Raw genomic sequence first — 113,015 nt, 5'->3', positions numbered from 1 at the left:
TAGGAAACACATACCTCAACACATCCTAAATTCAAAGGAATAAATACTTATTAAATATAAGAATAAAATGGATTAATTTCAGAAAAAGAAACATTTATTGATACTGCTGGCTAGATTAGTAGGATATAATAGCTAGTAAAATAATCCTATGGGCTACAAATCCCCCCTTTGATGGAGGTGATTACTAAAGAACCCCATTACACTGACCAAGGAACAGGTAGTTCAGTGTGGGAACAGGTTCCATTTCTTGATATATCTCCAACATGGGCATTATAGAGGCATAATTAGTTGGTTGTATTGGTGGTGTTTGTCTTTGTAATTTATTGATTTTTACACTGCATACATCCTGAAGTGATGAAAACAATCCAAGCTGTAATACTTTGGATTATAATCCATCCTTTCAATCCAATTTCCTCCCAGGGAGAATTTATTTCTTGGCCTTCCCCATCTAATAACTGGACAATTGCTTGTTCAGTCTTATCCACGTCATTTGTTATTTGGATAAGGTGGGTTTCCTTTTGGGATACCAGTTGTTTTAATTGTAATGCCAGAGGGGGAATATGTACTAAAAATGTTGGGGTATATAGGAGAGTTAAATCCTGATAGGAGGGATCAGATTCAACAACAGTTGTGTTTTCAAAGGCAGGAATAGGGGAAATCAAGTGATTTCCCATTGAAGTAAACTGTTCAGGAGTAAAACAGAAGTTTGAATCTGTGACCTGATACTCCAAGGAGCCATATAGGAAATTTTCCTGGTTGGTTACTATGCAAAATTGGCCATTTCCAGCATAGGTCACCCTCTCCTGTAGGAGTTTTCCATTTGGTTAGTTGGACCATACACTCTAACGATGATTGATTCTGGAGCTCTCCCGGCAGTCCACACAAGATAGTATTTACCCCAAACACTTTACATCTGCAGATATACTGAGGCCCTTTTTTAGAGCAACAGGCCATCTGCAAAACTTTCCATGTTTGGGTTGCAGTGTGATAGACCACCAAGGGAGGACATTGACACATTCCTTGTAGATGCCGTCTTCGAGGTGACCTATGGACTGTACTACAGCCAACCACGTATACACATCCTTGTCTGAGTCAAACACGGGTACAGAGACTGTGAATGAAACAAGGCTCGTGCTACAACACAATTTTGAGAAGACAAACAACTGTCTCAGTTGGGATGTGGTGTCACAGACCCCATTTGTCTCAGTTCCAATGGATACATGCAGACATGCATTTAAACATACAGATCTTTCCCCTTCAGGCCTTTCAAAACATTTAGGGCAATACCAATTTAATAAATTGCCCATCTTTGATTAGATTGGGGATCCTTCCCAATTCTAGAGATTGTAATGCTTCAGTGATCGTGTTAATAACTTAGTCCCCATATGCAGAGCAAATAATTTCCTTTCCTAAATGATTGGTTCTTTTGCTGATTATTATGAGCAATTAGGTGGTTAATTTTGGATTGCGTGTCATTGAATAGTCGTGCTATGTCATGCATGTTATAAATGATAAAACGTTCCTCTTATGATAGCCCTTTTATGCCTTGCAACATTGGATTCACCACTTGATTAGCTTCCTCTTGTAACACATAATTTATGTGCTTACGGATTTTCCAAACATCTATATGGTTCCACATAGATATCCCTGAACCAAATAGTCCTGATATAGATTCCAGAACTCCCAGCGGGTTTAAGCTATATTTTTGCATGGAGGTATATGATTTTGTTTTGTTATCTACCCCCAACATTGATACGTCTCGTACTTGTTGCTAATAAGTTACAATCTTATCCACAAGGAGTACTGAGAAAAAGGAAGCTACTTTGGTATGTTTGCAGTATTCAAACTCCCCTAGATGCCAGTTCGACAAGTTTAAACACCACAGGAATAGGCATAAATTGAACTTGATTAATTAATACACCAAACACGGGTGTTGTAGTGAGACCACTGGCTGGTCTTGAGTTTGTTGATGGACAAATCAATACATCACCAATGGTGTTGTCATAGTCAGAGTCAATTATTGGGCTGCGAACCTTAAGTTGAAAAGTCGTATTCAATATATATTTCTTATCTCCCAATTTAGTCTGAAAGGTGGCTATGAGACAGACTTCATATAGCCCTTCGTCTTCATATTCTACTTTGTGCAAGGTTAGACTTCCTCCAGTTACAGAGTTTTCACAATTAGCCTTGTGTTTCCAATTCCCATAGGGAATTCTATGGCTGAAGGATGTGGAATTGGTTAATGTGAAGATTTAGGTGTTACATCCTCCCTCCTTTGAATCCTCATTTAATGGCTGAATTTTTTTCCAACCACTTGATGGCAGTGATGTCACCCCTGTTAATTGATACTTAAAAGGTGACTTCTTCCCCTCTAATTCCTGTAACATGTTGGACTGGATGGTTGATGAATTCAGGATGGGGATCCAAATTTACAGTTTCTGGAAACTCATTTACGTGAGATGGTTGAACAATTAATTTAGTATGGGTCCACCAAACCAAACAATTATTAGGCAATAGTTGAAGAATTGTACAAATTCCTGCTCTATATCTGCCGGACATATATGTGGGTACATTGTGTATTTTCAATATTGTATCATTAGTCCAGGCAGATCGTTAAGTCCGCCGTTTTATCACTGTGACCAATTTTTCCTGATTTTGTTTATATTGCCAACTTGTGATTACGTCATATCCTTTTGACTTTGAATCATGAGAAGGTGAAGATCTAGTCTCCTCTTTCCAACTCCAAACAATATTCACTATCGCATCAACACTTAAGATGTTTACAAGATGTGGGAATGAGTCCATAGAGCCATTTGCCAGCAAACTGGCATATAGCTTTAACGTAAGTTCATTGCCTTGATTGGTGATAACAGTTTGTTCAGTCTCTGTTGGCGGTGCGATATGTTTCAAATGTTCAAACACCTAAGTGTGGAGGCGTCATCGGGTATTATGGTCCTGGGCAGCTTGGTGTATTTTATGCAGAAGTTTAGCCCCAAAGTCTTGATTTTGGCTTAGTCCTACCCTCAGGGCAAAGATGAAGGAGTAGCAGATCAGAAATCTCAATGTCCATTTCATGACTGCAATCCTCTGAACTCCGATTACAGCGGGTTTTTAAGAGATGATTCAGCTAGTTCCTGGGAAGCAAGCTGCTCCTGGGACCTGGATGATTGATACAGCTTTAACTGATTAGCATAGTAGATTTTATCTTTAGTACATTTGCCTCCTGTTACTCTAATCTTGTACACTGCTGAACTGAGTTTATCGATGATTCAGAAAGGTCCGATCCACCGATTACACAGCCTTGCTCTGGTGCTTTGTAGGATAACAGCATTACTAGATCACCAACCTCCCAAGTATTCTCTCTTTGGGTTTTATCAAAGTAGGCCCTAGCCTTGCATTTTGATTTCCCCAATTTTGCGGCTACCTGCAGATGGATCTGATTTAAATGTTCCTGCAGATTTTGCAGGTAGGTATCCATTTTGATTCCCTCCAATTGAGTGCCACTGGTGTGCCAAATTAGGTGTGCTGGCAACCTCATACTTCGGCCTGTCATTACTTCAAAGGGTGTCTTATCGGTAGACACAGCAGGAGTTGCCCTTAGTGCCATGAGAATTAGGCGCATAAAGGAATCCCAGTTGCGTCCATTGGCATCCACCAGTTTCCTCAACATTACTTTTATGGTCCGATTTGTACGTTCCACCATCCCAGATGACTGTGGTCTGTATGGGATGTGTAGTCTCTGTGGGACTCCCATTAGTTTAAGACAGTTTCTGAAGAACTTCCCTGTGAAATGTGATCCCTGGTCTGTTTCCCCTTTCGCAGGGATCCCCCAACAAGAGAAGACTTGTTCTACCAGGACCTTGGTTGGGGCCTTTGCAGTGTTGGTCTTCAAAGGAAAAGCCTCTACCCATTTTGAGAAAGGATCGACAACCACCAAGAGGCATTGGTTGCCTCTTTGGGTATGTGGTAGAGGGCCTATTAAATCAATCTGCAAAGCCATCCATGGACCTTCATACACTTGAGATTGTAATGGTGCATTATGCTTGGAATGAGTTGGGTTGACTTGAGCACAAGTCAAACAGTTGTTACAGTACTGTTGTACATCTAATTTAAGAAGAGGTCACCATCCATGGTTAAGAGATGTTGAACCGTTTTGTCTATTCCCTGATGTCCCCCTGTTGGAGTATCATGGACCATGTATATCATATCCCTTCTTAGGGAGGTCGGAACCACCCACACTGGAAAAAGGCCTCTTGTGCATATGAGGATTTTATCCACCACCTGTAGATGTTGTCTATACCTCCCATAAACAGGGTTCAACATAGATGACCATTCTCCTTCTGTCTTGGAGAGTTCTCGAATTATCTCCACTATATCTTTGTCTGATGCTTGCATTTCCTTTAAGTCTGGAATATTAGTTTCTATCACCTTGGTGGCAGCAATTGAACATTTCGAACCAAAGGAGGCCTGTACACAGTACTCCAACACACAAGCCACCGCTGATAGCTCAGCATATTGGGCCGAATGAGGGGTACATGAGTATGCTTTTTTCCCAAGGCTCTCCTTTGGAAGGAATGACAAATCCCAAAGCTGGTGCACGAATTCCCTTGAGGATCATGATAGCTTGATCCGTCCACAAAGAAGTGGTGCCCTTTAAAGGAACCCTTTTCTTGCATTAGAGGCAGGAAGAAGACTCTTTCTACCTTTCCCTCTGGACTCTGTTCATTTGTGGCTGGACAGTCATGGGGCTCTCTTTGATAACAGTAAGACTGTGGGCAGCAAAGATGGCATCCTAATAGGTTTTACTGCAATATCTTCCCCTGTAACAACAAAGCCCAATGGGCTATACGGGCATCGGAAACTTGCCCATCTTTAACCCAATTAGATAGCAGAAACTGAAGGGGTGTGTGCAATGAGTGTAATATGATCGGGCTGAGGCCAATTAGGAAAGCAAAATGCTGTATGGCCCAACTAGTGGCCAGTAAGTACTTCTCAAAGTTGTCGTATTTAAGTTCCACTGGAGACATTAAATGTGAGGCATAGGCCACGGGTCTGAATTTTCCATGCCTCTCTTGGGAAGCAACCAGCCGCTAATGCATTAACACTCACTGCAACCTCCATGTGATAAGGTATCTCAGGATTTGGACTGATCAACACTGGAGCCTTGACAAGGGCTTGTTTCAGCTGGCACACTGCTTCAGTGTATAGTTCAGTCCATTCTCATTGAACATCCTTCTTTAGCAGTTGGTACAAAGGACCTTGAATGGAAGCAAAATTAGGAATGAAATCCCAGTTAAACCTAAAAAGGATCTTAATGCTGCTAGGTCCTCTGGTATCGGCAACTTTTGGACTGCCTCCACTTTTTTGCTATGAGGGAGTTCAACCCCATTTTGTCACAGTAAGACCTAAGAAAGAGACAAGGGTTTTCATTAGTCGCGCCTTGGCAGGGCTGCACTTTAATCCCCTTTCCTTAAGAATTTGTAGGCACTTGTCCAGCTTTGCCAAATGCTCCTCCTTGGTGCGAGTTGCTAAGCATAGATTGTCTACATACTGGAATAAAACAGATGGTTTAGAAAATCATGTTAGGACTTGCTGCATTTGAGCGTGGAACAATGCCGGGCTATTTTTATATCCTTGAGGTAATCGGGTCCAGGAACATTGGACCCCCTGGAAGCTAAATGCAAACCTGTTTTGCGACTCTCGGGCCACTGGTAAAGTCCAAAAGCTGTTACCTATATCTAGCACAGAAAACCACTTAGCCTCCGGGTCAAAGGACTTTATGAGGTCTGGCAATTTTGCCACAGTAGGGGCACAAGTAGGGGTGACCTGATTTAACTGTCGGTAATCGATGGTGAAACGCCAAGAACCATCTGGTTTCTTAATGGGCCAAAGTGGGGAATTGACTGTAGAAGTGCATCTACGCAGGACTCCCTGTGCCAGTAATGATTTGATCCCCTTGGATATGTAAGGTGTGGCCTGGTCTGGATAGGAATGTTGTTTTGGGGCAGGCACATCTCCCCCGTCCACATCAATAGTGACTGACATGCATCCGCAATCATATTTGTGTTTAGCAAAGGCATCAACATGTTTGTGAAGTATTGCCTATAACTCTGGATAGAGTGCATATTTGGCTATTAATGTGTCCAGGTGGTATTCGTCTGGTTCTGATCCGTCCGCTGGGCAGACCATACCACACTCTGGCATGGCCACTAGCGGGCAACCCAACTCTTGTCCTACAGTAAGACAAAACTGACTAGCGAAATCAATAACGCATTCCTGCCTACCTAGGAAATCAGACCCCAACAGATTACTTTTCGGGTCTGACAACGTGAGCAACGCGAAGACATAGGTCTTGCGCAGCTGACCAATTTGTACTTCGTTAGGTTTAGATAGCATGGCCATAACTTGGTAGTTTACAAATGTTGATAGCATCTTTGTTTTTCCCCGATGCCAAAACAGAGGATCTAGGATCCTTCACATGAACGATACTGATTGCTGCTCCAGTATCTACAACAAAATTTAGGTGGCGGTTCACTACAACTAAAGACACTGTGGGTCTTCCACTTGCATCTCTTCCCAAAGGGGTTGTGATGCTCCTTGGGGCCGACTGGCATCATGCAGAGTAATCTATAGGATAGATAGGCGGGTAGCCTTCAGGCTCTTCCATCTCCAACTCCTCAGGGTAGCCGACCTTGCTTGAGAATAGGTCACCCAATCAGGAGGAAGGGTTGAGTCCACAGAGGCCACTGGTTGGTTGAAGGGATTTGGACGTTGATCTCCCAACACCAACTCGTTCAGACGTGTCTGGAGTTCTCAGATATCCTGGTGTTGGGTCTCCAGCGTTTGCTGCACTGCCTTGAACATCGACACCACTGAGAGGTCCTCCTCCTGACGAGGCGGTGGTGATCTAGAACCCTGAGGATAAGACGAGTTCTGTGCAGCACCTGAAAGAAAAGGAACAGGATCTCGAGGCCTCCTTCGGGGTCCAAATGTATACCCTTGTCGATTGTTTTGTGAATTGAAATTATTGGCCCAGCGCTGAGATAGAGGGGACCTGGGATTTGTCCAGTTCTGCCCTTGAGGTGCCCGGTAGGACCCTCAATCCTTACTATAGGAGCATCCTGTGGCTCTTGTAAGGTTGCAACGGGGGCTCCACATTGACCTGGTTTAGGGTTTCCCTGGATATGGCCTTTGGCCAGCACATCCAGAGCCTCCTCCAGAGAGGTCCCATCATGGATAAGCAAGTTAACCTTTTCCCTGAAGTAGGGAAGAGAATTAACCAACAAGCTAACATACTGTGTATTCTCTGTGTCTTCTTTCATGTGACTGCGTCAGGCTGCACTTAACAGTCGATGAAATTGGTGGGGAGACTCATTTGGCTTTTGCTTCAAGTTAGACAGGATAGCCACTCCAGCTTGTCCAGGATGCTGATTATGCTCAAGCGTGGCCACTGTTTCTGAAAAAGACTTTTTACCCTTCCTAAACTCTGGTGACAAAGTGCTCCATTAGGCTCGATTTACTGTAAGCTGTAAGATTTTAACCTAATTGTCACTTGGCAAACCAAATATTTGTGCTGTTTCCTGAATCCACTGTGCCTGTACTGCAACCGAAGAATCCGCCATCATTCCTACTTGGTTAGCTACCAAATCCAGAGTTTTAAAATCTGTAACCACTACTATGGGACAGTCAGGAGTTACTGAAGAGTTTGGTCAACTCCCACTGTAATCAGTATCTGAAGTGTCTCCCCCAAAACCTGGATGCTGTCTCCTACCCAAGTCAGTATTTCCTTCATCAGAACTATCAGATATTTCCCGTGAGTGGAACCTGGGAAATATATGGTTAGTGTAGTGTTCTGGAAACTCCTATGGAAGGTACTTATATACCGTACTGACACTTCCCCTGGTACACGTGGTGACGTTAACACATACCATGGAGTCGGAGTTCCCAGGTATTCCATGAGCCTTGGTGGTGCTGGTGACTGGCCTGGTTGCCAGGGCAAAAGACCGCCCCCTTCAGGTAAATCCTGAAAAACCTCCTGAACTGGATGGTGCCACCACATTAGGTGGGGGAATGACATCCCTAGGCTGTGCTCTCTCTCTCCTGAATCCTGGTGATGATTGTATCAAACACATTAGATACCTGAACCACTTCTGTTACAGCACACTCCATTTCCCGAGCAATTTGAACCTCCAAAAGGTGCTTCTTCTGCTCCACTAAGAGCTGAGACAGTCTTTTCAGAATCATCTTCTCTCTCTCCCTCTGCAACATCTACTTGCTTTTCTAAGATGACAGTGTCTGGTTCACTTAACTCCTCCTCTTCGGGCACTATGGCTGGAGGACTTCCCTTTTCTGCTGGCAAACTGGCTCCCGTACCTTCACTGTCAACTTCCTCTAACTCACCAGGTTGTTCCACTGTGTTCTCGGCTTCAGAAGCCATCTCTGCACTAGCTAGTTCTCTCGCTCTCCTTCTTGTCACTGGCCGCATGGGCCAATCAGTTTCTGTTGGTTCCCCTAACCCTATAGGGATAGGAACCACTGCTGACTCAACTCCTGTCTCTCCTAGCTCCTTGGCCATAATCCGTGGGGACTCTTCCTTATCTACAATCTGTCTGGACCCAGGTGCTTATGGTTACAGGAGCTCCTGTGGTCTCTCCCATACGCCTTGCCTTATCCTTTCTTAGTGAATCACAAATGCCTTCTAACTTTCTGATCCAATCCAATAACTGGCCACGCTCTAGTTTATAACTTTCCAGTGACTTTAAACTGGCAGCTGCTCGTTTCTGACATCCGTACCCTTCCTCACGCAACTCATGGTCGTGATGCTGACTCCGTTCTAACTTTCTTTCCAACTCTTCCTTTACAGAAAAGAGAAAACCGCTCTTCAGAAGCAGTGTATAACTGCTCCTTTAACTCCTGAATTTTCTTATCCTTCTTCTCTACAACTTTCTGTGCCTTATTGAGCAGCTCCATTTTTGCATCTAATTTCTGTCCTAGAAGACCACACGCTGTCAACAAACACTCCATTGCAATCCCTCTCATTTCACTATTTTTTTTTTTCCTCTCAGTTTCAATTTCAAATACCCGACTCATGAGACTCCACGGGTTACTATGCTTGGAGAGAACTTCTCTATCTTTCAATTGCTCCAGTCCTCCTCCATATTCCCTAATGTAACTTTTGACAAAAAGTTTTTAAGGCTATATCGCAGGCAGTCCCTACAGGCTCTGCTGCCTCTCTCTCACTCATTTTTGCTTTTACACTGAATATACTTAACCTTTAAAATAACAAGGAAGGAAACTTAACACTATAACTTAACCTTAAATCTAAATTAAGAAATCTAAAGGCACCTTACAAAACTAACAGTAATAAAAAATATACCCCAGACCGGTCCAACAATACTTTAAACAAGTCCCTAAAGAAAGGACGGAGGTAGGATCCTTCTCTTCCCTCGATGGCCAATGTGTATTAGCAAATCGAGAGGTAAAACCCCTGGCGGGACCTACTGAACAGAGGGGCAAATACTGCTCAGGAACAGCTCAAGGGGGGCAATACAGGGGAGCTGAGGGGACTTCCAAGGGGGTAACTGGAACCATACAAATTCTGAGCGAACCACATTAATCAACTCCACAGCCACCAAGAGTGTGGGTCATTGTGCCCAATGCAATTGCCTAATCAATACTCAATACTAAAACAAACAAACAAAAAAACCACCCCTTATCTCGCGTGCACTACTATTACTCCTAATATTTGGCCACATAAAAACAGACATAAAACAGTTAAACCATTTAACCCAAAAGCTGCAAGGAGAGAGAGAGAGAAAAAAGGAAGTATTATAAAGTTCTCTGGGATCGATGCCCAGAATTTGTCTGTTACAAAGGAAACTTACCACACTATGACCAGTGACTAGGTCACAGAGTTTTGCTTTTTAAGCTCTTAAGTGCTTGCCACGCACACCTCGAAACTCCTGCCGGCTCGCCAATCTGTTGACCTGAATTTGATGGGTTAGTTGTTATGGCTCGCCACTGATCGCATCTGACCAGAAGATTTATAGGTTCTTATCCAATTCAGACTACGGAGTTCTATATTGGGAGAGAATTCTCGGGGTGGTTGGCAATAACATGTACACTGAAGACAATATCAAATTGATAAAACCTTTATTGAAATTAACAAAAATAAGAAATGCAATGATGCTTAGAACAGCAAAACAGTAAAAGAATTCCAAAACTCCTGGTGGTACCATTTCTATTATTAAACTTAACCTAACATACTCACACCCTTCCTTGAGGACCCGGTAATGGGAGGTGAAGGACCAGCCTCACTCCTGGCATGCCCAATTACGTGATGGTGCTGGCTTCCCCAATGGTTAGGAATGTTAAGTAGTTATACTATACGGAACAAGCTGAGCTGATAGCGTGATAGAAGATAGAATAGATAGATGAAAAGATCTAAGAAGTAGAACTTTAAGAGCTTAAGACCATAAGAAGTTTAAGAAGTTAAGTAGAAGAAACCTAGCAGAGCTTAAGAGTTCTCTCTTACAAGGTATTTTATAGGATCCTGACCTATGTAATTCAGGCCCAACCTACTATACCCAAAATCTTATTTCCATACCCTAAGAAATTTATGGGTACCCTTCTCCTATAGAAAAGGAGTACTTGTGGCACCTTAGAGACTAACCAATTTATTTGAGCATAAGCTTTCGTGAGCTACAGCTCACTTCATCGGATGCATAAAGTGGAAAATGCAGTGAGGATGTTTTATAAAGAAAAACCATGAAAAAATGGGTATTTATCACTTCAAAAGGTTTTCTCTCCCCCCCCACCCCACTCTCCTGCTGGTAATAGCTTATCTAAAGTGATCACTTTCCTTACAATGTGTATGATAATCAAGGTGGGCCATTTCCAGCACAAATCCAGGGTTTAACAAGACGTCTGAGGAACAGTGGGGGGGGGGGGGTAGGAAAAAACAAGGGGAAATAGGCTTGAATGGAGACTGGGAGTGGCTAAGTCATTATGCGAGGTAACCTAAGTTAATTGTATCCAATTTGCAAATGAATTCCAATTCAGCAGTCTCTCGCTGGAGTCTGGTTTTGAAGTTTTTCTGTTGTAATATCGCAACTTTCATGTGTGTAATCGCGTGACCAGAGAGATTGAAGTGTTCTCCGACTGGTTTATGAATGTTATAATTCTTGACATCTGATTTGTGTCCATTTATTCTTTTACGTAGAGACTGTCCAGTTTGACCAATGTACATGGCAGAGGGGCATTGCTGGCACATGATGGCATTATCACCTTGGTAGATGTGCAGGTGAACGAGCCTCTGATAGTGTGGCTGATGTGATTAGGCCCTGTGATGGTGTCCCCTGAATAGAGAGATGTGGGCACAGTTGGCAACGGGCTTTGTTGCAAGGATAGGTTCCTGGGTTAGTGGGTCTGTTGTGTGGTATGTAGTTGCTGGTGAGTATTTGCTTCAGGTTGGGGGGCTGTCTGTAGGCAAGGACTGGCCTGTCTCCCAAGATTTGTGAGAGTGATGGGTCGTCCTTCAGGATAGGTTGTAGATCCTTGATAATGCGTTGGAGAGGTTTTAGTTGGGGGCTGAAGGTGATGGCTAGTGGCGTTCCGTTATTTTCTTTGTTAGGCCTGTCCTGTAGTAGGTGACTTCTGGGTACTCTTCTGGCTCTGTCAATCTGTTTCTTCACTTCCGCAGGTGGGTATTGTAGTTGTAAGAATGCTCGATAGAGATCTTGTAGGTGTTTGTCTCTGTCTGAGGGGTTGGAGCAAATGCGGTTGTATCGTAGAGCTTGGCTGTAGACAATGGACCGTGTGGTGTGGTCTGGGTGAAAGCTGGAGGCATGTAGGTAGGAATAGTGGTCAGTAGGTTTCCGGTATACGGTGGTGGTTATGTGACCATCGCTTATTAGCACGGTAGTGTCCCGGAAGTGGATCTCTTGTGTGGACTGGTCCAGGCTGAGGTTGATGGTGGGATGGAAATTGTTGAAATCATGGTGGAATTCCTCAAGGGCTTCTTTTCCATGGGTCCAGATGATGAAGATGTCATCAATATAGCGCAAGTAGAGTAGGGGCATTAGGGGACGAGAGCTGAGGAAGCGTTGTTCTAAGTCAGCCATAAAAATGTTGGCATACTGTGGGGCCATGCGGGTACCCATAGCAGTGCCGCTGATTTGAAGGTATACATTGTCCCCAAATGTGAAATAGTTATGGGTGAGGACAAAGTCACAAAGTTCAGCCACCGGGTTTGCCGTGACATTATCGGGGATAGTGTTCCTGACGGCTTGTAGTCCATCTTTGTGTGGAATGTTGGTGTAGAGGGCTTCTACATCCATAGTGGCCAGGATGGTGTTTTCAGGAAGATCACCGATGGATTGTAGTTTTCTTAGGAAGTCAGTGGTGTCTCGAAGATAGCTGGGAGTGCTGGTAGCGTAGGGCCTGAGGAGGGAGTCTACATAACCAGACAATCCTGCTGTCAGGGTGCCAATGCCCAGGATTTCCAGGTTTATGGATCTTGGGTAGTAGATAGAATATCCCAGGTCAGGGTTCCAGGGGTGCGTCTGTGCGGATTTGATCTTGTGCTTTTTCAGGGAGTTTCTTGAGCAAATTCTGTAGTTTCTTTTGGTAACCCTCAGTGGGATGAGAGGGTAATGGCTTGTAGAAAATGGTGTTGGAGAGCTGCCGAGCAGCCTCTTGTTCATATTCCAACCTATTCATGACGACAACAGCACCTCCTGGGCGCCCCATCATCTCAGGCATTGGCACCCTGACAGCAGGATTTCACCCAGACCGTGTGGCTGACTTAGAACAACGCTTCCTCAGCTCTCGTCCCCTAATGCCCCTACTCTACTTGCGCTATATTGATGACATCTTCATCATCTGGACCCATGGAAAAGAAGCCCTTGAGGAATTCCACCATGATTTCAACAATTTCCATCCCACCATCAACCTCAGCCTGGACCAGTCCACACAAGAGATCCACTTCCGGGACACTACCGTGCTAATAAGCGATGGTCACATAACCACCACCGTATACCGGAAACCTACTGACCACTATTCCTACCTACATGCCTCCAGCTTTCACCCAGACCACACCACACGGTCCATTGTCTACAGCCAAGCTCTACGATACAACCGCATTTGCTCCAACCCCTCAGACAGAGACAAACACCTACAAGATCTCTATCGAGCATTCTTACAACTACAATACCCACCTGCGGAAGTGAAGAAACAGATTGACAGAGCCAGAAGAGTACCCAGAAGTCACCTACTACAGGACAGGCCTAACAAAGAAAATAACGGAACGCCACTAGCCATCACCTTCAGCCCCCAACTAAAACCTCTCCAACGCATTATCAAGGATCTACAACCTATCCTGAAGGACGACCCATCACTCTCACAAATCTTGGGAGACAGGCCAGTCCTTGCCTACAGACAGCCCCCCAACCTGAAGCAAATACTCACCAGCAACTACATACCACACAACAGACCCACTAACCCAGGAACCTATCCTTGCAACAAAGCCCGTTGCCAACTGTGCCCACATCTCTCTATTCAGGGGACACCATCACAGGGCCTAATCACATCAGCCACACTATCAGAGGCTCGTTCACCTGCACATCTACCAAGGTGATAATGCCATCATGTGCCAGCAATGCCCCTCTGCCATGTACATTGGTCAAACTGGACAGTCTCTACGTAAAAGAATAAATGGACACAAATCAGATGTCAAGAATTATAACATTCATAAACCAGTCGGAGAACACTTCAATCTCTCTGGTCACGCGATTACACACATGAAAGTTGCGATATTACAACAGAAAAACTTCAAAACCAGACTCCAGCGAGAGACTGCTGAATTGGAATTCATTTGCAAATTGGATACAATTAACTTAGGCTTGAATAGAGACTGGGAGTGTCTAAGTCACTATGCAAGGTAACCTATTTCCCCTTGTTTTTTCCTACCCCCCCCCCCCCCCCCCGTTCCTCAGACGTTCTTGTTAAACCCTGGATTTGTGCTGGAAATGGCCCACCTTGATTATCATACACATTGTAAGGAGAGTGATCACTTTAGATAAGCTATTACCAGCAGGAGAGTGGGGTGGGGGGAGAGAAAACCTTTTGAAGTGATAAACACCCATTTTTTCATGGTCTGTGTGTATAAAACATCCTCACTGCATTTTCCACTGAATGCATCCGATGAAGTGAGCTGTAGCTCACGAAAGCTTATGCTCAAATAAATTGGTTAGTCTCTAAGGTGCCACAAGTACTCCTTTTCTTTCTGAGAGAGTAGTTGTTGTAACAAAGTATTGCTTTGAGAACAGACTGTCTTAGGATGTACTAACACAATTAGCAGCCAAAAACTAAGAGAGCTCCCTCTTAATTAGTAATACCCTGGAATTTAAACTATGGGGAATCAAACTCATGTGATTTTAATACAGAACTTCTTTAATATGATCCAACATAATCCCCCTTTTGACACTAAGATTTATAATGGTCAGTTTCACTTTCTATGTAGCCTATTCAAGAGAAGGTACTGTGAGGCAATTTGAGTTTGTGATTCCAGTTCATCCCACATACATAATCCTAGTGGTTCTGGGGAAACAGGCAAGGTGAGGCACACCCACTTTTGAGGAGTCCATTCGATACAACCTCTAGTGTCCAATAGCTTCCCTCCCTCCCCAGCCCACTGGCTCGAGGTCCGGGGTAGCCAGAAGGATTCCATGTGTAATATGGGGAGTGGGCTAACCTTCCATACCTTTGCCTCCAGAGACTGTTGGTGTGCAATTTTGACAATTTCCCCAATTAACAGGTCTGGTTTTACAATGCTAGGAACATATTGCATCCATTTGTACTGATAAGTATCAAACAGTAGTTTTTTTTTCTTCTTCGTTTTTGTATTAGGCTGTCCTGTAGCTGAGCTTAATTCGGGAGATGGTTGCGGCAATGGAATTTGAAGGGCTCTCATGCCCTCAACCAGCACTTCAAAATGTCTGTCTAGAAGTAGAGGGTTGGGACGTGGTGGATTGCCCTGGTGTCTGTCGTCGTCTTGGCTGACCTTCCCAAGGTTTACAGCGTGGCACAGGAGTCCTTGAGAGTATGCAAAGCTGCATCCGTGGTGTTCACAAAAAGTTTCTGTCCTCAAAAGGTAAGTCCTCGGTCATGGCCTGGATTTCCTTGGGGAAGCCAGAAAGGTGGAGCCAAGAGGCCCTCCGCATGACTACTGATGTGGTGATGGAGTGAGCCGCCGTGTCTGCAGAATCCAATGATGCCTGCAAGGCAGTCCTGTCAATCAGGCAACCTTCTGAGATGCTTGTTTTGTATTGTTCTTTTTTTGTCTGTTGGGAGATGCTCAATAAACATAGGCATCTGTGCAAAAATGTTGTCAGTGTATTTGGCTAATAGCGTGGAGTAGTTAGCAATGCATAACTGAAGAGTCACTGACGAATAGGCTTTTCTACCAAAACAGGTCAAGGCGTTTCCAGTCTTTGTCATAAGCGGTGGTATGAGCCAGGTGTTTTTCCCTTTGATAAACTGCTTCCACAACCAGTGAGTTTGGGCTAGGGTGAGTGAAGAGGAACTCAGCCCCTTTTGCTGGCACATAATACTTCTTGTCTGAACGTTTACAAGAAGGTGGGGCCATGGTCAGTGTCTGCCAGACCGTTTTTGCCGGGTCCATAATGGCAGAATTAATAGGCAATGCAATCTTGGCCATAGAAGGGGAATGAAGAATGTCAGTGAGCTTATGCTGTGTCTCTGGCAGCTCTTCTATGCAGATGCCTAGGGAATCAGCCATATGCTTGAATAGGTCTTGGAAAGATTTAAAGTTGTCCCCTGGTGTGGGGGGAGGCATGATTGTGTCCTCCGGGGATGATGAAGAAATATGGGTAGGAGGTAGGATGCCACCCTCTATTAAGTCCTCATTGCCCTCATGCTCCACCCCAGCAACTTCAGGGGAGGCTGGGGCAACCAGTGAGGTAGATTTAGCTGATCTTGGTGTTCTGGACCTGGATTGCATGGAAGGGCTGAATATTATGAGCCCTGTACAGTGCCCATGGGTCCCAGTAAGGCCAGTTTGGAGGGAGGGCCATTGGGGGGGCATCCATTGAGGGGGTTGCCACACTGTGGGTTGTAGCCCTGAGGTTCCAGGTTTGGGCGATGAATGACATGGGGTCCCCATCCCTACAGCCACTTCATCACCCTCATCACTTGAGGGAGGAGGGGCTGAGCCAGCAGGTGTAACTGAGACTCATGGCTGGTCTACCTGGGGTGCCATCTGTGCTGAAGAGAGGCATGCCCGGGGTGGAGGCAACGAAAAGGTCTGCCTGGCTAACTAAATGCTGCAGCACCGGAAAGTTAGGTGCAGGCATAGGAGGCACACAGATGTTAGTCAGCATCTGTGCTGCCAGTGCTGCGGGCTTGCTGTAATATACAAGAACAGCAGGTGGCACCATAGCACTGCTCCGTGCCAAGGACTTCAGCTCTCTAGGCTCTGAGGGAACAGGCAGCCACAGCAAAACTAAGCCTGTCTTAGAGCTAGACTGCCCCAGGTCGTTTGCTCCTCGGGTTGCCTCTGCACTGGACGGACCCAGCGTCACGTGGTCCAAGACTCTGCATGCCGATGGTACCACGGCAGATTTAGCGGTCAGAGATTGCTTTCTGCATGGCGATTCTCCCTGTGGGGAGGAGTGAGACCGCTTCTTTGTTTTCATGGGGGCTGGATCCTTTGTGCTCATCTTAGAGGAGGATCCCATGTCCGACATGGCAGTTGGTGAGTAGCGAGCTGGTGGGGAGGGGTCCCCTGCTCAGGGTCAGAGGCAGGACGCAGGATTCTCCATAAGCATCAGTTTGAGCTGGAGTTCCCTAGCCTTTCTGCTCCTTGCCGTTAACTTTTTGCAGCGGTGGCACTTCTGCGTAACGTGAATCTCCTCCAGGCAGTGAACACACTGGGAGTGACCATCAGAGACTGGTATTGATAGTCTACAGGTGAGGCAACATTTAAAGCCTGGGGAGCCAGGCATAACCATTTGAAGAGAGTCTGATTGTTTTTTTTTTTGTTTTAACCAGGAAAGGGAAGAGACAGTAACCCCGCAGGGAACAGGAAGAGGTAATTTCAGACAAAAAAGGAAAGGAAAAAGTATTCTGAGGAAGATTATTCCGAGGCGCTGCTGTTGTTCCGACCGAAGCCAACAGCGGCAAAGAAGGAACTGGGGGATGGCTGGCTGCGCGCGATACCCACTCAGAGCAGCGCGTGCATAGCCAACCAGGGCACCGATACCTTAAATCTCCAACTAGAAGCACAGGGGTGCTCGAACACCTAAAAGTGGAGCACCCACAGGGACATTCCTCGAAGAAGACTACCATCAATTGTCCCTCTAGGCAGCTGTCCATGCCTTCAGATTTTCCTGTACAATCCCCAATCATTTCTACGATATCGTTTTGCTTTGTCAATATAAAAATCTGCAGCAAAATTGAAAGACGGAGGTCAGCGTAAGACAAATTGAATTGATATGGAAGCCACCACAGGGGACTCAATTTTACATTCACTAGAAGCCTCTAATAGTAAATATACTTGAAACTCCCACATCCAACCTGGAAGTCCTATCAGATGTAGGGATCCTTGCCAGAGTACACGGAGCCTTGTTTATATTCATCTAGATGGAAGCACATCTCTGCAGCACACATTTCACAAGGTCAGACAGTTACATCAGTAGAAGCAGGGTTCTATAATGATAAATGCTTTATTTTTCACATCACATAAAAAGAGAGGAACAAAATATCACACAAAAATAGATACAATTAAATGGAGATGTGTATATTTTACATTATCTTGTTTTTAAAGAGAAGACTCAAAGAAAATTCATATCCCTGCAAGTTTTAGAAAGGAAAGTTGTTCTGTGGATTTAATTAGCGACACACTGGATCTGGTAACAGAAAAGATGCCGTTTACACAGGTTTCATGCAAGGAACAGTGTCCAGGGACAGGTTCCCCATGCAGGGAAACTGTCTTGCAACTTGTATAACATTCTTGATAGTTTGTCTTTGGCAAATACAAACATGAAATGTAAATCATGTTCATCCCCAAGTCAGAAAATGAAATGTCCTTACAGGAACACATATGGGCTGAGAATCAGTCTGCACACTTGGCACTCAAACCCTTGGATCACCCCCCACCCCACCAACTCTTTATGGGGAATTCTGGTTCAGACTCACATCTAGGATGTGAAGAATTGTGCCACAGACAAGGGTGACTGGGACCATTCTGTGACCCTCTGGTGAATCAAACCTCAGGAAATCCAACAGTTTTTATTACATTTGGTACAAAGCAGCCAACATTTTCTCTTTCTTGCTTTTCAATTCAAATGCTGTTCAGCCACCTGAGCCTTAGGCAAGGTTAACATGAATTGCAACTAGCATCAAACAGCACAAAAGTCTCCCCACCCCATTGCCAACTTTCTCCAGACAAAAGACAGTTCTACGATGTTTGGACTGGGCTGCGCCTAAAGAAGAGGCAAGGTTCATACTATATGCATATGAAAATGCAGAAGAGAAGTGTTCTCACTCCAGTCCCAAAACTATCTTCTCCATGGCAAAGACTAATGGCATAGAGCTGGCTTTACTTGATTGATGGAAAAGCCCCACCAAGCTTGTTTTGCCCAGAAGCCTCAAAAAGCACATAGGAACAGCTGAGTAAGTCCTTTACAGGACATGTCCACAACATTCCTGGGAAAATGCCCATCTAAGTACAAGGTAGCAGCCAAACTGCTACTTAAAGGCTCTTTCATCACGGAGCAAGGTGAAGAGGACTGCAAAGTACAAGGGGAGTCTCAGAAATTCCTTTCCTTTGGGTCATTCTCTGAAGTGGTTTGCAAGTCCCAGCACTGTGTTAATGCTGGGTGGGGGTGGGGAAGAGAGAGTTATAACACTGTGAAGCTGGAGACAGGCCAAGAGTGAGCACTGCACTGAGGCAGGCTGCCAGTTTGCCTGAGAATAGAAAAAACTGACCTTGGGATCAACTGAAGGAATAAGGACAGATACAAATTAGGGTGGGGGAGAAAAGACAAAGACACCAGTGCTCCAGTTCCTGAATGCACCAACACGAGAGATGCCGTGGCAGTTCCTGCCCCATAAACAGTTCAGGCAGGAAAGCAGAGCCTGGGGTTGTGCTGTTGTGGTGGGACAGCGGAGAATTTGTTGGAATTGGTAGTTTGTTAGCAGCACATTTTGGAAGCTCCTCTCTGCGGAAGGCTTACAGAGCCTTTTTCAATCCCACTTGTAGAGCTTCACCACCTTCTCGGTGAGAGTGGCCAGGAAGTTATTGCGGTTCACCGTGAAAGGGCAGATGTCCAGCACAGGTAGGTCAGTTTGTAGCTTCTGCAGTAAGGAGCCACTTCCAGCATCCCACACCTGTGAAGTACAAAGGGTCAGGCACCATGGTGCTCTCCTCCCACTCAGTCTTGGTTCTAATGCTGTTGGTGGGAAGGAGCCCCTCCTCAGAGAAACATCCCAGCTAGCTCAGCCATTTTCCAACACCTTCCCCAGCCAGGAAAGACTCACTTCTGAGCCACTAAGCTTGCCATTAGCCTCCTCTCGGGAAGGTCAGATAATCAGGGACATAGAATCATAGAATATCAGGGTTGGAAGGGACCTCAGGAGGTCATCTAGTCCAACCCCCTGCTCAAAGCAGGACCAATCCCCAACTAAATCATCCCAGCCAGGGCTTTGTCAAGCCTGACCTTAAAAACTTCTAAGGAAGGAGATTCCACCACCTCCCTAGGTAACGCATTCCAGTGTTTCACCACTCTCCTAGTGAAAAAGATTTTCCTAATATCCAACCTAAACCTCCCCCACTGCAACTTGAGACCATTACTCCTTGTTCTGTCCTCTTCTACCACTGAGAACAGTCTAGATCCATCCTCTTTGGAACCCCTTTCAGGTAGTTAAAAGCAGCTATCAAATCCCCCCTCATTCTTCTCTTCCGCAGACTAAACAACTAACTCAGGGAAAATGGAAAGTGGGCAAGGCTGGTCATTTGTGATGAGGCCGTTTGAATTCCGCTTTTAAAAGTTTTTCTTAAAACATGTCCCATGGCTCAGTAACCCTGTACAACAAAGTTCCTTTAGCTTGCATATATAAATGCAACACTTACTACTGCAAAAGTCATCTTCCAGACATGAACCAAATATGGCCAGTACTGCCTAAGTCCTACCAAAAACCCTGTGCTTCCCTAGAGTATTCCTGTTCTTTGATATAGGATTATGTGTACAGGTAACAGAAGATCTATAAATCCATGTAATTTAGGAATATTACATGCTTCATTAAGAAAAGATCTCTATTTATCAATAGCGTGTGTGTGTTCTGGTTACTCTTATTGGAAAGAATTTTAGTAATACTATTTAATGCATTAAAAAAAGCTTGTGCACAGATTTTGCAAGGGGAGGGGATGTAAGTTAAAACTGATTTTTCCTAACCCCCACGACTGCTTTAATAATAGGATATGGAGCCTCTCACTTCTGTGACTAGTTTAATTTCAGCCTGGGTTCACTGTGACTATGAGCTACCAACTAGCAGCTCTTCCTTCCAAAGAGGATGGATCTAGACTGTCATCTGGTACCAGTGAGTACAGAACGAGGAGTAATGGTCTCAAGTTGCAGTGGGGGAGGTTTAGGTTGGATATTAGGAAAAACTTTCACTAGGAGGGTGGTGAAGCACTGGAAAGCGTTACCTAGGGAGCTGGTGGAATCACCTTCCTTTGAAGTTTTTAAGGTCAGGCTTGACAAAGCCCTGGCTGGGATGATTTAGTTGGGGATTGGTCCTGCTTTGAGCAGGGGGTGGGACTAGATGACCTCCTGAGGTCTCTTCCAACCCTGATATTCTATGATTCAGCCTGTGGGAGATAATGGATTGAGATGTACCAATTTCCCACCTGGTTGGGATCTACAAAGCCACCTGGCAGCAGTAAGAACCCTTGTTGTTTGTTTCATAGATATTAAGGGCAGAAGGGAACATCATCATCATCTAGTCTGACCTCCTGCATAATGCAGGCCACAGAATCTCACCCACCCACTCCTGCGATAAACCTCTCACCTATGTCTGAGCTACTGAAGTCCTCAAATCATGGTTTAAAGACTTCAAGGTGCAGAGAATCCTCCAGCAAGTGACCCGTGCCCCATGCTGCAGAGGAAGGTGAAAAACCCCCAGGGCCTCTTCCAATCTGCCCTGGAGGAAAATTCCTTCCCGACCCCAAATATGGCGATCAGCTGAACCCTGAGCATATGGGCAAGATTCACCAGCCAGATACCCAGGAAAGAATTCTCTGTAGTAACTCAGATCCCACCCCATCTAACATCCCATCTCAGGCCATTGGGCCTATTTACCATGAATATTTAAAGGTCAATTAATTGCCAAAATCATGTTTCAGAGAAGACATGGAGAATGAACCATCTTCACTCCTAGAGATGATCCCTGCAAGTCAGTGTTTAGATACAGTGGCAGGGCAATGTGGATGAAGCACTATAGCTTCTTGTGCTGTAACTGTTCTGTGGCTCAAGAACAGTCGTCTCCAACAGCTGTTAAGCCAGCTTTCCTCATTATTTTATTGCTCCCAAGGAAGGCTGGATGGACCAATTCTCTATCACACCCCTTATGTAACAAGAGGTTTGCTTTGGGGCTGTAGCCATAGCTAAATGCCAAGGTACACTCTTACCTTGGAGGCTGAAGTCCTCCTTCAACCTCAGAACAGACACCACACAGATGGCAGCAGTACAAGTCTTCCTCCACTGTCCCCTGCCAACCTGTCTCAACCCTAACCTGAAGAGACCACCTCTAGGAGGGAAGTTCACTCCCTGGTTTCCATAGACCAGATCATAAGTGATGTTGCGACTCAACAGGCTTGAACTCTTCCCTGTGAGTTGGTATTGAGCTAGTGTGCCAGCATGCTGCTCCTGTAAGTGGCACTGTACCGGCCGGGTACCATTTGTACAATAGGACATTTTCTTTGGAGGAAAGTGTTAATTCCTAGGCCCTTGCCAGAGTCTATCATGGCTAATTACATTCTGCCTACCTACATTCCTCAAGTAGGAAGCAGGCACAAGTTCACTACAGGGGCAACCTGCCTATATTTAAATTAACTTAAGGACACAGCATCTAGTTTTGTGCATTACTGGTTTACAACCTAAAGCAGTATCTCTAAATTGCCAGGGAGTTAGCCAGTCCCACAAGCAAAGTATGGAAAGTTAATGTAATCACACAAACACCTTCCTGCCCACTCACCTGTTACCTACAATGCAAATTCCATCACACTGGATTTAACATGGGACAGATAAGGTTTCTCTCCTAAGCACTGCAATAAAACGCTGCCTGATGAAAATGAAAGGAAAAAAGAAATACCATGGCAGAGTTTGAGGCCTCATCGCCAGCGCACACCAAGATGCTGCCATCCTCTTCTGGACTCTGAAAGATGGCATTTTTGGTCAGCAGTTTGCAGGTGGGCCCAGCACTGAATGTCTGAACTGGGTGACAGGAGCAGACCATGTCGACAGATGCATCCGTCAGTTGGCTACAGGACAGTTCCATCACCACACAATGCAGGCAATTGTTGCTCTTATCTGTGGGATGTAGACAAAGGGTAACTCCACTGACAAGCTGAGTCACTTGCCAAATACAGGTTTCAGAGTGGTAGCTGTGTTAGTCTGTATCAGCAAAAAGAACAAGACGTACTTGTGGTATCTTAGAGACTAACAAATTTATTTGAGCATAAGCTTTCATGGCTAAAACACACTTCATTGGACGCATGCAGCGGAAAATACAGTAGGAAGATGCATATATACACAGAGAACATGAAAAAATGGGTGTTGCCATACACGCTATAATGAGAGTGATCAATTAAGGTGAGCTATTATCAGCAGGAGAAAAAACAAAACAAAAACCTTTTGTAGTGATAATCAGGATGGCCCATTTCCAACAGTTGACAAGAAGGTGAGAGTAACAGTGGGGGGCGGAAATAAACATGGGGAAATAGTTATACTTTGTGTAATGACACATCCACTCCCAGTCTTTATTCAAGCCTAATTTAACGGTGTCCAGTTTGCAAATTAATTCCAATTCAGCAGTCTCTCGGAGTCTGTTTTTGAAGTTTTTTTGTTGTAATATTGCCACTTTTAGGTCTGTAATCGCGTGACCAGAGAGATTGAAGTGTTCTCCAACTGGTTTTTGAATGTTATAATTCTTGACGTCTGATTTGTGTCCATTTATTCTTTTATGAAGAGACTGTCCGGTTTGGCCAATGTACATGGCAGAGGAGCATTGCTGGCACATGATGGCATATATCACATTGGTAGATGTGCAGGTGAACGAGCCTCAGATAGTGTGGCTGATGTGATTAGATCTTATGATGGTGTCCCCTGAATAGATATGTGGACAGAGTTGGCAACGGGCTTTGTTGTAAGGATAGGTTGATAGAGATCTTGTAGTTGTTTGTCTCTGTCTGAGGGGTTGGAGCAAATGCGGTTGTATTTTAAAGCTTGGCTGTAGACAACGGATCATGTGGTGTGGTCTGGATGAAAGCTGGAGCCATGTAGGTAAGTATAGCGGTCAGTAGGTTTCTGGTATAGGGTGGTGTTTATGTGACCATCGCTTATTTGCATGGTAGTGTCCAGGAAGTGGATCTTTGTGTGGACTGGTCCTGGCTGAGGTCGATGGTGGGGTGGAAATTGTTGAAATCATGGTGGAATTCCTCAAGAGCTTTTTTCCATGGGTCCAGATGATGAAGTCGTCATCAATGTAGCGCAAGTAGAGTAGGGGCGTTAGGGGACGAGAACCTCTCAGACAAAGACAAACACCTACAAGATCTCTATCAAGCGTTCTTACAACTATAATACCCACCTGCTGAAGTGAAGAAACACATTGACAGAGCCAGAAGAGTACCCAGAAGTCACCTACTACAGGACAGGCCCAACAAATAAAGTAACAGAATGCCACTAGCCATCACCTTCAGCCCCCAACTAAAACCTCTCCAGCGCATCGTCAGGGATCTACAACCTATCCTGAAGGACGATCCCTCACTCTCACAGATCTTGGGAGACAGCCCCCCCAACCTGAAGCAAATACTCACCAGCAACCACATCCCACACAACAAAAACACTAACCCAGGAACCTATCCTCGCAACGAAGCCTGTTGCCAACTCTGTCCACATATCTATTCGGGGACACCATCACAGGACCTAATCACATCAGCCACACTATCAGAGGCTCGTTCACCTGCACATCCACCAGTGTGATATATGCCATCATGTGCCAGCAATGCCCCTCTGCCATGTACATTGGCCAAACCGGACAGTCTCTACGTAAAAGAATAAATGGACACAAATCAGACGTCAAGAATTATAACATTCAAAAACCAGTCGGAGAACACTTCAATCTCTCTGGTCACTCGATTACAGACCTAAAAGTGGCAATATTACAATAAAAAAACTTCAAAAACAGACTCCAATGAGAGACTGCTGAATTGGAATTAATTTGCAAACTGGACACCATTAACTTAGGCTTGAATAAAGACTGGGAGTGGATGTGTCATTACACAAAGTAAAACTATTTCCCCATGCTTATTTCCCCCCCACATACTATTACTCTCACCTTCTTGTTAACTGTTGGAAATGGGCCATCCTGATTATCACTACAAAAGGTTTTTTTCTCCTGCTGATAATAGCTCACCGTAATCGATCACTCTTGTTATAGTCGGTACAGCAACACGCATTTTTTCATGTTCTCTGTATGTGTATTTTATATATATACATATATACACACACACACATATACATATATATACACACACACACATACATATATATATACACACCTTCCTACTGTATTTTCCACTGCATGCATCCGATGAAGTGGGTTTTAGCCCATGAAAGCTTATGCTCAAATAAATTTGTTAGTCTCTAAGGTGCCACAAGTACTCCTTGTTCTTTTTGCCAAATACAATTTTCCCCACTGTACAATAGCCTCTTCAGGAAAGGGCCAGAACTAAGCTGCAAAGAGACTAGAATCCTAATACAAACCCACTCAGGGTCACCACAGGGATGGAAGCCCTAGGCAAGAGGCATTGTGAGGCAAAAGGAATGGTCCATTTGCAGCCAGGCATACCAGGCTTCTCCTCCCAACCCCACTCTCAGCAGCATCTCTTTTGTATATGTGCAGCCACACAGAAAGCTTTACTGTGTCCAAGGGGAAACATGGTACTAGTGTGCTATCCAGACCTTCGCCTCTGAAAAGTAAAAGCATGATTTCTACTATGCTCTCAATTCCCTGAGGCACCAGCATTCCAAAGCTACCACCAAACCCTGGCACCTCGCAGGGGCTTATGTGGCAGGGCAGAATTACGGCAAACTGATAAAAGTGCTGCATAAAGGGTGTTGTACTTGCACACAATTACTTACTAGGCCTGTAAGTAGCAAGGCAGTGCCGAGTGCTGATTTCAGTCTGAATATCGATGCAGCCTCCAGGCTCTAGAGGCAGATGGTGAGGCCAGTAGGAGTTGGTGGCCTTCTGTTCCCAAAAGCAGCCTCCTTCTAAGGTCCCAGCTATTACCCCACCGTATGGCAGTGTGGTGGAGGCCATTCGGGGCAGGTAGGACAGGGACACCACAGGACACCTGAAAGGAGAATTTGCAAGAGCGTAACGCCAGCACTTATAACAATAGAATACCAATTTAAATTTATTAAATATTTGTGGATGTTCTTCTACCTTTTTAATATTGATTTCAATTACACAGAATACAAAGTGCACAGTGCTCACTTTATATTGCTATTTTTGATTACAGATATATGCACAGTGATGAACCAAAAAATAGCATTTTTCAATTCACCTCATACAAGTACTGAAGTGCACTCTCTATCGTGAAAGTGTAACTTACAAATGCAGATTTTTTTTTTGGTTAAATAACTGCACTCAGAAACAAAACAGAGTAAAACTTTGGAGCCTGAAAGTCCACTCAGTCCTACTTCTTATTCTGCCAATCTCTAAGACAAACAAACAAGTTTGTTTACATTGACGGGAGATACTGGTGCCTACTTATTTACAATGGCACCTAAAAGTGAGAACAGGCGTTCGCATGGCACTTTTGTAGCCAGCGTTGCAAGGTATTTACATGCCAGAAATGCTAAACATTCATATGCCCCTTCATGCTTCAGCCACCATTCCAGAAGACACTTCCACGCTGATGATGCTTGTTAAAAAAATAATGCATTACATTTGTGACTGTACTCCTTGGGGGGAGAATTGTATGTCTCCTGCTCTGTTTTACCCATATTCTGCATAGATTACATATTACAGCAGTCTCGGATGATGACCCAGCACATGTTCGTTTTAAGAACACCTTCACAGCAGATTTGACAAAACGCAAAGAAGGTACCAATGTGAGATTTCTAAAAATAACTACATCACTCAACCCAAGGTTTAAGAATCATAGAATATCAGGGTTGGAAGGGACCTCAGGAGGTCATCTTGTCCAACCCCCTGCTCAAAGCAGGACCAATCCCCAATTAAATCATCCCAGCCAGGGCTTTGTCAAGCCTGACCTTAAAAACTTCTAAGGAAGGAGATTCCACCACCTCCCTAGGTAACGATTCCAGTGTTTCACCACCCTCCTAGTGAAAAAGGTTTTCCCAATATCCAACCTAAATCTCCCCCACTGCAACTTGAGACCATTACTCCTTGTTCTCTCATCTGCTACCACTGAGAACAGTCTAGAGCCATCCTCTTTGGAACCCCCTTTCAGGTAGTTAAAAGCAGCTATCAAATCCCCCCTCATTCTTCTCTTCTGTAGACTAAACATCCCCAGTTCCCTCAGCCTCTCCTCATAAGTCATGTGTTCCAGTCCCCTCATCATTTTTGTTGACCTCCGCTGGACTCTTTCCAATTTTTCCACATCCTTCTTGTAGTGTGGGGCCCAAAACTGGACATAGTACTCCAGATGAGGCTCACCAATGTCCAATAGAGGGGGACGATCACGTCCCTCGATCTGCTGGCAATGCCCCGACGTATACATCCCAAAATGCCATTGGCCTTCTTGGCAACAAGGGCACACTGACTTATATCCAGCTTCTCGTCCACTGTAACCCCTAGGTCCTTTTCTGCAGAACTGCTGCCGAGCCATTCAGTCCCTAGTCTGTAGCGGTGCATGGGATTCTTCCGTCCCAAGTGCAGGACTTTGCACTTGTCCTTGTTGAACCTCATCAGATTTCTTTTGGCCCAATCCTCCAATCCTATCCCTACCCTCCAGCATTTCTACCTCTCCTCCCAGTTTAGTGTCATCTGCAAACTTGCTGAGGGTGCAATCCATACCATCCTCCAGATCATTTATGAAGATATTAAACAAAACCGGCCCCAGGACCGACCTTTGGGGCACTCCACTTGATACTGGCTGCCAACTAGAAATGGAGCCATTGATCACAACCTGTTGAGCCTGACAATCTAGCCAGCTTTCTATCCACCTTAGAGTCCATTCATCCAGCCCATACTTCTTTAACTTGCTGGCAAGAATACTGTGGGAGACCGTGCCAAAAGCTTTCCTGAAGTCAAGGAACAACACGTCCACCGCTTTCCCCTCATCCACAGAGCCAGTTATCTCGTCATAGAAGGCAATTAGTTTAGTCAGGTATGACTTGCCGTGGGTGAATCCATGCTGACTGTTCCTGATCACTTTCCTCTCCTCTAAGTGCTTCAGAATTGATTCCTTGAGGACCTGCTCCATGATTTTTCCAGGCACTGAGGCAAGGCTGACTGGCCTGTAGTTCCCAGGATCCTCCTTCTTCCCTTTTTTAAAGATGGGCACAACATTAGCCTTTTTCCAGTCATCCGGGACTTCCCCCGATCGAATCTGAAGTGCCCTCCAAAATCTGAGAGGGACAAGGTATGGAGCATACTTTTAGAAGTCTTAAAAGAGCAAAATTCTGATGCGGAAACTACGGAACCCGAACCACCAAAAAAGAAAATCAATCTTCTGCTGGTTACATCTGACTCAGATGATGAAAATGAACAGGCGTCAGGTCCACTCTGCTTTGGATCATTATCGAGCAGAACCCGTCATCAGCATGGAAGCACGTCCTCTGGAATGGTTTTTGAAGCATGAAGGGACATATGAATCTTTAGTGCATCTCGCATGTAAATATCTTGCAACGCCAGCTACAACAGTGCCTTGTGAAGACCTGTTCTCACTTTCAGGTGACATCGTAAACAAGAAGCAGGCAGCATTATCTCCTGCAAATTGTAATCAACTTTGTCTGAGTGATTGGCTGACCAAGAAGTAGGACTGAGTGGACTTGTAGACTCTAAAGTTTTACATTGTTTTTTAAACCACATAATTCTACATTTGTAAGTTCAACTTTCATGGTAAAGAGATTGCACTACAGTACTTGTATGAGGTGAATTGAAAAATACAATTTTGTTTTTTTACAGTGCAAATATTTGTAATAAAAAATATAAAATGAGCACTTTACACTTTGTATTCTGTGTTGTAACTGAAATTAATATATTTGAAAATGTAGTAAACATCCAAAAATATTTAAAATAAATGATATTCTATTGTTGCTTAACATCACGATTAATTGCGCAATTAATTTTTTAAATCGCTTGACAGCCCTACAATTTATTCCAGTGCTTAAACCACCCTGACACAGTTAGGAAATTTTTCCTAATATCCAACCTAAACCTCCCCTGCTGCAATTTAAGCCCAGTGCTTCTTGTCCTAGCCAAAGAGGTTAAGGAGACCAATTTTACTTGAAAATGGTTATGTCCCCACTCAGTCTTCTCTTTTCCAGAGTAAACAAACCCAATTTTTTCAATCTTCCCTTGTAGATTGTTTTCCAGATCTTTAATCATTTTTGTTGCTCTTCTCTGGACTTTCTCAAATTTGTCCACATCTTTCCTTAAATGTGCGGCCAGAACTGGACACAATACTTCAGTTGAGGCCTAATCAGTGCAGAGTAGAGCAGAAGAATTACTTCGTGTCTTGCTTATAACACTCCTGCTAATACATCCCAGAACAATGTTTGCTTTTTTTTTTTTGCAACAGTGTTACACTGACTCATATTTAGCTTGTGGTCCAATATGACCCTCAGATCCCTTTTTGCAGTACTCTTTCCTAGGCAGTCATTTCCCATTTTGTATGCGTGCAACTGATTTGTCACACTAAGGGGAGTACTTTACATTTGTCCTTATTGAATTTCATCCTATTTACTTCAGAGTATTTCTCCAGTTTGTCCAGATCATTTTGAATTTTAATCCTATCCTCCAAAGCACTTGCAACCCCTCCCCGCTTGATATCGTCCACTATCTTTATAAGTGTACTCTCTGTGAAATCTAAGTAACAGATGAAATATTGAACAGAACCAGACCTAGAACTGATCCCTGTGGTACCCCACTTGATATGCCCTTCCAGCTTGACTGAACCACTGATAACTACTCTCTGGGAACAGTTTTCCAACAAGATATGCACCTATCTTATAGTAGCTCCATTTAGGTTGTATTTCCCTGGTTTGTTTACGAGAAGGTTACGTGAGACAGTATCAAAATCCTTACTAGAGTCAAGATATACCACATCTACCGCTTCTCCCCATCCACAAGCCTTGTTACCCTGTCAAAGAAAGCTATTAGGTTGGTCTGACATGCTGACTGTTACTTATCACCTTATTATCTTCAAGGTGTTTGCAAACTGATTGCTTAATTATTTGCTCCATTATCTTTCCAGATATTGAAGTTAAGCTGAGAGGTTTGTCATCCCCTGATTTGTCCTTTTCCCCTTTTTATAGATGGGTACTACTTTGCCCTTTTCCAGTGCTCTGGAATCTCTCCCGTCTTCATGAGTTTTCAAAGATAAGATAAATTGCTAATGGCTCAGATATCTCCTCAGTCAGCTCCTGAAGAAGTGAGACACTTGGCACTGATCACAGCACTAATCCCCAGGACCTAAGCACAAGATAGCAGCCTCTGGAAGTCATTTACACAATACTACTCAACCTTTCTCGGTTATCCAATGCTAATTTTGGCTAAAATTCCTGTACTTCCCCACATCTGAACTAGCAAGGGTGAAAAAATCCAGAGAGGTAATGATCTTAGTGTTTCAGGCCTTATGGAACAACTTTCCTCTATCAAAAAAAAAAGAAAAAGTAGTCCCATAATTAGGGCCCTACCAATTTTACAGCCGTGAAATACATGTCACTTGCCTGTGAAATCTGTCTCCCCAAAATCAGCTGGATTGGTTAGGGACAGGACTTGTCCTTCCCCTGCACGCCTGTTATTGGAGGGAGATCGGATGAACCTCCACAGGCAGCGCAGAAGTGAGGGTGTACCACCCTCACTTCTGCGCTGCAGTAGCCCCAGAGCTGGGCTCCAGGCTTCTACCTGCGTGCCTCCCCCGCCACCCCATGGCTCTGGTCGAGGCTGGGGGCTGCCAGGGCTCCGGCTGGGACTTGGGGCTTCCACCCCTGGGGCTCCTGCCCGGGCTCAGGGACCTGGGCTGGGGGCTACCACCCCCCACAGCTCCAGCCCCCACAGCTCCTGCCTGGGCTCTGGGTGCTTGAGCTCCGGGACTTCTGCTCCCTCTTACCCCCCCCACCATGTCTCCGGCCCAGGGTCAGGGACCTGAGCTGGGGGCTGCCACCCCCTGAAGATCCAGCTCAGCTTGGGGCTTCACCCCGGCCTGACTCCTTTCCGAGCTCCAGGGCTGCTGCTGCCGCTGTCTGTCCCCACCCCACCTCTTGGCGCTCAAGCTCCGGGGTTTCCGCTCCCTCCTCCCCAGGGCGGCTGCCTGCCCCCGCATGGCTCTTCCCCCGGGCTTAGGAACCTTAGCTGGGAGCTGCCACCCAGGACTTGGGGCTTTTGCCCCGCACAGCTCCTTCCCTGACTCCGGGCCACCCAGGTTCAGGGCTTCTGTCCCCCCTTGGGGCTCCTGCCCGGGCTTGGGGCTTCAGCCCCCGTAGCACCTGCTGGGGTTCGGGGCTTCCATCCTTGGCTCCTGCCAGGGCTGGGGCACCCGTTTTTCAAATTGTCCGGGGCCCCTGGGCATGGGCCCCATGGACCCATGCGTTAATCCAGTACTGGTCCTGACTAGCAGCTAGGAGCCCCTAGTTGGGGCGATCCCAGAAACACTGGGGAGATCAGACCTACCTCCACCTCTGGGAGTCTCCTCCAGATGCAGGAAACTCAGCAGCAGCTGCCTTCAGAACTGGGCTCTGAAGGCAGCACAGACGTGAGTATAGTAATCCTGTAACCCCTCTACAACAGCTTTGGGATCCCCCCATAATCCTCTTTTAGACCAGGACCCCACAGTTACAACACCCTGAAATTTCAAATGTAAACATCTGAAATTGTGAAATTGACTAATTTTAAGACCCTGTGGCCATGAAATTGACCAAAGTGAACCCTGAATTTGGTAGGGCCTACCCATAATGACGGACATGTAGACATGCTATGTTCCAGGACTGTGGGTAACAATTTACTAATCCTTTAAGAGGTGATCACAAATCAAAAGGCTGCAATGCCCAAAGAAGAACTTGCAAACACTTTAAAAAGACCTGCTCCACCATGGAACTTACGGGAGCATCAGAGCCAAAACACTAAGGGAACCCTGAAGAAAACTATTTGTAGTTTGGCACTATTCCTGTGTGCTGTGTACTGGCTCTCCCTGGGAAAACCTTTTGTATGCCACTACGCATATACTCAGAACGTGTCTCTTAACGTGTTTAGGAACCAAAACAACTTGTCCCTGCTACCTATGAAAGAGGAAAGTAGGGAGGAAGAACGTAATTAGTCACATTAACCTTATGCCCTTCCCAGAGTCTAATACCTTACACCAGTAGAAGTGCAATGTTGTGAAGAACATCTAATAGCACTCAGAGGCTCAAACTCAAGTTTCCTGGTATAAGACTTCTCAGCATGCTCCAGCCATTGGCAAGCATGGCCTGTTTTAGTGTCCAAACTACACCACACAGCTCCCAGGGAATCCTGACCAGACATCTGTACTAACGTTTAATTCTCAGATGCAGAACTGCAGAGGTGACAGTATCTCAGATTGTTCCATCCCTGCTCCTAGTTCTGAATCTGCCCTGGTTAAGCCATGAGCCAATATTTTTACAGCTTACCGTTAATGTGCACAAAAGATGCTCTTTAATCAGGCAATTATACTCACCTGTTTAAGACGCTACATTTAACTGGCAGCACACTTGTGAAATTCTGGGATAGAGACTGTGAAATCATACCTGGACTTCTGAGGGGCTAGTTCCTGGACATGAGAGCTTGTGTCCCTTAGATCATACACCAGGATAGAGCCATTGACAAGCCCAGCATAGATATAGTTGGTATCATCAAGGCACCAGCAGCAGCTCCAGACAGGGCGGCCGGCATTGTACGTCTGGACCACGGTATTTGTTGTCAAACTGTGGAGAGAAAGGAATATAGTGACAATGCAAACTTATACCGTGGGATGAGAAGACTCAGTGTAACACACCCAGCCAACAAGCCTAGAATAAATCTCTGCCTAAGGAACTGAATAGGAGGCTGTTCCCCATGAAGATTTTAATCCCCATAGTCCAGAAAAGAATCTGAAGAATATAGATAGTATATCACTGTGAAACTGTCAAGTATAAAGATTTAGCATTCCACCAAAGCATATACAGATGCTGAAAAGGGTAAAATAACTCCTTCTCTCTGACTTTTTGGTCTGATCCTGGGGAATAAAAAAGTCACTTTATATTGGCTGCAGGGATAGGAGTTTCAGACTGAGCTCCTAATTGCTTTGTTGGGAGAGCAGGGTTAAATTACTTGTCTGGAAATAGTTAGGAGGAGAACGCATTGCACTGTGGTCCCAGAATACTGTATTTTCCAGAAATTAGGAGCCTCATTCATTAGGATTCTTCTCCCTGCTTAGTTATTCTCTTCTGCCTGTTTATCTGAGACGGCTCAAGTTCTGAGAAACAGCATTTAACACCTAAAGGAACTGATTTAAGCAAGTGTTAGAGAGCAAATAGGGTAAACAAAACAGTATACGTACATACACACACAAATATGAATGTCAAAAAATTCTTAACAGTTTGCAGAACGCTGTCATTGGGGGAAGCGTATGCTGTGTTTGGGACAAGGCAGAGGAGCTGAAACAGCAGCAGAGGCTGGAGTCACTGAAGAAACTGGAAATTAAAGTGGATTTTGCATGGAGGGATGTATCAGAGACATGTGGCAAATTGAGATCCAGTAGGGATGAAAGATAGAGATGATATCAAAAAAGGGAATCTGTAGAGTCATTTCACCCAAGACACCCACAACAAATATTTTGCACAGAAGGAACCACCCGGGGGCGGGCGGGGCAGGAGGTCAGGTGACCCTGATGAAGATTCTAATAGTTAGGAACCAGACGGCAGTGATTTATGCAGAGAACAATGTGTTATGTTTTCTTCCATGTACCAGAACAGGAGATGTAACAAAGGACAAAAACACATCCTGGAGAATTATTAGGGATATGCAAATGGCAATAAGTGATTAGAAAAGGGAGGTTGACACAGTCAAGCAACCTCAGGGACCAATGCAGGGAAAGCGAAGAGTAGGTTGAAGCAGGCAATCTTCTGAGAGAACATTCTGGTATCAAGCAAAAGTGAAGACTGGATACAACTTGTTAGAGATCAACTGATGGACGTATCAGTAGTGTAAAGAGGAAGGTTTGGGTATCAAGCATTGGTATAAATTCTGTGATGAGTGGCAACTACTTGCATTAAACTGTCTCCATTTATGCAAGAGTACCAACCTTACAGGCTCAGAACTTACACACTGGTTTTGAAGTAGGCAGGAAGGAGTAACTTGTTTAACTCAAAAATACCTGACATATTCCACCATATAGACAATAGGAATGGGAAAATTAGAATTAAATTAATCTTTTATTGCAAAACAACTCTTTTTTAATTATGTATACAGGTACGCCATGAGCATGAAGAACTGGAAGAGACATCGACCTCACAACCTAGAGGGCATAACTGTAGCCTGTCCTAACTGAAAAGAGAAACGTAAGTCGAGTAGCACTGGATCTCAAGATGTTTAGTCAGCCAGTGAGAAATACCGATATAGGTAGTATTGAGTAAGGAGATAAGGAGTGACAAAAACCCCCAACACCACAATACTCAATGGGCATCCGCTACAGACCAGGACTGGAGGAATCCCACCTATCCTGTGGGATTCCTCTACCCCAGGGGTGGGCAAACTTTTTGGCCTGAGGGCCACACATTGGGGTTCCAAAACTGTATGGAAGGCTGGATAGGGAAGACCGTGCCTCCCCAAGCAGCCTGGCCCCCACGCCCTATTTGCACCCTCCCTCCCACTTCCCGCCCCCTGACTGCCCCCCTCAGAATCCCTGACCCATCCAACCCACCCTGCTCCTCGTCCCCTGACCACCCACTCCCAGGTCCCCTGCCCCTAACCTCCCCCCATCCAACCCCCCGCTCCGCCCCCTATCCCCTGACTGCCCCAACCCCTATCCACACCCCCGCCCCCTGGGACTCTCACACCTATCCAACCACCCCCTGCTCCCTGTCTCCTGACTGGCCCCTGGGGTCCCCTCTTCCCCTTATCCAACCCCCCCGCTCCCCACCCCCTTACCATGCTGCTCAGAGCACCAGGACTGGCAGCCATGCCGCCGCGCAGTCTAGGGCACTGGGGCAGGCTGGAGGCTCTTGCAGCCCTGCCATTCAGAGCGCTGGCGGCATGGCGAGCTGAGGCTGCGGAGGATGGGGGGACAGCAGGGAAGGGGCCGAGGGCTAGCCTTCCCCAGCTGGGAGATCAAGGGCCAGGCAGGACAGTTCTGTGGGCTGGATGTGGCCCGCAGGCTGAAATTTGCCCACCTCTGCTCTACCCCAACATGTCCTTAAGTGTCCCAGCACAGCTGTAGAGACGTATTGTTCCTACATTAGTGGAACAGCAGTTCTCAGGAGTGCTGCTTAGTACTCTTTCCATGTGCTTCAGCAGTATGCAGCTCAACCTTGATTCGAAGTTTCAAATCAGAGCAACCTTCTGAGGAGCAGGGAACAGACAGAGGAAAAGAGTAAAAACCCTGATCCCAGATCAAAGAGAATCAAGGAGGTAGTAAAAGTCACACTAGCAGATAATGCTACATCTGTGCCACAAGATACAGCTGATCTGTGCTGGCTTACTTTCAAAGCTGTACCCAACAGAGATGCCACTGAGAGGAGGCACCAGGAAAAGGTAGGGACATAATCCCTCCTTCATTAAAGGGACTAGGAAGTGAGAACAATTCATCAGGATAATGCCCACATTCCAGAGGACGGATGAAGTTCAAACTGAGATCTGTTCTCAACTCCCTGCGAGAAAGAAAAAATGGGTGCTCCAAAGCGCACACAGAGGTGAGCTAGAGATAAAGCCAAACCTGGAAAATGTGAAGGGCAGAAAGGGTTGGCTGCCCCTGTTTAGCAGCACACACCTGGTAAGTTTGAGCGTATGGTCCAAAGCAGCAGACAGCAGCAAGCCATCTGTCCGATTACTGAAGGCCAGTCCCCGGATCTGCTTACTGTGGATGGGAATGTACTGACTGCTCTTCAGGTTGGCAGCACTTATCATCTTAAAGCCACAACCTGTCAGGAAGAAAGGACAAAGCTGATCATTCAGATACTATGTATGCTGGTGACTACATCAAGTTATTGGGGTGTCTGATTTTAAGCTATGGTCTCACTTCAGAGCTACAGTATTTATGCTGAACTTGTGGGGAGAAGCGTGCACAGGAAGGGTAGGTATCTTGTTCTGGAGATCAATCACTGCAGAACTCCTTTTTCTGCTCCTCCACGAGTTCTGTCACACTGACCAGAACGCATGAGAATTTCAGCATTAGTATCATAATGTCAGTTGCTCTCGACACAGGTCCTAGACATTCTAGCCAAATTAAACAAATCCCAATGTTCAGTGTGGCTGGAGCGCTATACAGGATGATAATGTACTTTCAAAGAATAGTTACAGGTAAACTGTTCACTTGTACTCTAGAAATGTCACTATACAGAGCTGCATTCCGATATTACTGAGCCAGAGAGCTGTCCCTATATAGAAGCTAAGATGACTAAGGTGAACTGAGAAGTTGTTCAGAAAGAGGAGGAAGTTACTCACCTTTGTCCAGTAACTGACTTTCTTCGAGATGAGTGTCCCTGTGGGTGCTCCACTCCAGGTCAAGGTGCATCCCTGTGCCTTCGATCGGAGATTTTCACAGCAGTTCCCATATGGGCCTCATGCACTGTCAGTGCTGGAACAGCACGTGCATGGCCCAGACTCCTCAGTTCCTTCTCTACAATGGAGCCTGCTCCAAACTCCGAAGTAGAGGGGAAGAGGGTGGGTAGTGGAGCACGCCACAGGGACACTCATCTTGAAGAGCATCAGTTACTGCACAAGGTGAGTAACCTCCCCTTCTCCTTTGAGAGACGTCCCTGTGGGTGCTCCACTCCAGATGACTGAAAAGTAGTATCTCTTATGATGGTCGGGACTGCGGATCTGGTAAGAAAGTGGTTGATAAGACAGCTCGACCCAGTTGGGTGTCTGATGAAGGACCATGCATGAGAGCATAACGTTTAGCAAACATAAAGGTCCGACGCCTGAGTGGCCGCCTTGCATATGTTGGAAAGCAGGACGTTGCGGAGAAATGCTATGGAAGTGGACCGGATCTAGTAGAGCAGTGGTTTTCAAACTTTTTTTCCTGGTGACCCAGTTGAAGAAAAGTGTTGATGCCCGAGACCCAACAGAGCTGGGGATAAGGGGTTTGGAGTGTAGGGGTGAGGGGTAGGGGGTTTGGGGTGCAGGAGGGGGTCAGAGCTCTGGGGTGCAGAAAGGGGCTCTAGGTTTAGGGGGAGCTCAGGGCTGGGGCAGGGGATTGGTGCGCGGGCAGCTCCCGGTCAGTGGGGTGCTAAGGCATATTTCCTGCCCATCCTGGCACCGTGGACCACACTGTGCCCTGGAAGTGGCCAGCAACAGGCCCGGCTCCAAGGCGGAGGTGCGCAAGTGGCTCCATGCAGCTCTCGCCCGCTGGCACAGCCCCCCCTCCCCCATTGGCCAGGAGCCAGTGCTTGGGGTGGGGGTAGCGTGTGGAGCCCTGTGGCCCCCCTCCTGCCTAGGAGCCGGACCTGCTGCTGGCTGATTCCAGGGCACAGCGCAGTGTCAGAACAATTAGGGACTAGCCTGCCTTAGCTGGGCAGCACCACCAATGGGACTTTTAATGGCCCGGTCAGCGGTGCTGACCGGAGCCGCCGTGACCCAATGGCTTACAGTACTGGGTTGCGACCCGCAGTTTGAAAACCACTGTAGTACAGTGTGCCTTGATTGCCACAGGAGGTTGGACTCATTTCAATTGGTAACTGATGTATGCAGTATGATATCCATTTGGATAGTCTCTGGGTGGAGATCGCTTTGCCCTGAGATCGTTGAGCGATAAAGAGCCTAGGGATCTGTCTAAATGGCTTTGTTCTCTCATGATAGAAGGATAATGCTCTACGAATGTCAAGCATGTGCATTGCTGCCTCAAATACATTAGCATGTGTCTTTGGGAAGAATGTTAGTAGGTGAATAGGTTCATACAGGTGAAAAGATGAATGCATCTTAGGAAGGAATTTAGGACGTGTACAAAAGTGTAACTGTGTCTCTGAAGAAGGTATTATACAGAGGTTCGGCCATCATTGCTCCGAGTTCCCCCATGCGTCTGCCAGATGTAAATGCCACTAAGAAAGCAGTTTTCCTGGATAGGTGTAGAAGGGAGCAGGTAGCCAAGGGTTCAAAGGGTTTGTACATCAAAGCTGTGAAGACCAGGTGTAGATCCCATGGCTCAGCCGGTGGTCTTATGTCCGGGTAGAGCGTTTGGATACCTTTGAGGAATCTTTTGGTGACAGGATGGGAAAAAAAACAGTGGTGTTCTCCAACTTGTAATGAAATGTTGTGATTGCAACTCAGTGAATCTTTACCGAGCTAAGAGAAAGGCCGGCTACTTTGAGTTCTAGAAGGGAGTCTAGTATCAGTGGAAGGGGGTGGAAGCTGGAGGGGTGTGTCTGGCAGAACATCAAGTGATGAACCATTTCCATTTCTGCAGAGAGGTAGTGAGCATGGAGTGTGTCCTGCTGTGTAATAAAACTGCATGCTTAGAACAAGTCCAGGCTAGTTTCTCATTAGAGAACCATTGAGTAGCCATGCTTTGAGGTGGAGCATCGCTATGTTGGGGCGATATAACTGGCCCCTGCATTGTGATAGTAGGCTGGGGAGTGGGAGAAGCAACACTGGGGGATGGACGGACATCCTTGTTAGAAAGGGGTACCACGGTTGCCTGGGCCATGTCGGAGGTATTAGAATGACCTGGGACTTGTCTTTCCTTATTTTCTGTACCACACTGTACAGAGGTATTGGTGGGAATGCATACAGCAGTGTCGAACCAAGTGATCATGAATGTCTCTCCCAGAGAACGCTTTTCCAGACCTGCTCTGGAACAGAATGTTGGACACTTCTTGTTGATTGCAGTTGCGAAGAGATCCAGTTGGGGATAGCCCCAGCTCTGGAAAATGTCGTGTAGAGTGGTGTCATTTAGCTCCCACTTGTGATGGAGGGGGAAGGATCGACTGAGCTCATCCGCTGGGTGTTCTGAGAACCTGGGACATGTGAGGCTGAAATGTGAATATTGTGTTGGAGGCACCAGTTCCAAAGTTTTATAGCCTTAGTGCACAGGAAGTGGGATCGAGCTCCCCCTTGTCTGTTTATGTAAAACATACATTAGATGTTGTCGGTCATGACTGATCTTGTAGTTCTTGATGAGAGGAAGAAAATGGAGGCAGCCATTGCAGAGAGCTTGGAGCTCTAGGTTTATATGAAGTGTGATTTCTTTAGAAGACCGGAGGCCTTGAGTCGTGAGATGGTCCATGTGTGCTCCCCAGCCAGTGAGGGATGAATCTGTCGTGATGATAATAATGGAGGGAGGATCCTGCTGGAAGGGGACCCCAGAACACAGTTTGAGAGGAAGGGTCCACTATATGAGCAAATCTTTGACTTTTGAGGGGATAGTTAGCAGTCTGCTTAGTCTGTGCACTTTGGGTTTGTAGACTGTGGCTAGCCAGCCCTGTAGGCATCGCATGTACAGGTGTGTGTTCATGACAATGAATGTGCATGCAGCCATGTGGCCTAAAAGTTGTAGGCAGTCTTGAGCGGTGACCTGTGGGCTGCTCCTTACCCTCATGATGGAGGTTGCTCAGTGTGCAAAATCTGTCCTTTGGAAGTGATGTGAGACCTGTGGTGGAATCATGATAGGCTCCTATGAAGTCTAATTGCAGGGTAGTATGTAAAGTAGATTTGTTTATGTTTATTTGCAGGCCAAGGCTGTGGAAGCAATGTACGGTTGTGTAGGTCGTTCGAATGTCCCCTGAACACACGGTTGGAAGCCAGTCATTCAGGTAAGGAAAAACAATTATTCTCTTTTTTCTGAGGTGTGCCATTACAACAGCTAGAATTTTGGAAAAAACTTGGGGAGCAGTTGAAAGACCAAAGGGCAAAACTTGTACTGGTAATGATCCATGCCCAACACAAATCTGAGAAAGCGTCTCTGGGGAGGGTGTATAGTGACATGAAAATACGCATCCTGCAGGTTGAGGGCTGAAAACCAATTTCCCTGCTCCAACACTGGAATCATCGTTGACAGGGTAATCACCCTGAATTTCAGGATGAACATGTTTAGTTGTCAAATATCGAGAATAGGTCGCCCTCCCCCACTTTACTTTTTGGTCAAGGAATAGTGGGGAATAAAATCCCTTCCCCCGCTGTGGAGTGGGTACCTGCTCCACTGTTCCTGATTATAGAAGATGGTGCACCTCTTGACAAAGCAAGTGGTTATGAGAGGGGTCCCTGATGAGCGATGGGGAGGGAGGGTGGGTAGGGGGCCTGGAGAGGAAGGGGATGGCATAACCCGATCGGATGATTTCTAGGACCCATTTGTCCGTAGCAATAGCTTCCCAGTTGGTGAGGTATAGGAGCAGATGGCGTCCAAAAGGATGGATGGTTGCAGTAGGCGCTGTAGTGGGTGGGAGGTCTTCTATACCCACAACCAAAGCCTCAGATCTGCTGGTTTGATGGAGGGGGTTGAGGCTTCATTGGGTTCTAGGTCTATGGCGTTACTGTTATTGTGGATCGTAATGTCTTTGCTGTTGTTGCTGGGTGTAGGAGGCATATAGTGGGCCTTGGCAAGGCTGATAGCTGTTTTGTCTCATCCTTGTCCCTCTGCAACATATGCCTGCCACCTTAGTGTGGCACACGAGTTCTTCATGGTATGGAAGGCCTCATTCGTTTTTGCTGCAAACAGCTTCTCGCCATCGAAAGGGAGATCTTTGACAATGTTTTGTATCTCCTGTGGGAAGGAGGAGGAGCTGAACCATGAGGATCACCGTGTGACAACAGCTGTGGCGGTGGATCTGATGGCTGTGTCAGTTGCATCAAGGGCAGCCTGAAGAGCCATACGGGATGTCATCTGTCCCTCAGAGACCCCAGCTTTAAATTGTTGTCGCTTGTCCTCAGGAATGTCATTAATAAATTCCATGAATTTAGCGTAGTTCCTGTGGTCACACTTTGACAATAGAGCCACACAGTTCACCACCCTAAATTGTAAGGTGGAAGATTAATACACTTTGTGGCCAAATAAGTCCATCCTCTTGCTCTCCTTATCAGGTGGGGTAGCCCGGAAATGTTGCTGTTTATTTTTCTCGTCGGCCGCCTCGACCACCAACAAATTGGGCGACGGAACCTTTGGAGGGGACATAATATTTGCAGTCTGCTTTCCTGGAGGTTGGGGGTATAGTTGTGGGAGTCTGCCATATGGTTTTAGCTGGTCCCATGATGGCCCCATTGATTGGCAATGCTATTTTGGAAGAGGTGGTGGGTTATAAAATGTCAGTAAGCGCGTCTTGGTGTTCAGACACTTCCTTAAGAGTAATCTTGAGCTCATCAGCAACTCTTAAATAAGTCCTGGATGTGTGTGAAATAGTCAGCTGTTGGTGGTGGCAGAGGCATAATAGCCTTCTTGGGCGAGACAGATGAGTGTTTATTAGTTGGAGAGGTGTCAGGTGTGATATCCTCTGCTGGCTGAGTAGTTGGTTCATCTCATAGCTTGGCATCATTGTTTGTGGCTGGGGGAGGAGATCTAAGATCCTCTCTGCATGAGGTAGGTCGAGTGCTACAACGTCTCTTATAAGATTCCCAGGGATTCCAGTATGGCCAATGGCCGGGGAGAGGTATGAGTGGTCCCACCCAAGGGTGGCCATACAAGGGTGGGAATTCCCTGGAATAGGAGGAGCAAGATCTAAGATGTCCCCCAGTCACAGGTGTCTTAACAGGAAGAATAGCATGGAGAAAAAAATGCCATCAATGTCCTCCTCACTCAAGGAGGTGTGAAGGGGCAGGAGACAGTTGCGAGATGGTCCCGGTGAGAGGTCACTGCCTAGTAGAGGAGAGACTGGAGTGGGAGCGATAGCTAGGTCTCTGGGGTGGAGAAACTGGGGCTGTGCGGTGGCTGGCAGTGCTGAATGGTGAGGCACTTATAGGCAGGTGAGGCGCCATGTATTGGAGACTGTGCCGACGCAGGAGGCGCAGTCCATGCCGGCGGCACTCTAGGCTGAGCCGATGTAGCTGCCAATGATGAAGGTGCTATAGACTCAGCGAGTGTCGCGCGCGAAGTCGGCGATGAGAAGTATGACACAGGGAGCATGGTTGGTGGAGCTTGTGGTGTCGGCACCGCAGCAGTAGTTGGTGACATCAGTGCTGTCACACTAGTCGGTACCTGGTTCTTGTTGGTGACCAACTGTGCTGCACTGGGGGGAGGCAACTCAAAGCCTTGAGCCTCGGCACCAGAGCGTGTGGCTGCTGACATGTGGTTGGTGCCAGAGAAGCTTGGAGAAGTATATGTGCTAAGCCATGGAACGGCCAGCACTGACAGAGCCGAAGTCGTCAGCGATTGCTTGGAAGAGGTGTGTCTCCTGAGACGGGAGGAAGCCGGTCGTTTCTTTGCCATTTTTTTATCCTGTGAGGATTTTGGTGGTGAATTCTGTCGGGAGGAAGACTGCTGGCCTGAGTCCGATGCGGATCTGAGGGACTTTTCCAGGAGGATGAGCTTCAGTCTGAGGTTGCTGTCCTTGTGGGTCCGGACTTTAAGTTTACTACAGTGTACGCATTTTTGGGGTACATGGGATTTCCCCAAACATTGTATGCACTGAGAATGGTCATCAGAGATGGCGTCTTTGCATTTTAGGCATCTCTAGAAGCCTGGTGAACCAGACATATTGGGAGTCACTAACTCTGAAGTAAAGAATTTTTTTAAATTTTTTTTTATAGGAGGTAAGTAATAAACTTATTTAGATAAGTAACAAAAACTAATTAACTACTAGAACTGTATCTAAATAATGGCTATGAAGAGTGAAACTGCTAAACTCTTATCTCTGGATGGGGACGGTGGAGAAGGAACTGAGGAGTCTGGGCCATGCACACACTGTTCAAGCACTGAGAGCGTGCAAGGCAGGAACTGTGTGTGTGCGGCCCATACAGAAACTGCTGCAAAAAAATCTCGGATCGAAGGCGCAAGGACGCACCTTCACCTAGAGTGGAGCACCCACAGGGACATCTCTCGAAAGAGAAGTTTAAGATCCCAAATCATTAACCACATAAAATAATTTGTACTTCAAGTGCCAGAGAATGTCAAAGCTCTTTGCAGTGAAAGCCGGTATGACTGTGTACCTATTTTACAGACAGGAAATAGCTCAGAGAAGACAAGCAACTTGCCCAAAGTCACACAGCAAGTCAGAAGCAGAGTTGTGACTACAATGCAAAGGGGTTCCCAGTCCTCTTCACCCACAGGGTAATACTGCCTCTGCACATATCTGCACTTAGTTACAAATGCATTCAAAACCAATATTTGTCTGTTCCCACATTTACTGGCCAATCCACGCTTCCGAATCTGATGTTTTCTATATGAGAGATTGCATTTAAATCTTTTACCTGATTCCCTTAGGTGCTTGTCTCCAGCTCTTGCAAGGGTGCAATAGTCTCTGTGAGAGGCATCACAGAGGCATCCCAAGGAGATGGGATTTCAGAAAGAAGAGGCAGAGCTGTAAAGATCAATTACTGGGAGAGTACAATTACCAGCTGCCAATGGGGAGGTAAATTACACTACTGGGAAAAAGCGGAGTTGGGGTCAGGTGGAATGTGGCAGTTGTATTAGTGAGGGAGCATCCCCAATCCACAGGGCGGTTGTATGGGTGGGGTAGAGGAAGAAAGAGCAGAGAACATATTTAACTTTTTTAAGCCTGCAGATAAAAATTCTTTGATTCTTTCTATAAAACCCAGAGTGTCTTCAGTTACTTGCTGATTTACCAGGAATAAGTGTAGCCTGCGGAGAGGGCTGTGACACCACAAGACAGCTCAGTGAGTCACAGTAAGCCATAACCCGGCAGCTCCCTGACTGAGAAACCAGGAAGGCCTTCTCAAAGTGGTATTTGTGCTGGCTCTGACTGGAGGAGACACAGCCTGGGAAACAGGAACGGGAGCTGCCAGGTTGCTGAGAGGCGCTAGTGCTATGCTGGGCCATCAGTGCTTTCAGCTCCTGAAAAGAAAGAGGACAGATTTTTACTACTCCCTTAAAGTTGTAACTCAGTGTGCTGTGTATTAGGGCTAGTCTACACTAGAAGTGCTGCAGCTGTGCCACTGTAGCGCATCTGGTGAAAAAACTTTATGCGGATGGGACAGAGCTCTCTCGTTGGCATAATAAATCCACCTCCAAGAGAGGCAGTAGCTATGTCAGTGGGAGAAGGTCTCCCACCGACAGAGCTGTTCACACTGGTGTGTAGGTCGGTGTAATTTCCTTCACTCAGGGGGGTGGCTTATTAACACTGGAGTGACACAAGTTATTAGTGTAGACTTGGCCTTTGTTTCTGCTTGCAGATACAGGAGTCTGATACGCCTCAAAGGCAGGGATGTGGGAACATGGGCTGTTCCATAACAATGAAAACTACTCTACTCCATTTCCATGCTATTACTGGAGTGCTAGATTTCCAGTTTACTCTGACTGTAAGTACAATAGAAAGAAATCTGCAGACTACTCCAGCAAGCTCTGTTGAAATCTTTAGTCAAAATCTCTTAATATTATGTGTATTAGAACCAATAAGAAAAGGGACCCATGGGCACCACACAAAATCCAATCACCACCAGGTCAACAATGTTTAGAAAAGAATGGAGTCACCATTAAAAAAAAAAAACAACCAATTAGAACCATTTTCAAGAGTTTCTAGAACATCCCAGATGGAATGAAAATCCTTGGTTTCAAGGTTAGAAGTATCACAGGAATTCACCACCATGAAGATAGTGCAGATTAAAGGAACTGACCTACACACTGGTCTTTATAATCCTGGCCAGCAGAGATTCCAGGAATGATTGAAATTTTGTAAGAACCCAAGACTTGTTCACTTTCTCCAAAGCCAAAGAACTATGCTTCAAAATGTTCAGTACTGTAGCTCTCAAAAGAGTGACTTTTAATCCAACAAAGGAAGAGCCACTTTCACACTACTGAAAGGCAAAGACTCACAGTGTGTTAACAGATGTTCACTGGATAATTTTCCTCCCCACAAAAAAGTGAAACTAAGTGGAAGGCTGAATAAAATATTTGTATCCCTTGATACATCAAGAAATGAGTTGACAATGGAACAGATAACCTTTTTTTCCCCTCTCCTGCTGGTAATAGCTCACCTTAACTGATCACTCTTGTTATAGTGTGCATGGTACCACCTATTATTTCATGTTCTCTGCGTATATAAAACCGTCCTACTGTATTTTCCACTGCATGCATCTGATGAAGTGAGCTGTAGCCCACGAAAGCTTATGCTCAAATAAATTTGTTAATCTCTAAGGTGCCACAAGTACTCCTGGAAGCTGTGTGTTTGTGTTGACAAGATATTTTATCTTGCTTGGAAGAACACACACAAGCTCGCTCAGACGACACATGGGAGGAAGGCACATCATGAGGCAGGGGCTGGAGAGAAGGAGGACAATGAAGAGCCCATCATCAACAGGCAGCAGCTGAACTTACCTGGACCTGCTTGCGAAGTTTACTGCATTCATCTGTCAAGACCTGCAACTGGAGACGGCTCTGTGCAGATTCCAATTCCGCCTGTCTCCGCAACAACTGCTCCTTTTCTAAAGAGCTAAATAGAGGAGGAAAAAAAAAGAAATGATCATGGGTGAAGACAACTTAGGATGTTCCTCTCGGTTGCAGCTCTATCACCAGTGTAGGTTAAAACACAGCCACGCTCAGGTAAACTTAACAGTTTCAGTAAATCCCACTTAATGGTCTTGCACTCTATTTCCTTGCCCTGCCTCCTGGCCATTAGCAGGTAGCCAGTGTGACACTGCACCCCATAATGCTTTATAGAAATATGCTTATGAATATAAATATGACATAACTGGAATGTTTTATGCTACATATGCCATGTAACATATCTTTTCAAAAGTTATGTTCTACTGTATTCATCCTATTCATAAAAAGAAAAGGAGTACTTGTGGCACCTTAGAGACTAACCAATTTATTTGAGCATAAGCTTTTGTGAGCTACAGCTCACTTCATCGGATGCATACTGTGGAAAGTGTGGCTGATGTTATTAGGCCCTGTGATGGTGTCCCCTGAATAGACAACTCTGCCCACATATCTATTCAGGGGACACCATCACAGGGCCTAATAACATCAGCCACACTATCAGAGGCTCGTTCACCTGCACATCCACCAAGGTGATATATGCCATCATGTGCCAGCAATACCCCTCTGCCATGTACATTGGTCAAACTGGACAGTCTCTACATAAAAGAATAAATGGACATAAATCAGATGTCAAGAATTATAACATTCATAAACCAGTCGGAGAACACTTCAATCTCTCTGGTCATGCGATTACACACATGAAAGTTGCTATATTACAACAAAAAAACTTCAAATCCAGACTCCAGCGAGAAACTGTTGAATTGGAATTCATTTGCAAATTGGATACAATTAACTTAGGCTTGAATAGAGACTGGGAGTGGCTAAGTCATTATGCAAGGTAACCTATTTCCCCTTGTTTTTTCCTACCCCCCCACCCCTCAGACATTCTTGTTAAACGCTGGATTTGTGCTGGAAATGGCCCACCTTGATTATCATAAACATTGTAAGGAGAGTGATCACTTTAGATAAGCTATTACCAGCAGGAGAGTGGGGTGGGAGGAGGTATTGTTTCATGCTGTGTTTGTATATAAAAAGATCTTCTACACTTTCCACAGTATGCATCCGATGAAGTGAGCTGTAGCTCACGAAAGCTTATGCTCAAATAAATTGGTTAGTCTCTAAGGTGTCACAAGTACTCCTTTTCTTTTTGCGAATACAGACTAACACGGCTGTTACTCTGAAACCCATCCTATTCGTATGCATGTATCATTTTTATATCTGAAGTTATGAGTGTTGGCTCTATGCTTGTATTTAAAGTGTTTGCTGTAGGAAGCACAAAAGACAGATTTGGTCAACATAGTGTGAAGGGGTTATTCAAGTAATTGGGAGTACTTAACTAATAATGAACATTGAAAGATGCCAATCCACATCTAAGCTTTCCTGGGGACGTTCAAACTAACATGTAGACAATGTAAAGAACTGAGTCATGCATGGACATGTGACTTTCCCATGTGACTCCAAAACTCCATCTTGTAGCTGTGATTCTGCACAGGAGAAAGAGAGGGGTTTCCACCCACAAGAGAGACTATAAAAGCCCCTGGAAACCCCTCCATTTTATCTTCAGCTGGCTCAAGAGATAGCATCTCCACCCCAAAGAGATGCCTGAAAAACTGGAACAAAGGACAGTAGCTACAGGGGTGAGTGATTGCTGGAAGGAATCTAGTCTAGTCTGTCAAAGAAGCTTATTGGAACACCTCTGTGGATGAGATTTACCTGCATTTAGTTTCCTATTGTATTAGGCTTAGACTTGCATGTTTTTGTTTTATTTTGCTTGGTAATTTACTTTGTTCTGTCTATTACTTGGAACCACTTAAATCCTACTTTTTATATTTAATAAAAATCACTTTTTACTTATTAATTAACCCAGAGCAAGTATTAATACCTGGGGAAGCAAACTGCTGTGCATATCAGTGTTATAGAGGGCGAACAATTTATGAGTTTACCCTGTATAAGCTTTATTCAGAGTAAAAGCTATTTGGGGGGTTTGGATCCCATTGGGAACTGGGTACCTGGGTGTTGGAGACAGGAGCACTACTTAAGCCGTTTTCAGTTAAGCCTGCAGCTTTTGGGGGATGTGGTTCAGACCTGGGTCTGTGTTTGTAGCAGGCTAGCATGTCTGGCACAACCAGGCAAGGTACGAAGTCCCAAGCTGCCAGGGAAAACAGGCTCAAAGGTAGTCCCAGCACATCAGGTGGCAGTCCCAAGGGGGTTTCTGTGACCAAACTGTAACAGCGAGTTGGGTTTGTTTTTGGAGGGGTTGGGGGTGGTGTTGCATAAACAGCTCTCTCATCCAAGTTGCCCTCCTAATGATTTATTGGAGGTGAATAGCAGAGGGGCCTTAGTTATGCTCTCAGTTATGCATAACAGTAACTGTGACCTTTTATGTAGTGGCTCACAAGGACTGTTTGATTACTTTTCTAAAGCAGACAAGCCCTTTCCATCAATCCCAAAATAAAGCGAATACGGAGGAAAAAAATATTCTGTACATTTTTTATGTAAGAATTCAACAGGTACTGAATATTAACAAGCCTACAATACAGCCAGACACTCACTTGTAATAATACTGTGAGCCTCGGGTCCTTTTTTCTATTACAAGTGACCCTAATACTAAACAGCAGGAAGATGTTACTAATACAGCTACATCAGAAAGTACAGATACTGTTGTGATGCCTAAGACATTGTCCAGAGATGTCATAAACCACCTCAGACTAATCTATGCCATGTTGTATATTTAGTGATAAGTTTTTGACAGTAACACATTTGTAACTTTTCTTTTAAGTGTCCTTTACATAAAGGGGGAGCAAGTATATAGCATATAGGAAAAGAGTAGTAACCCTTTAAATAATTTGGGAGTTTTTAGTGCTACTGTGTTCTGTTTCAGAAGCTGCTGCAAACCAGTCAGAGCAGCAGCATGTGCATACGTAGGCTTTCATGTTTGCGTCCGTTCAGTAGACACTACTATGTGGGACCGAACTGCACCTCTGTGATTTTGTCACATGATTTTTGTTGTGTAAAAAGCAAAATACAACTGCATTTGTTTTTGTATCGGGACTGATATTAAGGAAGTTTCCATTACAAACATCCATAGCGAATATCTATATGGATGATATTATGAGTTACATAGCATAGAATCACAGAAGATTAGAGTTGGAAGAGACCTCAGGATGTCATCTAGTCCAACCCCCTGTTCAAAAGCAGGACCAACCCCAACTAAATCATCCCAGCCAGGGCTCTGTCAAGCCAGGCCTTGAAAACCTCTGAGCCCCTAATCATTTTCGTTGCCCTCTGCTGGACTCTCTCCAATTTCTCCACATCCTTTCTGTAGTGGGGGGCCCAAAACTGGACAGTACTCCAGATGTGGCATCAGTGCCAAACAGATGGGAATTATCACTTCCCTTGATCTGCTGGCAAGGCTCCTAACAATGCAGCCCAATGTGCAGTTAGTCTTCTTGGCAACTGTTGACTCATATCCAGCTTCTTGTCCACCGTAACCCCGAGATCCTTTTCTGCAGAACTGCTGCTTAGCCAGTCAATCCCTAGTCTTTAGCAGTGCATGGGATTCTTCCGTCCTAAGTGCAGGACTCTGCACTTGTCCTCGTTGAACCTCAGATTTCTTTTGTCCCAATCCTTCAATTTGACTAGGTCACTCCGGACCCTATCCCGACCTTCCAGCATATCTACCTCTCCCCCCAGCATAGTGTCATCTGCAAACTTGCTGAGGGTGCAACCCATCCCATCCGCTAGATCGTTAATGAAGATATTGAACAAATCTGGCCCAAGGACTGACCCCTCAGGCACTCCACTTGATACTGGCTGCCAACTAGACATGAAGCTGTTGATCACTACCCATTGAGCCCGACGATCTAGCCAGCTTTCTAGCCACCTTATAGACAATTCATCCAATCCATACTTTTTTAACTTGCTGGCAAGAATACTGTGGGAGACCGTATCAAAAGCTTTGCTAAAGTCAAGGTATATCACGTCCACTGCTTTCCCCATACCCACAGAGCCAGTTATCTCATATAGAAGGCAATCAGGTTGGTCAGGCATGACTTGCCCTTGGTGAATCCATGTTGACTGTTCCGGATCACCTTCCTCTCCTCCAAGTGCTTCAAAATGGATTCCTTGAGGACCTGCTCCATGATTTTTCCAGGGAATGAGATGAGGCTGACCGGTCTGTAGTTTCCTGGATTCTCCTTCTTCCCTTTTTTAAAGATGGGCTCTATGTTTGCCTTTTCCAATCGTCTTGGACCTCCCCCGATTGCCACAAGTTTTCAAAGATAATGGCCTTTAGATACATGGATATGTATCTAGAGGTCAAAGAACAGCTTTACTGAATTTGAGAAACCAAATATGAACACAGACATAAGACTAAAAGCACATAGGTGCAAAGGGGCAGAGTTAAGGATGTGTATTCTATCAACTTCTATGTTCCTACCCTGACATTCTGAGCCTAACGAAAGAGAGGAATGCAGATATTTTGGATTGATTGTGATTACACTGGAAGGAAGGCAGCAGCGAAGTGTGTGGGGAAAGTGGGGGAGGAGGAGAGAGGAGGAGACATGAATGGTCAGTGGGGGAGGGTGGCGGCAGCAGCTGAAAAGGTACAGCCTGTAGGGAAGATTTTCAAGGACACAAAATAGCAGTTAGTCTTTCAGTGGGAGTTAGAAGCCTGACAGTCATTCGTGTTATTTAAAATCTTCCCCATATTGTGCTTTGCAACATCACATCCAGTGTTCACAATGAATTGTAACATTACAGAGATCAAACACACAGCATCAGGCAATGGCGCGTGTGACACATGGCCAGAAAGGGTTAAGCATTCTGCAGGATAAATTACCCAAATTCAACCTTTCGGGACATATTGGTAGATAATGTTTGTGTTTTTACACAATATATTGTTAGAGGTTAACAATGTAACCCAAGAGTTCCTATCTATGCTGTATTCTGTTACTTCAGAGATCAAAAGAAGATCTTAGCATTAAAATGAACTGTAAATAGTGATATCACTTTATTGATTTCTTTGAAATGCATAGCAAATCACCTGCTAATGGTGGAAAACAGGCAACTGCTTTATATTAATTCATGTAGCTAATTACCAGTGATACTTAGGAAATAGGTCTACTTCAAAAGCTCAATGATTGCCTATTGTTCGCCTAAGGACTCTGCTGTCAAGAGAAGGCCTGGAACTGTATAAAGGTCTCTTGGGTCCTGGTCCGTTTTATCTCAGATTTGCTTGATGCTTCATGCAGGGGAAGCTTGAGTTAGAAGACCAAGATCTCCAGTCCCACCTGGATCACCCTGAATATGAACACTGGATTATAGCCTGTGGACTAATTCTGAAAGAACTTTTTGCAACTACAAAATTCATTGTCTCCACTATGAAACTAATCTCAGAACTGTACTCATGTCTACGTATACTGATCTTTTAACCAATACTCACTCTCATTTCTTTTAATAAATTTTAGTTTAGTTAATAAGAATTGGCTGTAGCGTGTATTTGGGTAAGATCTGAAATATTCATTAACTTGGGAGGTAATGTGTCCAATCCTTTGGGATTGTAGAACTTTCTTATATGATTAATACGATTTTCAGTAATCCTGATCGATTTGGGTGTCAAGGCTGGGTTGCTATAAGGGAACTGTGTTTTGGCTTCTGTGAAGCAAGTAAGGTACTGTAGAAGCTGGTTTGTGCTGGCTTGGTAAACCTAAGTATTGGAATATCCACCAGCTTTGGAGATTGGCTGCCCCATTCTTTGCAGTTTGCCCTAACTGAGTACCCTCAGTGTGGCCCTCCCAGGACCTCAGTCACAGAATGCCAGTTAAAATTCCTTCCTCACCCATTTCTGATTGGCAATTAGGGTAACGCAGGAAAGCTATATTAGGAGATAACGAGCTCACTTGGAAGTTTCACCATGGTAGTGGTATTTTAAATAAGTACCGAGTTGAAAAAAAGAGTTTCCTGAAAGGGGAAATGATCTAAGGAAGCTGAAATGATGTTTTGCTCAGCAATACTAAGATTTAGGAAGGACCTGGGATTCTGCAACCTTTAACCTTTATTGGATTTTACTATACTAGTTGTAGTTGTGTATAACAGAAATTTAACACTGTACATGAACTTACACCATAGAAATTACAATGGCTAATTTTGTCCTGGTTTTTGGTTTATAATGAATTCTAAATGTTCAGCTTAGATGTCAGACTGACTTCAAAATATCAGTTTCCATATCATAATACATTTTTGACAATGAGATGAGATCACTTTTTAATTCACATCTAAAGAGATAAAGTTAAAGTCTACTGTTCACCCTCACTGCATTTCTGGACAAGGTGCTTCATATCACATTTAAAGATGAATTAGCAGTTAGTTTGTTTGGGATTTTTTGGAAGGACTTGGCACATTCTTCAGCTGTGGTGTTTTAACATATACCACCTAAGCTTGCTTTAGTCAGCTCTCAATACCATGTGCAAGGACACAAAACCCAAGAATTCAATTCTAATAGGGATCCTTTGTTCCAGATAACAAATGCTGAACCCAGCATGATCTCCATATTTAAGGCAATCCATAATACTGGTACTCGCAATTAAGACAAAGTGCATAGCCAGTTTCAGGGAGCATAGCTGAAAAAAGGCTTAGGTAAGAGTCAGGCTGCATGAAATCAGTTTTCTCTCTTAGGCATTGTGAGGGAAATTGCTGTTAACCTTGCTGTTGAAACTGACTCCATCCTATTCTGCAGCAAAATCTATGCACTATATGCAACATATGCAAGAGCTGTAACACAAGAGGCCTATAGGCCTGTATCCTGTAAGACTTGGCTTAAGCTAAAGTATTTACGTATACTAGGCTGTGGCATTTGACCCAGATAATGGAGTAGGCCAACCTCTAACTAGGAAAGAGCCAAAGGGCCTCTGGAAAAGTCCCTACCTGTCCATTATATGCACGCTCCACCCTGCAAAAGTCCCTAGTCAAAACGCTGCCATAGCAAACCGTAGATCCTGATAACAACACGGTACGTCAGCACTGTGCTAATTATGAAACTGCCCTTCCATTAATTCCTTATAAGGCTTTATTAATAATGCCTGAGTGGTAAGGAAATGTATCATTTGGCTTGAATTTGGACCTAATAAGTCTGGTATTATAGGGGCAGGGCAGAGAGACCAGGGTGGCACCTGTGTGTGACCATCTCTATCTCCCTCTCCCTGCATGCTTGTATTCAATAAAAGACCTCAGGCTGTTTGAACCAAGCAGATGGTCTAACTTGTTTTCCACAACAGCATGTACATGTGGGACAGATGGTACATCTGAGGTGTATGCTCCATACCTTTTCATGCGCTCCTGTTCGCTAGTGTCCAGTGCTTTCAAAGTACGGGCATACAGGACCACAACGTCTGAGCGCTTTGCCTTCTTATTGCACTAAAATAAAAAGTGGGTTCAGTTTATCCCTAGGAAATTAACATTCAATTCAAACCCAAATTAAATATTCCCCACTCTGTTAAACCCAGATGTTAAATATTTTGAAATTCACCTTCAAACATTGCTATCCATGGGTCATTAGAATCTTAATCAGGACTGCTATTTTGAAATTTTAGATCTGATTTTCCAGTGCAGCATTCACCTTTCAGAAAACATCCCTCTGCTGCCCCGGGTCTTGTGATTCAAAACCACCAAGTACCCAGGACTGCCAGACAAATCCTGTGATCAATTCAAATGCTCATGCAAACAGACAGTCCCCACCTCTACTTTGAGAGCAGCACAAATCAGGTACTCCTTGAGTCTATTCACAACTCTATCTTGTACGTGCTATGTGGTGTTGGCAAAGTCACTTAACCTCTCTGTACTTCAGTTTCCCCATCTGTAAAATTGGATTAATACCACCCTGATGGGGGGATTGCAAGGCTTAGTGTTTAGAAAATGTGTTGTTGGCATCAGATAAAAGGGACTAGAGACAGACCATATCAAGCAGCCTTTGGGGAATCCCACATTACTTCATGTCTTTTAAATGCAAGTATATTTACTGTTTAGTAGTATAAAGACATACATCATGGTCACGGTTTCCATGTCTGGCAAAAGATTGAGTGTGAAGAGTAGGAAATGCTTACGATTGCTTCTCTAGCACCCAACAGAGGTCACTAGTAGGATCTAGAATGTTAAAACTATAATAGTAACTTGCACTCAAACCACCTTTTCTAGAAAGCCACATGCACAGCAATTATGTACAAATCAGTTAAAGAATATAGCAACTGGGACTGCAGAGTAAAAACCCCAGGGCTAGCTCATCTCTTCTTTAGAGCGAGAAGCCCATCTCAGACACTTCTCAGGTAGCTGTGTCACTAGAAGACACTCACCAGCCAGCCTTAGGCATCCTTAAGATCATCACACAAAAATACATAATGCACCACTAGAATGTTTAGCAGGAATATATAATAGACACCAAAAGTCTAATCACTCAGGATATCAACTACTGTGTTTCCTAGAGCATCTCTCCTCCTCCCTTTGAGAGAGAAGTAAGCGATTGCAAGAATGAGAAATCACAGAAGTCCAAGTCTGAGGAATGCTCTCTGAGGATTTTGTTCTGAAAAAAGTTACACAGATTTGACGAGGATGAGAAGCGAAAGGCAGATCTGAAGAATGAATCCTTTTGTTTAACTACAGTGTTAAACACCAGGCTGCTTCAGCAGGAATCCCACTCAAAAGCAAGCAAATCTGGAAAAACTATACAATGGCTTTTTCATTTGAGAGCTAGTGAAACCTTGGGCCCTCAGGTAAGAAGGCTAGGAAGGCTCTTTGCATTGTAAATTGAACACTATTCTTGATCTAAACAAATAGTTTTAACAGAGTTAGGAGGGAAACTATGTTTCAGAGGAGCGCAGCTAACACCGACGCAACATTACACTCTGCAAAAACATAACAAAACCCCCAAACCCAACCAACTTTACAGCTTTTTAAAACCTCAAAACATTAGGACCACCAGAAATGAACAGTTAAATGATCCAGCCTGTTTCCCAGTGTCACATAACTTCACTCAGAGTACTATGTCTACTGTGCAACTAAAAACCTGCTGCTGGCCCACGCTAGCTGACTCAGGCCAAGGAGCTGTTTAATTGTGGTGTAGATGTTCGTGCTTGGGCTGTAGCCTGGGCTCTAGGACCACGCAAGGAGGGAGGGTTCCAGAGCTCAGGCTGCAATCCAATCCTGAATTTTTACACCACAATTAGACAGCTCCTCAGCCTGAGCCCCACGAGCCCAAATCAGTGGGCACAGGCCAGCCACAGGGTTTTTTTACTGCAGCATAGACATACCCTTAGGTTATGCCTACACTTAACACACTATAGCAGTGCAGCTGCAGCACTTCAGCGTAGACACTACCTATGCTGATGGGAGGGGTGGGGTAGGTAATCTACCTCCCCAACAGGCGGTAGGTAGATCGATGGAAGAATCTGTCTACTGATGTCTACACCAGGGGTTAGGTCAGTATAGCTACATCTCACAGGGGTATGCATTTTTCACACTCTCAAGATGTAGCTATACCAATGTAAATGTCTAGTGTAGACCAGGGCTAAATCCCACCCAACTTAATCCTGCCCAAACTTAATACTGCCCTGTTAAAAACTGGAAAAGGATATGTTAAGGTCAAAATAAATCAGATATTGGAAATGATCTCTCAAATGGGTGGGGAGAGAGTATAAGGAATGAGTGAGTGAAAGGCTAGGTGAATAGTAGGGAACAGGCTGAATCCCTTAATTGTTAATTTACAAGCATCCAATCACAAGACATTAATGGTTTAAGAAGTTGATGGTTATGTTTTAACCTCTCTCTGGTATCTGATAGCTCAAATGCTATCAAATATCTGAGGCTATTTGACACCGCATTTCTAAGGGAACAAAAGCTGAGGTGGTTTGTTTTTTTACTTACAATTAGGTTGACTAAAGTACTTTTTCACCCTTTGAAGCAGTGACGGATATTGGAGTGCAGCAACAGTAGACAAATGCAGCAGCAATCCTGAATTTAGCAGTGATTCTCACACAGCCTTGAACCTTAGAGCCTCCTTTAGATGCCTGACTAGGAAACCAGAGCTCTCAGCCATTAATTTAAAATACTGCCAGACATTTCCATTAAGGGTAATTAATCTTATCATCTGACAAATGGCACCAAACTGGGCAGTCCCCTCCAGTACTGCACCGTAGTGTCATGACACCAAGTTGTTAAACAGGACTTGAACTCTGCCATTTGCCCCACATGTGATGCTGCTACCCGCTGAGCAACACTAATACTCTAATTCATTTCAGCAAAATTGTGCTGAATTAGGTTAAGAATTTAAGTTCTCCTTCAGATGAACAGTGCGAGCTGATCCTGGTGAAAATCACTTCAAAGCAGTGGAGATTTTATTCATAGAATCATAGAATATCAGGGTTGGAAGGCACCTCAGGAGGTCATCTAGTCCAACCCCCTGCTCAAAGCAGGAACAATCCCCAACTAAATCATCCCAGCCAGGGCTTTGTCAAGCCTGAACTTAAAAATATCTATGGAAGGAGAGTCCACCACCTCCCTAGGTAACGCATTCCAGTGTTTCACCACCCTCCTAGTCGAAAAGGTTTTCCTAATATCCAACCTAGATCTCCCCCACTGCAACTTGAGACCATTACTCCTCATTCTATCATCTGCTACCACTGAGAACAGTCTAGAGCCATCCTCTTTGGAACCCCCTTTCAGGTAGTTGAAAGCAGCTATCAAATCCCCCCTCATTCTTCTCTTTTGTAGACTAAACAATCCCAGTTCCCTCAGCCTCTCCTCATAACTCATGTGTTCCAGTCCCCTCACCATTTTTGTTGCCCTACGCTGGATTCTCCAAATTTTTCCACATCCTTCTTGTAGTGTGGGGCCCAAAATGGGACACAGTACTCCAGATGAGGCCTCACCAACGTCGAATAGAGGGGAATGATCACGTCCCTCGATCTGCTGGCAATGCCCCGACGTATACATCCCAAAATGCCATTGGCCTTCTTGGCAACAAGGGCACACTGTTGACTCATATCCAGCTTCTCGTCCACTGTAGCCCCTAGGTCCTTTTCTGCAGAACTGCTGCCGAGCCATTCGGCCCTTGTCTGTAGCGGTGCATGGGATTCTTCCGTCTTAAGTGCAGGACTCTGCACTTGTCCTTCTTGAACCTCAGATTTCTTTTGGCCCAATCCTCTAATTTGTCTGGGGCCCTCTGTATCCTATCCCTACCCTCCAGCGTATCTACCTCTCCTCCCACTTTAGTGTCATCTGCAAACTTGCTGAGGGTGCAACCCACACCATCCTCCAGATCATTTATGAAGATATTGAACAAAACTGGTCCCAGGACCGACCTTTGGGGCACTCCACTTGATACCGGCTGCCAACTAGACATGGAGCCATTGATCACTACCCATTGAGCCCGACAATCTAGCCAGCTTTCTATCCACCTTATCATCCATTCATCCAGCCCATACTTTAACTTGCTGGCAAGAATACTGTGGGAGACCGTGTCAAAAGCTTTGCTAAAGTCAAGGAATAACACGTCCACTGCTTTCCCCTCATCCACAGAGCCAGTTATCTCGTCATAGAAGGCAACTGGATTACTCAGGCATGACTTGCCCTTGGTGAATCCATGTTGACTGTTCCTGATCACTTTCCTCTCCTCTAAGTGCTTCAGAATTGATTCCTTGAGGACCTGCTCCATGATTTTTCCAGGGACTGAGGTGAGGCTGACTGGCCTGTAGTTCCCAGGGTCCTCCTCCTTCCCTTTTTTAAAGATGGGCACTACATTAGCCTTTTTCCAGTCGTCCGGGACCTCCCCCGATCGCTATGAGTTTTCAAAGATAATGGCCAATGGCTCTGCAATCACATCCGCCAACTCCTTTAGCACTCTCGGATGCAGCGCATCCGGCCCCATGGACTTGTGCACATCCAGCTTTTCTAAATAGTCCCGAACCACTTCTTTCTCCACAGAGGGCTGGTCACCTCCTCCCCATGCTGTGCTGCCCAGTGCAGCAGTCTGGGAGCTGACCTTGCTCGTGAAGACAGAGGCAAAAAAAGCATTGAGTACATTAGCTTTTTCCACATCCTCTGTCACTAGGTTGCCTCCCTCATTCAGTACGGGGCCCGCACTTTCCTTGACTTTCTTCTTGTTGCTAACATACCTGAAGAAACCCTTCTTGTTACTCTTAACATCTCTTGCTAGCTGCAACTCCAGGTGTGATTTGGCCTTCCTGATTTCACTCCTGCATGCCTGAGCAATATTTTTATACTCTTCCCTGGTCATTTGTCCAATTTTCCACTTCTTGTAAGCTTCTTTTTTGCGTTTAAGATCAGCAAGGATTTCACTGTCAAGCCCGCCTGCCATATTTACTATTCTTTCTACACATCGGGATGGTTTGTCCCTGTAACCTCAATCAGGATTCTTTAAAATACAGCCAGCTCTCCTGGACTCCTTTTCCCCTCATGTTCTTCTCCCAGGGGATCCTGCCCATCAGTTCCCTGAGGGAGTCGAACTCTGCTTTTCTGAAGTCCAGGGTCTGTATTCTGCTGCTCTCCTTTCTTCCCTGTGTCAGGATCCTGAACGCGACCATCTCATGGTCATTGCCTCCCAGGTTCCCATCCACTTTTGCTTCCCCTACTAATTCTTCCCGGTTTGTGAGCAGCAGGTCAAGAAGAGCTCTGCCCCTCGTTGGTTCCTCCAGCACTTGCACCAGGAAATTGTCCCCTACCCTTTCCAAAAACTTCCTGGATTGTCTGTGCACTGCTTTATTGCTCTCCCAGCAGATATCAGGGTGATTGAAGTCTCCCATGAGAACCAGGGCCTGCGATCTAGTAACTTCCGTGAGTTGCCGGAAGAAAGCCTCGTCCACCTCATCCCCCTGGTCTGGTGGTCTATAGCAGACTCCCACCATGACATCACCCTTGTTGCTCACACTTCTAAACTTAATCCAGAGACTCTCAGGTTTTTCTGCAGTTTCATACTGGAGCTCTGAGCAGTCATACTGCTCCCTTACATTGGGTGCAACTCCCCCACCTTTTCTGTTAAGAACTCTTATAAAGAGGACAGTGATCAATTGCTCTCCATGTCCACTGAAGGTATGATAAGAAGTAATGGGCTTAATCTGTAGCAAGGGAGATGTAGGTTAGATATTAAGAAAAACTTTCTAACTCTAAGGGTAGTTAAATTCTGGAATAGGCTTTCAGTGTTTGGTTATGGAATCCCCATCATTGGAGGATTAAAAACAGGTTGGACAAACACCTTTCAGGGATGGTCTAGATTTACTTGGTCCTGAGTTAGCAGATGTGATTGCAGAGCCATTGGCCATTCTCTTTGAAAACTCATGGCGATCGGGAGAGGTCCCGGATGACTGGAAAAAGACTAATGTAGTGCCCATCTTTAAAAAAAGGGAAGAAGGAGGATCCTGGGAACTACAGGCCAGTCAGCCTCACCTCAGTCCCTGGAAAAATCATGGAGCAGGTCCTCAAGAAATCAATTCTGAAGCACTTAGAGGAGAGGAAAGTGATCAGGAACAGTCAGAAAGCAATTAGATTAGTCAGGCATGACTTGCCCTTGGTGAATCCTTTTCTTTTCTGAACAGTTTATATCCATCCATGACAGTACTCCAGTCATGTGAGTTATCCACCAAGTCTCCGTTATTCCAATCACATCATAATTCCTTGACTGTGCCAGGACTTCCAGTTCTCCCTGCTTGTTTCCCAGGCTTCTTGCATTTGTGTACAGGCACTTGAGGTAACTAGCTGATCGTCCCTCTTTCTCAGTATGAGGCAGGAGCCCTGCCCCCTCGCGTGCTCCTGCTCATGCTTCCTCCCGATATCCCACTTCCCCACTTACCTCAGGGCTTTGGTCTCCTTCCCCTGGTGAACCTTGTTTAACAGGCTGAAATGGTGGACTTTTTCTACAGTATTTAAAACCCTGATGTCATTCCCTTCTGAATAATAACTCTCTTAATTATGGTCACATTTGGACCAGAGGCTACCTGAGAGCAAGTCTGTTCCAACACAAAAGGGTGCACTTTACCTGAGGGCATTTTCCTGCCTGTCCCTTAAGCCACCTTACGATGCAAGTGTATCCAAACAGGTGTCCACACCGCAATGCTGAGAGCCGGTGCTCCCCAGCATTAGTCCATTGCTCAAAGCAGATGGCACAGGTGTCCCCTTCTTCCTCATCCAGTGGTACAGTGGGAACTGTCACATCAGGTTTCTTTAGAGGAGTTCTCTGAAACAACAACAAAGATCAGACAAATGCAATATTTGCCATCTTTATTCTCTGTCCAAGGACTGTTGGTTCACTTTACCTGTTTGTGCTGGACTTCTGCTTCTTCAGCATCACGACCTTCATGCTCTGGTGGGACCTGATCAGAAACTTCAGAGCAGACATGAAAAAAAGGAAGAATAATTTATTTGAACTGGTGAACTCTCTTCCTTGGGTTCTAGTCTGAATTTTCTTTTGCAACTTTAGTATTCTAGGGCATCAGAACAAGCATTGATGCAGTAACTAATGTGGATTGCAAACAAAAACTTTACTCCACATACTAGAAGTATAAATGATGATATGTACTGAAGCAAAAAGATAATTAATTAGCACAATCAACAAAGTGTTTTTGTAACACCTTCATAAATCATTGAAATGAAAGGCTGGAAAGGACATTGAGAGGTCATCTAGTCCAGCACTCTGTGCTGAGGCAGGACCAAGTAAATCTAGACCATCCCTGAAAGGTGTTTGTCCAACCTGTCTTTAATCCTCCAATGATGGGGATTCCATAACCAAACACTGAAAGCCTATTCCAGAATTTAACTACCCTTAGAGTTAGAAAGTTTTTCTTAATATCTAACCTACATCTCCCTTGCTACAGATTAAGCCCATTACTTCTTATCATACCTTCAGTGGACATGGAGAGCAATTGATCACTGTCCTCTTTATAAGAGTTCTTAACATATCTGAGGAGGTATCAGCCTTCCCCCATCAGTCTTTTCTGAAGTCTAAACGTGCCCAGGTTTTTAAATCTTTTCCCACTGGCCAGGTTTTCTAAACCTTTCATCATTTTTCTTGCCCTCTTCTGGAATCTCTCCAATTTATCTACATATTTCCTGAAGTGTGCCACCCAGAACTGAAAACAGCACTCCAGCTGAGGCCTCATCAGACCTGTGTAGAGTGGAACAATTACATTCATGTGTCTTACCTACCCTCCAGAATGATATTAACCTTTTTCACAATCGCAGCACGCTACTGACTTGTTCAATTTGTGATCCACTATAGCCCCCAGACCCTTTTCAGCAGTACTACCATCTCATCAGTAACTCCCCATTTTGTAGTTGTGGCTTTTATTCTTACTTTTAAGAGTAGTACTTTGCACTTGTATTTATTGAATTTAATCTTGCTGATTTTAGACTACTACTTTAATTTGTTGAGGTCATTTTGAATGCTAATCCTGTCCTCCGAAGGGCTTGCAACCCCAGTGTAGTGTCAAAAGTTTTATAAGCACACGCTCCACTCCATTATCCAAGTCATTAGTGAAAATGTTGACTAGTACCAGACTCAAGACTGACTCCTGCAGGACCTCACAACATACCCTCCCACACACAATTTAATAGCCAACAACTGATCTTATTTTTACTGATCCTAAGTGTTCACTCTGGAATTTGGAGGTAGAGTAGGGATGTTATGTGGGTACCTGAAGATTAATTAAGAGGACAGCAAAAAAAAAAAAAAAAAAAAAAAAAAAAAAGCAAGCTCTGGAAGGGAGAACAATAGAGAGCAAAAGAGAGGGGCAGCTATCCCTTCGTAATGAGATAGGTGGGTTAAGATTGATACCCTTTAAAATCTCCCAGGAGACAATTGCAAGGTGTTTGTTTTTTGTGTAATAAAATTTAAGAATCTCATTCCCCTACTGCCCACATCCTCTTACCTTTCAAAGTCAAGTATTTTCTGTCAATCTCTTGAAACGCACAAATTGTATAGATTGAGCATTATTATATTTATTATAAAAGAGAAAAACTAAGGGGTTCATGAACATTTTTGAATAAGGAACACCAACCCGAAAAGGTTGAAAAACACTGAGTGATCCACTAAGTAAGCCACTATCCCCAAAGCAGCTAAGGGAAGGGAAGTTACATGGAGCAAGGAATAACCACTTGAAGCAGATGAATTTCTCAGCAATAAAAAATCCTGGGCCAGATCCTCCACTGTAAATTGGTTTCGCTGGTTTACAATAATTAATTGAGGCCTTCTGTTTTGGAGACGATCCTTGATAATAAAGATCGGGGGAGGAAGGAGAACTGCAGAAAGTAGAAAACAGAATAATCTCTAAATTAGCTATTTTGAAGAAGATTTTCAGGAGGCATCAGTGGGTATGTAAACAGCTTTAAAAAAAAAAATCTTGTTCAAGATTATATTCATGCACTGCTGCATTATGGCAGCAACCTATCCATGTCAGCCATGAGCATACTGATCTTAGACCTTTGAAGCTCTGTTGTAAAGCTTGAAAAGATTCTCCATGAAATGTTGTCCTGTCTGACAGTGGAAATGCAGTGAGAGGAATTTCTGGCATTTCAGAGCGCCCAGTGATGTGAAACCAGCACAAACCTCCCAAACTGGCAGCTATGGGTGCCGCCTCCCGGGGTACTGCCACATCCTCCTCCTCAGTGGAGCTGCTGCTGTCAGAGTCGCTCAGCTCCAAGGTCTCCTCTGAGCTGTGACCACTGTTGCCAACTGGAAGATGCAAAGTCTCCAGTGGTGGAGATGCTGCTGTGGTTGATCCTTGGGTCCTGCTGACCATGAAATAACTATCCAGTGGTGCCCTGGGCCTGAAAAGCAAGGAGTAAAACCTATAGTGTTTCTTCATATTAATTATTGCAGGTAAAACATACAGGAGAAAATTCTATCACTTCTTTGCCACAAACCCAAGGCTCTGTTTATCGACATAAGGGATACAACCAAACTGACCAAGAAATGTCTCACCCAGAACAGCATCAATCCCCAGGCAAGGCAGTGAATTAACAACTCTAAGAAGCAAACATAACATGCAACTATGATAGTGCTTCACCGCTTGGGTCTAGAAAACGCAGGTGCCTGATCTGCCTCTGCTTAGAAGGAATATTTTTTTGCAGGGTTGGAAAGGAGGAAAACAAGATGTGGTGCACTTGACTCTGTTTGTCTCATTATCTAGCTCTTCTGAGCAGATCTTAGAGCGCTTTACGAAGGAGGTCAGTATCATCCCTCAGTGCCTTATTTTCACCATCTGTAAAATGGGGGTAAAGTGACTCGAAAAGCAGGAAGTATGGTGCATGAGTTATTACCCAGCTGAGCCACCTTGGCTGATTTCTCACCACTAGACTTTGCTTTTTTTGATTTATCAAATGAACTCATCACCGGTCCCCAGATGAAGTCACAGTATTTAGAAACAAATTGGCTGCTTATAATCAGACTCCCATCCCTTAAATTAATTTATGCCCCTCACAAAAACCCATTTTTTCCTTTAATCAGCATTGCAAGATTGTGGCATGGCAAAAATATGTACCAAACTACTTTACAATAATGATTAGACTGAAGAAAGCTTATGCTACTTTACTTGCCAATCCAAAAAAAAAATCGTTCAGTTGCAAGTACAATTTTGCAAGACTGCGTAATTGCCCAGCGGCCTGCGTATGCGAAAGTGAATTACGTCTACAGGAGAGCCCAGAGCATACTGTACAGCTGTGTTTAGTCACTTGGGGTGAGATCCTGGCCCCAGTGAAATCAATGGCCAAACTTCCACTGACTTGAATAGAGCCAGTATTTAACCCACAGTACTTAGAATGGATCTGCACAGCCAAAACGTAAAAAGAGATAAACATGAAAATCTCTGCTGATGGGCCCCCCCGAAGCTAAGGTACGGGTGGCACTCAGCATAGAATTAAGCTTTAAACTTTTTCAAATTTTTTTTGCACTGTTTGCTGAAGGGGACTGTCATAAGCATACAACTAAGGGTAGTATAAAATCCCTCCTTTACCTGTAAGGGGTTAAGAAGCTCAGATAACCTAGTTGGCACCTGACCAAAAGGACCAATAGGGGAGAAGATGCTTTCAAATCTGTGGGGGAAGGTTTTTGTTTTGTGTTTCTGTGTGTTCTCTCCGAGACAAAGAGAGAGACCAAGCAAGTAATCCAACTCCTACTGAATGATACATCTAAAATTACAGAAATAGTAAGTAATAGCAAGGAAATGCATTAGAGTACCTTTTGTTTTAGCTTGTGAATTTTCCCTAGGCTAAAAGGGAGGTTTATTCCTGGGGGGGTTTTTTTGGTTTTTTTTTTTGCAACGAAGTTTTTGCTTAGAGGGGAATCCTCTGTGTTTTGAGTCTGATTACCCTGTAAAATTACCTTCCATACTGATTTTACAGAGGTGCTTCTTTTATTTTTTCTTTATAATAAAGTTCTGCTTTTAAGAACCAGATGGGTTTTTAGTGTCCTAAAAACCCAAGGGTCTGGTCTGTGCTCACCTTGTTTACCTATCTGGTTGGTAGATTATTCTCAAGCCTCCCCAGGAAAGGGGGTGAAGGGGCTTGGGGGGGATATTTTGGGGAAACAGGAACTCCAAGTGGTCCTTTCCCTGAATCTTTGTTTAAGTCACTTGGTGGTGGCAGCAGTACTCATTCAAGGACAAGGAAGGATTTGTGCCTTGGGGAAATTTTTAACCTAAGATGGTAGAAATAAGCTTAGGGGGATTTTCATGCAGGTCCCCACATCTGTACCCTCGAGTTCAGAGTGGGGAGGGAACCCTGACAGGGACACTGAATGCTGTGCTTTACAAGCATAAAGCTATGTCTGTAAGCATTTCTGGAACACTTATCACAGTATCTAAGCAGCAAGTGAAGAGTCTTGCCAAAAAGCATGGATTCCCAGAAGAGAGTCTAAAGAGAAGATGAGAAGAATCACACTATTACCTACTAGGATTATTGAAAACTTGGGATGCACAGGTGGGCTGGACTGAGCTTTCCAGAGTGCAGCATAACATAGGAAGCATGACATTTTAGATTTCACCTTAAGTGAAATCATTAAGTTGGGGGAAAAAGCACTCAGACTTGACTCCATTTCAGTTTTACCTGGTACTGATTGTCCTCTGGGATCCACCACCTCTTCGTCGCCGGCGAGTTCTCCTTGTTGGTGGCTGTCGTGTGATCTGTTGTGCAGCCTGTAGTCGAAACAGCTCCAATACCCCATGCAGCCTCTGCAGCCCATCCAGGCTAGGGGCAGCGTGCAACTGGGGGTCAGACTCAGCAACTGTCACTACTTCATCAGCACCAGAAACCACAATGACTTCTTCATCAGCAGGAGGAACCACAATGCTTTCTGCCTCATCACTAGGCACTGGAGAGTTGGATGGCAGTGACAGTAGAGCATGACCGGAGGCCTCTGTGGGAAATGCCTCATGGTGCTCCACAGAATAAGTAACTGCTGGCTGGAGATCCACTTCCATTTCTTCCTGTGCCATTTCTGAGAAAGGCATGGGATGGAGAAAACAAAGATGTGGGATCAGTGCAAACACTTGTACACAAAAAGAAAAGGAGTACTTGTGGCACCTTAGAGACTAACCAATTTATTTGAGCATAAGCTTTCGTGAGCTACAGCTCACTTCATCGGATGCATACTGTGGAAAGTCTACAAGATCTTTATACACACAAAGCATGAAAAAATACCTCCCCCCACCCCACTCTCCTGCTGGCAATAGCTTATCTAAAGTGATCACTCTCCTTACAATGTGTATGATAATCAAGTTGGGCCATTTCCAGCACAAATCCAGGGTTTAACAAGAACGTCGGGGGGGGGGAACAAGGGGAAATAGGTTACCTTGCATAATGACTTTGCCACTCCCAGTCTCTATTCAAGCCTAAGTTAATTGTATCCAATTTGCAAATGAATTCCAATTCAACAGTCTCTCGCTGGAGTCTGGATTTGAAGTTTTTTTATTGTAATATTGCAACTTTCATGTCTGTAATCACGTGACCAGAGAGATTGAAGTGTTCTCCGCCTGGTTTATGAATGTTATAATTCTTGACATTGATTTCGTCCATTTATTCTTTTACGTAGAGACTGTCCAGTTTGACCAATGTACATGGCAGAGGGGCATTGCTGGCACATGATGGCATATATCACATTGGTAGATGTGCAGGTGAACAAGCCTCTGATAGCGTGGCTGATGTTACAGCAGACTGGACTTCTACATAGAGTGCTTCCGCCGACGTGCACGGGCTGAAATTGTGGAAAAGCAGCATCACTTGCCCCACAACCTCAGCCGTGCGGAACAGAATGCTATCCACAGCCTCAGAAACAACTCTGACACCATAATCAAAAAGGCTGATAAAGGAGGTGCTGTTGTCATCGTGAATAGGTCGGAATATGAAGAAGAGGCTGCTCGGCAGCTCTCCAACACCACTTTCTACAAGCCATTACCCCCTGATCCCACTGAGAGTTACCAAAAGAAACTACAGCATTTGCTCAAGAAATTCCCTGAAAAAGCACAAGATCAAATCCGCACAGACACACCCCTGGAACCCCAACCTGGGATATTCTATCTACTACCCAAGATCCATAAACTTGGAAATCCTGGCCGCCCCATCATCTCAGGCATTGGCACCCTGACAGCAAGAATGTCTGGCTATGTAGACTCCCTCCTCAGGCCCTACGCTACCAGCACTCCCAGCTATCTTTGAGACACGACTGACTTCCTGAGGAAACTACAATCCATCGGTGATCTTCCTGATAACACCATCCTGGCCACTATGGATGTAGAAGCCCTCTACACCAACATTCCACACAAAGATGGACTACAAGCCGTCAAGAACATTATCCCCAATAATATCATGGCTAACCCGGTGGCTGAACTTTGTGACTTTGTCCTTACCCATAACTATTTCACATTTGGGGACAATGTATACCTTCAAATCAGCGGCACTGCTATGGGTACCCGCATGGCCAAACAGTAAGCCAACATTTTTATGGCTGACTTAGAACAACACTTCCTCAGCTCTCGTCCCCTAACGCCCCTACTCTACTTGCGCTATATTGACGACGACATCATCATCATCCGGACCCATGGAAAAAAGCTCTTGAGGAATTCCACCATGATTTCAACAATTTCCATCCCACCATCAACCTCAGCCTGGTCCAGTCCACACAAGAGATCCACTTCCTGGACACTACAGTGCTAATAAACAATGGTCACATCAACACCACCCTATACCGGAAACCTACTGACCGCTATTCCTACCTACATGCCTCCAGCTTTCACCCTGACCACACCACACGATCCATTGTCTACAGCCAAGCTCTGCGATACAACCGCATTTGCTCCAACCCCTCAGACAGAGACAAACACCTACAAGATCTCTATCAAGCATTCTTAAAACTACAATACCCACCTGTGGAAGTGAAGAAACAGATTGATAGAGCCAGAAGAGTTCCCAGAAGTCACCTACTACACGACAGGCCTAACAAAGAAAATAACAGAACGCCACTAGCCGTCACCTTCAGCCCCAACTAAAACCCCTCCAACGCATTATTAAGGATCCACAACCTATCCTGAAGGATGACCTAACACTCTCACAAATCTTGGGAGACAGGCCAGTCCTTGCCTACAGACAGCCCCCCAACCTGAAGCAAATGCTCACCAGCAACCACATACCACACAACAGAACCACTAACCCAGGAACCTATCCTTGCAACAAAGCCCGTTGCCAACTGTGCCCACATATCTATTCAGGGGACACTATCACAGGGCCTAATAACATCAGCCACACTATCAGAGGCTCGTTCACCTGCACATCCACCAATGTGATATATGCCCTCATGTGCCAGTGCTTAACAAATAATAATATATATGGCCCTTAGTATCTTTAATCTATGATCTCAAAGGATCTTGTATCTGAGCATCTCAATATGATCATCATCACAGAAATGCCTGTAAATAAATATTAATAGAGCACCACACACACACACACACACACACACACAGCAGAGGACTCACAATGTTCATTTTTGGGATAGGTTTCTTTCTTTTTTTTTTTTATAAATAGAGTTTCCTAGTAAATGAATGAGATTCAATTAAGGTAACAAGTTCACCATGAACCTCACCTGGCTGCGCCATCTATTGTGCATACACCACCTTACGTTCACTAGTTTTGTATAAACCTAAGCAGTATACTCTAGCAATACCTCCCATCATGACACTGTTGATACATCAGCCCCTTTATATGCCATATGTAGGCACATACTCCTATTGAGAGTGAATTTCATTGCAAAATTTCATATATATCAATGTAGGGTTTTTGGGAGACAGGAATGTTAGTTAAAAACAATCATATTAAAAACTCAGGAAATGCAGATTTCTGATTAACTCTCAAGAATGAGCATACAGACTACTTTAACTCTGCTCCCATAGCTGTGCTTTAAAAAATTAAGGAACTTGTTAGGATATAGATATTCAGGCCTGTCTGTAAAGGTCTATGCTCTAAGAATTTAGGTGTATTCTCATCACTTGGCTAGTTATAGAGGTATAAAAGAAAGAATCAAAAATCACTGTCTGCCAGTATAAGGGCCTTCTCTTACTGTGACAGTCTGAGGCCCTGTTCTTAGGCTAAGGCCTTTGGCTAAGCAACAGAGGCAGCCATAAGCTGGGAAGCGACCGGTCACATCCTCACATTTCAACCTAGTCACATTGAAATAAGGTTGTATTGGGCTGTTAGGAATACAATCCTGCCCTGATAATGCCGATCGCCTCCAGAGAAAGGGAAGTGCCTAGAAGATGTAAAAGGAAACTTAGTTTGATAGCATCCTGTCTGGCAAGAACCCACTTATCAATAGCTGGGATGTGAAATCCTCACTTTTGTATTGTTTTGTCATTATAGTTCCCACTTTGCTATTGTTTGTCTGTATAATCTCGGTATGGTTCTGTGATTGTTCCTGTCTGCTGTATAATTAATTTTGCTGGGTGTAAACTAATTAAGGTGGTGGGATATAATTGGTTACATAATCATGTTACAATATATGTTAGGATTGGTTAGTTAAATTTCAGGAAAATGATTAAGGTATAGCTAAGCAGAACTCAAGTTTTACTATATAGTCTGAAGTCAGTCAGGAAGTGAGTGTGGGTGTGTGTGAGGGAAATAGGAACAGGGAATGGGGGTGAAGAAATTGGAATCATGTTTAGCTAAAGGGGGAAATGGGAACAGGGACACAGGTAAGCCTCTGTGGTGTCAGAGCTGGGAAGAGGGACATGAAGGAAGGAAACTGGAATCATGCTTGCTGGAAGTTCACCCCAATAAACATCGAATTGTTTGCACCTTTGGACTTCGGGTATTGTTGCTCTCTGTTCATGTGAGAAGGACCAGAGAAGTAAGTGGGTGAAGGAATAAGCCACCTAACAGAACTCATTCTATTTTATTTATAGAGACAAGCTGGGTGAGGGAATCTCTTTCAATGGACCAACGTCCAATGGTGAGAGACAAGTCTTTGAGCTTACACAGAGGGTTAGGGTTTTGATTTAGTTGGGGTTGGTCCTGCTGCGAGCAGGGGGTTGGACTAGATGACCTCCTGAGGTCTCTTCCAACCCTAATCTTCTAGGATTCTCCAGTTTCATTATATTAGTGCCCACAAAACCACATTGTGACTATGGTGTTCTAGTTTATATTAATTCTGGATTTCTTCATGGTAGTAGAGAGCACAAACAAGAATTTTACAAATTCCTGGTTGGACAAATAGCATACTTAAGACAATTTATTAAGGGCCCCTGTCAAGATTTCTTCCCCACTCTGAACTCTAGGGTACAGATGTGGGGACCTGCATGAAAGACCCCCTAAGCTTATTCTTACCAACTTAGGTTAAAGACTTCCCCAAGGTACAAACTTTGCCTTGTCCTTGAACTATATGCTGCCACCACCAAGCGTCTTACACAAAGACCAGGGAAAGAGCCCACTTGGAGTCGTCTTCCCCCAATATATCCCCCCGCAAGCCCTACACCCCCTTTCCTGGGGAAGGCTTGATAAGAATCCTCACCAATTCGTACAGATGAACACAGACCCAAACCCTTGGATCTGAAGAACAATGAAAAATCAATCAGGTTCTTAAAAGAAGAATTTTAATTAAAGAAGAGGTAAAAGAATCACCTCTGTAAAACCAAGATGGTAAACACCTTACAGGGTAATCACACTAAAACACAGAGAATCCCTCGAGGCAAAACCTTAAGTTACAAAAAGACACAAAAGCAGGAATACACATTCCATTCAGCACAGCTTATTTTACCAGCCATTAAACAAAAGGAAATCTAATGCATTTCTAGCTAGATTACTTACTAATCAATAGGGGCTGTGAGGCTGCATTCCTGATCTGTTCCCGGCAAAAGCATCACACAGCCAGACAGACACCCTTTGTTCCCCCTCCCCCTCCAGATCTGAAAGTATCTTGTCCTCTCATTGGTCGTTTTGGGTCAGGTGCTAGAGAGGTTACCTTAGCTTAACCCTTTACAGGTGAAAGGGTTTTGCCTCTAGCCTGGAGAGATTTTATAGCACTGTATACAGAAAGGTGGTTACCCTTCCCTTTATATTTATGACACGCCCCCCAAATCACAGATAGGGTGAAACACTGGCTGTGATTTTTTCCTGGAGCTCTAGGAGAAAACAGAGTTAATAAGACACATGCACCTCTAAATAGACTACCAACAATATTTTCCACATCTCAAGGACGATTTTAACCAGTTGATTCTGAGAAATTTTCACAGGAGACCGCATCAGCCACTTTGTTAGAAGCTCCTAAAATGTGTTGTATGTTGAAATCAAAATTTGGAGAGCTAAACTCCACCGAATAAGTTTTTTGTTATTTCCCTTGGCGGTATGAAGCCACTGTAGCACAGCATGGTCGGTTTGCAGGTGGAAATGCCGTCCCCAAACGTATGGGCATAGCTTTTCCAGAGCGTAGACAATGGCGTAACATTCCTTTTCACTGATTGACAGCTTCTGGCTTAGAAACACAACAGGACGGAACTCTTGATTTGGTCCTTCCTGCATTAAGACTGCTCCCACACCACGCTCGGATGCATCTGTGGTTACTAGGAACGGTTTGTCAAAGTCTGGAGCCCTTAGCACAGGGTCAGACATGAGTGTCGCTTTAAGCTGGTTTAAGGCCCTCTGACACTCTTCAGTCCACTGAACTGCATTTGGCTGTTTCTTTTTGGTTAGGTCTGTCAGTGGGGCAGCGATTTGGCTGTATTGCGGTACAAATTGCCTGTAATATCCGGCCAAGCCTAAGAAGGATTGGACCCGTTTCTTTGACTTTGGGACAGGCCACTTTGGCCTGTAGGTGGTTAACAGTTCCTTGACCCATCTGGTGTCCAACGTAAGTCACTCTGTTTAGGCCTATTTAACACTTCTTAGCCTTAACAGTTAGTCCTGCCTCCCTTATGTGCTCGAAGACTTTTTGTAGATGTTCCAGGTGATCTGCCCAGGAATTCGAAAATATGGCCACATCGTCAAGGTAGGAAACTGCATATTCTCCCAATCTCGCTAGGAGACCATCTACAAGTCTTTGAAAGGTGGCGGGTACATTCTGCAGCCCGAAAGGGAGCATATTAAATTCATACAGCCCGACATGCATGATGAAGGCTGACCTTTCCTTGGCTGATTCATCTAGCGGTACCTGCCAGTACCCCTTGGTTAAATCCAAGGGAGAGATGAACTGGGCTCGTCCCAGTTTCTCCAATAGTTCATCTGTACGTGGCATTGGATAGTTGTCTGGGCGAGTTACAGCATTTAGATTATGGTAGTCCATGCAAAAAAGTATCTCCCCATCTGGTTTGGGAACCAGAACCACTGGAGATGCCCGTGCACTGCCAGAGGGACGGATTACGTCCATCTGTAGCATATCCTGGATCTCCCGTTCTATAGCAGTTTTAGCTTGAGGAGACACCCGGTAAGGCTGGGATCTAATTGGGTGAGCATTACCTGTGTCAGTGGAGTGGTATGCCTGTTCAGTCAGCCCTGGGGTGGCTGAGAATGTCGGCGCATAGCTAGTGCACAGCTCCTTGATCTGGTATCGCTGCATACGCCCAAGGGTCATGGAGAGGTTCACCTCTTCCACGCCACCATCACTTTTCCCTTCATAGTAGACACGTTCAGGCCACTCAGTGTCATCTCCTCCCTGGGCTGTAAACTGACAAATGTTTAATTCTCTGGAATAAAAGGACTTTAGAGAATTAATATGGTATACCTTAGGCTTTCAGTTTGAGGTGGGGAATGCTATGAGATAATTAACAGCTCCCAGGCACTCTTGGACCTGAATGGCCCTTCCCACGACGCTTCCATTTTATGGGCCTGGAACACCTTTAAGATCCCCTACTTTGAAGGAACGCTCTCTGGCATGTTTATCATACTAGGCTTTTTGCTCTTTTTGAGCATCTTTTAGGTTTTCTTTAGCAAGGGCTAAAGAGGTTCGGAGGGTGTTTTGTAGGTTGGTTACAAAGTCCAGAATGTTAGTTCCTGGAGAAGGTGTAAATCCCTCCCATTGCTGCTTCACGAACTGGAATGGTCCCTTAACCTCGCGATCATATACAAGTTCAAATGGTGAAAACCCTAAACTGGGACGGGGTACAGCTCTGTAGGCAAAGAGCAACCCTAGGTCCCAATCATTGGAGTGCTCATTTACGAATTTACGTATCATGGCCCCCAAAGTTCCATTAAACTTCTCCACCATGCCATTTGTTTGATGATGGTAAGGGGTAGCAACCAAGTGATTCACCCCATGAGCTTCCCAAAGGCTTTCCATAGTTCCTGCCAAGAAATTAGTTCCTGCATCTGTGAGGATGTCGGCGGGCCAACCTACCCTGGCAAAAATGTCCGTTAGTTCCCGACACACACTTTTAGTCCCCGTGTTGCTTAGAGTTACTGCTTCTGGCCATCGGGTGGCAAAATCCATGAAAGTCAGTATGTACTGCTTTCCTCTGGGTGTCTTTTTCGGAAAAGGATCCAGAATATCCACAGCTACTCGCTGAAATGGAACCTCAGTGATGGGGAGTGGCTAGAGAGGGGCTTTGACCTGGAATTGGGGTTTTCCCACTCTTTGGCACACCTCACAAGACGGGACATAGGTAGAAACATCCTGGCCCATTCCCTCCCAGTGGAACGACTTTCCCAAATGGTCTTTGATTCTGTTCACCCCAGCATGGCCACTAGGATGATCGTGGGCTTAGCTTAATAGCTTTATGCACTACTTAATTGGAACTACCAACTGTCTCTGAGGATGCCAGTTTTCCTGGTGTCCACCAGAAAGAGTTTCCTTGTATAAAAGTCCTCTTTCTACAACAAACCTGGATCAATTAGAAGAGCTGAGAGGCGGTGGGTTGCTCCGTGCCACCGTCCAAGCTCTCTGCAGGCTTTCATCTGCTTCCTGTTCGGTCTGGAACCGTTCCCTTGATGCTGGAGACATCAGTTCCTCATTGGATTGTGGGCCTGGGCTTGGTCCCTCGGGAAGCGATGCAGGTGATGGGGCTGTTTCCGTTGACTGTGAACCGCTCTCCGCTGGTGCACTATGTTGGGGTTCAGGCTCTGGCTGAGACTCTTGTGTAGGGTTATCTGCTGCTGCCAGTGCAGGTTCGGTGGGGCCTTCTGGTGTTGGGGTTGCAAGTACTGGATTCAGTGCTGCCAATGGTTCTGGTGTGGGTTGTTCTGCCGGTTCCGGCTCTGGCTCTGTCTGGGTCTCTGGGACTGGATCCACTACTGCTGTTGCAGATGTGGGCATGGGGTCTGGTTCCACCACCCCGACCAGGTCCTGGTAGAAGTTTCCGGACTACAGCTAGGTGTGACAGCTTGCTTAGCCTGGCTGCGGGTGACCATTCCCACCCTCTTGGCTAGCTTCACATGATTGGCCAAGTCTTCCCCCAACAGCATGGGGTTGGGATAATCATCATAGACTGCAAAAGTCCATGTTCCTGAGCAGCCCTTGTACTTGACCGGCAACTTGGCTGTAGGCAAGTCCAAAGAGTTTGACTTGAAGGGTTGAATCGTCACTTGGACCTCTGGGTCGATTAAATTGGGGTCCACTAAGGAAGTGTGGAGAGCCGACACTTGTGCTCCGTTGTCCCTCCACGCTGTGACCTTCTTCCCACCCACACTCACAGTTTCCCTCCGCTCTGAGGGTATCTGGGAAGCATCGGGGCCTGAGAACCTCTGGTGTGATTCCGGTGCAACGAACTGTAATCTGTTGGGGTTCTTGGGACAGTTGGCCTTTACATGCCCCGGCTCGTTACATTTAAAACATCGTCCAGCTGACGGGTCACTGGGGTGAGGTGGGTTGCTGGAGAACGGTGTGGCGGGACGATAAGGTGTCTGGAGTGTTCCTTGGGGTGTAGTTGGGGCCTTGGGCTGCCCCTGGTAGTAGGGTGTGGTCTGAGGTTGTCCCTTGTTGTATCTGCTCCAACTGCGACCAGGGTTGTTGTTCTCTCCTCCCGTTTTGTTCCGGTTTGCCCCGCCTCTCTGGCGGTCTGGGACTGCTCGTATTGATCAGCATAAGAAGCAAGATTTCCTCCTGAGTCCATTTTCTTATCCCATAAACACTGTTTTATATCATCTTTGGACATATTCAGGAATTGTTCCTGTATCATCAAATCCCGCATTCCTCCAAAGCTAGTTACAGCCCGTCCATTGAGCCATTTATCAAACAGATCTGTCATCTGGTTTACATAAGCCACATTACTTAGTCCAGGTCCTCTCTTAGGGGCTCTAAATTTTACCCTGTAAGTTTCAGGTGTAACTTGAAATTGCTTTAAAACCAAATCCTTGAATTTATTATAGTCAGAAGCCTCCGCAATAGGCACCTTATTGAATATGTCCAGAGCTCTTCCAGTCAATTTTATGATGAATGTGGTCATCTTGTGAGCTTCAGAAATTTGATGGAGTGTGCACAGTCTCTCAAAGGTGAGAAAATATTCAGCAATATCACTGGATTCATCATACTGTGGACATAGTCGCTCCCATTTGTGGATTGTTGGGGAAGGATTGTTAGAGTTATTCGGTATATTCTGCTGAGACTTTGCCTTCTCCATCTCCAGTGCATGCTTCCTCTCTCTTTTCTTCTCCTCCATCTCTTTTTCCTTTTCCTCCATAGCTCTCCTGTGGGCAGCCTCCTGGGCTCTCTTTTGCTTCTAGTCTGGTTAACACCAGTTTATGTTGAGCCTTGCTTTCTGTCATCCTAGCCTCTCTGTTTTTAAATTTTCTTTACACCTGAGAGTTAGAAAGAAAACAACAAAACAAAAACCTGGCTTGGAAAATTTTGCTGTGCTGTAACCTGATATCCGCGCCACCCCCCCCCCCTTTTTTTTTTTTTTTTAAAGCTTTCTGATAGCTCTTCTCAGCCTACAGAAAATCCTTTTGTTATGCCTGCTGCTCTGTCCCCCAGGCAGACAGACAGAGTCTACAGCTGCAATCACCTTTTACAAAACCTTTTAAAATCATGCTGTCCTTCTGGTTCAAAATGATCCCACTGCTCTGCCACCATGTCAAAGTTCCTTCCCCACTCTGAACTCTAGGGTACAGATAGAGGGTCTTTCATGCAGGTCTCCATAAGCTTATTCTTACCAGCTTAGGTTAAAAACTTCCCCAAGGTACAAACTTTGCCTTGTCCTTGAACTGTATGCTGCCACCACCAAGCATCTTACACAAAGACCAGGGAAAGAGCCCACTTGGAGTCGTCTTCCCCCGATATATCCCCCCCAAGCCCTACACCCCCTTTCCTGGGGAAAGCTTGATAAGAATCCTCACCAATTTGTACAGGTGAACATAGACCCAAACCCTTGGATCTGAAGAACAATGAAAAATCAATCAGGTTCTTAAAAGAAGAATTTTAATTAAAGAAAAAGGTAAAAGAACCACCTCTGTAAAATCAGGATGGTAAATACCTTACAGGGTAATCACATCCAAAACATAGAGAATCCCTCTAGGCAAAACCTTAAGTTATAAAAAGACACGAAAGCAGGAATATACATTCCATTCAGCACAGCTTATTTTACCAGCCATTAAACAAAAGGAAATCTAACACATTTCTAGCTAGATTACTTACTAACTAATAGGGGTTGTGAGGCTGCATTCCTGATCTGTTCCCGGCAAAAGCATCACACAGACACCCTTTGTTCCCCCCCTCCAGATCTGAAAGTATCTCGTCCTCTCATTGGTCATTTTGGGTCACGTGCCAACGAGGTTACCTTAGCTTCTTAACCCTTTACAGGTGAAAGGGTTTTGCCAGCAGGAATTTTATAGAACTGTATACAGGAAGATGGTTACCCTTCCCTTTATATTTATGACAGCCCCAATTCTGCAGAATACTGAGGGCACTCTGCACTTTTCTGGAGGTACTCAGAACCTCTCTGATCAGGCTCAATGATCCCAGATGTAAGTCAATTACCCGAATGTCATTAGGCAGCTCTAATGTCTCTCCATATACACACTACATACATTCTACCCAGGATCATGAAATTAATGTACTTACAGGGAGAAAGCAAAGATTAGCACCGCAACAGCATAGCACACTTGTTTTACACAAATCTCTCTCATACGAACTAGAAGATCAACGCTCTATGTTGCACATTTGAGACACTCTCCATGCAAAGGAGAGAAGATGGGAGGCTGGTATTTCTACAAAGGATAGAAAGGTATGGCAGTCTGGGTCTTTGAGAATTGCAACATTGCATGTCCTGTGTTTCTTATAGCTTGTTTGTTTTAATACTAAGGATCTTGAAAGGTAATATGTATTAAATCTACATATACATTCCTGCAACCTTAACTTATCCAACAAAAAACTTTACCTTTAAATAATGACAGGTTCCAGAGTAGAAGCTGTGTTAGTCTGTATCCGCAAAAAGAACAGGAGTACTTTTTGTTAGTCTCTAAGGTGCCACAAGTACTCCTGTTCTTTTTACCTTCAAAGTTAATTCAACTGAATTAAACAGTTTCAATTCATACAAGTGTATGTAGAGGAATAGGATGGAATCCTCTTCTATATGATATAACTTTGGCTATATAATACGGATGATTCCATTTTAGAATAAAGGAATCCATAGTGAAATTCAAACAATATTTTAAATAAGTTGTCTTAGAGGGAAAATATAAAAACTTGTTAGATCAGTCATATCCTTTATGACGCTTGCTATTTTCTTTAATGCTATCCAAACACTGCCTCAATAGGACTTTAAAATATTTACAACACTGAGTGTTTCAAACTCCTCTTCAGTAAGAAGAAGTTCTCAGCTTGACCAATAGAGAAAAGTTACTATGTTAAAATAAGTTTCAGAGTAGCAGCCGTGTTAGTCTGTATTCACAAAAAGAAAAGGAGTACTTGTGGCACCTTAGAGACTAACAGATTTATTTGAGCATTTCTCTAAGGTGCCACAAGTACTCATCTTCTTTTTATGTTAAAATACAAATTCCATGGCTTTTGCTGTATCCTGCAAAACATGACTAGATTAGACCATCAACCTAGAAATGAATTTCATCTTAAAGTTAAGTCTACCAACCTGTTGTGAAGAGCCTGTACAATGTAAACACAGAAGACCTGGCAGAGCTAACTCCATGTCACTTCAAAAGTCACTTCTATCACAGAAACTGATTGAAGCTAAGTAACTGCATGTAAGAACAGGCACATGGAATACAAATATTAGGAAAAACTCCCTATATTTTCCACTGACCGTGATATGTAATTTTAGCTACTTTTAGAAAGGGAGAATGCAGCACCACACATAGAAAAACAGAATATTAGGGTTGGAAGAGACCTCAGGAGTTCATCTAGTCCAATCCCCTGCTCAAGGCAGGGCCAACAGTTATTTATCACCTATCCAATAGATATTTCAGTGCAGCCAGCTAGCACTGAAATACTTCAAGAAAGTTACTTTGGCACTGTGCCATTGCACTCCATGTTTTATGGAAATATGCCAATAAGTGTGAATATAATGTACCTGGAATAGGCTTCATGCAAATGGTCTCTTTTAAGGTATCATTACAAAGCTTATAATCTACTGTGTTATTCCTGTTTGTAGGGTTCATCCTATTTGAAGGGTTTCTACAGGTATGTTACCAATAAAAAGGTGGTCAGGGAAAGCGTGGGCCTCTTACTGAATGGGGGAGGCAACCTAGTGACAGAGGATGTGGAAAAAGCTAATGTACTCAGTGCTTTTTTTGCCTCTGTCTTCACGAACAAGGTCAGCTCCCAGACTACTGCACTGGGCAGCACAGTATGGGGAGGTGGTGACCAGCCCTCTGTGGAGAAAGAAGTGGTTCGGGACTATTTAGAAAAGCTGGACAAGCACAAGTCCATGGGGCCGGATGCACTGCATCTGAGGGTGCTAAAAGAGTTGGCGGACGTGATTGCAGAGCCATTGGCCATTATCTTTGAAAACTCATGGCGATCGGGGGAGGTCCCTGACGACTGGAAAAAGGCTAATGTAGTGCCCATCTTTAAAAATGGGAAGGAGGAGGATCCGGGGAACAACAGGCCAGTCAGCCTCACCTCAGTCCCTGGAAAAATCATGGAGCAGGTTTTCAAGGAATCAAATTTGAAGCACAGAGGAGAAGAAAGTGATCAGGAACAGTCAGCATGGATTCACCAAGGGCAAGTCATGCCTGACTAACCTAATTGCTTTCTATGATGAGATAACTGGCTCTGTGGATGAGGGGAAAGCAGTGGACATCTTATTCCTTGACTTTAGCAAAGCTTTTGATACGGTCTCCCACAGTACTCTTGCCAGAAAGTTAAAGAAGTATGGGCTAGGTGAATGGATAGAAAGATGGCTAGATGGTCAGACTCAACAGGTAGTGAGCAATGGCTCCATGTCTAGTTAGCAGCCAGTATCAAGCGGAGCTCTCCAAGAGTCAGTCCTGGGGCCGGTTTTGTTCAATATCTTCATTTATGATCTGGAGGATGGTGTGGATTGCACCCTCAGCAAGTTTGCAGATGACACTAAACTGGGAGGAGTGGTAGATACGCAGGAGGGTAGGGATATGATACAGAGGGACCTAGACAAATTAGAGGATTGGGCCAGAAGAAATCTGATGAGGTTCAACAAGGACAAGTGCAGAGTCCTGCACTTAGGACGGAAGAATCCCATGCACCGCTATAGACTAGGGACCAAATGGTTCGGCAGCAGTTCTGCAGAAAAGGATCTCGGGTGGACAAGAAGCTGGATAGGAGTCAACAGTGTGCCCTTGTTGCCAAGAAGGCTAAAGCCATTTTGGGCTGTAGGAGTATTGCCAGCAGATCGAGGGACGTGATCATTCTCCTCTATTCGGCATTGGCGAGGCCTCATCTGGAGTACTGTGTCCAGTTTTGGGCCCCACACTACAAGAAGGATGTGGAAAAATTGGAAAAGTCCATCAGAGGGCAATAAAAATGATTAAGGGGCTGGAGCACATGACTTATGAGGAGAGGCTGAGGAAACTGGGGTTATTTGGTCTGCAGAAGAGAAGAATGAGGGGGGATTTGATAGCAGGCTTCAACTACCTGAAGGGAGGTTCCAAAGAGGATGGCTCTGGACTGTTCTCAGTGGTAGCAGATGACAGAACAAGGAGTAATGGTCTCAAGTTGCAGTGGGGGAGGTTTAGGTTGGATATTAGGAAAACCTTTTTGACTAGGAGGGTGGTGAAGCACTGGAATGGGTTACCTAGGGAGGTGGTGGAATCTCCTTCCTTAGAGGTTTTTAAGGCCCGGCTTGAGAAAGCCCTGGCTGGGATGATTTAGTTGGGGATTAGGTTCTGCTTTGAGCAGGGGGTTGGACTAGATGACCTCCCGAGGTTCCTGCCGACCCTCATATTCTATGATTCTATGTATGTATCATTCTTGTATACAAAGCTAGAAATATCAAGTATTACTTTAAAGTCTATTATAACTATGCAAAGTGTGGGCCATTAATAATGGCTTGGTATCTTGAGGGCTCCTATTAACCAGGACAATTGGTTGTAAACGGCTCTATTTACTCCCAAACCTTCCTGGCAGGCCAACACTGAAAGAATAGAGAATGAGGTCTTACAGTGACACGTGATCATGTCACCTGATTGATTTTCAGTGTCCTAGAAAACATGGATTTGGTCTGTGCTCACTTTGTTAACCTGTTGGTTGGTAGATTATTCTGAAGCCTCCACTGCAAAGGGGGTGAAGGGGGGGAGATAGGGCTCCAAGTAGCCCCTCCCTGAATGTTTGTTTAAATCACTTGGTGGAGGTGGCAGCGATACCGCCCAAGGACAAGGAAAGGAATTCGTGCCTTGGGGAAGGTTTTAACCCACGCTGGTGGAATACAAGCTTAGGGGTCTTTCCTGCGGGTCCCCACATCTGCACCCCAGAGTCAGAGTGGGGAGGGAGCCCGGACAGACACAGACAGCCCAGGCTCCGCTCAAACCCCACCAGCCAGCAGGGGGCGAGCAGCCACCGCACGCTCCCCGCACCGTCGGCTCGCACCCAGGCCCCCAGAGCCCCGGGGCCGCAGGGCCCCGACCGTCGGCTCCAGGGCCAGGCGCAGGGCCCGCTGCCCGGGGCGCCCGTTCCGCCTCCAGGGGCCGCGCACCGCTCGGCGACGGGCCCGCGGACGTTACTGGCCGGCCCGGGGGCGCCGCGGGGGGCAGAGGCCGGCCCGGAGCACAGGAAGGAGCCCGGGGCCCCCACGGGGCACAGTGCGTCCGCGCAGGCCCGGGCCCCCGGGGGCGCCGCGCTCACCTGCAGCCGCGGGAGGGGTCGGGCTCGAGTTACCAGCCGCTCCTAGAGAGGCGCCATGGCCTCCCGCCCAGCTCAATCTCCCCGCCGGCGCCCGACAGCCCGCCCCGCGGCCTCATTGGTGGCTACCACCCTCACTAGCGAAACCCCTATTTCTATTGGGCGGTGTAATCTTACGTTATCAGCTCTTATTGGACACATTGGCTGCCAGTTTAGCGGGGGGGGGGAGAGAAAACTCAGGCGCTCCATTTTTATTGGCCAGAAGTCTGTCAATCACCTGGAGTGGGGGCGAGAACTCCGCCTGTGCCCCTTTGTGACTAGATGATCGGCCTGTCGATCAGAGGAAAAAGGAAGAGGCGGGACAAGGCCCCAGGAAGCACCTTTTGACGGGAGGAACGAACTGCCTGTCAAATAAAAAGAAGGGGAAAGGAGCAAGTTCGAATGTTGTTGGCGGTAGAAAAGGCGCCGGGGAGGAGGGGCTAGAACCCCCAGCCTCGTCCCGCCCTCAGGGCCGAGGAGGAGGAGGCCACCAGCGAGAGCGCCTCTCCCAGCATGCAGCGCGCCCGGCGGGCAGCGGTATCTCCCGGCATGCCCCGCTCTGCCCCGGCGCGCGGCCGAGGTGAGGCCTCCCCGCAGCGCTCCGCCGCCCCCGCAGGCAGCCGGGGCTGGGCCCGTCCGCCGCGCGGCCGGAAGCGGGAGTGGCGCTGGCGCTGCCCGCTCCTGCCGGCCGGGCTGGTTCCTCCGGCGGGGCAGCGCCTCCGTTGGCGCGAGTCCGGCCGCGGCCGCCGCCGCCCCGTCGGGGCCTGTCGGGCGGGCAGGGGCCTGAGGCCGCTCGCGCGTGGCTTCCTTACCAGGCCGCTTTTCTCCGCCGGCCGGGCCAGCGGGAGCCCAGTCGCTCCCCAGGTTCTGCTTCTGCGGCTCCTCGGCTGGTGCTCGCCGTTTCCTGCCGATTCGGAGCAGCTGCCCGACCCCCAGCGTGGCCGGCCGCGCGCAGACGTGGACCTCGGTGCCTTGGCCGCTGGCGGCCACGAGGGTGAAGGGTTCTGCTGTGGTCGTTTCAACGGAACGTGTAAAATGTCCCTAAACTCTCCGCTGAATTGTTACAGCCTGGGGACCATACCGCACTTCTTAAAGTGGTTCAAGACCTAGGGATGTGAAGCAGCGTGTGGAAGCGAATGACTCTTATTATTTATTGAGAGACCTGTAACACACAGTTGTGGACTTTCCAAATATAAAAAAGTGCCAACTTCTTCCTTAAAATTGAGGTACAGCTCTGCTCTTTTTCTGTTGGAGCCATCCCGTTGCAAGGCCAGCCTCCGCTGGGAGAGTGGGAAAGGTGATATTTGGCAAGGGACTCCCAAGTTGAGAGAATTTGTTTGGGAGGGTTAACGAATGTATTTGATGCTAAGCTTCGAGGAAAACACTTTCAGGACTTTCCAGGAGCTGAATTTAGATTTCCTGATGATAGGCACCTTTTAGAAATAAATATTGTCAGTGCCCACCAGTCCAGTATCCCCACCAAGGGCTTGTGATATCAGCTCCTTTGCACAGTCAGAGCCAGAATCATTTTTTTTTCCATGGGTCACAGCAGGAGGCATCATTGGTTTTAGTTTGGAACTATTTTTAATTGGGCTGAAACAACACTAACTGAGGAAGAGTAGAGTGCACAAACAGAGGGGAGAGCAAAGGTAATTTAAAATAATTTATTTGCTAGTTACTCAACCTCCTCGAGGCTTCTATACTGTGGATAACCCTGCACAGGAAATTAATTAAATTTGAGTATTCTTTAAATGCCTGAAGTGTTACTGACAGGTTTCAGAGTAGCAGCCGTGTTACTGACATGCTGCCTCCATCAAATGGCTGCTGCCCTGGCCTGTGTGTCCATGCTGCAGTACTCTGAGTTACCACAAAACTATTAGCACTATTTTGGGGGTGGCCAGAGAAGGAAATAATACTGTAAAGAGCTGGCTGGCTGTGTGAAGTTGACAAAGCCCTGGCTGGGATGATTTAACTGGGACTTGGTCCTGCTTTGAGCAGGGGGTTGGACTAGATGACCTTCTGGGGTCCCTTCCAACCCTGATATTCTATGATTCTATGATTCTAAGTTAAACTTCTCTGTGTCATGGGTCCTATAATGTTAACAGAGATTCTCCCATAGCTCAGTTGTTATGAGCTAGTGCTTTTGGATAAAATCCATCAGAGTTTTAACCCTGTTACCACCATGAAGTTCTGAGTAATCATGACTAGCAGTATAGTGACAACAAGAGAGTCCCAGGAGTGCCACCAATGTGTTAAAACCTCTGTTTTATATGCTGTTCTGTTTCAAATTCAACAGACAGACTTGGCCATCACTGACAGTTGGTGGTGCCTGATGAGTGGCTACAAAGTGCCTCAAATAAAGAACATTTATTATTTAAAGCACACATTTCAATAGCAGCATTAACATACACAGCGCTTTGCAAATGCCTAGATCACCTCCTGCATTTGGAATAGAGTACCTGGACAGCCTGGGTCTTTGATTTTACAAGAATGACCTAATTTCTCAGCTCATTATATTCACATGGGTATTTTGTCCCAAACTCTACTGCCCCTAACCTTCCTACCACCCAGGGGTTATAATTTCCAAAGGCAGATTGACCTAGGCTACCTGGGGTGCTGATAGTATAGCTAGTAAATGTTGTTGCTTTTTCTTGCCTGGGCTCAAATATTTAGTTTTGTCCAACCAGGCAAAGATGGAAATAATTGGCTAAACACTCCTCCACCCCTTTGGAGCAGAGGTGTCTGTCGCAGTGGATCCAGCAAAGGCCAACTCCTAACGTGGGGCAATGAGGGTCTCTCTGCTGACAGCAGGGGTGGGAAGAGGAAGATGATAGTTGAATTTGGGGTGGGGGACTACTAGGGAGGGGAAGATTCTGTACTAGTAGTAAGGATGCCTAGTCTGACATGTGATCCACTGTGTCTCTGGTCATGCAGGTTTCTGCTGCATTCCCCTCTCTCTTGCAGTGCTGGCTCAGAGGTGGACTTGGGTCCCAGATACTTACTTATCCATTGAACTGTGCATGCTTCGAGGGACAGCAGAATGTGGGGTATGCCACGATCTGATGCTGGACTCATCTTACAAGTCTACAATTTGGAATGTTACAGACTCTATGGCGTGCCAGGCCTCACAAAGGGGGAGGCATTGTGCTGGAGCTGAACACAAAAGTAGCTGGGCCCCACATACATTTCTACTGCTTAGGAAACTAGCTAGTCCACAAGCAGATGTCACGTGGGGCTGGCAACTGTCTAAGCTTTGGGAAAAGTTGCTGGGATACTGTGCCTGGAACGGGGTGGGAGGGGGGACGTTTCTGGCTACTGGGAAATCTAAGTTCACCTCCCACATGGTGGGAACCACCTGACTTTCCTGACCTGCCCTTCTGACACCCCTGCCGCCAGCCCCATCCACTCCTGGTTCCCAACTCCTCCCTCCAGCTGGGAATTAACAGAGGAGAGGTAGGTTGCTCTGGTTGCTGAGTAACAGCCAGCATGGAGGGTCCCCTCAGCTTGGGGTGCTCTGGTAGCTCACCTTGTTTGGGGGAGGAGAGGTACTACAGGACACTGAGGATGAGTATACTAAGTTTAATGTAGGGAGGGGCACTGTAGGGGAAGGGATGGAGGTCAGGAGTCCTTTGAGGGAGAGAGGCTAGAAAGTCATTTGGTTGTCGGGGAAGGGTAAGGGAAGATCACATATGATAACTCCCTCCGGTAATAAACACCTTCAGACTGACCCCCGACCTAACCTGCTCCCTACCTCAGCTACAAAGCCCCCCTGCAGTGCCAGGGATAAGCACCTACACCTCGGAGCCTACCACCATTTGCCAAACTCTCTCAAATTTCCACATCAGTATTAGCCCCCAACCTAAAGCCAGTGCCGAAGCTGTCACAGCCTTACCTTGACTCCCCCCACTCTGTTGACAGTACTAAGGGAGCTTCCCTTCAGGATTCTAGGCTGGTCCCCCCTACGTGAAATAAAAATGGCTTTCTAATCTTGGGAGCGTGCTCAGGAAGGGAGATGTTTAAGTGCTATAAACCATGTCCACAGTAAATTGCTGATGCAAAATTGCAGGCACAACTATTTAAAGGCTCAGAGTTGCATCCTCAAAGTTGGAGGGCAGGTCAAGATGCTGTTTAAAAAAAGCAGAGTATACAGATCTGGAAAAGTGTAACAAACTTCATGCTAGAGTGTCATGATAGACAGGGATGGAGCAGCCCGTGCTTTGCTCCTAACCACGCTTGCCTATTTTCTTCAAGGGATGCTTTGTGTTTGTGTCTTGCAGCTAGCTTGCTGTATTTATCTTGCCGTAGATGGCTATCAGCGAGTCCACAATCTCTGCAGAAGACAAGCAGAATTTGTTTTCAGATTAGAATACTCAGATTTTTTTTTCCTGGCAAGATGATTGATACGTACTCAGTAATAGCATACAGGACACTGGATCACTTCATTGCAGGCTCAACCAAAGAAAATGAAATCTGACTGCTTTATACTGTGCAGGAGCAACAAAAGAGGAACAAGCATGTACAGCAGAGACAGATCCACATGGCGAAGGGATTGGGAGAGGCTGCAGAAAGTTTTTTTTTTTTTTTAAATAATGTAAGCCAGCATGATGGAGCTATCAAGAAGAGAGGGTAATGTAGAATACTAAGCACCTAGGGCCAAATGCCAGAAGGGGCTGACAAATTTGATGTTCTTGAGTGCCCTTTAGTGGTAGCTTTCATTATGGTTCTCAGCACAGGAAATTCCCTGGTCGATTATGCTACCGAAAACCTTTGTGCCTTTAGAGAGCATGGTGGATTACTAATGGCAAACCTCAAGGTCTCACTCTTTCCTTACAAAAGACTACTGAAATGGCTAGTGTATATGCCCCATATGGTGGGATGGTAGTGATTTAAAGAAAGTTGCCTCCTGCCTGATACACCGCGTGGGGGGAGGGGACAACCTCCCCATCACACAAGTCTTCGTGGACAACAGCGGGTCCCCGCTCCCTTTTGTGCTGCTGCATCGAGTATAAGGAGGATCGGTCATTTATTTTTGTATGTGCTAAAAGCAACAGCAGTAAGACATTCCCGGAGACAGAACAGCTCCTGCTACTAGGGACCACCACATAAAATTAACAGGCAGCAGGTTTAAAACAAACACAAGAAAGTATTTCTTCACACAACATACAGTCAACCGGTAGAACTGTTTGCCAGAGGATGTTGTGAAGGCCAAGACTATAACAGGGTTCAAAAAAGAATTAGATAAGTTCATGGAGGCTATTGGGATGGACAGGGATGGTGTCCCTAGCTTCTTGTTTGCCAGAAGCTGGGAATGGGTGATGGGATGGATCACTTGATAGTACCTGTTCTTTTCATTCCTTCTGGGGCACCTGGCATTGGCCACTGTCTGAAGACAGGTTTCAGAGTAGCAGCTGTGTTAGTCTGTATTCGCAAAAAGAAAAGGAGGACTTGTGGCACCTTAGAGACTAACAAATTTATTTGAGCATAAGCTTTCGTGAGCTACAGCTCACTTCATCCGATGCATTCAGTGGAAAATACAGTGGGGAGATTTTATATACACAGAGAACATGAAACAATGGGTGTTACCATACACACGTTAACCAGAGTGATCACTTGAGGTGAGCTATTACCAGCAGGAGAGCTGGGGGGTGGGGGGGGGACACCTTTGGTAGTGATAATCAAGGTGGGCCATTGACGTTCTTGTCAACTGCTGGAAATGGCCCACCTTGATTATCATTACAAAAGGTCCCGTCCCCGTCCCCCCCCCCGCCGCTGGTAATAGCTCACCTTAAGTGACCACTCTGGTTAAAGTGTGTATGGTAACACCCATTGTTTCATGTTCTCTATGTATATAAATCTCCCCACTGTATTTTCCACAGCACGCATCCAATGAAGTGAGCTGTAGCTCACGAAAGCTTATGCTCAAATAAATTTGTTAGTCTCTAAGGTGCCACAAGTACTCCTTTTCTTTTTGTCTGAAGACAGGATACTGGGCTAGATGGACCTTTGGTCTGACCCAGTGTGGCTATTCTGATGTTCTCATATACTGCAGTTTATTGCTCAGAGTGAAAGGACAAGCCCCAGATTCCACAGCACCAAGGAGCTGCTCTCATCAGAGCACAGTATTTTTGATGCTGTTGATCTCAGAAAACCAGTGTGTTAAGCTGGGGTTTCCCCCAGCTCTGAGTATGGCAGTGACTATGCGAATGAATAGCTTTAATGAGAGGATAGATATGACTATGCTAACACCCATGTTAAGCCTCTGAACAAGCTCAGTGTGACCTTGATGTGAGCTGGCGGTTCCATAGTTAACAGAAGTGTCCTCTCCCCTGAAAAACCTGCTTGCTTCCTGGCTGATTATTAAACATTTCATCTTCCTTTCCATTCTTCTGCAGTTTTCCCCTTGTCTGGTCCTTCCTCATTCTCTCATTTCATCCCTTGCTCTTTCATTGTTCTCTACTCCCTCCAGTCTCCATTTCTGATCTCTTCCTTTAATTCCCCATTTCTTCTAGCTCAGCGGTTCTCAAACTGTGGGTCGGCACTCCAAAGTGGGTCATGACTTGATTTTAATGGGGTTGCCAGGGCCAGCATTAGACTTGCTGGGACCCAGGGCTGAAGCACTAGCTCCAGCTCCACCTGGGGGGGCAGGCTAAGGCTGTGGCCCCCTCTCCACCCTACCTGGAGCAGCAGGGCTTGGGCTGCTGCCTGCTTCTCACCCCCACCCAGGGTGGTGGGGCTCGGGCTGTGCCTCCCTCCCAGGGTCATGTATCAACTTTGTTGTCAGAAGGGGGTCATGGTGCAGAGAAGTTTGAGAACTCCTGTTCTAGCTCCTTTTCTCTCCCTATACCTTCACTCTCCCAGAAGATGAAGCTTGACAAATTCAAACTGGAAACAAGGTACACGTTTGTAACAGTGAGGGTCATTACTAAGGCTGCGAGTTTGTCACTGAGGTCATGGATTCCGTGACTTCTGCACTGGCCAGTGTGCCTGGCTCAGGGGCAGCTCAGGCAAGCCCCTGCGTTGGTCACATGGGCCACTGCTCCCCTCCCCCCCCCCTGTGCAGCAGCAGAGTTTGGGTGTAGGAGGGGGCTGGGGAGCAGGATGGGTGAGGCAGGCTCTGGGCAGTGCTTACCTGGGGGGCTCCCTGGAAGTGGCAACATCCCCCTTGCTCAGCTGCTAGACAGAGGTGTGACCAGGCAGCTCTGCAAACTATCTCCACCCAGAGCGCGGGCTTCACACAGCCGATGGGAGCTGTGGGAGCGGTGCCTGCAGGCAGAAGCAGCGCGCAGAGCTGCCTGGCCACGCCTCCGCCTAGCAGCTGAGCAAGGGGGATGTTGCTGCTTCCGGGGAGGCCCCCCCCCAGGAAAGTGCCGCCCAGAGCCTGCCTCACCTTGTCCCGTGCCCCAACCCCCTGCCCCCTCCCATACCCAAACTCTACTGCTGGAGGGAGGGGGGAGGCATGGAGCCAGGTAGGGAGCTTGCTGGCCCCACCAACACCCACTGCCTCAGCACCAGTGGGGGTCCTGGTCTGTGCGCTGCCTTCTACCCCCACCATAGTACCCAGCTCCCCCCCGCCCATATAGTAAAAGTTATGGACAGGTCACGGGCTGTGAATTTTTGTTTACTGCCTGTGATATTAAAAATACCTGTGACTGAAACGTAGCCTTAGTCATTACCCACTGGAACAATTTACCAGGGGTGTGGGGGATTTGCCATTACTTGAAATCTATCAAGCAAGACTGGATGTCTTGCAAAAAGATCAACCACTAGTTGTTATGCTTGATGCAGGAATTACTGGGTGAAGTTCTCTGGCCTTTGTTATACAGGAGGTCAGACTGGATCATCACTGGCAGTTTCAGGGTTAAACTGCACTTGACCCACCACCCTGGTTTTCCTCAAGGGCACCCACTTAAAGGTTTCAGTCTTTCTAGCCATCTCTTTCAGGCAGAGACCCCCATCCCTCTCCCTCCAGACTCGGGGTTTAGGCTTGCAGTCCCTCCACTCCTCCCTGGGATTTCCTCAGCAGGTCTGACCGGGGACAAGCAGCGATCACCTGGTAGCTAGTATTGCTGTAGAGTAAAGGGAAGCAAACATGGGACTCCATCCTACCTTCAGCAGAAGGACGTTGCAAAGGCTCAAAGGCCCGGCACTGATTGATGACATCCCGCAGGTGGGAGGGGCAATCTTCCCCAACAGGAGCCTGGTAACGTTGCTCATAAACTTTCTGATAGATCTCTTGGGAAGTACAGCCTAACACAACACACACAAATTGGGACGTCAGGAGGCACCGACTTGTTTTGGATTCCACAAGAAGGTACCGGAGAGGGAACCTAATTCAAGCATTTAAATAGAGCCTCATGCGGCCTGCCAAGCCCACAGCAGGGAAGAGCCAGGATTGAAATACTCATTATGCTGCGTCCATGAAAAACTCATCTGCTATGAACCCTGCCTTAAGGCCCCAATTCCACAGCACTTAACTTCAATAGTAGCGAAGCACATACCTAAGTGCTTTGTTGAATACAGATGGGATTACTTATTTGCTTACAATTAAGTATGTGTCTTTGTAAGTGCTTTGCTGAATTGAAGCCTAAATTCCAGGAAAGATTCCAGAGTTAAAGCTACTTTGCAGCCTGGTCCAAGTGGATACAGGCATGTTGGACAGTCGTTCAGTCATTTCATAGCCCCTCTGGATCTGAAGCTCCTGAGCACTAGGTAGCAATAGGGAACATTTGCCAAGAGGTGCATTTGATCCCAAATATCACCCTGCATCAGCAGAACACATCTGGACTGGCCCCCGGGCCTTTACCCAGGTGCTTGCAGTATGACAGAAAACAAGCCCTTGTTGCCCACCTTCAAATGGAATTTTGCCGGTCGCGATCTCCCACAGGACGATCCCAAAGCTGAAAGGACACAAACAGGCCTGCTGAGCATCAAAAAAGCCTCCTCAACCTCCCTCTGATCCCTCCTCCTATGCTCATCAGCTATGCTGCTTGCTGGATAAAGTGTTGGAGAAGGAGGGTGAACCACACCCTCAGCCACCTAACAAACACATCATCTCTGAGCACTCCCTCCTTCCCCGTTTAGGAATCGGCATGTCAGGCTGATTTGTGAGCTGCTCTCCCACACAGCAGACTCATCTTCCACTCCGGACCCACCGGGCTGGCTCCTGTGATTATTCCAGAGAGTCCATCTAACTTAATATTGACTTCTGCCTACCTGTGAGCCCAATCCCTTTGGGAAGAGAACTTGGCAAGTGAAATGTCAAAAGCTCTTCCATTTCCTGTGTGGTATTAATTTGTACTTTGGTAGCAGCCTCCATCCACAAAGCCCTATACAAACATTAATCAAGCTCTGCCCTCCTTGTAGGGTGTCTAAGTAACACTGTTCCCTTTTAACAGAAGGGAAAGCTAATGGAGAGAGAGGTTAAGTTAGTGGTAGAGTCAGTAATAGAACTCAATCACAGAATCATAGAATATCAGGGTTGGAAGGGACATCAGGAGGTCATCTAGTCCAACCCCCTGCTCAAAGCAGGACCAACACCAACTAAATCATCCCAGCCAGGACTTTGTCAAGCCGGGCCTTAAAAACTTCTAAGGAAGGAGATTCCACCACCTCTCTAGGTAACGCATTCCAGTGTTTCACCACCCTCCTAGTCAAAAAGTTTTTCCTAATATCTAACCTAAACCTCCCCCACTGCAACTTGAGACCATTACTCTTCGTTCTGTCATCTGCTACCACTGAGAACAGACTAGATCCATCCTCTTTGGAACCCCCTTTCAGGTAGTTGAAAGCCGCTACCAAATCCCCCCTCATTCTTCTCTTCCGCAGACTAAACAATCCCAGTTCCCTCAGCCTCTCCTCATAAGTCATGTGTTCCAGTCCCCTAATCATTTTTGCTGCCCTTCGCTGGACTCTCTCCAATTTTTTCACATCCTTCTTGCAGTGTGGGGCCCAAACCTGGACACAGTACTCCAGATGAGGCCTCACCAATGTCCAATAGAGGGGAGCGATCACATCCCTTGATCTGCTGGCAATGCCCCTACTTATACATCCCAAAATGCCATTGGCCTTCTTGGCAACAAGGGCACACTGTTGACTCATATCCATCTTCTGGTCCCCTGTAACTCCTAGGTCCTTTCTGCAGAACTGCTGCCTAGCCACTCAGTCCCTAGTCTGTAGCTGTGCATGGGATTCTTCCATCCTAAGTGCAGGACTCTGCACTTGTCCTTGTTAAACCTCATCAGATTTCTTTTGGCCCAATCCTCTAATTTGTCTAGGTCCCTCTGTATCCTATCCCTACCCTCCAACGTATCTACCTCTTTTCCCAGTTCAGTGTCATGTGCAAAGTTGCTGAGGGTGCAATCCATGCCATCCTCCAGATCATTAATGAAGATACTGAACAAAACCGGCCCCAGGCCTGACCCTCGGGGCACTCCACTTGATACTGGCTGCCAACTAGACATGGAGCCATTGATCACTACCCGTTGAGCCCGACAATCTAGCCAGCTTTCTAGCCATCTTATAGTCCATTCATCCAGCCCATACTTCTTGAACTTGCTGGCAAGAATACTGTGGGAGACTGTGTCAAAAGCTTTGCTAAAGTCAAGGAATAACACGTCCACTCCTTTCCCCTCATCCACAGAGCCAGTTATCTTGTGATTCTTGGTTCCCATCATTTTGTGCCAAGCAAGTCACCTACAGAACCTGTCTAAAAATCTGCCTTTTGTAGGAAACTCTGTCTGCAGCAAGAAGAAAAGGAGTACGTGTGGCACCTTAGAGACTAACCAATTTATTTGAGCATAAGCTTTCGTGAGCTACAGCTCACTTCATCAGATGCATGCTGTAGCTCACGAAAGCTTATGCTCAAATAAATTGGTTAGTCTCTAAGGTGCCACACGTACTCCTTTTCTTTTTGCGAATACAGACTAACACGGCTGTTACTCTGAAACCTGTCTGCAGCAGTGCATCCAACCTTTATGTATTATAGTCCAGCATCCCCATACCTGTATATTTCACTGGGCATGTCATACTTGTGGCTCAGGGAAGCTAGGCCCAGGGGAGAGATGTAAGCCGAAGCAGGGACATCTGTCAATTTCTTCTTGCAGCTCCTCTTAATGGATGACTCAGTTTTACTCAATTCAAATCCTGACAGCTGATCAAGGGAAGGAGAGAAAGACAAAGGGAGGAACAGCATGAGCTCCATGCAATCAGGGCCATGCAGCAATGATTACATTACTGGTCCTTAGCTCAAGGTTAATGAGCTGATTTCCTTTGGGTTGTATGGTGGCCTTTTCATTGCCAGGGGACCAAGCAGACCACTGCAAGAACATGTTGCAGGGCCCTCCTGTTCTGCTGAGTCCTCTGCTTTGCCGTGCAGGAGGTCATGGGTTTGATTCCCACTCCTGGGTCTTATAAGTGTAAGGCTGATGTGCTTGACCCCATATTGAGAAGGGAAGAAACAAGGGAGAGGGCGTGTTTCCTGGTGCACCACCATGATCCCCTCTGGCCAACTGATGGAAAGAAGCTGTCTTATCTAATCCTTGTGTGGAGATATGATGGCCACAATATCGGTAAGATTAAAAAGGGGGTAGAAGCAGAGATCCTCAAGGATGCAGATAAATCATAGAAATGTAAGACTGGAAGGGACCTTGACAGATCATCTAATCCAGTGGCTCCCAAACTGAGGTTCGCAAACCCCTGGGGGTTCGCAGAACGTTACAGGGGGTTCACCAGAAAAATGTCACTCATGGCGGCCAGAGGATCCCGGGCACTGGAGGCAGCAGGTGGGACCCGGTTGCAGGGGAGACAGCCCGAGCCCCAGGGAGAACGGGGCTGGGCAGTTGGGGCTAGCAGCCTGAGCCCCGGTGGTCAGCGGGACCTGCAGCCCGAGCTCAGTGGAGCTCAGTTGACTGGGGCAGTCAGTGGGGTCCAGCAGCAGGAGCCTTGTGGAATGCGGAGGAAATTTAAGCTTAAAAGCCCTGGAAATATTCATTTTTAGGAGGGGGTTCACAAGATTTCACAATTTAGTGAAAGGGGTTCGTGGGCTGTTAAAGTTTGGGAACCACTGATCTATTCCAATGGTTTTCAAAGTGGGGTACGCATACTCTCATCAGGGGCTACACGAGAAAAATCCTGTAATGGCAGACAGCTCACTCTATTTAGAAAGAATTGGCAATCTAATCATAGGTATATTATGACCCTATCTCAGATGGGGGTATGCAGCAGACTACATTATTTGGAAAGGGGTTCACAGCCTAAAAAGTATGAAAACCACTGATCTCGTCCAATCCCCTGCACTGAGGTAGTACTATCTAGACCATCCCTGACAGGTGTCTGTTAAACCTGTTATGAAGGAGATTCTGTGACCTCCTTAGGTAATTTATTCCCGTGCTTAACTATCCTGACAGGACATTTTTCCTAACGTTCATCTTAAATCTCCTTTGCTGCAATTTAACTTCTGTCCTCAGTGGTTAAGGCGAACAATTTATCACCCTCCTCTTTATAACAACCTTTTATGTACTTGAAGACTGTTGTGTTCCCTCCTCAGTCCTCTCTTCTCCAGCCTAAACAAACCCATTTTGCCCCCCAAATCTTTCCTCATAGGTCATGTTTTCTAGACCTTTAACCATTTTTGTTGCTCTCCTCTGGACTGTCTCCACATCTTTCCCAAAGTGTGATGCCCAAAACTGGACACAATACTCCAGTTGAAGCCTTATCAGTGCTGAGTACAGTGGAAGAATTACTTCTTGTGTCATGCTTACAACACTCCTACTAATATATTCCAGAATGATGTTTGCTTTTTTTGCAACAGTGTCACATTGTTGCCTCGTTTAGTTTGTGGTCCACTATAACCCCCAGATCCTTTTCTGTAGCACTCCTTCCTAGGTGATCATTTCCCACTTTGTATTAGTGCAACTGATTATTCCTTCCTTATTGCAGTACTTTGCATTTGTCCTTATTTTATTTCATCCTATTTATTTCAGGCCATTTCTCTAGTTTGTCAAGATCATTTTGAATTCTAATCCTGTCCTTCAAAGCACTTGCAACCCTTCCCAGCTTGGCATCGGCCACCAACTTTCTATTTTCTATGCCATTGTCCAAATTGTTTCTGAAGATACTGAATAGAACCAGACCCAGGACAGATCCCTACAAGACCCCACTTGATATGTCTTTCCCGAACCATGGAAAGGGTACATGCTTGGTACCAGGGATGGGGCTCTTAGGGTACGTCTGCACTGAAAACATCCCACTGCAGTAAGTCCCAGAGCAAGGCCTACAGACTCGGGCTCACGCTACAGCGCTAAAAATAGCCATGTAAATGGTCAGGCTCAGGCTGGAGCTTGGACTCTGAAGCCTGTCTCCCTCCTGAAGCTTCAGAGCCTGAGCTCCAGCTGGATCCAGAATGACTACATGGCTATTTGTAGTGCCATAGTGCGAGCCCGAGTCTGCAGACTTGGGCTCAGAGACTCATTGCCGTGTTTTTTGTATTTTTTAAAGTGAAGACATACCCTGAGGTGGGTACTGTGTGTTTTAAGATCCCATGTTGTTATGACAATACTCTGTCATTCCTGAATTCTGCTTCTCCTCTTCTTCATGCCATTCATCCTCACCTTGCTTGTGGCAGCTTGTCTTTAATCAGCCACTATCCCTGCATGAAGGGCTGATGGAAACATTTTCACTGAGGCTCATATTTGCCAACCTGGGGGCTTAAAGCTAGACACCCACATCCATATTTAGGTAGCTACATAAGTGTGGGGCTGGGGCCATCCTTTTGTTCTGTGTTTGTATAGCACCTAGCATGAGGGGTCCTGATCCACAAGGAGGGCTCCTATGCACTACAGTAATAACAAATAATAAATAACAACGTAGCCGGCTTTTCAGAGATGATGTTCATCCAATATTCCCATTAAAGTCAAGAGGGAATTCCCCGTCAGAGTCTGCAATGCAGCAGTGCATTTTCAATATAAAAAACAGCTGCATGTTAAAAATTTTGGGACTGTGTAGAACAGCCTGAAGTTAACATCTAAATAAACACACATAGACTCCTGTGCTGCTTATACTGTCCTGGGAGGAGGGCTGGAAAGGGGAAGAGGTTTTAAGGGGGGTGGGGAGGAAGACGGTGTGATGGTAGGGGTTTTGGCCATATAATTCAGGTGTCCCAGCTCCATAGTAAATTAGCACTGAAAGAATAGATGCTTGAGGTGTTACTCCGGAGGCCATGGCGTCCTTCTGGGAGGCAGGGAGGGAAGGTGAGATGGAATAGATGTCACAAAAGCTTTCAAACCTCTCAAAAAGTCTTCTCACAAGACAGCTCTTACCTTCACACAGTAACCTTTAGCAACCAAAAACTTGGTACTATTGATGCATCCATGCAATTTAGACTTCTCCCCCGTCTGGTGCAATCTACAGCCAGTCAGAACCAAGAGCAGAAAGCATTAGCAATGGATCCATTGCCACCTTCCCTCTCTCTGCTCCCACCCAGAACAGCGACAAGAACGGACCTTTGGACACTACTGAGCATTCAGAAGCCACCCCTGGTGTGCCCAGTTATTCTGGGACAACAGCCACAAATCAGACCTTTCCAATGGCTACAAGACAATCATTTTTTGCCTGTAAAGTGGCAAGCCAGTGAATGCCATTGTCAGAGCCGCCTAGGACCAGTAGGCAGTAACCAGTCTGTTACTGGGCAGTAGTCCTAATGATCTAGTGATGTTCTATAAGGTACTTCTGGAAGCAGCAGCACCAGGTATCTCAGGAGAAAGGCTCTTTCTACCAGGCTTCAGGCCAGATTTGCAAGCCAAGGGCATCTGAGAATCTAGGCACTTTCTTATCTCAACCCAGCCTCCCATCAGTTCTCCTGCTGCCTGTTTTGATGTCGGGATTTGTGGATGGTGAGGGTGACTTTAACCACGGTACCTACACCCCATCCACCCTTGCTCTTCTATAGACGAGACCAATTCAGGCATATAGTGGGACATCAGAAAATGAATTCATTTGTCTTCAGTCATGCTTGGTACCTTGTCACAGACCTAGATGCCATGCCATGCTTCCGTTTCCCCTTTTTATCATATAAATAAATCCGTCTTTGCCTCTCCCTTATTCAGGGGAATCTTCATTTACCCACAACCATTGAGCCAACATCAGAGAATAGTTCAAAGCTTTGTTTCTTCCTTACCAGAGTCTCTTGCCTCTTCTGACCAGTCATTTGCCAGAAGTCCCTCTTGTCTCTCAGACTCCATTGCTCTGGTCCTGCCCATGCTGGGGTTTAGTCTCTGGTTAGCTACTCTTCCTCAGAGCACTAACTTTTTAGTAACTAGCCTCGCTCTAGGGCAGTGGCTCTCAAACTTTTTCACTGGTGACCCCTTTCACATAGCAAGTCTCTGAGTGTGACCCCCCTTATAAATTAAAAACACTTTTTTATATATTTAACACCATTATAAATGCTGGAGGCAAAGCGGGGTTTGGGGTGGAGGTTGACAGCTCATGACCCCCCATGTAATAACCTCACGACCCCCTGAGGGGTCCCCAATCCCCAGTCTGAGAACCCCTGCTCTAGGGGGTCTCTTTCCTTCTACAGCCTACCCTTCAGCTGTCCCACTCCCTTCCCAGAGCTAGGCACAGACTGTCAGGGACAGATTCCTTTCCCACTGGCACTTTCCTTTTTATACTGTCATAGCCTCCTCCTAATTCAGCTGTTTCAATTCTAATTAACTAAAGGGCACTCCCATGAGCATCTGATTGCTCCCAGGTGCAGCCCATCGAGTCATCATGGGTCAGCTGGGCTCTAATTCTTCTAAAGGGCCACTGGCCCCATGACATACCTGTATAGGCCTCTGGCCGCATCCAGCGCCATCCGAATGCGAGTCTCCCAGGGGAGCTGGGGTTTCCTTGTCAGCACGTCCCGCAGGGTCCCCTTTTCACAGTATTCCATGACAATTGAGAAACAAGGGCTCGAACCTGATCAAAACAGAAGCCCAGTGAATGGTGACCTGAGCTGAGGCAACTCACGTGTTTACTTCATTCTCCATTAGAAATGCAGAATCCTGGTTAATGCAACTTTAACTCTGCACAGTTCAAATCAAGCATTGTCAGGAGATTCAGGAGTGACAGTTCTTAAGGCCCTTTGATGTGCCCACGTTGTGGGCAATAAGAAATATAAGAATGGCCATACTAGTCAGATTAATGGTCCATCTTGCTCAGCATGCTGTCTTCCAACAGTGGCCAATGCCAGGTGCTTCAGAGGGAACGAGCAAAACAGACAATCACCAAGTGATCCATCCTCTGTTGTCCACTCCCAAGAGACCAGACCTGACTCCTGCAACCCATGCAATCCCTGGAGTTGCTCAGATGTAACTGGGAAGAATTTTTTGTAAGGTTTACACATGGCCACCTGATGGAGCAGTCAGAAATGCCCCAGGTAGCCAATGAAGGGAGTTAATATTGCTATCGCTAAAAAGCCTCCACAAATTATTGATTGCACAGGCCGGGCTGACAGGAGGGGGGAAAAGGGAGCACGATTGTTTTGAAAACCCGAGCTTGGGGGGCCTCCAAAACATTTGTAACATCTGTGTAAAAATAAAGTGAAATGGGAGAGGGTGTGACCCCAGTAAACATGATGTGTCAGGGCCTGAGTGCATGTGCAAAAACCCAAAAGCACACCTTTTTAATCTCTTATGCTGCCATTTAATTCCCCGTCCCCAATTTATCAAGGGCCCGATTCTGCCACCTCCATTCACACTGCACAGTCCACACAGGCTGAGCTGCCCCCTTAATTTACCGATTATCCATATTTACCTGGGGCTAGACCTGCCTTATAGCTGTGAGTAGGGGTGCTACGGAGCTGGCCCAGTGGGAGCACAAGGAGGCATTGTGCTCAGGGAAGCAGTGCCTCCTGAACTTCCCACCAAGCAGGGAAAGAACACCCATTGTGCCACTCCTTGGGAGGGTATGATCCCTTCCATGGCTAGCCAGCTTCATGGACTGGTGCAGGGGGATAAGAGTGAAACTATTGGGCTGCCTCCTCCCTCCCCCTTGTGGGGTGGCTTGAGCCCCAGACGGAGCTGGCAGGGAGCAGCCCCTGTGCTCAATAGAGCTCAGAGACTGTAGCTGTGGCTGGCCCAAGAGGAGAGAGCACTGGGGTGAAGGAGCATAGTGACCATGGACCAGAACTGAGGTCAGTACTTGGCTACTGGAGTTAGCTTCACCACCATGGCTGCCACCCCCACTGTTTCCTGGGCTCTGGAGCCTTTGTCGGCCTGATCCTGAGCGATGTCCTGCCCAGACGGGCCAGAGAGAGGGACCCAGACAACGTCGCCACCCTACTGGCTCCAGCTGAATCCCAGCCACACCCGGGGTGACACAGGATCAGACTGTAACAACAACAGCTCTAGCCCATTGCAGGTAACTGCTTCTCTTTTCCCCAGCACGAGAGTTATTACCACCTTTGATACCTTCTAAGGGACTGTCAGACACTGGGCTTTGCCTTCTCACTCCAGCTAAAGGGAAAGGGAACAAAGGATGTTGTTACAACAGAACCCTTATTTAATGCTTTTCAAAGGCTTCAACTGCTTTTCCTTCTTTTCTGTATCGTTAAGAAAAAGGTTCAAGGGATTTTTACTGGTGTGTTTGCCATGGTATTAAGCAGGCTGAGGTCTCTGTATCCCAAACCTTGTCTAACCCTGTTTAATGCTGGACAGTGACTGGGTTATGTTTGGCCCATATATTCCATCTATATTCCATCTATATTCATACAACTTTATTGGGTCAAATGCTAAATGATATTTAGTATAAATAAGAATGCTAAAGAACTTTTATTTTAGGTGAAAGGGCACTGCTATGGGCCATGCACTCACTCTGGGCTTGGTCCCCCCCAGTGTCCCTTTTCCCTTGGAATGCTTATGGTCACAAGGAATGAGTGGAAATGCATGAAAGAGTAATTGATGATGAACCTTTAATTATATTTAGCAAAGTACTATATTATATATAATTTTACGTAGCCTTATTCCGTTAAATGAAGGTCTGTTTCCAACTCCTTCTCCCATTTGCCTCTCACATGTCCTGCTTAGAATGAGGGCATCTGCTTGTGGATCTCAACAGGTTTTGCCAGAAAATGTCCATCTCAGACTGGAATCTTCTACTGTGACCTCAGATCAAGAAACTGAATTATTGGTCCATGATGAGCTACAGCTGACATGCTGGAATCTCTGACTGGACAACAGTGTCCCCTGTGGCAGAGTAGGCGATTCAGTGAGCCCCACAAAACCTAATGCTAACTACGCAGAGAGAAGTGTGTGGGTGTGGGGGGAGGGGCGGGGTGGTATCTCTCTTGTACCACCAATGACATTTGGAGTTGTATCCTGCTCTCTTCCTGGCATTGGCCATCTAGAGAAGGGGAAGTGAAAGATTCCAAGCTTGAAGTACAACTCAGAGAGAGAAAAGACCAAACTTGCCACACTGCATGTGAAAGAGCTCCAAGTTACATCTTATCATCAATAAAGCCACTGGTAAAAATCAACTTTGTTTCAAACTAAGACCAATCACATGAGCTAAAGAGTTTGAGAAGTAAAAGGTGTGAAAACCATTGTGGAGCAATTCAGAGAGGCTTGAATCACTTCAACACCCTTTAGAGTGTGTGCGTCTCTCTTTGCAGATCACTTAACTGTCCCCCAAAGTAGACACTAAATTCCTAAGGCTGTTATTTAAACAGTAAGAGATCTCCAAACCAGGGTTGTTCTCAAGCCGCTACAAGTGTGGGACTCTATCAATCATCCTGTGTCTGTGCCAGGCTGTCAGAAAGATGCAGGCAAATGTGTTAAAATGGGGAGGAGAAATAAACTAGATCAGGCGTTCTCAAACTTCATTGCACTGCAACCCCCTTCTGACAACAAAGTTACTACATGACCCTGGGGGGCGGAAGGGAGCAGAGCCCGAGCCCCACCTCCCTGAGTGTGGGGAGAGAGGGGCCCACAGCCTGAGCCTAACCACCCCAGGTGGGGGTGCAGTTCGGACTTCAGCTTCTGCCCTGGGTCCTAGCAAGTCTAATGCAAGCCCTGGCGACCCCATTAAAATGGGGTCACAACCCACTTTGGGATCCTGACCCACAGTTTGAGAACCGCTGGACTAGATAAACCAAAGTTTGATGTAATTTCTGTGAAAAGTGAAGTTAATAGAAGAAAGCAGTTTGAGAAGGAAGTTACTGGCAAATCTTTTTAAGAGCTGTACTTCCTTAAGGGCAAGTAACAGGCTCTGAGCTAACTGGCTTAAATAAAAGGGAATGGCCTCTCCCCTTAACTTTCCTCTAAAACCCTAAGAGAATTGTTTTCTAAACTTGTTCAATTTGAATTCATTACTAATGGCAGTAATTGGCGAGCCAGATAAATTGAACCAGTGCGTTATCTCAATTACAACCTTAATTCGACCATTGTAAATTAGGTTAGGACAATTATAAGTTAAATTAACCAGTGACATGTTGCTTAAACTGATATTTGTTTGCCAACTACTTGCTTAATCTTTTAGTGCATTCATAAGAGATACATTGAACTGGTTTGTATCTCAAAACTTCAATGCAGACAAAGTAACCTACATAGGGGAAAAAGGTAAAATCATTAAAGGTCATTCCTTAGCCTGTACTATAGTTTAGTTACTTAAAATAACATTGCATTGTTCCTGCAGGAGATAGCTCCCAGTGTCTTCCTTCTTGTGGAATCTGAGCAAGGTTCAGCCACAGGCTGGCCCCATGTCACTTAGGGGAATGAAAAGCAGACACAGCTCAGCTCCACTTTGCTGGATATGTACTACTGGAGTCATGAATCCTGCGGAGAGTGGAAAGGGGTGGCCAGAGCAGGGCCCTATCCCTTCAGGTATATTCTTGGCCATGCCAGCTGTGGTATTACATCATGGGCCTTCCATCCCTGTTGGCTGGCTTTGCCCATATCTCGTCACACCCATCCGGACTGTGGCTGTGTCACGTTTGATGTGACAAGCGTGGGCCGATGTCTGGACTCGCGCATTCAGGCACCTCCACGTGTGCAGCAGCCGGGGTGACGAACGCTGTGCTAGGAGGTGGGTGCAAAGAGGTGACATGGGAGCCTGCTGTGGAGAGTCAGTGACTGAGATCCCACCACACCGGGGCCCCTTACCGCTCTCATCGATGCAGATCCCGTACATACGAAGGATGTTCGGAGACTCAAACTTCTTCATGGTTTCAATCTCCTTCCTGAAAATCTCCCTCACCTTCCTGCAACAGGCAGTAGAGCAGTCAGGCCTCTGGGCAGAGTGGGTCTGTGAGAGCTGGTGGGGCAGGGACAACCCCCTCCTCCAATACAGTCCAATGGTGGGGCTAATCTTGGTAACATGGCCTCCAACCCCATTCCAGGCTTCCTCCCCAAGCCTGAAGTATAGCAGAGAGCAAGCACACAAATCCCCCATTAACTGCATTTTGCTATCTTTGTAGTTCTCTAAAGAGTAGCCACCTAAGGAGACCAGTGGTTTCCTGCTCTGTGAGACTTCCCAGCATGCACCTTGCTAGCAATGTGGCAGCCATCACTCATTGGCACTGGAGACCAGTGTCCATGCTTGTGAGGAGTAATGCACGTCCATTCCCCTAGCATTCCCCTAGCATTTTCTTTTCAGTACCCTTCACCCACCAGGGTTCCTTGAAAACCGCAGAGAACCTCTGAACATTGGGAGGAAGAAAGCAAACAACTCTCTCCCACAGCCCCCACCATAGCAAGACGCCATGTCTGAAGATGAATGGCAGATGTGATGGCACCAGCAGAAGGAATGCTGGGATGTGTCAGCTGGTGAGTACTTGGGGCCTGATCTCTGGGGAAGGAAAACTAAGTTAAAAGGAGTAATGGGCTTAAATTCTCCCACAGCCTGTCAATTTGGGCCTTCTGCATCCAACGAGGATGCCCTATTTGTGTGTAAACTCCAATGAAGTCCCCTGTGTCCGTCTCCAGGAGCTGCACTTTTGGGAATCAGATCCCATTGCATTTTCCAGGCAAACTAGGAGACAACCCCAGGATCCTGCCCAACATGCCCTCTCCCCACAGGACAAATTCTAGTGTTTGAATCATGGGTGGGCAAACCTTTTGGGCTGAGGGACACATCTGGGTATGGAAATTGTATGGCGGGCCATGAATGCTCACAAAATTGGGGTGCAGGAGAGGGTGAGAGCTCCAGCTGGGGCTGTGGACTCTGGGGTGGGGCTGGGGATGAGAGGTTGGGGGTGCAGGAGGATGCTCCGGGCTGGGACTGACGGGTTCGGCAGGCAGGAGGGGATCAGGGCTGGGGTAGGGGTGCAAGCTCTGGGCCTCAAGCAGCTCCCGGAAGCAGCGGCATGTCCCCCCACTGGCTCCTACGGGGAGGCGTGGCCAGGCAACTCTGCACGCTGCCCCATCCGCAGGCACCATCCCTGCAGCTCCCATTGGCGATTCCCAGCCAATGGGAGCTGTGGGGGCAGCGCTTGGGGCAGGGGCAGCATGCGGAGTGGAGCCCCCTGGCTGCCTCTACACATAGGAGCCAGAGGCGGGACATGCTGCTGCTTCTGGGAGCTGTGCGGAGCCAGGGCACGCATGGAGCTGGGTAAGCTCCAGACCCCGCTCCCTGGCTGGAGTGCCAGAGCAGGGCAAGCCCCAGACCCCGCCTCTTGACGGGAGCTCGAGGGCTGAATTAAAACATCTGAAGGGCCAGATGTGGCCCCTGGGCTGTAGTTTGCCCACCCCAGTTTGAGTTATTATAGTTAGATTGCTGCTTTTGGTTTCCCTCATCTTTGTGGTTCTTACTCCGCCTTCCCTGCATAACACCAGACAGGCGCACACAGAGAGCAGCAGTGTTTTGCTATCAACTTCAGCAGGGAGAAAGCAAAGCTACTTTGTCAGTGGCCAGTTTGTCTCCCTGCTGAAGAACCCCCTATCTTCAGTGTCAAGGCCTTTCTCAGTGATTGAGGGAGAGGATGACAGCAGTCCCCTCCGCAGTAGTTACATTCTTGTTGGGACCTTTGCTAAATAACTCACTCGGTGGAGGTGATCACAGGGTTTTTGAAGACTTTGATGGCAACAGGGTACTTGTAGAATTCTCCTTTGTAGAGCGTGTGGCTTTTGGATTCCATCAGGAAGGTCCATGAGGTTTTAGTGAGATCCTCCATCCTAATCTCAGTGATTTCCTCTCTTGGAACAGCATTGTCCTTTTTCATGACTGCGTCCTGCACTGGGACAAAGGGAAACAAAGAGGGGGTGTTAAATGATGCTCTTGGTAAGAAATCTCTTCCTCTGGCTATGCTGTGGAGTCCATGCCAGCACACTGCCCTTTTGCTGATGCAGTGTACAACGACAGAAGGAGTTTTTCTGCTGGTGTAGAAATACCACCTCCCCAAATGACATTAACAGCTTTCATCAGCATAGCTGTGTCTATACTGCGGTTTTTGTCAACATAGTTGTGTCGTCAGGGTGAGGTTTTCCCCCCTCACATCCCCAGTTGATGTAGCTATGCTGCTATAACTTCTAAGTGCAGACCAAGCCTCTCTCTGCCTTCCCAGCCTGTAGGAGAAATAACTTGCTTATTTCATACTTTGTTGTATGGATGGAGGCACTTGACCTAATCTAGCCAACGAGTTTTTTATACGTGCTCATCACCACAGCATCCAGATTTAATGATTCAATGGCATCTTCCCACATATGTCCCTAGTTTGGAGACACAATGGCCTGTCATAATTTGTCTCTGGATAAACGAACGTGGGGTGGAGGGAGCTCCACATGTCCTATACAGCCTCTATATGTCTTCCCTACGGCTTGTTGCAACTGTGCCATAATGGAGAACAAGGCCTATGCAGTCAGATTTCAGGGCTTTACCTCATAGACTGAGACTTTAAGACCAGAAGGGACCATCATGAGTCATTTTGAGTCAGCAATGTGCCCTTGTTGCCAAGAAGGCTTACGGCATATTGGGCTTCATTAGTAGGAGCATTGCCAGCAGATTGAGGGAAGTGATTATTCCCCTCTATTCGGCACTGGTGAGGCCACATCTGGAGTATTGCATCTAGTTTTGTTCCCCCCACTACAGAAAGGATGTGGACAAATTGCAGAGAGTCCAGCGGAGGGCAACGAAAATGATCAGGGGGCTGGGGCACGTGACTTACAAGGAGAGGCTGAGGGAACTGGGCTTGTTTAATCTGCAGAAGAGAAGAGTGGGGGGGGGGGAGGGGAGATTTGATAGCAGCCTTCAACTACCTGAAGAGGTATGGAGCTTGGCTGCTCTCAGTGGTGGCAGATGACAGAACAAGGAGCAATGATCTCAAGTTGCATTGGGGGAGGTCTAGGTTGGATATGAGGAAACACTATTTCACTAGGAAGGTGGTGAAGCACTGGAACGGGTTGCCTAGGGAGGTGGTGGAATCTCCATCCTTAGAGGTTTTTAAGGCCCGTCTTGATGATTTAGGGATGATTTAGTTGGGGATTGGTCCTGCTTTGAGCAGGGGGTTGGACTAGATGACCTCTTGAGGTCTCTTCCAACCCTAATCTTCTATGATTCTATGATCATCTAGTCTGCCCTCCTGGACATTGCAGGCCCATAACCTCTGGCTGAGTGACTGAAGTCCACAAATCTTGATTTAAAGACTTCATGTTACAGAGAATCCACCATTTACTCTAGTTCAAACCAGCAAGTGACCCGTGCCCCATGCTGCAGAGGAAAGTGAAAACACCCCAGCGTCCCTGCCAATCTGACCACGGGGAAAATACCTTCTCAACCTCAGTTATAACAATCAGTTAGACCCTTAGCATGTTGTTGAGACCCACCAGCCAGACACCTGGGAAAAAATTCGCTGTAGTAACGCAGAGCCTGCCCCATCTAGTGTCCCATCTCCTACCCTTGGAGATATTTGCTAACAGCAGTAGTGAATGGGCCATATGCCACATTGTAGGCAGTCTCATCACACCATCCTCTCCATAAATTTATCAAGCTGAGCCTTGAAACAAGCTAGGTTCTTTGTCCTCACTGTTCCCATGGGAGGCTGTTCTAGAACCTCACTCCTCTAATGGTAACAAACCTTTGTCTAATTTCAAACCTAAACTTGTTGATGGCCACTTTATATCCATTTGTTCTTGTGCCAGCATTGACCCTTAAGTTAAATAACTCCTCTCCCTCCCTAGTATTTATCTATCTGATGTATTTATAGACAGCAATTATATCTCCCCTCTGCCTTTGTTTTATTAGGCTAAAGAAACCAAGCTCCTTGAGTCTCCTCCCTTAAGGTAGGTTTTCCATTCCTCGGATCATCGTAGTAGCCCTTCTCTGCTCCTCTTCCAGTTTGAATTCATCTTTCTTAAGCATGGGAGACCAGAACTGCACACCGTATTCCCGGTGAGGTCTCATCAATGCCTTGTATAACGGCAATAACACTTCCCTGTCTCTCCTAGAAATACCTCACTTGATGCATCCTAGGATTGACTTAGCCTTTTTCACAGCGCATCACATTGGCAGCTTATAGTCCCCCAGTGATCAACCCATACACCCAGGTCTTTCTCCTCCTCTGTCACTTCCAACTGATATGTCCCCAGCTTATAGCAATAATTCATGTTGTTAGTCCCTAAGTGCATGATCTTGCACTTTGGACTATCAGATTTCATCCCATTTCTATTACTCCTGCTATCATTAAAAGCGCATCTATTCCCACTTTCTCTCCTACCATGAGTCACTAATGCCCAATATCAAGAAGGTACCAGAACTATATTGCGGGAGCTGGGTCTCGGGAGCTAGCCGAGTAGCCTGGGGGTGACGCTGTGCCCTGCCAGGTGGGAATTGCTGAGTCTGCTTGTGTCTGGCTCTTAGCGCTTACAAGACATAAAGGAGCAGACTGAAGTCACATCATTGACGACTCAGGGCGGCCAGCACGTGAGCAGTACTGAAACTCCTTGAAGGTGGTTCAGCCCTGCCCTCCTGGAAGGGATGGTGGGGAGGGATGCAAAGGCAGCACAGAGATGCTTTGTTGCAATGGAGAGATCTAGCCTTTAATGATTCCTCCCCTCCCGTTCCACACCAAGGTAACCCCTCTAGGGAAGACTTCTGCTGTGGGGAGGATGAGGACCCTGGATGGATGTTGTGTGGGGTTTTGCAGGCTTGACAAGGTAAATAAGGAGCCATCCAACATAGGAAGCAGAGCTGAACTTGAAAGGAGCCCGTGGAGGCACCAAGTACTCCACCTATTCTTAATCCGATCCGTCAGGACTGCAAATCCCTCCAGTGAACTTGCTTACCCTGAGCCTGGAGGATGATTATTCATTGTCAGCAGTTCGCAGCCCACCCTTGCCCTGGGAGGGGTATGCCGGAGGGGAGAGAGGCCTGATGGTAACTTACACTTTTGCATCATTTGGCGAACTTCTTCCACCCTGCTTCCCACATCCTCCACCTTTGTTCCCACATGTCTGACATCATTATGGACATTATCCACTGCATCTTTGGTCTCTGTACTTCCTAGGGGAAAGGAAGAAGCAGAAAGTCAAGGTCATTAAAAGAACTTGTGGGATGGATGCTTGTTGAGCACCATTGGGGTTTGTTGCATGGCATAGTCTTCCACATGGTCTGGGCACCAGGGGACTGACTGAGTGTGCCCTGAGACTGGGCTGTGTGGGCTGCCAGAGAGGTTTAGTGGGACTGGCCTTTCATACTGTTAATTTTTCATCCGGCTTAAAGTGCAGTTCTGCTCTGAAAAGTGACTCCATGAGAATGGCCCTGCTGGGCTCCTTGTTTATTTTCTCTTAGCAACTCCAGAGCCAGTGTGCTTAGTGTACAAGGGGAAAACATCTGACCTGCAAACTTGGATCTGAAAGTCACGCTAGGCTCTTCCCTTCTTCCTTGTCAACACTGAGACTCAAATTAGGATCTCAGCAACACCTGTCCCAGCCCAATTGTCTTCAGTGTAACTGACTGGGACATAGTAAATAATGCAGCGGATCTATCCATTTTCTCAGACACCTATCACCGTGGTACCTAAGCACTGATGCAGAAGAAGGAATCAACTTCAGCTCCCTCTCCCATAGCTGTGTTGACTCAGCAGGGCCAACGCAGGAGTAAAAAGCAGAAGAACGTATCATTGTCAGCACAATAACCTGGCAGCAGATCTGCTGAGTGTGAAGGGGCCATTTTTTCATCATTGCTTTTCAGAGTAGAACCGTGCTGTACAAGGCAGCTATCGCCCCCTCCATCGCTGTGCCAGGTCTTAGAATGCTGCCAGCCCCCAATATCTTTTGGAAGGTTTGAGGGTGGCATTTTTAGTTGCACTTTTGTAACTTAAAAAGAAAAGGAGTACTTGTGGCACCTTAGAGACTAACCAATTTATTTGAGCATGAGCTTTCGTGAGCTACAGCTCACTTCATTGGATGCATACTGTGGAAACTGCGGCAGTTTCCACAGTAGGCATCCGATGAAGTGAGCTGTAGCTCACGAAAGCTCATGCTCAAATTAATTGGTTAGTCTCTAAGGTGCCACAAGTACTCCTTTTCTTTTTGCGAATACAGACTAACACGGCTGTTACTTTGTAACTTAGGAGTCCACTGAAAGTCAATGGGACTTGGATCTCCTAGGTTACATAGACGCCTGTGAAAATCCCACCCGCCAGCACCAGTCACTTCCTGGTTCACATCGAACAAACACCTCCTCCTTGTGGGCCATTATTTTGCTACTTTGAAACCTGAATCTGCGGCTGCAAGGTCACAGCTCTAGCGCTGTCCTTCCGACCACTCCAGGTCCAACCCCAGCCCCTTCTGGACCTGGAATGTATCACTTCAGAGAAGCCAGAGCCCTGAGGTTTCTCTTAGATTCAGAGATTCCAAGGCCAGGAGGGACCATTGTGATCATCTACTCTGATCCCCTACAGAGCACAGGCCAGAGATCTGCCCCACAGTAATCCCTAGGGCAGATCTTTTAGGGAAACATGCCATCCTGATTTTAAAATTGTCTGATGGAGAATCCACCACAACCCCTGGTAAATTGTTCCAATGGTTAATTAGTCTCGCTTAATTAACTCCTTATTTCCAGTTTGAATTTGTCTGGATTCAGCTCCCAACCATTGGATTGTGTTAGACCTTTCTCTGCTGGATTGAAGAGCCCATTATTAAATATTTGTTCCCCATGTAGGTACTTATAGATGGTAATCAAGTCATCCCTTAACTTTCTCTTTGATAAGGTACACAGATTGAGCTCCTTGCGTCTATCACTATCAGGCAGGTTTTCTAATCCTTTAATCATTCTTGTGGCTCTTCTCTGACCCCTCTGCAATTTATCAACATCCTTCTTCCGTTGTTTGGCACTAGAACTGGACACAAGATTCCAGCAGCGGTCACACAAGTGCCCTGTGTAGTAGGTGCCGGTGCCCTCTAGCCTGCCAATAGACCTGCTGGTATGGTTAGATCAAGGGTAGAGGAATAGGTCTGGGTCCTGTGCTCTTGAAGGGCTCACAGAAGTGGTAGAACTGCATCAGCCAACATCACGACATTGTGACACAAATGGCACATCATTGATCTGGGTCCCTTGTAGGCTTAGCCTGTTCCTGTTTAAATGTGCAACCCTCGGGCCAAAGCTGAACCTTGCAGCAGAAAGGGGAAGCGGAGCCAGACATGCTGGCTCCAACCATCCCAGCTAATTCCCAATTGTAAGGTACGTGAGAGTCTTAAAAATGCATATTCACTTGTGAGCAGCTCCTCCCAGAGGGCTTTATCATCCTTGGTGTCCTGGCTGTCCTCCCTGCTGCAGGTGTCTCGCTGAAAGGTCTCAAGGAAGGACTGTTTATTCTCAGCCTGCAGCAGGAGGGAGAGCCCTTGAGCAGCATCCCCAAGGCGCTCATTCACTCGCGCAAACCCCTCCACGACATCGCTGGCTTTCAGGAACTTCTGCAGCCAGTTCGTCTGGCTGTACTTCTTCACCAGCTCCTGGGCCTTCTCCAAGGTCTCCAGCAGCTGCTGCAGCGTCTCTTCTACCTGGGAGGAGATTTGTTTCGGAGGCTGTGCCCTGAGGACCTCCACAGGCCTCAGCAGGATGTGAACACGGTACACGAGACGGCGGCACTGGTGCTTACAGCACTTCACTTGTTCGCACTGGGCGTAGATGATGTGGGCCACATTCAGGACCTTCTCCACTACCTCCATATCTGAAAGGAATGGGATTCATCTATCAGTAACATGGCACTCCCTGTGCTGGGGATTCCTAGCTCCCAAGACCATTATGACCATCTGCTGTGACCTGCTGTATCCCACAGGCCTACCCTCTAATAGCTGCTGTTTGACTAGAGCCTCCATCCAACCTTGATTTAAAAATGGCCAGTGATGGCGAATCCACCACCCCTTTGGCATGGGAAGGGGATGTTATTTTCCTTTATTGCTTTTGTTTTGAAGTGATAGGATCTATATTAGATAAATCCCCCCTCAGTCCCTTCCTACCTTTAGGTGCAAGAGCCTTCTCCTCTGCAATCCCTGCCAGGTGGGACAGCATCCCTGTACCTCTGCCTCACTGACCAGTGACAGATGAACCTCCCAGGGAGCTGAAATTCAGGCCTATGCAGAGGGCTAGCACTAAGCCCCAGTGTTCTGCTTAAGTCCAACTTAAGTCCTGAGGGTGCCATGGGCTTGTGCAGGCTTTCTGCCACAGGGATGACTTTCACCCCAGATTCGCAGTTGGGGTTCATTTTGGATGAGCACGTGAGCAGTCAGCTTCTTGTGCCAACTTAGTCTGAGCCACTCAACCTTTCTGAGGCTGGTAGTAGAAGCCCTGTGCACCAACTGAGGCAGGAATTGCAAGGGCCAAAGATGTGTCCAAATATTTCAGAACCTTAGATGCAGAACTGGACAAGGGTCAGGACTGGGTACATTGTGCAGTTACCACATTGGCACGTCTACACATACAGAGAGAGAGAGAGCAAGAGAGAGAGAGTCACACTTTTTGCAAGCTCAATTCTAAAAATCAGGCCCCAGAGATTAGAAGGGGTGAAAGGGCTTCTGATATTTGTGTTTTCCCAGACCGATCTGCCCATCCCTCATAGACTTTTCCAACAGACTCTGAAAATACCTTTGCCTATCATATGTGTTTTATATCTCTCCCTCCCTCCCTTATTTTTCTTATGACAGGGCACTTTACTTTATTTACCATACGTCTTCACGCAGTTGCGTTTTAGATATCGTGTACTATATTCTGTCATTTCTCACCATGTTTTGCGCTGCTGCTAGAAAATATGCTCTCTGTAGGAAGGCTATTCATTAACACGTGAATGCATTGTACTCTATAGCTGACACTATGCTACACCAATGAGGTGTCAAGGTTACTGAGTTACATTCTCAAGACAGACACATTTGCTGTGCCTTGGACATTCCCTCCATGAGGCTGCACACCCTGCTTGCTGTGTGACTTGCCACAGGATGACTTTATCTTTCATTGTTCAAAGCAATAATAGTCTCCAGGGGCCAGATCCTCAGCTGGTGTAAATCAGCATTGGTTTCAATCAAATTACGCTGATTTAAACTAGCTGAGAGTCTGGTCTGATTTGCCCCAATCTGAGCTCCCCACTCATTTTTGTAATTCAGCCTTTACTCAGGTGAAACTCGCCGTGGAGTCAGCGGATGTTTGGCCTGAGTCAGTACAGAATAAGGACCTCAGGGACTGGCCCATCATCAAAACAAATAGACCACATGTGCCCTTCTATTGGAGGGCCTGCTTTGCTGCCACCCGGCCCACCCCTCCGCCCAGCCAAATATGCACTGGGTGGGGAGAATTCCCTGTGAAGCCTGTCACTAGCAGGCCATACAGTCACAACTAAGTAATGCTTTGCTCCCCGCTGGCCCTCTGAGGGCACAGTGTGACCCTGCTTAGCCACCCCTTTTCTGAGCATCCTTGCAGTCAGCGATGCAAACATGGACCGCAGAAATCTGCATGTTCGGAGCCCACCCACAGAGACCGGCTCACCAGAATCCCAGGCAGCCTTTCTGGGTACTTTCCCTTCTGTTGCCTGTCTGCATTCTCTTTCACTTTTGAGGCTAGCCAAAGGGGTTGCAGTCAGAAGACGACTCCTCCAAAGCTGGGCAGAAAAGAGAGCTGTCTGGGAGCAGCTGTAGCCTATCCCAGGAGCCTGCCTGGCTCTAATAACTCCATACTTTGTGTCTCGGTCAGGGCAGAGGTTCAACAAAAGCATTTTAAAATTGTAACCAGTTTCTCTTCCCTTCAGAGATCAGCCTGGTACTTCCCAGCTCAAAGCTCCTTCCTCTCTTTAGTGTAGCAATCAAACAGACAAACTTACCTGATCCCCTGCCAAGCTATTTCTGTCCTTGATCCCTTCTCTTGTCCGAGAGACCTACCAAATATCATAGTAAACTTTTGAGAACATCCCTCTGCTTGTCTCTCTCCCAGTTTGGCCCCTCCTCCCTGACGAAATTTTAGGATTATGCAATTCTGCAAATCTGTTTCCTCTTTTACAGCCATCTCTGCATTGGACGGAAGCTAGTGGCTTTTCTTTTCATGCAGGAAATTGTCTGTGGCTTTTCTCGCTCTGGCCCTCAAGAGAAAAGGGATAGGGCAGATCGCATCACTCGTTCGTTGTTGTTGTTTTTAAATAAAAGAGCGCAGTAAGAAATAATATAGGAGGAATAGCTAAATTTAACAAGGACCTAGTTAGTGGCCAAGAGACCCAAACTCTCCAGAGAGATCAGCGCCTCTCTATGAGCTATAGCATGTTCTGATGTAGCTTAATGTCATTTTAAACTTCTTTAAACACTAGGGGGGCAGGATTCACCAGATCAGTCAAGGAGCAGTTGGTGCAAGTCCTGTGGGGGTGGGCAAAGATTGATTTTAAGCCATCTCAGTGCCTCTCCAGTTTTGGAGCTTCTAGACACTGGGTCAGTTTCCTCTATAAATTAGAGCAGACTTTGGGCTGCTCTGCTGTACGCCAGTTACCAATGGCCCCTGAGGACTGATCCAGCAGCAGCAGATAATCAGCGAGACACAAGGGTGCCCTGTGCCAGGAGGGAGGGAAGCAGAGGGGGTGCTGCTGTGAAGAGTCTCCGGAACAGATCCTCCATCTTTTGGGCTGCTTTGCTATTGGGCACTGTAGGGTGAAAGATGTGGGTAAGGCTTGAAGTGGGCTGTTTCAAATGGGCTCCCAGACACAGGACAAAAACATAGGGCCAGATTCTGATCCCTTTACTCATGTTGGGTAGCACCTTAATGCACAGGTAATGCCACTGACTTCAGCAGCCTATTTGTGGGTGAAGAGACAACCCTATACAAGCACAGGTATCAGCTTCTGACCTGTAGGGCACACTGGATCTGAAGTGGCTTGGCAGCTGTCAAAAGGCATATGACATCCATTTGAAGAAGTTGTCCTAGTTCTGCGTGTTTGTTCTGAACAAATGAAATTTCAGCGTGTCCCTGCACTTCTCTAGATCCACACTGAGCACCGGGCACGGGCAGCATGTCTGGACTGACTGCTTGGAAAGCAAGTGAGTAAACAGCCAAAGAGGACCACACTCCTGACATGAGAGATGGTAACAGGAAAGTTACATCCACAAACGTAGCGCATGGGATTTCCTAAAGCTCCCACCTCACTCAGGAGCACGGACAGTCAACCTCAAATTAATCACTTCCAAAAATCTCATGTTTTTTTAAACCAGTCCTGTTATTTTGGGGGTGGGACTCATGATTTTTGAACACTTGGCATTGGCAACACTGTCATCCCAGGCCCAAGGGGCCGAACTTGGAAGCCTTAGGGTTCAGGCAACTACGTCCATATTTGGGCACCCAGCTACACAGCATGACTTTCGAAAGTGCCGAGCTGCTCCCAGCTCTGTTGCTTCGCCCTGCCGAGAAGTAGGCTGAATACCTGGCAACCCTCCTGTCTGCAAAAATACAGCGGAAAGGAAACTTGCTAGACCCTACTCTTATGCTTGTTGTAGCTAGTGCATAAGAAAGGTAGCTCCTACAGAACCGATAAACATGCCTTTACTGGTTGCACCAGGAACCCAGTTCTCAGCAGGGACCAATTCCTGACACACGTGACCTGAGCTCATCCCTTTTAAAGGGACCATGGCTGACAGTGCAGAAGGTCCGGTTCAGTGGTCAAAGCACATAGCCAGGAATCGGAGCCAGGGTCAGAGCCAACACTGGAAGTCAGGAGTCAAAGCCGAGGCTCAGGCTGGAGTGAGGCGAGGCAGGGCTAAGGTTGAGGCAGAAGCAAGGCCAGGAACAAGCAAGCTCAGGTGCTCTCACAGCCATGAGTAAATGCTTTGAGCAGCCACTGAATGGCTGCTGCTCCTGGGCATAAGAGCCAGTCTGCTGACTCATCCAACCAATCAGGCAGACTCCGACCGGCCAAATGCGCTCATTAGGTTGCTCAGAGACTGGCTCTGCTACAGGCCCTGATTCCAGGTCCCGAGTTGTGAAATGCGACAGTTGAGTGCAAAAGTGAGTCCCAGCCTACAGTAGCAGCCTCCATAGGTGACCACTGTGCTGTCTCACTGGTCCTCGTCTGCATGTGCTGTACGATGCAGTGGTTAAAGATGTAATGAGCAAATTATTAAAAAGAAAGAAACAAAACCCAGTAATTCTCTGTGCAACACACACACTGCTGCTATCTATTCTTGTCAGCAAGTTAAGGAAGTATGGGCTGGATGAATGCACTATAAGGTGGGTAGAAAGCTGGCTAGATTGTCGGGCTCAACGGGTAGTGATCAATGGCTCCATGTCTAGTTGGCAGCCGGTGTCAAGTGGAGTGCCCCAGGGGTCGGTCCTGGGGCCGGTTTTGTTCAATATCTTCATAAATGATCTGGAGGATGGTGTGGATTGCACACTCAGCAAATTTGCAGATGATACTAAACTGGGAGGAGTGGTAGATACGCTGGAGGGGAGGGATAGGATACAGAGGGACCTAGACAAATTGGAGGATTGGGCCAAAAGAAACCTGATGAGGTTCAATAAGGATAAGTGCAGGGT

At 46.2% G+C, this 113,015-nt stretch overlaps 2 protein-coding genes and 2 long non-coding RNA genes across 13 annotated transcripts; 2 read left to right on the top strand and 2 right to left on the bottom strand.

The window, feature by feature from the left end:
* Positions 1-17,725: 17,725 nt before the first annotated feature.
* Positions 17,726-80,184, bottom strand: RFWD3 (ring finger and WD repeat domain 3). Of its 6 annotated transcripts, XM_037878262.2 has the most exons (15): positions 80,019-80,128; positions 76,834-76,939; positions 75,810-75,955; positions 64,388-64,778; positions 61,893-62,113; positions 59,605-59,672; positions 59,328-59,525; positions 52,611-52,702; positions 45,125-45,239; positions 43,417-43,645; positions 35,480-35,630; positions 32,262-32,438; positions 25,443-25,657; positions 22,393-22,610; positions 17,726-19,410 (listed from the first exon to the last, which is right to left on the bottom strand). In XM_037878262.2, exons 4-15 carry the CDS (start codon positions 64,774-64,776, stop codon positions 19,267-19,269), a joined length of 2,217 nt encoding a protein of 738 aa, XP_037734190.1. In that variant the 5' UTR covers positions 64,777-64,778; positions 75,810-75,955; positions 76,834-76,939; positions 80,019-80,128; the 3' UTR covers positions 17,726-19,266. The 6 variants fall into 6 exon arrangements, with proteins under 6 accessions (XP_037734190.1, XP_043381850.1, XP_037734191.1 ...); XM_043525915.1 differs by lacking the exons at positions 75,810-75,955; positions 76,834-76,939 and adding an exon at positions 72,637-74,548 and having other exon boundaries at positions 80,019-80,132; XM_037878263.2 differs by lacking the exon at positions 75,810-75,955.
* Positions 80,184-84,045, top strand: LOC114022251. 5 transcript variants are annotated; one of them, XR_005222323.2, is made up of 2 exons: positions 80,184-81,280; positions 82,989-84,045. It is a non-coding gene; the product is annotated as an uncharacterized LOC114022251 (long non-coding RNA). The 5 variants fall into 5 exon arrangements; XR_006285087.1 differs by having other exon boundaries at positions 80,184-81,351; positions 83,019-84,045; XR_005222322.2 differs by having other exon boundaries at positions 80,184-81,351.
* Positions 82,403-110,458, bottom strand: MLKL (mixed lineage kinase domain like pseudokinase). The gene is made up of 11 exons (XM_007071236.4): positions 110,329-110,458; positions 107,734-108,192; positions 105,405-105,521; positions 102,068-102,260; positions 100,190-100,287; positions 95,873-96,008; positions 94,370-94,454; positions 91,055-91,203; positions 88,902-88,951; positions 88,161-88,301; positions 82,403-84,384 (listed from the first exon to the last, which is right to left on the bottom strand). Exons 2-11 carry the CDS (start codon positions 108,188-108,190, stop codon positions 84,332-84,334), a joined length of 1,479 nt encoding a protein of 492 aa, XP_007071298.3. The 5' UTR covers positions 108,191-108,192; positions 110,329-110,458; the 3' UTR covers positions 82,403-84,331.
* Positions 96,003-112,645, top strand: LOC122462516. The gene is made up of 3 exons (XR_006285089.1): positions 96,003-97,451; positions 100,768-100,852; positions 111,470-112,645. It is a non-coding gene; the product is annotated as an uncharacterized LOC122462516 (long non-coding RNA).
* The last annotated feature ends 370 nt before the right edge of the window (positions 112,646-113,015 follow it).

Source organism: Chelonia mydas, chromosome 12 (assembly GCF_015237465.2).
Source record: "Chelonia mydas isolate rCheMyd1 chromosome 12, rCheMyd1.pri.v2, whole genome shotgun sequence".
Classification (NCBI taxonomy): Eukaryota; Metazoa; Chordata; order Testudines; family Cheloniidae; genus Chelonia; species Chelonia mydas.
The sequence above is the reverse complement of the archived record's forward strand: the minus strand, read 5'-3'. Positions and strand labels throughout refer to the sequence as shown.

What these genes read in the sequence shown, in the direction of transcription:
- MLKL (XM_007071236.4), bottom strand. Translation starts at nt 108,190, where the DNA reads ATGGAGGTAGTGGAGAAGGTCCTGAATGTGGCCCACATCATCTACGCC. An exon ending in CCTGTGATCACCTCCACCGA is followed by an intron (nt 100,288 to 102,067) that starts GTGAGTTATTTA and finishes TGCCTGTTGCAG; the next exon opens with GAAGGTGAGGGAGATTTTCA. An exon ending in CGGCAAAATTCCATTTGAAG is followed by an intron (nt 88,302 to 88,901) that starts GTGGGCAACAAG and finishes GTGTTGTGTTAG; the next exon opens with GCTGTACTTCCCAAGAGATC.
- RFWD3 (XM_043525915.1), bottom strand. Translation starts at nt 72,709, where the DNA reads ATGAAAGCCTGCAGAGAGCTTGGACGGTGGCACGGAGCAACCCACCGC. An exon ending in CAGAGGACAATCAGTACCAG is followed by an intron (nt 62,114 to 64,387) that starts GTAAAACTGAAA and finishes CTTGCTTTTCAG; the next exon opens with GCCCAGGGCACCACTGGATA. An exon ending in GAACAGGAGCGCATGAAAAG is followed by an intron (nt 45,240 to 52,610) that starts GTATGGAGCATA and finishes TCCTCTATTTAG; the next exon opens with CTCTTTAGAAAAGGAGCAGT.